This window comes from Podarcis erhardii (assembly GCF_964252035.2).
Source record: "Podarcis erhardii genome assembly, chromosome: 2".
NCBI classification, from domain to species: Eukaryota; Metazoa; Chordata; class Lepidosauria; order Squamata; family Lacertidae; genus Podarcis; species Podarcis erhardii.
This window is the reverse complement of record NC_138498.1, coordinates 117,765,238-117,906,757: the sequence shown is the minus strand read 5'-3', so window position 1 is coordinate 117,906,757 and position 141,520 is coordinate 117,765,238. Positions and strand designations below refer to the sequence as shown.

At 46.7% G+C, this 141,520-nt stretch overlaps 5 protein-coding genes and 1 long non-coding RNA gene across 16 annotated transcripts in view; 2 read left to right on the top strand and 4 right to left on the bottom strand.

The window, feature by feature from the left end:
• The window catches only part of BRS3 (bombesin receptor subtype 3), a 9,084-nt gene extending 7,495 nt beyond the window's left edge, over positions 1-1,589 (bottom strand). The window contains exons 1-2 of one of the 2 annotated variants that reach the window (XM_081853668.1): positions 1,529-1,589; positions 941-1,382 (exon numbers count right to left, since the gene is read on the bottom strand). In XM_081853668.1, coding sequence (XP_081709794.1) covers positions 941-1,374 — 434 coding nt within the window. In that variant the 5' untranslated portion in view covers positions 1,375-1,382; positions 1,529-1,589. Of the gene's footprint in view, positions 1-940; positions 1,429-1,528 lie in introns of those variants that run through there. The other variant, XM_081853667.1, reaches the window with a different exon arrangement.
• Positions 1,590-20,077: 18,488 nt separating this feature from the next.
• On the bottom strand, positions 20,078-72,629 carry LOC309336504 (adhesion G-protein coupled receptor G4-like). Of its 2 annotated transcripts, XM_081852337.1 has the most exons (24): positions 72,442-72,629; positions 68,748-69,371; positions 66,147-66,218; positions 63,649-64,104; positions 62,003-62,097; positions 60,921-60,985; positions 59,400-59,439; positions 57,226-57,251; positions 55,362-55,504; positions 52,833-52,965; positions 50,343-50,461; positions 45,743-45,953; positions 39,762-39,927; positions 39,353-39,502; positions 38,239-38,352; positions 33,937-33,982; positions 32,175-32,278; positions 30,969-31,081; positions 29,872-30,140; positions 26,632-26,728; positions 25,658-25,947; positions 23,945-24,043; positions 22,182-22,325; positions 20,078-21,147 (listed from the first exon to the last, which is right to left on the bottom strand). In XM_081852337.1, the coding sequence occupies exons 1-24, from the start codon at positions 72,536-72,538 to the stop codon at positions 21,020-21,022; spliced, it is 3,801 nt and encodes a 1,266-aa protein (XP_081708463.1). In that variant the 5' UTR covers positions 72,539-72,629; the 3' UTR covers positions 20,078-21,019. The 2 variants fall into 2 exon arrangements, with proteins under 2 accessions (XP_081708463.1, XP_081708464.1); XM_081852338.1 differs by lacking the exons at positions 68,748-69,371; positions 72,442-72,629 and adding an exon at positions 66,480-66,547.
• A 7,676-nt stretch (positions 72,630-80,305) lies between these two features.
• LOC309336804 (uncharacterized protein) lies at positions 80,306-93,440 on the top strand. 3 transcript variants are annotated; one of them, XM_081853156.1, is made up of 4 exons: positions 80,306-81,098; positions 84,143-85,138; positions 89,205-89,304; positions 91,600-93,440. In XM_081853156.1, the coding sequence occupies exons 2-4, from the start codon at positions 84,281-84,283 to the stop codon at positions 92,343-92,345; spliced, it is 1,704 nt and encodes a 567-aa protein (XP_081709282.1). In that variant the 5' UTR covers positions 80,306-81,098; positions 84,143-84,280; the 3' UTR covers positions 92,346-93,440. The 3 variants fall into 3 exon arrangements, with proteins under 3 accessions (XP_081709282.1, XP_081709281.1, XP_081709283.1); XM_081853155.1 differs by having other exon boundaries at positions 80,306-81,104; XM_081853157.1 differs by lacking the exon at positions 80,306-81,098 and adding an exon at positions 81,552-82,058.
• Positions 87,779-88,881, top strand: LOC309337517. Its single transcript, XR_014154382.1, has 2 exons — positions 87,779-87,860; positions 88,143-88,881. It is a non-coding gene; the product is annotated as an uncharacterized lncRNA (long non-coding RNA).
• Positions 93,441-102,241: 8,801 nt separating the features above from the next.
• On the bottom strand, positions 102,242-115,028 carry LOC309336576 (uncharacterized protein). Of its 7 annotated transcripts, none has more exons than XM_081852548.1 (4): positions 114,625-115,028; positions 110,480-110,860; positions 106,909-107,071; positions 102,242-103,993 (listed from the first exon to the last, which is right to left on the bottom strand). In XM_081852548.1, exons 1-4 carry the CDS (start codon positions 114,784-114,786, stop codon positions 102,270-102,272), a joined length of 2,430 nt encoding a protein of 809 aa, XP_081708674.1. In that variant the 5' UTR covers positions 114,787-115,028; the 3' UTR covers positions 102,242-102,269. The 7 variants fall into 7 exon arrangements, with proteins under 7 accessions (XP_081708674.1, XP_081708675.1, XP_081708676.1 ...); XM_081852549.1 differs by having other exon boundaries at positions 110,480-110,857; XM_081852550.1 differs by having other exon boundaries at positions 114,885-115,027.
• A 10,667-nt stretch (positions 115,029-125,695) lies between these two features.
• Positions 125,696-137,081, bottom strand: LOC309336650 (uncharacterized protein). Its single transcript, XM_081852752.1, has 4 exons — positions 136,905-137,081; positions 132,747-133,127; positions 129,001-129,187; positions 125,696-127,095 (listed from the first exon to the last, which is right to left on the bottom strand). The coding sequence occupies exons 1-4, from the start codon at positions 137,064-137,066 to the stop codon at positions 125,708-125,710; spliced, it is 2,118 nt and encodes a 705-aa protein (XP_081708878.1). The 5' UTR covers positions 137,067-137,081; the 3' UTR covers positions 125,696-125,707.
• Positions 137,082-141,520: the final 4,439 nt, after the last annotated feature.

Genomic DNA, 141,520 nt, shown 5'->3' with positions numbered 1-141,520 from the left:
CAGGGGTCCCTTTACCTTTACGAAGGTAATAATTAAAATAACAGTTTTGACCTCCTCCCAGCTTTACAATTCCCAACACCCTTAACAAACCACTGTTACCAGGATTATTTGGGGGGCAGGGGCTATGGGACAACACTCTGTAAATGCCTAGCATGCAAGTGAGTTATTGCTAGAAGGCAGTTTTTAAAATGAGAGGTGATAAATACAGGGTACCATGGCGCCTATAGATTATTTTACTGGTGTCCCTGTGCAGGTCACTCAGACCTTCCAAGTGCCCCTATTTTCCAGAAACAGTCCCGGATTTACAGAAGCCGTCCCAGTTTCTTGATCCCAGAATTTCCTGCTTTTCCTTAAGACGTCCCTATTTTCATCAGAGAAATGGTGGAGGGTATGGAGTTATGCGACCCCCCCCCAAGCCAAGTTGATTGGAAGACATCTGAAGGCAGCTCTGTATATGTTTTATTATTATATATGCTGGAAGCTGCTCAGAGTGGCTGGGGCAACCCAGTCAGAAGGATGGGGTAGAAACTAGAGAGGGGAAAGGCCTGGGAAAAAACCAGAAAAAAAGGGGGGGCACCAGGTTTTTTCCGCCCTTCCCCAATGCCGTCTTTTCCCAGAAAAACTGAAAAAAAAAAAGTTTGATATAGTTTTAATATTCCATACCCCCCCCCCCATTTTTCCTGGAAAAAAGGACCCCCCAGGGAAAAATGGGGAACCCCTGTTTTCCTCCTATTTTTCTAGTCCTCCCCCCCCCGGGCCCTCCCATCTCTAGTAGAAAGAGTAAAATTATCATTATGGAATGGGCATCCCTATTTTTTTACTGGAGAAATGTTGGAGGGTATGCAAGACTCAAAACTCCCGAGTGGGAACTCAGCCCTATCCAAGCCAAGGCGCGAGCAAACCCCTCCCCGCTGTCCAATTCTTGGTCCTTCCAACTTACCTGTCCGCACTGAGCACGGTTAAGGTGAACACGGAGACGCCGACAGAGGTCCTCTGGATGAAGGAGAGCAGCTTGCAGCCCATTCTTCCGAACAGCCAGGTGTCCACGATGTAGCAGGCAGCATCCACAGGGACGCAGGTGAGCAGGAGGAGCAGATCCCCGAAAGCCAGGCTGGTGATGAAGATGTTTGGGACGGTCTGCATCGACTTGATCTTGAAGAAGACTTGAACGAGGATCACATTCCCAAGCAGACCAACGGCAATGATCGCGGCGTAGGCCACGCAGATGGTGCAGAGCACTCCCAAGCCCAGCGAAGTCTCTTCGGACCACCTTTCCTCCGCAGTTTGATTCCCCGTGGCAGGTGCCGGGTGGCCGGTGGCGTTTGCAAAATCGGGAGGAGCCGCGTTCACCCCCAGCGGAGGTGCCCTGGACATTTTGCCAGCTGAGGGTGGAATTAAATTGGTCAGAAGCATTAATGCTGAAGAGAGAGAGAGAGAGAGAGAGAGAGAGAGAGAGAGAGAGAGAGAGAGAGAGAGAGAATGTAAGCAAACTGGCTGCAAATCCAATTCCACAAGATGTTTTACTCACATCTTCTCGCTCTGGAGTCTCAAAGCATGATAGGAATGGATGCTCGCAGATTCACTGCTGAACTGTGTGGGAGGTGGTGGAGCGTCTTTATCTTTAAAAAAAAATAATATATGCCTTTCAGCAGCTACTGTGGGGGAAAGAGAGAGGAGGAGGAAATTGGAGTGGGGGTGGGGATTGATGGCTTTTTCTCACTGGTTTCCCTGTCAACAGTACTCTGTTATTTCGATTAGGCTGGCTCTTTGCACAATTTGCACGCTGAATTGGCTTTCTCCATATAAAAAGTGTCTGTGGCACACCGGCTGAGTGCCTATGTACCCAATATAACACTGTAACAGGGGGAATTAGGGAACACCTTGTCTCAAAATAGAGGCAAACAAGACAAACCGTGTTTGGCTCTTGCTTTACTCAGTCCTTTTATCCAGTTCTAAAAGACTTCACAAATGCAATCTCAGGCATCCTTAAAAAGGTAAAGGACCCCTGACAGTTAAGTCCAGTCGCCAACGACTCTGGGGTTGTGGCACCCATTTCACTTTACTGGCTGAGGGAGCTGACGTTTGTCCGCAGGCAGTTTTTCCTGGTGATGTGGCCAGCATGACTAAGCCGCTTCTGGCGAAACCAGAGCAGCGCACGGAAATGCCATTTACCTTCCCGCCGGAGTGGTACCTATTTATCTACTTGCACTTTGACGCCCTTTCGAACTGCTAGGTTGGCAGGAGCTGGGACCGAGCAACGGGAGCTCACTCCATCGCAGGGTGCCATCACAGCTGCTCCCCTGCCCGCGCTGGCTGCCCCGCCCCCAGGACATGCACCAGCCTGGCCCCTGCCAGCTCTCCACCCCCACCCAGCTCTCCACCCCCACCCCACCCCGTGAAGCTCCACCACTGTCAGTAGGCAGTGCAAGAGTAACCTTTCCTTCTGTGGTTTCCAACAAGAGATATTTAGAATCACCATCTCCTCTGGCGCTGGAGGCAGAATATACTCATCAGGGTTTGTAGTCACTGATTGCCTTCTCCACCTTGAAAGTTAAGGGACACGGTCTAAACCATTGAGCCTCTTTGACTTGCCGCTCAGAAGGTTGGTGGTTCGAATCCCCACGACAGGGTGAGATCCTGTTCTGTCCCAGCTCCTGCCAGCCTAGCAGTTTGAAAGCACACCAGTGTGCTATAAGAAAAACTTTCCCTTATGGGGTATTCCAGAGCCCGAATAGAGTCCTTAAGTTCCCTGTCAGTTGTTGTTGTTTAGTCGTTTAGTCATGTCCGACTCTTCGTGACCCCATGGACCAGAGCATGCCAGGCGCTCCTGTCTTCCACTGCCTCCCGCAGTTTCCTTGTCAGTAGGAGAAAACAAAGGCCAACCAGAGTATTTTGAGAAGCAAATTGGCTAGTAAGCCGGATCTTTATTAAAGGAACTGTTGCAACAGGGTCCCCACTCCCCACATGCAGGAGGGAGGAGAGAACCCAGAGAAATGGTGTGCAAGCCCTTATATAGACTTTTTAAATTGCCCACCCATTAGCCCAAGACCACCCCCAAAACATCATATATACATCACAGAAGGACGCAGTCTACAGCAGAAATCCTTCCTGCCAGGATACCTGATAATGGTCATTGATTGTATTACCTGGGCAGCCTGGCCATTTTTTTGTGATGGTTAATACTTTAGTTTCTGAATCCAGGTCACAGGCTTACCCTTATTCATACACAAATGTGGCCTTAAGACAAGATTTGCAAGCAAAAAGACAATGGGAAGGCTTTCCCCATTTGCCTCCCTTATTGCGGAGGAATATTTGAGGTCATTGGGAGAGTCGAAATGGCTCCAGGATTGCTCTCCCATACTATTTCAGACTCATGGTTCATGTATATTTATGAATATTTATTCTGTCTTTGAGACCTTAAAGTTCTTATAACAATTGTCAGTAGATAAATAGGTACTGCTGTGGCAGGAAGGTAAACAGCGTTTCCATGCACTCTGGTTTCTGGCACAGTGTCCCATTGCGCCAGAAGTGGTTTAGTTATTTTGGCCTCATGACCCAGAAAGCTGTCTGTGGACCAACGCTGGTTCCCTCGGCCTGAAAGCTGGATGAGCACCACAACCCATTGTCGCCTTTGAACGGACTTAACTGTCCAGGGTCCTTTATCTTCAACTCCTTGAATATGCCTAATCTTTTAAAGCCACCAATTATTGTTGTTGTGTAGCAATGCTGGAAAGTACATGGGGAAGGAGATTTCTTCCATGGCCTCCAAAGCAAGACGTTGTCCAATACAGGCCTTTTAGTAGCCAGGGAGAAAGTATTGCACACTTGCCTGTCGTTCTTGGTTCCAAGTCATTCGCTTCTTCGTGCACTTATTAAAAACCGCCTTCTGCACCTTCCCCTATTACAATGCTTTCTTCCCACATGCTCCAGATTTTGCAAATGAACAAAGTTAAGATGAAGAAAATGTCTGCTTTGCAAGTTGCGCATTTCGTTCTTTCCTTCCAGAATGAATCCTTTCCCCCATTGAGACATCATTGCTCCCCCTCCCAGTTCTTGCATAATGACTTCTATTGTTCTTCCTGCTGCAGAGATACTGTTCCCTAGAGGGAAAAGGGTGGTGGCTTTTATCAGAGCGTTCCCCGAAGCCAGGAATGCTTCACCCCATCTCTTCAGAAGAGAAGCTCTTCCGCTTGGCTTGGAGGGTCAGCTTGCCGCCTTTGCTCTCCTCTGGAGAAAGATCCATCAATGAAAAAGACAACACCTTCCCACTTGCCCACCCTCATTTCAAGCTGACAGCAGGTCTTCTCTGACGGGCAGCCAGGCTTCAGGCTCAGTTATGCCCAGCTAAGCTGAGTGACACCCAGGGACAGTGCGCAGAGTTGTCTGAGGGAGGTGCAAATGGCACCATGTTTTGTGGGAGGTGGGGGCCTTGAACCTCTTTCCCTTTGGGGGATGAACCAAGCAATCCCATCGATGAGTTATGCCAGGTGGTCAGGGCAGGGTCACTGCAAAACCCACTTGGGGCCTCATTGCTCAGTCCAGCTAGCGCAGCACTGGAGGCGGTTGGAGGATGGATGGCGGCTAACGGATTGAGGCTGAATCCTGACAAGACAGAAGTACTGTTTTGGGGGGACAGGGGGTGGGCAGGTGTGGAGGATTCCCTGGTCCTGAATGAGGTAACTATGCCCCTGAAGGACCAGGTGCGCAGCCTGGGAGTCATTTTGGACTCATAGCTGTCCATGGAGGCGCAGGTCAATTCTGTGTCCAGGGCAGCTGTTTACCAGCTCCATCTGGTAAGCAGGCTGAGACCCTACCTGCCCACAAACTGTCTTGCCAGAGTGGTGCATGCTCTGTTATCTCCCGCTTGGACCACTGCAATGCGCTCTATGTGGGGCTACCTTTGAAGGTGACCTGGAAACTGCAACTAATCCAGAATGCGGCAGCTAGACTGGTGACTGGGAGTGGCCGCCGAGACTACATAACACTGGTCTGGAAAGACCTACATTGGCTCCCAGTGCATTTCCGAGCACAAGTCAAAGTGTTGGTGCTGACCTTTAAAGCCCTAAATGGCATCTGTCCAGTATACCTGAAGGAGCGTCTCCACCCCCATCATTCTGCCCGGACACTGAGGTTCAGCACTGAGGGCCTTCTGGCGGTTCCCTCAATGGGAGAAGCCAAGTTACAGGGAACCAGGCAGGGGGCCTTCTCAGTAGTGGCACCCGCCCTGTGGAACGCTCTCCCATCAGATGTCAAAGAGGACAACAACTACCAGACTTTTAGAAGACATCTGAAGGCACTCATGTTTAGGGAAGATTTTAATGACTGCTGTTTTAATGTATTTTTCACCTTTTGTTGGAAGCTGCCCAGAGTGGCTGGGGAAACCCAGCCAGATGGGCGGGGTAGAAATAATAAATTATTATTATTCAGAATAGTGTTTTGCAGGACCCCCTAAAGAACATAAGAACACAATAGAATTCAAAACTGTAACAGGCTAGCAAAGTGCAGCTCGTGCCTCAAAGCAGGATGTCTGTCCATCATTTTCCTCTCATGCCCCAAAGAACAGAGACAGGCAACTTCATTTCAGCATTGCTCTTTGAGACGAAGACACACTGCACACATCCAGTTTTATTAATTAAGAGCATTGCAACTTAGGACATATTTTATGAGGGATCATCCGGACATTCTTTTTTTGCCTTGTGCTTTAAAGCTTGTGTCTGAGCATTTTCCTTCCTTCCTTCCTTCCTTCCTTCCTTCCTTCCTTCCTTCCTTCTTTCCCAGCACAATTCCCACAAAAACCTGCTTCTTACCACTGAAAACAATTCTGCAGAAAACCTGAATTGCTGTTTGTTCCGATTCAGCACCGAAGAGCAGGTTTTCCTGGGGAAAGAAGGAAAGAAAGAAAGAAAGAAAGAAAGAAAGAAAGAAAGAAAGAAAGAAAGAAAGAAAGAAAGAAAGAAAAGTGAAAGTGTTTGGACACATTAGGTTGAAATGTGGACCCATGCCTAGAAATTGTAGGGCAAAAGGTAAGTTTGGATGAATCCTAAATTGCATGGGCTTTCCAGAGATGGGCATGTGTGGGCGTGTGGACATGCAAATAATATGTTTAGAGTCTGAAAGTTTTTAAAAGTTCCTTAATTGCACAACACAGGGCCTGTTAAAAGCCTATCAGTAATCTGAATTGGGCAATTCATCTCTGGTATATATTAATATTCTCAAGATTTGAGTCACTGGGATAATAGAAGATTGCGCTCACTCTTTCGAAAAGGCTAATCAAATTCATCGTTGCTTTGTTAGCCCACATTTTCTGGAGCTGGTGTGTGTAAAAGCTGAGAGCAAGAGTGTGGGAAAAGGGGTAGAGAGATATTTCTCATTTTAAAAAATTATTTTGGAGATTTGCTGGAGAGCTGGAGCACTCAGTTCAGGCCCTGATAAGGAGAATGTTATGTAGTGAAGTTTCACCCTGGGCCAGCAGGGGGATACTGTATATAGTTTTCACTCAGGTCTGTAAATAGTTTTCCCTCAGGTCCGCGTCAGTTATTTTAGGCGGGAACTCTGGGCTGTTGTTGTTACAATGTTGACAGCCGGCTGCCTATAAAAGCAGGCCGGCTGAGCTGTTTGCAGTCAGTTCTATTCCAGCTTACGAAATAAAGAGCTAGTTGGAGAAATTGCTGGTCGTCGGCTATGTCAACCCACAACTTAACACTGGCGACGAGGATGGGATGGATGGACATCAGAGCACAGCCAGATGCGGCCAGCCTCTGAACTGAGCTGAATCCCTGAGCTGAATCACAGAGCGAAATCACTGAGCGAAATCACTGGACAGAACCAATTCAGAGCTGACTGTTCTGGCTAGAGCACTGTGTTCCATCCATCGCCCTTCACGCCGGCATCGGAATCATGGCTTCACTTGTGCCTCTACCGCCGTTTGCGCCAGCCTCTGAATCATGGGATTCCTACCTCGCTCGGTTCGACTGCTACCTCCAAGCCAACGAGCTGACAGCAGTATCAAAGGATCGTAAGCGGGGCCTATTCCTCAGCCTCTGTGGGCCTGAGGTGTTTGAGACGGCCCGAGCATTGGTTGCGCCCGAAGCAGTCCAGGCAACACCATGGGACACGATCTAAGAGAAGCTCCGCAACCACTACGCACCAAAGCCGTCCAAGATTGCTGCCCGCCATGCGTTCTACCACCGGAACCAGGCAGAGGGGGAGTCAATCAACAACTACACCACCGCCCTGCGACAGGCTGCAATGCACTGTGAGTTCCGAGACTTAGACGATGCCCTGATGGATCGAATCGTCTGCGGGGTCCGGGACATCCATCTGCAACGGCGTCTCCTCGCCAAGCCAGACCTCACGCTGCAGAAAGCCATTGAGGAGGCTGTGGCCTCAGAAGCTGCTGAACGCTCCGCCCAGGAGATCCGCAAGTGCAGCAGCCCGCGTCTTGCTAGGGAGCCAGTTCCGGTGCATCATGAAGAGGCCAGCAGTGATGAGGCATCCTCCAGTGAAGGCGATGACGTGCACCAGACAAAGCGGGAGCACAGGAAGTTCCAACAGAAGTCCAAGGGCCAACCGGAATGTGCCGGCTGCGGAGGCAACCATTCCCGTGCCAAGTGTCGATTCAGAGACGCCATCTGTAGGAAGTGTTCCAGAAGGGGCCACATTGCTAAGGTCTGCCGATCGGCTCCGTCTGACACCCCCCCTTCATCGACTCGCAAGTCCAAGTCTTCACTCCAGTCTGCCAAGGAAAGTTGTTTCGCTCTCACCAACTGCCGCTGCCCGTCTGGAACCACGATTGGCCAAACCGACTTGCCTACGCGACGCAAGCTGAACGTTACGGTGCTCATTGAAGGAGCTCCATGTGACATGGAGATCGACACCGGGTCTGCCCTGTCCATCGTGTCGTGGAGCACCATCAAAAGACTGGTACCCAGAGTGTCCAAAAGGCAACTCGACTCTCACCGCGTACACCTGAGAGACTACCAGGGAAACGACATTCCCGTGGTAGGCGTTGGCCGGTTCCGGATTGCCTTCAAGGATTTTTCGGGCCTGCTCCGGTTGGTGGTGGTCGAAGGTCAGCGGCCAAGCCTCCTAGGGCTAGACTGGTTTGATGCCCTCGGCCTGGAAGTCACCGGCATCAACTGCATCTCTAACGCAGAGACTGAGGGTCTGGTCAAAGACTTTGCCGAGGTTTTTGACGGCACCTTGGGGCAATATACAGGTACGCCCATCTCCTTTAGCCTTGATCCACAAGTCGCCCCCATCAAGCTAAAGCCACGCCGGGTTCCCTTTGCTCTCAAGGCTAAGGTGGACGAACAACTGGACAAACTGATCGCCCAAGGAGTTTTGGAGCCAGTTGACCACGCCAAGTGGGAAACCCCCATCGTCACGCCTGTCAAGACAGATGGGTCGGTGAGAATCTGCGCTGACTACAAGTGCACGATCAACAAGGCACTTCAGCAGCACGCTTATCCGGTTCCTGTTGTCCAACACCTGCTGCATTCCCTGGGTGAGGGTAAGGTCTTCGCTAAGCTGGACCTTGCCCAAGCCTATCAACAACTGCCAGTCGATGATGCCACTGCTGAAGCCCAGACGATCGTCACCCACCGGGGGGCATTCCGTTGCCGCCGGTTGCAGTTCGGGGTGAGTGTGGCTCCTGGCATCTTCCAAAGCCTTATGGAGCGTCTCCTGCAAGGGCTTCCGGGCGTGGTACCATATTTTGATGACGTCTGGGTGTCTGCAGACTCACACCAGCAGCTGTTCGAGCGCCTCCGTGCCATGCTGACCAGGTTCCAAGAGGCCGGGCTCAAGGTAAAGAGGGAGAAGTGCCAGATCGCCGTTCCACAGGTAGAGTTCCTGGGCTATCTTATCGATGCCTCCGGCCTTCACCCGACCACATCCAAGATCCGCGCTATCCAGCAGGCCCCCACCCCGAAGAACAAGACGGAGTTGCAGGCGTTCCTGGGGCTGCTGAACTTTTATAACATGTTCCTGCCCCACAAAGCCACAGTGGCTGAGCCTCTTCACCGACTCCTTAGTACAAAGACGCCTTGGGCCTGGGGTCATCGGGAGGCGGCGGCCTTCAACGCGGTTAAGGCTCTCCTTTCATCAGACAGTGTGCTGGTACAGTACAGTGAATCCAGGCCGCTGGTCCTTGCCTGCGACGCCTCACCTTTTGGCATCGGTGCTGTCCTTAGTCACCGTTTTCCAGATGGAAGAGAAGCACCGCTCGCCTACTTTTCCAGGACACTATCTCTGACGGAACGGAATTACAGCCAGCTCGACAAGGAGGCATTGGCACTTGTGGCTGGAGTGAAGAGGTTCCATGAATACCTCTATGGCAGGACTTTTGACCTCATCACTGACCACAAGCCACTCCTGGGCCTCCTCGCCGGTGATCGTCCAACTCCACCGGTCCTCTCGCCACGCATGCTGCGATGGACTGTTTTCCTGGCTGCCTACCACTACCGGCTCATCCATCGCCCGGGGAAATCGATGGGCCATGCCGACGCCCTCAGCCGTTGCCCTCTTCCAGCATTTGTGGAAGACCCGGCTCCAGCTTCATCGCTCCTTCTGATTGAGGATCTTCCGGCAGCGCCTGTATCAGCTGCCACTGTGGCCTCCGCGTCTGCCCAGGATCGCACCATCAGCCGGGTGCTCAACTGGGTGTGGAGGGGGTGGCCACAAGGGCCTTTTGCATTGGAGTTCCAGCCCTTCGCAACCAGACAACATGAACTCTCAGCTCATCGCGGCTGTCTGCTGTGGGGAGACCGCGTCGTGATTCCCCAGGGACTCCGTCAGCGCGTCCTGGAGGCTCTGCACGTTGGCCACCCGGGAATTGTCAAAATGAAGGCGTTGGCTCGGTGTTACGTCTGGTGGCCTAATATGGACGATGCCATCACTGCCTGGGTGTCCGCCTGTCAAGCGTGCCAAGAGTCGAGGCCTGCACCACCGGCAGCTAAGGGACACACCTGGGAGACGCCAAAGACACCCTGGTCGAGGGTGCACATTGATCTGGCTGGCCCCTTTCACGGCCGGACCTTTATGGTAGTGGTGGACGCCTATTCCAAATGGCTGGAGGTCGCCCTGATGCCCTCCACCACTACCGAAGCTGTCATCCGGGTGCTGCGAGGCCTGTTTGCAACGCATGGGTGTCCTGATGTCCTTGTCTCTGACAACGGACCACAGTTCACGTCAGGCACGTTTGAGCGGTATCTTTTGGGACTGGGCATCCGCCATGCCCTAACGGCACCCTTTCATCCATCCAGCAACGGGCAAGCGGAAAGAATGGTGCGCTCGGCAAAAGAGGCACTGGCGCGCCTGGACCGGGGAGACTGGCATGAGCGGGTCGCCGAATACTTGTTCGTGCAACACATCACCCCTCATGCGGCCACAGGGAGGAGTCCTGCTGAACTGCTTATGGGCCGCCGCCTCAGGTCACCGCTCGACCGGCTACACCCGGACTTTGCCGTGGCTGAACCCCCAGGCTGTGCCAATGCGCCACGGTCATTTGTCCCAGGAAACCAGGTCTTTGCCCGGAACTATGTGGGGGACATTCCTTGGGTGCCAGCCACAGTAGTGGGAGTCACTGGACCTCGCTCGTACCAGGTGGCACTCGAAGACGGACGCTTGTGGCGACGGCACATAGACCAGCTTAGGCGCAGGGTTGGGGACTTGGACACTACCGAGGTGCCCCCAACTGCGCTTGCGGCTCCAGAAGAGACACATACAGATGGCGAGGCCCCACCTACACCTCCCTCGCAAACTGCCAGCGTGGAGCCGAACCGAGCCGCTTCAGAGGGTCTGCCAGACTTACCACAGACTCAGACCACTCCACTTGCGGAGGCTCCACCCACAGCAGCGGATCCAGGGGAGTTGGTTCCAACGCCACCTAGGGTCGCACCACAGCCTCAGCAAGAACTGTGTGGCCCTCCGGACTTGGCTACCAGTCCCCGGCGGTCTGGCAGAGTTTCCAAGCGCCCAACTTATTTAAAGGACTATGTTGTTGGACATGTATCACTGTTGGTCTAAGTATGGGAAATGTAACCAATATGCTTTTGTGCCTAATTGAACCATTACGCGTAGTGCTGTATATAAGGAAACCATTACGATTGTAACTAACGCCTTATCTCGGTGGGGAGGGGTGTTATGTAGTGAAGTTTCACCCTGGGCCAGCAGGGGGATACTGTATATAGTTTTCACTCAGGTCTGTAAATAGTTTTCCCTCAGGTCCGCGTCAGTTATTTTAGGCGGGAACTCTGGGCTGTTGTTGTTACAATGTTGACAGCCGGCTGCCTATAAAAGCAGGCCGGCTGAGCTGTTTGCAGTCAGTTCTATTCCAGCTTACGAAATAAAGAGCTAGTTGGAGAAATTGCTGGTCGTCGGCTATGTCAGCCCACAACTTAACAGAGAAAGCCAACTTCCAAACTAGAAACCAGGTGTTAACTGCAAATGCAATCAACCTGCATGCTTTCAAATATGCAAATAGGGATCCTGGATAAGCCTGAGCAGTCTCAGAAGCAGGGGGGTGGGAGGAGGTTGAGATGGACAGTTTAACTCTTTGTTGTGTGCCACCCCAATTTCCAAGCAGGGTTAGATCCCAGCATCACCTGAGCTCTGCGAGTGCGGCTTTCTCCCGATTGAAGTGCAGAGTGTTTGAGGACCAGAACATTCGCAGGGAAACCAAAATGCTTGTTTGCAAAGCTATTGTACTACCAACCTTGCTGTATGCGTGTGAAACATGGACCACTTATAAATGCCATCTCTAACTCCTCGAAAGAGTCCGTCAATGGTGTCTCTGAAAAATTGTACGCATCACTTGGGAAGTCAGGTGAACTAATGCCAGTGTACTGGAAGAAGCAAAGATCACCAGTGTTGAAGCAATGATTCTTCAACATCAACTTTGTTGGACTGGTCATGTTGTGCAGATGCCTGATGATCATCTTCCAAAGCAACTACTCTTATTCCGAACTTAAAAATGGAAAGTGTAATGCTGGTGGTCAACAAAAGAGGTTCAAAGACTCTCTCAAGGCAAATAAAAAAAAAAGTATAAACACTGACAACTGGGAAACACTGGCCTGCGAGTGCTCCAGTTGGAGAACAGCCTTTACCAAAAATGTCATGGGTTTTGAAGACACTTGAACTCAGGACGAAAGGGAGAAATGTGCTAAGAGGAAGGCACGCTTGGCAAACCCTCACCGTGATCAACTCCCACCCAGAAACCAATGTCCCCACTTTGGAAGGACGTGTGGTTCTAGAATTGGCCCCCACAGTCACTTAAGGACTCATTGTTAAAACCATGTTTATGGAAGACAATCTTACTCGGTTACGAGTGATCGCCAAAGAAAGAAGAAGCAAAGATCCCGATGTTTCCAGGCACCATTCACACGGACGTCATTGAACCCATCATGGTTAACCTGCAGCCTTGCTGGCTGGGGCTGGTGCGCACTGGAGGCCAAAGGCTCACCCTCCCTTTCCCACACACATGTACATCCCATAATAGGTAAGAGGTGTCATCATGACATCAGAGGTGTCTCTTATGTCTTTGGCATAAGAAGAGCCTTTTAGCTGCGCAGGTGCTGTTAGCAAGGCATTGAGGAGGAGATGTTTTCAACTCTCAGTGTACAGTAGAAAACGGTAAACATGCCATTTAAGAGTAATTTGGATCACTTCCAGCTCCATGCATCCACATCGTAAACACATTCCCACATATCACCAGCCCCTAGCCCCCCTGCAACTGGATCTCTGTTGCCACCTCTGCCTTTGGGTGTATCTTCATGTTCACATTTGAATATTCTTTGGGGTGATCAGGAAATGACTTGAGATGAATTCAGCAGGTGTTATTGTCTTTGCACCTCCATACCTGTCGCAATGCTCCCCCCCATCTTGCAAGGAGGCATCAGAGAGACAAATGAGAGGGTGCCAGGTGTAGAGAGAGGCTGATTCACGCCCCATCATAAAATTATATGCCTTCATTCCACCTGACAACTTAAACAATGCTGCATTTGAAGTTTAAATGAAACCCTCTTGAGTTATGGAATGAGGTGGGGGGGGGCTGGCTTAGATAGAAGATAGCAACAGGGACCAGCTAAAAGCTCCTTTCTGCTCTTATTTTTTTCCGCAGAAACCAAAAGGCCTGTGTTTTGCTTTGGCTTCTAATTGCTTTTAAAGACAGGGTTTAAAATAAATGAAAAATAAATGCGATCAAAAGTAATAATTGAAATACTTTTCTTTACCAAGACACACACCCTTTCCCCCAAGTGTGACGTTCTTTACGAAGGGACGCGGGTGGCGCTGTGCTCTAAACCACTGAGCCTCTTGGACCTGCTGATCCGAAGGTCGGCAGTTCAGATCTGCATGACGTGGTGAGCTCCCGTTGCTCTGTCCCAGCTCCTGCCAACCTAGCAATTCGAAAGCACGCCAGCACAAGTAGATAAATATGTACCACTGTGGCAGGACGGTAAATGGTGTTTCCGTGCGCTCTGGTTTCCGTCACTGTGACCCGTTGTGCCGGAAGCGGTTTAGTCTTTGCTGGCATGACCCAGAAAGCTGTCTGTGGACAAACACCGGCTCCCTCAGCCTGAAAGCGAGATGAACACCGCAACCCCATAGTCACCTTTGACAGAACTTAACCGTCCAGGGGTCCTTTACCTTTTTACCTGTTCTTAACACAAGAAGGGGATGCAGCTGGCGCTGTGGTCTAAACCACAGAGCCTAGGACTTGCCAATCAGAAGGTTGGCGGTTCGAATCGCAACAACAGAGTGAGCTCCCATTGCTTGGTCCCTGCTCCTGCCAACCTAGCAGTTCGAAAGCACGTCAAAGTGCAAGTAGATAAATAGGTACCGCTCCGGCGGGAAGGTAAACGGCGTTTCTGTGCACTGCTCTGGTTCTCCAGAAGCGGCTTAGTCATGCTGGCCACATGACCTGGAAGCTGTGTGCCGGCTCCCTTGGCCAATAAAGGGAGATGAGCACCGCAACCCCAGAGTCGGCCATGACTGGACCTAATGATCTGGGGTCCCTTTACCTTTACCTTTAACATAAGAAGAGCCTGCTAGATGAAGCCCATCAAGGCCCATCCTGTTCTTTCCGTAGCCAACTACTCAGGACTCAAGCACAAGAGCAACTCTCCCTTGCTGTGGGTCTCTGTAATGCTGCTCTCACCTTGTGCTCTCTTTTCCTCTAAACTAGAAAGTCCCAAGGGCAGTTGCTCCATCACCTTGACCATTTTGGTTGCTTTTTCTGAGTTAGGAAGTTTAGGAGGTTGAGCCCAATGTGCTAAAGAAGTAGTACATTGGTGTGCACCATTTCTTCACTCAATTCTACTCCACTGGTGATGTGAAAGTTAACTTTCTCTTCTGCCATTTAGAGACACATGTCCACCTTGGCAGCCCTGTTTAGGGAAGCTTTTAATGTTTAATAGGTTATTGTATTTTAGTGTTTTGTTGGAAGCCGCCCAGAGTGGCTGGGGAAACCCAGCCAGATGCGTGGGGTATAAATTATTATTATTATTATTATTATTATTATTATTATTATTAGGTCTGCTCCCTCCCCTTCATTTCAATACGGTCCTGATCCAAAGTTTTCCCTTGGGTCATAGATTTGATAACTCCTAAGGATATAGTTTTAAGGATCAATTCCTGTATCTTATTTTTTTTTTTTTTAATTTTTATTGGGTTTTCAAATTTTTTAACAACAAACAACACATATGACTTCCCCCCACCCCCCCACATACATCCCACTTCCCCCATTTAATTCAGCAAGTTCTTATTCCTCTCTCTAAACTTAATCTCATTATTCTCCAACTTAGTTCATCTTATTAAACCCCATATTATTACCCTATCTTCTTATATGCAATAAATCCTTTTTTCTAAGATCAATCAAAATTTATATACCAATCTCCCCTTTTTTATATTAAAGTATAAATCAAATTTACAATATCCAAAAATCATAAAGTTTTTCAAAAATCTGTTTTCCCCCCTCCCTCCCTGCCCGGGTATCTGTCCCTTCCCAGGTAGTTATCCTCCCATAAAATTCCTAGCCAGGATTCCTCACGTCTCCAGCCCTCAAGTCTATTTCAGTCTCTCTCCGGTTTTTCTGTTGATATTCCTTTTTGCTGGTTTCCAGGTCTCGAAGGGTGTCTGTTACAGTTACTTCCTCTTCTCCCAGTTCAAACCTAATTGAGAAAACTTGTTGCCAGGGTTCTACCAAAAGTCCTCCAGGTTGCAGATAATAAAGGCCAGAAAAGAGGAGGAAGTCCCAGTTATATTTCTTTACTCCTTTAATTTTCATAATTCCACAGTTTCCAAGGGCTTCCTCCTTCACTTTTCTCCTCAGTCTCATGTCTTCATGCTTTGTAATCCAAAAGGTTTCTTTGTTCTCTGGCAACATAGGTTTCCACACTTTCTCTTCTCCGACTTCCTCCTTCACCCCCTCCAAAGATGTCATATTTGGTTGAGCTACAGAGTCTCTCAAGAACAAGTCTCTAGTTCCATCAGCAAAGTTGTTTGTTTTAAAAATCAAGGTCATGTATTGTTCTTGTAAGATTCCCACGAGAAAGGAGGCTCTCTCAATTTGTGCTAGTAATTTTCCTTCTGCAGCCATTGTAGTGTCACTGGTTTCCCCTAGGGGGATTGCCATTGTTCAAAGTTCTACGCCAGCAATCCTTTACCCTATTGTTTATTACTTTGTTTCAAATCACGTCTGTTTATATGTAACACCTTTAAACCAAAGAGATATATAGTAATACAGTTTTGTCCTTTATTCAGCTGTTTGACAGCTCAGTTGACAGCTGTCAAACTCCGATTCCTTAAGGCTAGATTGATGCAGGACGCTCCCAGGTTCCAAGGGGGGGGGGGTCACAAAAGTTTCCAAAGTTCGTCTCTTCCCTCCAGCACAACTTGACAAAATAAAACTTGTTCTTAAAAATTATTAAAGTCTCTTACCAGTTTCCATAGACATAAAATCTTTTTTCCGATCTTAGATTTTCGCTCCTTGCTTCCAATTGTCTGTATGAAAGGGGGGTGCGGACTTCCCTTTAGCACATCCCCCCGTTTGCCCGATTTACAAATAACGATTTTTTTAAAGTCCAAGTTTTCTTCTACTCACGGGGTGTTTGTATCCAATCGAATTTTCAGGTAGAAAGTTGACGCTCTCCGGTGAATGGCTTGCGGCTTCACTCCACTGAGGTAGCGGTTTTACTCTCAGCACCACGCCACCCCCCGTACCTTCTCCGCAGCCTTTAAAAAGGCTCTTCGACTGTCAGGGGGGGCGCTTAAGGTGCCCACCGAGTCACCAGGTCCACAGGTATCCGCACCTGTGGTTTCTAAGGGTCCCCGCGTCGCCGGCGCGGCAAGACCCGTCCTCAGAGGAGCCGATTCCCTCCGGAGCTCGGAGGGAATCCGCCATTACACCGATCGCGTCAACCCGGAAGTCAATTCCTGTATCTTAACCCAGTGGTGTAGCGTGAGATGCCAGTGCCCAGGGCAAGTTTTGCGCCCCCTGTCAGGGCAGGGTGGCAGCAGCAATGGTAGTGGGGAAGGGTCTTCCCAGCAGAGGGGAGCTAGGGAGGGGGACAGCAGCAGTGGCCGTTTATTTTATTATTTGTTTCATGACACTTTTACCCCACTTGGTTGTTTAAAAAAGCCCCTCAATGTGGTTTATTTTCCTTTTGAAATTTTGGCCCTCCCCTCAATTTTTTTTTTTTGCTCCCAGAGCAACAGCCCCTCTAGCCCTCCTCACTCTATGCCACTGTCCTTCTGGCTGCTCTGGAAGATTTATTTCATTTTATTAGTTGCCGCATTCCCATTCTACCTTATTCTTCAAGGAACTGAACATGGTTCCCCCCTCTCCCCAGGCAGTGACAGGATTTGAACCCTGGTCTCCTAGGTCCTAGTCTGACACTTTCCCACACTGGATATCAAAGGGGCAGAATTCAGGGGTGCTGAATATCCTCATTGCAGATCTTCTCTGTACATCTTAAGACGTTTAAGTTGGTTTTGTTTGTTCGTTCACTGCCTGCATCCAACCTCTCTTGGTTGTTTTTCTTCCTAAAAGGACCCACAGAAACTTTTACATTGCCTTCCTTGACAGTTACAGCCCAATTCAAGGCATTACGGGATCGGCCTGGGAGCTCTCGCTGCTGCCTTCAGGGAAAGGTTCTTACTGAAATATTCCTCCTCTCCTTCTCCCCCAGTCATCGCTAACTGCTTCTGCGTGGGAATAAAAGAGCCTTTTGTATTTTGCTCCCCCATGTGGGGGAGACTCACTCAGCCGCCATCCCTGCTAAGGCAGCTCTGGGTACCAAAGATGAGCAACTATCGAAAGCCTTCATGGGCAGAAAGTGGGGCTGAATGGCAAAGCCAGCAATCATATTCACTCCCATAGGCCAGATTTATTAACCATCATACATATCCTCAGGGTGAAATAAACTGTCTCCAAGGGGAGGGATCTGCTCCCCCCATCAATAAAAAAATAGTTAGGTATTTTTAACTTAACTAAAGTAAAGTGGGACACGGGTGGCGCTGTGGTCTAAACCACAGAGCCTAGGGCTTGCCGATCAGAAGGTCGGCGGTTCGAATCCTCACGACAGGGTGAGCGCCTGTTGCTCGGTCCCTGCTCCTGCCAACCTAGAAGTTTGAAAGCACGTCAAAGTGCAAGTAGATAAATAGGTACCACTCCGGCGGGAAGGTAAATGGCGTTTCCGTTCGCTGCTCTGGTTTCACCAGAAGCGGCTTAGTCATGCTGGCCACATGACCTGGAAGCTGTCTGCGGACAAACGGCGGCTCCCTTGGCCTATAGAGCGAGATGAGCGCCGCGACCGCAGAGCCATCTGCGACTGGACCTAACAGTCAGGGGTACCTTTACTAAAGTAAAATGGATAGAGAGAAGTCTCTCTCTCTCTCTCTCTCTCTCTCTCTCTCTCTCTCTCTCTTGTGTGTGTGTGTCCATCTCCTGGTCTTCCCATGGAAGGGACTGGCAGGCAGAAAGGAGGAAGTTCTTTGCACAATTCAGAACTGACCTGCAGAATTTCCCCCCACGAACTGTGTCAACAGCTACTAGCAGGTAGCTTTGTAAGAGGCTCAGTTGAGTTCATAGAGAAAACAGGTTTTGCAGTGGCTACAAGTCATCATGGTACACCTCTGAAGACTACCGGGTGATGTATGTGTCAGGGGGAGGCAAATGACAAGAAAGAGCAGGTGCCCCCTAGCCCTGCTTGGGGGCTTCCTGGGGACACCTGGTTGGCCATTGTAGGAAGCCAGATATTGGGTGAGATGGGCCTTTGGTCCAATCCAAAAAGGCTCTTCCACGTTCTGAGCTCTCCCTTCCCTCTCCTGCCAATTTGGGAAACTGTGAGATCACTAGAATATGCAGAGAAGTCCAAGGGAAACGTATAAAATTCAGCTTGCGATGTTCTTTTAGACTGCTGCTTTAACAGGAGACACACACGCCGAAAGAGAGAGTCATAGAACTGTAGGGTTGGAAGGGACCCGAGGGTCATCTAGTCCAACCCCTTTGCAAGGCAGGAGTAATGCAGACAGACTCCACACACATGCACCCCTCAGCAGTGCTTGGGAGCGGCTGGATCAGGCCAGAGGCCCCTTTACCAAGCACCCTGCCTTCAGGGGCAGCAGCCAGTCAAACACAGGCGTGTGTCCACACACGAACCCCGGGGGCAGTCCATGAGCCAGCGACGTCTTGCAATGTCTTTAAATACAGTGGTGCCTCGCAAGACGAAAAGAATCCGTTCCGCGAGTCTCTTCGTCTTGCGGTTTTTTCGTCTTGCGAAGCAAGCCCATTAGCGGATTAGCGGATTAGCGCTATTAGCGGCTTAGCGGATCAGCTGATAAGCGGTTTAGCGGATCAGCTGTTAAGCGGCTTAGCGGCTTAGTGGATCAGCTGATAAGCGGCTTAGTGGCTTAGAAAAAGGGGGGGGGAGGAAAAAAACCCCGCAGGAACTCGCAAGACATTTTCGTCTTGCAAAGCAAGCCCATAGGAAATTCGTTTTGCGAAGCACCTCCAAAACGGAAAACCCTTTCGTCTAGCGGGTTTTCCGTCTTGCGAGGCATTCGTCTTGCGGGGCACCACTGTAAAATGCGAAGCTCAGTGGGTGACCTTGAGCCAGCCACCACCTTTCAGCCTAGTTCTTCTGAAGCATGAAGTCGAAGAAGAAGAAGAGTTTGGATTTGATATCCCGCCTTTCACTCCCTTTAAGGAGTCTCAAAGCAGCTAACATTCTCCTTTCCCTTCCTCCCCCACAACAAACACTCTGTGAGGTGAGTGGGGCTGAGAGACTTCAGAGAAGTGTGACTGGCCCAAGGTCACCCAGCAGCTGCAGGTGGAGGAGCGGGGAAGCGAACCCGGTTCCCCAGATTACGAGACTACTGCTCTTAACCACTACACCACACTGGCTCTACACCACTACACCATACTGGTAAGCGGCGAAGGCAGGTGGGAGGAAGAACCACGTTGCCCTGAGCTCTTGGGAAGAAAGGTGGGATTTAAAAAACACTAATGAATCAGTGGTGGACGAGGGTGCAATCGAAGGGAAGGCATGTTTATTGTTTTCGTGCAATGGGCCTTATAAGCAAGAACTGGAGGTTTTGGAGACAACTGACTTTGACACCGACCAATTAGCCAACCTGGTTCTTCACTTACAATTTTATATTGCACTGGTCTGTCTGTATTTTGCTCCTACTCTCTCACTGTTGAATCCAAGACCCAGGGCCCTGCAGAGCCAGGCAGAGGCCCAGGCCAGGTAGATAATGTGCTCCCCCCTTTTTTTACCCTGGGGATAACTGAAGTCTTATAAATAAGTACAGTGGTACCTCGGGTTACATACGCTTCAGGTTACATATGCTTCAGGTTACACACTCCGCTAACCCAGAAACAGTGCTTCAGGTTAAGAACTTTGCTTCAGGATGAGAACAGAAATCGTGCTCCGGCGGTGCGGCAGCAGCAGGAGGCCCCATTAGCTAAAGTGGTGCTTCAGGTTAAGAACAGTTTCAGGTTAAGAACGGACCTCTGGAACGAATTAAGTACTTAACCCGAGGTACCACTGTATATAAATAATTTTCACAAAAGTTACGCTGACAAATAATTTTATTTCAAGGCTTGAACCGTATCTGCATATAAAGACAAAATGGAAAATATAGATATACAATGGTCCCCTGCAATTGTGAATATGCTTTGGAATTGGAGGCCCGGGCCAAGTGGCCCATATGCCCCCCCCCCCCCCGGTCTGGGCCTGCCAAGACCTGTGTGGTTCCCTTTCTTTCTCTGAGCCCTGAGTTCCCGTTGTTCAGGTGAGCCCTGATCCATTCTGGCAAAGCACAGCAAGAGCCCAGGTGAGGCTTTAGGTTATCAGGACCCCAGGCAGCTGCTTACCAGACACAAGGTAAGCTCAAAAGCAGAGATATTTGAGTGTTGCTCCACCAACAGAGTCCAGCACTTGCCCTAAACTTAAATAGGTGGCTGCCTCAAGCTCTACCTCCTCAGAGGAGAACTTAGGGTTAGGGTCAGGATTAGAGGTCAGACTGCCTTCTTTACCTGCTTATATATTATAATTTATTGAGTTTTCCAACTTAATAATCCAATAAGAAACACATTATAACATTCCAAATTACAATACGATAAAAAAGCCGAATATATTGCCAAATTATATATCTTTGGGTGACTTCCCATGCTCTGAATTTCGCGGAGGGCTAATCATCTAATATCACATTGCACCTCTTAATTAGTCAATAAACCATTCCGATGTTAATCCTTCACTTAATTTTCATTTAGGTTTGCAACTACTGGTCTGTCCAAACTTTCATCTACATGGGGCATAGGTTGAGAGCTTGCCTGCTCAACTGGCAGGCTTTTCTAAACCCTTAACTGAAACTAACTTATTGAATTGGCTCAGAATACTCTGAGAAGGGTGGAAGGAGAGGCTGAAAAAAGATCTCCAGCCGACCGTTGATTTGTCACGACTGTAAAGAGCAGACTGGGCAGCCAGAGACCCAGGAAGAACCAGACAGGCCCTCAAGGCAAAAAACTCGTTTTCTGAGTGCAGTGAAGCTCTGTATCCATTGGTGACGTTCTTCTCACCCGAGGAAGCCTGACTTTCTGGTGAGTAAAGGATGTGTGGCGGGTGCTGTGCAAAACTTCATCTAGGAAATAAATACAGAGGGAGTCAACCACCACTCCAATGATTCACGCCTTTTGAAAATAATCCAGGAAAGCTTAAGCTGGAAATACAATTTTTCTTTCTGCCTTTTCAAGATGTTCTGTAAAACCTAGGAAACTATTAGGAACATTTTTTAAGAAAGGAAGATGCTTCACCCACAAACCCACCCACCTCGCAAGCCAGTGCCAGATTTGCTCAAGAGACAGGCTAAGGGGGGTCTGTTTCCGGCACCATACAAGCAAACGCATTAAAAAAAAAAAATAAGAGGGAGATAAATTTCTGAAAGAATTTGGTATTTCAGAAAAAGTATCAAAGCAGCCATCGTGGCAGGTGGGGGAATGAGAACTTTATTACCTTTTGTGCTAGCTTTCTACTTTGGGGGAGTCTTCTCAGAAAAAGCACTCAAAAACAGGGTGCACTAAACTCCTCACTTTGAAATGTCATCCTCCATAGTGCCAGTTCCAGACTCTACTGCCCACTTCCCGCCCACTTCCCATCTCGTCCTGCAGCACTGGTAGCCTGTGGCCTACGATCCTATCTATATCTATCATCTATCATCTATCATCTATCTATCTATCTATCTATCTATCTATCTATCTATCTATCTATCTATCTATCATCTATCTATCTATCTATCATCTATCTATCATCTATCTATCTATCATCTATCTATCTATCTATCTATCTATCTATCTATCTATCTATCTGTTAAGTTGTGGGTGAACATATCAGACGACACAGCGATTCTTCAAACAGCTCTTGTTTATTCACAGGCCAGAATAGAACTGAACTGAAGGGTTCAGCCAGCCTGCTTATATAGAGCTCCACTAGAACGCAACATTAACCATTTTCTGTAACTATCCAATCACTGAACGTCACTTTCAATCCCTTATTTGCGTATGTGGACCTGAGTGAAAACTATCTACAGTATCCCCCTGCTGGCCCAGGGTGAGAACTTCAGTACATAGCACTATCTATCTATCCAGCTATCTAGATATATATATAGTGCCTACTTACCAGTCTCAGGAGCAGCCCCTGGTAAGCTTCCTGAACCATTTGACGTGGAGCTGGTGGTGCAAGAGCTCTGCGACTTCAGAGAATGGGGTGACGTCCTCTGCGAGTGAATGTGATACCCCAGAGTTGGTGCAGAGCTGCTACAATCTGAAACAGCGGAGGAGGGCAGGCTTTGGAGGGTGTGAAAGCGTAAACGGTCTCCTTCCCCCATGAAATCCGTTTTTTATTTGCTGCCATTTATGCCTAGTACTGCATCCCAGAATGCCTCCACATGACCTCTTCTCTGGCCTAGATTACTTTAGGTCTTTCTTCAAAACTCGGCTTTTCCCAGAAGCCTTTGGGGTCATCCCACTAGCTCCCCAAGCCTCCTTGTAAACTAAGCCAAAGAACATGGAATTAAAGCCGTCAGATATTCTTTCCATAGCTTCCTTCACCTCCTTCTCATCTGCCGCTGCCTCCTCTGTTGTTTAGCTGTGTCTGTATGAGATTGGAATCCCCCTGGGACAAGGACTGGTCATACTTGGAATTTATAAAGCCCTAAAAAAACAGAACCATCACACAGAGACACAGACACAGAACCTGTGCCTCCGCTTAACTGAAATAGATTTTTTTAAAGGCTTGCTGTTGCTTTGTTTCCCCTTTAACTGCTGTTTCACTCTATTTAAAGCCCTGTATATGAGGATCTTGGGCTTTTTAAATAACTCATTTAAATTTTTGTTGCGTTGTTTTAAATCATTTGGTATTTTGAGCCTTTGTTGTTGGCCACACTTAAATCTATTTTTAAAAAAAGATAAAAAATGGGATGTTCATTTGAAAATATAATAAATAATAATCCTAACACATATAAGGGACGCGGGTGGCGCTGTGGTCTAAACCACAGAGTCTAGGGCTTGCCGATCAGAAGGTTGGTGGTTCGAATCCACGCGATGATGGGGCGAGCACCCGTTGCTTGGTCCCTGCTCCTGCCAACCTAGCAGTTCAAAAGCACGTCAAAGTGCAAGTAGATAAATAGGTACTGCTCCGGCGGGAAGGTAAACGGCGTTTCTCTGCGCTGCTCTGGTTCACCAGAAGCGGCTTAGTCATGCTGGTTACATGACCTGGAAGCTGTCTGTGGACAAACACCGGCTTCCTCGGCGTATAGAGCGAGGTGAGCACACAACCCCAGAGTTGACCACGACTGGACCTAACGGTTAGGGGTACCTTTACCTTTACCGTTAACACATATCATAGCATACGGGATTGGTGGATTGCATCTGAGGACTTTCGTAGGGGGTCCAGTTTCCTCACTCCCTGTGCTATACAGTGGTGCCTCGCAAGACGAAATTAACCCGTTCCGCGAGGCTCTTCGTATAGCGGTTTTTTCGTCTTGCGAAGCAGGCCCATTGACAGCGGATTAGCGGCTTTTAGCGGATCAGCTGATAAGCGGCTTAGCGGCTTAGGAAAAGGGGGGGAGGGGAAAAAACCCACAGGAACTCGCAAGACATTTCGTCTTGCGAAGCAAGCCCATAGGGAAATTCGTTTTGCGAAGTGCCTCCAAAACGGAAAACCCTTTCGTCTAGCGGGTTTTCCGTCTTGCGAGGCGTTCGTCTTGCGGGGCACCACTGTAATGGCCTCATACTGGGCAAGGCAATGGCTGGGCTGCTCCATCACAGTCCCTCCAGTACAGGCAGGGGGCAGCTCAGATGACAACAACTGCAAAAGGAGCCACAGAGAACAATGTCAGCCCATACCCAAGGGTTGGTTTTATATATATGAGAATGTCATACCAGAACAGCTGAGCCGAAGCTTTCCCAAGCAGAAATGCACTCGGCATTGTTTCCTCACGTTCTCCTTCATGAGACAGTGGAACACGAAAATGAAGAATCCTAGAGGAAGGAGTCAGGGGGCGGGGAGCAGGAAAATCATTCATTAGATTATACCCCCCCCTCCCCACTCCTCTGGCCACAATTTTGCCATCATCTCTTCAACTACAGAATGGGTCAGAGTCAGACGAAGAGATTTTGCTGCCAGCAGAGAGCAAGGTGGCCGTAATGCTTCTGAGTTTTAGTTGCTGAATTACTACTACTACTACTACTACTACTACTACTACTACTACTAATTTATTTATACTTCACCCATCTGGTTCGGTTTCCCCAGCCACTCTGGGAGGCTTCCAACCAAATATTAAAAACACAATACAGCATTAAACATTCAAAACTTCCCTTCAGCTGTCTTTTAAAAGTAAGATAGTTGTTTATTTCTTTGACATCTGATGGGAGGGTGTTCCACAGGGCGGGCGCCACTACCGAGAAGGCCCTCTGCCTGGTTCCCTGTAACTTCGCTTCTTGTAGGGAGGGAACTGCCAGAAGGCCTGAACAATGGGGGTGGAGATGCTCCTTCAGGTCTACTGGACAGAAGGCGCTTGGGGCTTTAAATGTCAGAACCAACATTTTGAATTGTGCTTGGAAACGTACTGGGAGCCAATGTAGGCCTTTTTCAGGACCAGTGTTATATGGTATCGGCGGCCGTTCCCAGTCACCAGTCTAGCTGCCGCATTCTGGATTAGTTGCACTTTCTGGGTCACCTTCAAAGGTAGCCCCACGTAGAGCGCATTGCAGTAGTCCAAGCGGGAGATAACCAGAGCATGCACCACTCTGGCGAGACAGTCCATGGGCAGGTAGGGTCTCAGCCTGCGTACCAGGTGGAGCTGGTAGACAGCTGCCCCGGACACAGAATTGACTTGCGCCTCCATGGACAGCTGTGAGTCCAAAATGACTCCCAGGCTGCGCACCTGGTCCTTCAGGGACACATTTACCCCATTTAGGACCAGGGATTCCTCCACACCTGCCCGCCTCCTGTCCCCCAAAACAGTACTTCTGTCTTGTCAGGATTCAACCTCAATCCATTAGCCACCATCCATCCTCCAACCGCCTCCAGACACTCACACAGGACCTTCACCGCCTTCACTGGTTCTGATTTAAAAGAGAGGTAGAGCTGGGTATCATCCGCATACTGATGAACACCCAGCCCAAACCCCCTGATGATCTCTCCCAGAGGCTGCATGTAGATGTTGAAAAGCAAGGGGGAGAGGATACTGCTTTTTATAGAGTTGCACAGGGGCCACTGGGATGAGTTTGTGGAACCAAGGGTCAGTGGCCCACAAAGGCTTGAGAACTGCTGGTGTGGACAGTGCTGCGCTAGCTGGACTGAGCAATGAGGTCCCAAGTGAGTTTTGCATCCTCCAGCTGCCTCCAGGCACTCATACAGGACCTTCACTGCCCTCACTGGTTCTGATTTAAAAGAGAGGTAGAGGTAGAACCGCAGGAGGGGAAATAGAGCTCCTTTTGGACTCATGTCTGGCTTGCAGGTTTCCCATAATGGACACCCCATAAACGGCCACTGTGAGAACAAGAGGATGGACTAGATGGGCCTCTGGCCTGACTCAGCAGGCTCCTCTGGTCCCTCTTCTGAAGCCCACCCACCTGTGTGCAAACGCTTACCTTGGAAGGTGTTGCAAATGGCAAAGAGGTAGGAGAACAATGTCTGCATGGACCCCAGCGAGAAAAAGGCAAAACCCCACGTTAAGCTGAGCAGGACCATTAAGCTGGCCACCCGCCTCAAGCTGTGGAGGAAGCTGTGGTTCCAGCTGCTGACTCGGCCAGGACTCTTCGTTTTCATGGTGTGAATCTGCAGAAGGACCGCGATGAACATGATGGTGTTCATTAGGAACACCAAGCAGAAATAGGCCAGCACAGAGATGTAAAACACAAGGTCATCACGGATCCAGCAACTGTAGCAGACAAGGTGAGGAGAGAGAGAGACGCTGTTAAGGCTGCTGGCAGGGCCATTTCTTTCAGATGGGCTCATGACAGCTGGAAGTCTCTCTTGAGGCTTTTCAATGAGACACCCGTCAGTGGTGGTTAGTTAAATTCATACCCTGTCCTTTCCCCCAAACAAATGATAAGACAATAAACACGTCTTAAAACCAATCCCAGCACAGAAGCAGACTCAACTTAAAAGGCTTGTTGAAGAGGAAGGCGCTGAAGACAACAAAAACTGACTAAGGCTGGATACAATCCTCAATAAACAAACCTGAATTTTATGTTGGAAATTGCAGAATAAGTTCTAGAGTGGGTTATGCAGGAGGTCAGGTTTTCTGGTTACAAATCCTGCATGATCTTAATATATATGATTTTGCAAAGCAGTAAAGGAATTGTAAGTTTCGGATGTTTGGGCATTTTATGCATGCAGCTAAACAGACAGAGGAATCTCCTTGAGAAAGGCCAGGACCATCAATTGACCCATCAGATGGAAGGGAGTGAACAGCTTGGTGTACTGAAAAGCAAGGAAGGTTGAATTCTCTCCCCCCCCCACATACACACTCCAAAAAGGGGGGGGGGAGGAAGGGGATATAGGTATGACCTCCTTCCTGCTGTCAGGCATATCTGAGGAGAATCAAAGCATAGAGACTTACAAAGGTGTGACTGGACTGCTGCTTAGGGGGTGGCTTAAAACCCCATAGAAGTCTCTGCTTATAATGAGAACCGTGCAAACGATGACCGCAGGAATTCCTAATGGCAAAGGGGGAGAAAGAAGAATGGGTTAGCCGGAAAGGGAAAAGACCAGCATGGATGCAATTGTGACCGACTGAGGAAGACGAGAGTCCTCAGGAAGACCTGTATCTCCAGGGGAGTGCGGGGATGGGTGACAGCAAAGGCACACAGCAAGAATTTAATTCGGCTTATGACATTTGACTTGGGAGAGTCCACTGAAATAAACACAATGCTGTTGGCTCTGAGAATACGTTTAATAATAATAATTTATTATTTATACCACACCCATCTGGCTGGGCTTCCCTAGCCACTCTGGGTGGCTTCCAACAAAATATTAAAATACAGTAATGCATCAAACATTAAAAGCTTCCCTGAACAAAAAATAAAAAAATAAAAAATGAGAGGCACAAATACAAGATGGGTGACACCTGGCTTGAGAGCAGTACATGTGAAAAAGGATCTAGGAGTCTTGGTTGACCACAAACTTGACATGAGCCAACAGTGTGACGCGTCAGCTAAAAAAGCCAATGCAATTCTGGGCTGCATCAATAGGAGTATAGCATCTAGATCAAGGGAAGTAATAGTGCCACTGTATTCTGCTCTGGTCAGACCTCACCTGGAGTACTGTGTCCAGTTCTGGGCACCACAGTTCAAGAAGGACACTGACAAACTGGAACGTGTCCAAAGGAGGGCAACCAAAATGGTCAAAGGCCTGGAAACGATGCCTTATGAGGAACGGCTAAGGGAGCTGGGCATGTTTAGCCTGGAGAAGAGGAGGTTAAGGGGTGATATGATAGCCATGTTCAAATATATAAAAGGATGTCACATAGAGGAGGGAGAAAGGTTGTTTTCTGCTGCTCCAGAGAGGCGGACACGGAACAATGGTTCCAAACTACAAGAAAGAAGATTCCGCCTAAACATTAGGAAGAACTTCCTGACAGTAAGAGCTGTTCGACAGTGGAATTTGCTGCCAAGGAGTGTGGTGGAGTCTCCTTCTTTGGAGGTCTTTAAGCAGAGGCTTGACAACCATATGTCAGGAGTGCTCTGATGGTGTTTCCTGCTTGGCAGGGGGTTGGACTCGATGGCCCTTGTGGTCTCTTCCAACTCTATGATTCTATGATTCTAAGGCTGCCTTCAGATGTCTTCTAAAAGTCTGTTGTTCTTTTTGACATCTGAAGGGAGGGTGTTCCACAAGGCGGGTGCTACTACCAAGAAGGCCTCTGCCTAGTTCCCTGTAACTTGGCTTCTCGCAGCGAGGGAACCGCCAGAAGGCCCTCGGCGCTGGACCTCAGTTTAGGCTGTGATTGCACATGCCTTGAAACAGAAGAGGCAATGAGGGATATTGCTAGGGAGTGAGCTCCCTTTTCTCGCCCTTGCCACGTACAGCCTCTGGATCAAGAGCTGTCTCCCCACCCCCAGGCTGGCTAAACGTCCCAATGGAAATCCCACCCCAAGCAGGACTTGCAGGAAGCAGCGGCCCCCGCCACAGCCGCTCCCCAGGAACTAGTGCGCCATCACGACCAAGAGACACGGGCAGACATTTCGTCCACAAATATGCCCAGTCCCTTTTGGGAAGATCAGGAGGCAAGTGATTCAGCCGCAATTGCTGCACTGCAAATCTATGATTCTGACTGGCCTTTCAGAGATATTTCTCTGCCGCTCCTGACCTTCAATCACACCTCTTCTGAGCCTCCAAAGAACACCAGTGCTCTGCTTGTGTGTTGTGAGAGCCAGTGTGGTGTAGTGGTGAAGAGCGGTAGACTCGTAATCTGGTGAACCGGGTTCGCTTCCCTGCTCCTCCACCTGCAGCTGCTGGGTGACCTTGGGCCAGTCACACTTCTCTGAAGTCTCTCAGCCCCACTCACCTCACAGAGTATTTGTTGTGGGGGAGGAAGGGAATGTTAGCCGCTTTGAGACTCCTTTGGGTAGTGATAAAGCAGGATATCAAATCCAAACTCTTCTTCTTCTGCTTCGGAGCTGCTACTTCAGGCTGTCCATAGGGATGCAATCTAAGCACCCAGCATTTTGGGGCTGCAGTGCCATTCTGAGCTGGCCGTTGTTCCTTCTTGAGTGCTAGATGCTAGCAAGCCAAAATGGCAGGCTCAGCCCTCCATCCCAATCTGTGGAGTTGCAGGACCAGGGCCAAATATGGCCCTCCTGACCTCCCTGCCTGGCCCTTGGGAGCCTCCCCAGGCCATACCCCCTCCCAGAGGCCATGTACGTGCGCGTACATGTATACACACACACACACACACACACACACACACACACACACACAGTGCTTTTATTGGCCTAGAGTGAGTTCTTGAACTGTGACAATGCCTCTTGGCTTCTTGGATGGAGAGCGTGTACATAGATTTTACAGTGGTACCTTGGTTCTCAAACGCCTTGGTACTCAAAACAACTAGGAACCCAAATACTGCAAACCCGGAAGTAAGCGTTGTGGTATGCGAACCTTTTTCGGAAGCCAAATGTGCTCCATTTTGAGCACTATGCTTCTGATCTGAGTGCCACACTTCCGTTTTGAGTGTTACACTGAGGTGTGTCTGTTTTTCTTATTTAATTTGCATTTTTGTGGCTCTTTTTTGTTTGGTTTCTGTGACTGTATTGAACTTGACTGATTGTGTGGCGGTAGTACATTGTTTATCGCTTTCATTTTACGGATCAGTGGTCTCGTTAGATAGTACAATTCATGTTCAATTGCTGTTTTAAAAACGGGTTGTTTTTAAAATGGATTAATCCGTTTTGCAACACTTTCTATGGGAAAGCATGCCTTGGTTTTGGAACGCTTTGGTTTTGGAACGGACTTCCGGAACGGAATAAGTTTGAGAACAAAGGTAACCACTGTATTGATGGAGACAAAGAGACAAAGAGAGACAAAGCAGACAGAAGGACAGACAGACACAAACAGAGAGACAGAGAGAGAAAACACACACACACACACACACACACACACACACACACAGAAATGGGCAGAGAGGCGGAGAGACAGATGGGACGCCCCTCTGTCTTCTGCAGGGTCTTAATGCCAACTCCTGAACCAAGGGGGAAATCACATATCCGCCCTCCGCCCACCGCTGGTATTTGGCCCCCAGAAGATTCCCCGTCAGGGGATGTGGCCCTCGGATGGGAAGTAACCCCCCACCCCGCCCTGCACTTACCCCAGCCAGCCAGGGAAACCTTGAGCATGTAATGCGGGACGTAAGTGCTGAAGACCCTGACCAGCGTATAGTACATGTGGACGGCTTCCAGGCCCATCCAGGTGAAGGCAACCAGCAGGAAATAGTGGAGAGCCACGGACACAGCGATGCAGAGGCCGCGCACCTGGAAAGAGGCCAGCCAGGAGTCCAGCAGGAAGGTGAGGTTGAGCATCAGCAGCGCAGAGCAGAGGTGGACGAGGATTCTGGACGGGTCGTCCCCGCGGAGCTTGCTGGAATGGAAGAGGTGAAAGGCTCGCTCACCCCCTGTGCCCAAGACGCAGCCCCTTTAAATCCCCAGTGGGGCTGCGGGGCGTGTGAAGGGTCTGGAGCGGGATGCAGCCCTGGAGTTAGGGCATTGCAGGCACCAGGGGGTGGGGGGTGGGGGTGGAGCCAAACAACAACAAGAACAACAGACCTATATTTATACCTGCTGAGAGAAGCTCCATAAAAAAGCAACGGTACCAAAATGTGAGTGGTGTTGTGGGTTAAACCACAGAGCCTAGGACTTGCCGATCAGAAGGTCGGCGGTTCGAATCCCCGCAACGGGGTGAGCTCCCATTGCTCAGTCCCTGCTCCTGCCAACCTAGCAGTTTGAAAGCACGTCAAAGTGCAAGTAGATAAATAGGTACCGCTCCGGTGGGAAGGTAAACGGCATTTCCGTGCACTGCTCTGGTTCGCCAGAAGCAGCTTAGTCATGCTGGCCACATGACCCGGAAACTGAACGCCTGCTCCCTCAGCCAGTAAAGCAAGATGAGCGCCACAACCCCAGAGTCGGCCACGACTGGACCTAATGGTCAGGGGTCCCTTTACCTTTACCAAAATGAATTATTGTGAAAATAAAGAAATTTGGGGAGGGAGGTGGCAAATTTTGTCCTTGCTGAGGGCACCGTATTGCCAAAGTCTGCCCCTTCTGCGTCGCAAGAACCCCACGCTGCTTGCTGCAATGATGGCGAACCACAAACCAGATTTGGCCCTGGAAACAGGCTTATGTAGCTGTATAAAATCTAAGTAAATAAACGTTGCTGTCGTATAGAAAATGGCAGGTGGGTCCTACTTACTCGATGGAAAGGTACACCACTAGAGCCAAGCCGAGGAAGATGGAAGAAAAGCCACATCCCACGTGGGAGACCAATGTTAAAATCTTATCCTCACATACCGTCCGGTATACGTCCTAGAAACCAGGGTGGAAGTCAATAGCCTGTCATGGGAAGAGTTGGTGAGGAAACAGACCCAAAATGATATCTGTTTGGGCATTGCTGACTGAGGTGTGGATTTTTTGGCTTCTTTGGTTCATGATTCCCCTGCCCCACTCCCTCCCGCCGCCACCCCCCCAAAGTATTCTGTGAAATTTGGAGTGAAAGGAAAGATTCACATGGGACCTAAGGCTCAGGGTGAACCAATTCTTTCTTCAGCTCATCCTCGTTCCTGCGTTCTGAAACCTCGCAACTCATGCTTCTTTACTGCAAATTTTGGAATGCTTGTAAGTGAGAGACTGTATGTGTGCAAAAACAGTTTGCAAAACCCTCAGGAGCACATTTTCCAAGCAATTTTGCAAATTCCAGAAATATAACCACCTCTAGAAGTAGTAGTATCACAAGTTCTGGCATTTCACCAGTGTGTGTGTGTGTGTGTGTGTGTGTATACACAAGTGAGTGATTTGGGTCAGGCCCAAGGCACTACGGGAGAAGGTTGAATCCTTTCTCCCTGTGCCATTTTCCTGGTTGAAATTGTTTCCCAAAATCTGCTGTTTGCACCAGCAGATATAAACATAAAGATACCAAACTATTACACTAATACCAGTTCGTTGCTTCAAAATGATCCAATGACATCATGGCTGTGGGATGGGATTTGACTTGTGGGGCGTGGACGGTGGGCACATTTTTCAGCCACTATACCAACTCTACCAGGCCAAAGGTACTGAATCCACAACTGAACCCCAGCCCTCTTGTCTGATGTTGAAGATAGGATTTTAAAAGAAATACAACCAGTGTTGTTTTTTTCTGGGGGGACGCAGCGGTACACATACCCCTAAACATTTTGTGAATCTTTGTACTTTTGTCTATTTGCTATATTTATTTTCCCCAATTGGAACTATAAAATGGTGATTTTCCTGAGTCAAAACGAGAGTACCCCTAAACATTTTCTTTAGGGGGGGAAAGCACTGGATACTGCTATAGAACTGAATGAAAAGAGACATTCCGCGCTGTCCTTTGCAGGAACCACACGGGGCAATTAGTTCTGACAAATCAGTGACAAAAGCTTACCAGCAAAACTCCAAAATGGGTCAGGTGGCTGCAGTTGCAGATTGTGTAATTTGCGTTTGTGTGCTGCACCTCACACCCTGATGTATCCCAGCCTCCTTGGTTATCTGCGCAGCAGGGAAGAGAAGAGATTTCATCTGCAGTTACTCCTCCCTCACCATTTATAGATCTTTACCCAACAGAACAGGGGGGATGTGTGACTCTCTGCAGAGACTCCTGCTGACTTGGGGCTTAGCTGCAACCATCACAGGGAGGGGCGGAGAGGCGCTAAGCTTCTCATGCTCCCACCATGCACTTCTCAGATCGCCCACTTAAGACTGCTGTTGGTGAATTTGTGGGAGAAAGAAACCTTGAAAGTTGTGCTTTACTTGGCTGCATCCCTTTTAAACAGAGGCATAATTCTCTGCTGCCTAGAGCTGTTGCACTGGAACTTTGAACTACAGACGCACATTTGAATGAATCAAAATATTATTTCAGATACAGCTCCCCTCAAGCTACTCCTTCAAATCATGCAATTCTCAGCTAACTTTGAATTTGCTGCATTTTTGCCTAGAAGTCTTGACCTAAATACTAAATTTGTTCTAGGTTTAATGAAAGAAGGTCATACTGAAGTGGCTAACTTTGGAGCAAACCTAACATTTCGCCCTCCATCCCGGTTTTAAATAAGTGATGATTTGTTGTCTGTGTCCAGCTGGTGAAGTGTTAAATGCTCTCATGGGCAACAGCTAAAACCATAAATCAGAACTTAACCGCTTATTATTACAGTGGTATCTTGGTTCTCAAACGCCTTGGTTCTCAAACAACTTGGAACCCAAACACTGCAAACCCAGAAGTAAGTGTTCTGGTTTGCGAACTTTTTTTGGAAGCTGAACATGCTCCATTTTGAGTGTTACGCTTCCGATTTGAGTGCCACGCTTCCATTTTGAGTGCCACACTTCTGTTTTGAGTATCACGCTGAGGTCTGTCTGTTTTCGCTATTTATTTTGTGTTTCTGTTTTGTGGCTTTTTTTTAATTTTGTTTTTGTGACTGTGTGTAACCCAGTCCAGCTACTGATTGATTGATTGATTGATTGATTGTGTTTGTGACTGTAGGACATTGTTTATTGCAGGTTTCCTCAACCTCAGCCCTCCAGATGTTTTGAGACTACAATTCCCATCATCCCTGACCGCTGGTCCTGCTACCTAGGGATCATGGGAGTTGTAAGCCAAAAACATCTGGAGGGCCGAGGTTGAGGAAGCCTGGTCTGTCGCTTTCATTTTATGGATCAATGGTCTCGTTAGATAGTAAAACTCGTTATATTGCTATTTTTAAAAGGGGTTGTTTTTAAAAGTCTGGAACTCTGGTTTCTCTTCAGATCATATAAATCTTTCGCCTTTTGCCAATGTAGGTCTTTCAAGACCGGTGTTATGTGGCCTCGGCAGCCGCCCCCAGTCACCAGTCTAGCTGCCGCATTCTGGATTAGTTGTAGTTTCCGGGTCACCTTCTAAGGTAGCCCCATGTAGAGCGCATTGCAGTAGTAGTTAAAGTTAAGGCAGCTGCATTTGACACAGCTGGCTTCTGCTCAAGAGGACTTCTGCTGGAGGAGAAGATATCAACGCAATGATGCCCTGTTTGCATAGCGCTGGGAAGCAACAGCAGGGAAGGCCTGTTTGCCTTCAAGCGCTCTCTGTGGGCTTCCCAGGGACGCCACGGAAATCAGCACACCAGACTAGATGGACCTTTGTTCTGGCCCAGAGCAGAGCTAGTTATATCCTTCATACTCACCGTTCTTCTTAAAGTTCCAAAATACACAGTGCACAGACTCATTGCCCTGAAAGGCAAAAGTAATGGCTTAGGACAGTGATGGCGAACAGTGATGGCGAACGTGTGGCACATGTGGCAGAGTGGGCACTCGGAGACCTCTCTGTGGGCACACACACCATCGCCCCAGCAGGGCCGTTGCTGGGGGTTGGCAAAGTGGGCAGCCGCTCCCCCTCCCCAATTGAAAACAGACAGGCCGATCAGTTAAGAAGCAGATAGCTATTTATGTTGTTAGCTTTTATGAAAATAATAAGCCGAAAGTGGATGCACACATGAAATAAAGCCAGCCAGGAACTACTAGTCCCCAAGCAAGTTCAGCCTCCAAAATCAGCATCGGTACCTCCAGCCAACCAGCTCCAAAAAATGTAGAATGATAGCATTCTCCTGCAGGACAAATTATTCAGATTTTATCTTGATTGTGGTCAGTGCTTCTCTGCATGAAGGACATTTCAAGAAATCTGTTCCGAGAGGGGCAGCAGTTACACCTTTACTGAAGAAGCCTCCTCTCAGCTTGGTGATTTTGGAAATTACAGACAGGCTTGAAATCCAACAGTTTTGACTAAAATGGTTGAGCGAGCAATGATTCCATCTCTTTATGACTTAGGGTTGACTTAGGGCTCATCCGCTTGACCCATCACTTTCCCCAGGGGGGAACCCGCTGTTTCCCTCTGGATCAGAGCAAAGTCAAGCGGGTTTTCTGTGGAATTATATTTATCCTGATTTAGAGCTGAATAACAGGTTGGAAAGGCAAAACCACCTGGACCTGTGCTGTTCCTTCTCTAGGTGACCTGTGTGGCCTGACATGTACCTTCTTTCAGCTGATATTATTCTTTCATAGAGGGGTAACCAACATGGTACTCTGCAGATGCTACTGAATTTTATATATATATATATATATATATATATATATATATATATATATATATATATATGCAGGTTTTGGTGTCCTCGGGTGTCTTCCCGTGTAAAAGTTGGGGTGTCTAGGCGACGTTTCGACGAGGTCTCACTCGTCATCTTCAGGCTGGTGCTTTCGGCTTCTTGTTACTGGAACAGAGCAGGATCTCAGTGTTTGAGTTCCTATAAATACTGTAGAGGGGGTGTGGTGTATAGCCTCCAATGTTCTGGGCAGAGAGGAAGTTCCCAGGTTAGTGTGCCTTTTCTTCTTTTGTTCCTTAATTACTTGAGAGATATCTTGAGTGATTTCTTGAGTGATATCCTGAGTACCACTTAGGTGGGTCATTAGGTGTGGATTAGTTGTTAAAGTCTTTGTGTCTTGACCTCTTGAACTTTGTGAAGAGTTTTCCTGAGAAGATGGCTGTACTGTACTTAGTTGTGCTCTGGCTTGGCTTCGTGTATAGGGGCGAGCTGTGGTTTTGTGGCTTGTGTCAGCCAGATCTGTGTAGGGATTGCAGGGGGGTGCAGCATCCGGAGGTGCCACCATGGATTGGCTACTGGATGGTGTCTGTAATTCATCTGTGGAGAGGGTCTGGGTTTGGGTCTGGTGTGGTTGATTGGTGTTGGCGTTCTGTGTGCCTCTGGATCTGGTGTCAGTTTTTGTGGGGAGGGCTAATTTCCAGATGTCTGGCAAGCGGGATGTGTCGTCACGCTTGTTCATGTTGTGAGGGTGTTTCTCTATCTCGATGGCTTCCATGATTATTCTCTTGTGGTGATGTTCCGTGTTAAAGAGATCCAAATTGCTCTTTAACACGGAACATCACCACAAGAGAATAATCATGGAAGCCATCGAGATAGAGAAACACCCTCACAACATGAACAAGCGTGACGACACATCCCGCTTGCCAGACATCTGGAAATTAGCCCTCCCCACAAAAACTGACACCAGATCCAGAGGCACACAGAACGCCAACACCAATCAACCACACCAGACCCAAACCCAGACCCTCTCCACAGATGAATTACAGACACCATCCAGTAGCCAATCCATGGTGGCACCTCCGGATGCTGCACCCCCCTGCAATCCCTACACAGATCTGGCTGACACAAGCCACAAAACCACAGCTCGCCCCTATACACGAAGCCAAGCCAGAGCACAACTAAGTACAGTACAGCCATCTTCTCATGAAAACTCTTCACAAAGTTCAAGAGGTCAAGACACAAAGACTTTAACAACTAATCCACACCTAATGACCCACCTAAGTGGTACTCAGGATATCACTCAAGAAATCACTCAAGATATCTCTCAAGTAATTAAGGAACAAAAGAAGAAAAGGCACACTAACCTGGGAACTTCCTCTCTGCCCAGAACATTGGAGGCTATACACCACACCCCCTCTACAGTATTTATAGGAACTCAAACACTGAGATCCTGCTCTGTTCCAGTAACAAGAAGCCGAAAGCACCAGCCTGAAGATGACGAGTGAGACCTCGTCGAAACGTCGCCTAGACACCCCAACTTTTACACGGGAAGACACCCGAGGACACCAAAACCTGCATATATATATATATATATATATATATTAAATAATAGTTATTAAGGGTTTAAGGATTACAAAAAGGAAAAGAAGAAAAAACAAAGTTTAACAAAACAAAACAATACAATACATTACAATAAAAAGCAAGCAAGAAAAAAAAAACACGAGTATTCCCATAACTTATCTTTCATTTACTTGTTTCATTGACCTCCTCACACCTCCCTTTTTTGTATTCTAGTTCGGTTAGCTATTTCCGATGCTACTGAATTATAACACTTCTGATCTCTGCCTACTGGCCATGCTGGTGGGGTTGGGATTCCTTCAACATCTGAAGGGCACCATAATGGCTGCCCCTATGTAATAATAATAATAATAATAATAATAATAATAATAATAATAATAATATTTTATACCCCGCCCTCCCCAGCCAAGACTGGGCTCAGGGTGGCTAACACCAGATATAAAACAATTGATCGAAATACAACTTAAAAACAAAATTAAAATATAACATTAAAATGCAGCCTCATTTCAGCAGAAACTCAAAAACTTTTTTGGGGATGAAAACGTCAAGTCTTCACCAAGGCTAACTATCCAGACTGGTCTTATGTACACCAATAGCCTGCCTTTCCTTCATCACAGAACTGGAGGTTAGCATTCATGGGGTTCTTAGGCAAACTCTCATCAAACGGCAAAACATAATAATAATAATAATAATAATAATAATAATAATAATAATAATAGATTTATCTGGCTGGGTTTATTTATTTATTTATTTATTTGTATGTGTACATGCAGACAATTGTTATTATCCCATATTAAATGGCCATGTTAATTGTTATTATCCTATATTAAACGTTTGCGATAAATACCGTATTTTTCGCTCCACAGGACGCACTTTTCCCCCTCCAAAAATTGAGGGGAAATGTGTGTGCATCCTATGGAGCGAATGCAGGCTCCTTGGCTTCAGTGATAGCAGTGCGAAGCCTCCGAAGTGCAGAGGGAGCGCTCCCTCCGCGCTCCGGAGGCTTCGTGTTGCTTTCGCTGAAGCCTGGAGAGCGAGAGGGGTCGGTGTGCACCGACCCCTCTCGCTCTCCACACTTCAGGGATAGCTGCCTGAAGCCCAGGGAGCACAGCGTGAGTTCCCGCTGCACTCCGCAGGCTTCGGGTTCCTTTTGCTGAAGCCGGGAGAGCAAGACTCTCCTGGCTTCAGCAGAGAGGGAGAGCTGCGCAGCGCCCCTTCAGCCAAGCGGGAAGAGAAATGGAAGGGGCTCTGTTTCTCCTGCCGCTTCGCTGAAGGGGCGCTGAGCAGAGAGGGGGAGATTTTTTTTTTCTTGTTCTCCCCCTCTAAAACAAGGCCCGTCCCATGGCCCAGTGCGTCCTATAGAGCGAAAAATACGGTTTGGGCACTCGGTCTCTAAAAGGTTCCCCACCCCTTGCTTAGGAGGTGTTTTGCTTCCAGAAGTTGGGAAGGGCCGCAGGTGAGCAGCAGCAGAGCACAGTGGCGAAGTTAACTGCTGGAGCAGCGGGAGCAGTGTACATCTGGGGGCGTGGCTGGTGCGTGTCCCAGGGGGTGTATCACGTGTCGGGGGGGGTGCACAGCAAGCAACGCACGCCCTGGAGAGCTGCTGCTGCCAGTCAGTGTAAACAATATGGAATTAGATACACCACTGGTCTGGCTCCGTGTTCAGGCAGCTCCCTGCATTCTTGAATTCCAACAGCTGGCCTTTAGCATCATCCCCAAATCAAAGCAAAGCATCTCTATCTGCCAGCAATCAATGTGCTCTAATGCTGCGGAATCAACACTTACGCAACTGGAGACAACAGGATACCATACCGTTGTTGAGTTTATATGTTGCAGAATTATATTCACTGGCTCCGAGAGGTTTTGAACAGCCACATTTTCAACACTGGCGCCCACAACATAGGTGATCAGTTTTTTATTCTTTTCCTGTAACAGACAGGTGCAAAGTTTCATAGCTTGGGAGCCAACCATTGGTAAACACAACACAACACAACACAACACAACACAACACAACACAACACAACACAACACAACACAACACAACACAACACAACACAACACAACACAACACAACACAACACAACCCTCCTCCTTTTCTCTTATACATTTTCGGTTCAATGAGCGATTTGCAAAATATCTGAATTAACTGTCAACCCTACCAGCTCTTCCTCTCCCACTCCACCTCCTCTTTTTCTTTTAAATTGTTTTTTATTAATTTTGGGAAAGAACAAGAAACAGTACCCACCAAATTTCTAATAAGTCCACATCCAAACATCGTCCAATATTTGCCTATAATTAAACAAGCACTGCCATCAAAAAGATGATCAATTCTTTGTTTCTTAAACTCTTATTATTTTTAAATATAGAAAGCAAATAAAGCATTATTTTTAAATATAGAAAGCAAAGTTTTTTGCTGTCCCCCCCCCCCAACTATCACTCTACATTCTGCAGTTACTGAGCATGCTTACTCCTTGCTGGACTGATTTGGAAGAATTTCTCACCCCCTTGTGAAGTGAAAGGATAAGAAAGAGGGATTTATATCTAGATGCTAGGATAGAGATGATAAGGAAAACAAGAAAACAGGAAGATACAATGAGAGGTAAAGGAGGTGCTGTGGGATTGGTGGAAGTCAATGTTTGTTTTTGTTTTTCGTGTTTATATTATTAACTTGTAAGATATGGATTTGGTTGGTTTTTTGTATGCTGGTTTTTGGGTTTTGTATATTGTTATTTTCTGATATTTTTCGTGTTGTTGTTGTGTGGAAAATACTAATAAAATTTACAAGAAAGAAAGAAAGAAAGAAAGAAAGAAAGAAAGAAAGAAAGAAAGAAAGAAAGAAAGAAAGGTGTGAGAAGGAGATTCTGGAGCTTCCTCTTGCCATTTGCTTCCTGATCTGCCTGTTCCATTCAGCGGTGGCCATGTTTACCTGAAATGGCGAAGTTGTTCCGAAGAAAGAAAACTGGATCTTTGTGTGATCTTCTGGCTCAAAGGACTGGGCCTCCAAGTAACCCTTCAGCAGTTCTGGCAAAAATATGGATGCCAGGGCCGTGTCAAAGGGAGCCTGGCGGATATCAATCTGCGTGGAAGAGAAAATGTTTGGGGGGCTAGAGTCACCTCCAGACAAAACTACAGATGGTCACATATCGTCGTCCTCCTCACACCTGTGTGCCTTTCCAAGTTCCCTATGTACATCTAAGACACAGTCCAGAGAGCAAAGCCCATTTTCAACCCCATTTTTCAGTGGAAGAGTGGGAGACTTTGACTTAGCAGCTCTCTGGACCTGGCAGGAACTGGTCGTGGGGCAGAAGGACAGAGTCAAAAGAAGGACCTCTTACCTGTGGATCCATTGCAGAGTCATAGGATGTGACCCCAAAAGCAACTCCCTTGAAATTCACGGGATCTGGGCGCATGAGAGCCAAAGCCAGCCTTGGGAGAACGATGGACTCACTTTTCCCACTGAAGTCCAGCTTGAAACCTATTTGTTCCAGTACCTTTAAAATGCTAAACAACAAAGGGAACAAAACAAGTGAGCTTTGTTTTATGGCTCTCACAACTAGACGGTGGATTCCCCTTCTCTCTCATTATCGACCCATGTATTCTTCTATTTGGTCCTTACTACACCAACAAACGTGGGACGCGGGTGGTGCTGTGGGTTAAACCAAAGAGCCTAGGACTTGCCGATCAGAAGGTCAGCAGTTTGAATCCCCGCAACAGGGTGAGCTCCCGTTGCTCGGTCCCTGCTCCTGCCAACCTAGAAGTTCGAAAGCACATCAAAGTACAAGTAGATAAATAGGTACCACTCTGGCGGGAAGGTAAACGGCATTTCCGTGCACTGCTCTGGTTCACCAGAAGTGGCTTAGTCATGCTGGCCACATGACCCAGAAGCTGTATGCCAGCTCCCTCGGCCAATAAAGCAAGATGAGCACTGCAACCCCAGAGTCATCCGTGACTGGACCTAATGGTCAGGGGTCCCTTTACCTTTACCTTACACCAACATACACAATGCAAGGGATATGTCAATGTGGGGTGGAGTGGGGAGCAATCTCTTCTGGCCCCTTTGTGTGGATAATGCGGAAGATTATTGTAATTTTGAGGAGATGGCATGGTCAAATCTTCCCGTCTGGTTATCTCTTCCTGTTTCTGGTTTCTATGTTTTATTACTTTCTATATCCCTTGTAAAAAGGTCTTTGATGTGTTGATGACACTGGTCAGTAAAGCCTTTAATGTATAGCCTGGCATTTTTGTCTTTTGATGTAAAGTAGCTCTAGTTGAGCCTGTATTAGCCCAACAGGACACAGGTCTATAAAAAATCTAGTTTTGGGGCATTGTCAAGCAGAAGCTCAGCACAGTCTATCGCAGTGGTAGGCAGCCTAAGGCCCGGGGGCCAGATGCGGCCCAATCGCCTTCTCAATCCAGCCTGTGGACTTTCCGGGAATCAGTCTGTTTTTACATGAGTAGAATGTGTCCTTTTATTTAAAATGCATCTCTGGGTTGTTTGTGGGGTATAGGAATTGGTTCATTTTATTCCCCCCCCCAATATAGTCAAGCCCCCCACAAGGTCTGAGGGACAGTGGACCGGCCCCCTGCTGAAAAAGGTTGCTGACCCCTGGTCTATCGGCTGTAGAGCTGTGCACCAAGACTATCTGGGGTATACACTTCGCAACTCCTTCAGGGCTTCTCAGTGGCAGATTGAAGTGTTGTTTGGTAATGTATATTTTGCTTACTATTTGGAATAAAATCTTTAATCTTCTCACCCACTTGAGTTTGCATTGCTTCTGAATCTAATTTTAAAAGAACCATCTTGCATTTGGTAAGGCAGGTCCAGGTTCCAGTCTCTTTCTCTCTCCGCAAGGAGCTGCAGGTAGAATTACTTTCATAGAATCATAGAATCATAGAGTTGGAAGAGACCACAAGGGCCATCGAGTCCAACCCCCTGCCAAGCAGGAAACACCATCAGAGTACTCCTGACATATGGTTGTCAAGCCTCTGCTTAAAGACCTCCAAAGAAGGAGACTCCACCACACTCCTTGGCAGCAAATTCCACTGTCGAACAGCTCTTACTGTCAGGAAGTTCTTCCTAATGTTTAGGTGGAATCTTCTTTCTTCTAGTTTGGATCCATTGCTCCGTGTCCGCTTCTCTGGAGCAGCAGAAAACAACCTTTCTCCCTCCTCTATGTGACATCCTTTTATATATTTGAACATGGCTATCATACCACCCCTTAACCTCCTCTTCTCCAGGCTAAACATGTCCAGCTCCCTTAGCCGTTCCTCATAAGGCATCGTTTCCAGGCCTTTGACCATTTTGGTTGCCCTCCTCTGGACACGTTCCAGTTTGTCCGTGTCCTTCTTGAACTGTGGTGCCCAGAACTGGACACAGTACTCCAGGTGAGGTCTGACCAGAGCAGAATACAGTGGCACTATTACTTCCCTTGATCTAGATGCTATACTCCTATTGATGCAGCCCAGAATTGCATTGGCTTTTTTAGCTGCCGTGTCACACTGTTGGCTCATGTCAAATTTGTGGTCAACCAAGGCTCCTAGATCCTTTTCACATGTACTGCTCTCAAGCCAGGTGTCACCCATCTTGTATTTGTGCCTCTCATTTTTTTTGCCCAAGTGCAATACTTTACATTTCTCCCTGTTAAAATTCATCTTGTTTGTTTTGGCCCAGTTCTCTAATCTGCACAGGTGAGCACTGGCTATTAACCATGGTGGCTCTGCTCTGCCTCCACAGCTGGAGGCAGCAACGATTCTGAGTCCCAGTTGCTGGAAACCAAAGGTGGGCAGACTTGGTTGCGGGCTTCCCATTGGGGCATCTGGGCAGCCATTTAATGTATTTTTTAATCTTTTGTTGGAATCCGCCCACAGTGTATGTATGTATGTATGTATGTGGGACGTGGGTGGCATTGTGGGTTAAACCACAGAGCCTAGGACTTTCCGATCAGAAGGTCAGCGGTTCGAATCCCTGCGACGGGATGAGCTCCCGTTGCTCGGTCCCTGCTCCTGCCAACCTAGCACTTCGAAAGCACCTCAAAGTGCAAGTAGATAAATAGAGGTACCGCTCCGGTGGGAAGGTAAATGGCATTTTTGTGCACTGCTCTGGTTCGCCAGAAGCGGCTTAGTCATATAAATTAAGTGAATACTCATCATTAAAAGATCGGTGTGTCGGAGCGAAACGGAAAGGGGGGGGGGAGGAAAAAAACTTTTTTTTTTGTCTTTCTTATGTGAGTACCCAATAACCCCCCCCCCGAGAGAAAGAATCGTTGCAAATTACTAATCACAAGCAGGAGATTAAGAACTGTGTGGAAATGAATTACTGATCAAAGAGAGGACTGGTGGGAACATCGGGAATGGAAAGCTTTGTGACGCAGTTACAAATGGAGATTTGTTAAGACAGGCCTGCCCACAGGAGGACAAGGGGAAGGAGGACCATGGTCATGGGAATGTGAATGTATGGTTATCGGAATGTGATTTTGACCTGGCAGGGCCCCCTGAGATACAGATTGGCAAGCCTGTGGAAATCAACGGACAGACTGTGGGAATGTTCTTTACGGAGGTGTGGAAATGCCGTCTGTCCTTTATGTGATATGGCTCTTGGAGAGTGTAAAATCCACACAGGATATGTTTGTTTTCAACCCGCTTGTGAAGATTATCAGAGATCACAAAGAAAGGAATATATGATAACAACAAGAAGATGAGGAAAATAACAAAGAGAGTATCTGGACAGAACTGTGTAATTAAAGCAGCAGCAAGAGTGATGTTTGGATCTCTTTTGGAGCTCGAAGTATGGGTACCCCCAACAAAAGTTTAAAAAATTTGGCTGTATAATTTGGAACTAATGTGATTTGGATTTAATGGGATTTGATTGGCCTGTTTATATATATATATATTTTTAAAGAAGCGGCTCAGTCATGCTGGCCACATGACCCGGAAACTGTACGCCGGCTCCCTTGGCCAATAAAGCGAGATGAGCGCCACAACCCCAGAGCCGGCCACGACTGGACCTAACGGTCAGGGGTCCCTTCACCCTTTACCTGTATGTATGTATGTATGTATGTATAAATAAATTTATCATTTATCATTATTACTACTACCCCTGTGAGAATAGGATGCTGGACTCGATGGGCCATTGCCGGTTCCAGCAGCCAGTCTCTTCTGACGCTCTCACTGAATTAAGTGGGCAAATGGAGGACAGGAGCAAATCATGCCTCCTCCTAGCATTAGGAAGCCTGCCTCCAGTTTCACAGTTTTTCACACCATCTGCTACCCAAAAAGGTGCTGAAGTGAGAAACAAAAACAAAAAAAGACACTTGTTTGGTCCTGGCTTGGAAGCAGCCTTCAGATTTTTCAGTTCGGCTTGTAGCAATTGCAAACTACGTTTCCTAGTAAGCGCTTGCATGGATCTTGAATCTGGTTGCCCTAAGGGTGAAGGGGAGGGGATAGAGCAGCCCACACGCCCCTTGCCTGGATCCCTGGGATTCTGCTGCCCTAGGAATCTGGCTGTCCTGCCTATGACCCTGATGTGAAAAAACAGCCTAATTTAACTAGAGAAAAGGTGTTGTGTGAAAGCTGCTACTCAGATCACTACAGCTTGGCAGGCTACAGTAGGAGGGGGAACGCAGTGGGGAGAATCACGACACGACCCAGCGCTTTTTATTCGGCAAGTCTATAGTTCTATTTTCAGCCCCCCAACATAATGTTTGATTCCCACGTGTTAAAAAATGAGAGGCTGAGGATCCCACATTGCATTTCAAAGACCCTGACAATTTTAGGCACCACCTCCGTATCCCAAACTCACCCCCCTACCATGAGATTGGTTTAGGCCCAGGGTTGAACCAGCAGCCCTTGGAGTGAATCTGGCTGCCAAAATTGATTTGGTCCACAGTCAGCAAGCTTTAAATGAGTTGCAGCATTTTGATTCAATTGCCTCCCCCATTCTGAGCATTTTCACCAGGGGGGATGATAGCGCTTCCACTGCTTTTGGGGCCTGGTCTCACCACCCGACATGATTCTGTGGAGGATTTCGCCCCGTTGGGGATTCCTAGCTTGCAGGATTCAATCTGTCTTTAACATACAGGGTGACACCACTTCCGGTACATCCTTCTCTGCTCTTCTTAAAAAGTTTGCATCCAGAGATAACTGGTTCTCTCCATTCCAACAGGTTTCTGTTGTGCCCACTATAGTGTTATAGATTTGGGGGGCGCGGAACCCCCTAACCCTAGAAATTAATAAATGGTAGGGATTTTGATTATTTTGCGTAGTGAAGGGAAGATTGGAGGCCAGTGGAAAAGTACAGGCTAAATTTCCTTTCAAAGCCAGGGCCTCACCTGGGGTTAGAGATATTAACGTGACAAAAAGTGCTGATGGTCCTTCTAAGAGGATCTTGGGCCTGGGAGAAAGAAGGTTGCCAGGGTAACTGGGTGTGAAGTGACAGGAAAAGAGAGTCTTTAGCTAGGTGTGCTGGGAAGAAGAAGGAGAGAACCAAGAGAGAGATCCATCTTGGGCAGGCTGGCTGAAGTCTGGCTGGGAAAGATGCTTTTGACTGCTGTGGGAAACAAGTTCCTCCTGAAAGGACCATGCTGTGAGATCCAGACTCCCTCCATGTAGACTGCATGCCATGAAGGAGGGCCCTCCTACACAAGCCCTTCCCTGATCAAGTTTCCTTTATGAATATTGGGGTTTGGGGGGAAGAGGTTAATACAAGGGAGTATTAAATCCCCTAGCCAGGCTTTGCAAAGCTTGTCCCCTCCAAATGTTTCTGAACTACAACTCCCATCAGCCAGCATGGCTGCATAATGTGGGGGCTGATAGGCGTCAGAGGCAAATGGGAACGGGAGCACAAAAAACCCTGGAGAATAAACAGCTGGGCAAAGGCTGTCCTAGTAAAGGTAAAGGGACCCCTGACCATTAGGTCCAGTCGTGACCGACTCTGGGTTGTGGTGCTCATCTCACTTGGCCAAGGAAGCTGGCGTACAGTTTCCGGGTCATGCGGCCAGCATGACTAAGCTGCTTCTGGCGAACCAGAGCAGCGCATGGAAACGCCATTTACCTTCCCACCGGAGCGGTACCTATTTATCGACTTGCACTTTGACGTGCTTTCGAACTGCTAGGTTGGCAGGAGCAGGGACCGAGCAACAGAGCTCACCCCGTCGTGGGGATTCAAACCACCGACCTTCTGATCAGCAAGTCCTAGGCTCTGTGGTTTAACCCACAGCGCCACCCGCACCCCAAGGCTGTCCTAGTTACACTTTAAAGTCACACAAGGATCCTTCTTTCCTGTGTGGGTAGCAACTGATTCTCTGGCAAGACCCCTTACCTGTTGATCTGTCCTTGCAAGCCCTGGGCGTTGGTAGCCTGTGTCAGAATGATATCTATTATTTGTAATGCTTTCCTCGCCAGCGCCTCGCTGATCTCCTCACAGTTGGCAATTTCAGTGAGCTTGCTCACAAGGACCTCGATTTTTTCCTTACTCAGCTTAGAAGAATTCAGCAGAATCAAAATGAGATCTGCCACTTCCTCAGCATTTTCTGCAACAGAAAAAAAAAATGCAAGTAGGTTTTTCTTCCTCACGAATGAAGGCATCATCAGGAGGCTACTTGGTATTGGTACAGTGGTACCTCGGGTTAAGTAATCCGTTCTGGAGGTTCGTTCTTAATCTGAAGCACCACTTTAGCTAATGGGGCCTCCTGCCGCCGCCACTGCACAATTTCTGTTCTCATCCTGAAGCAAAGTTCTTAACCTGAGGTACAGTGGTGCCTCGCAAGACGAAAAGAATCCGTTCCGTGAGTCTCTTCGTCTTGCAGTTTTTTTCGTCTTGCGAAGCAAGCCCATTAGCGGCTTAGCGGATCAGCTGATAAGCGGCTTAGCGGCTTAGAAAATGGGGGGGGGAGGGAAAAAAACCCGCAGGAACTCACAAGACATTTTCGTCTTGCGAAGCAAGCCCATAGGAAATTCGTTTTGCGAAGCACCTCCAAAACGGAAAACCCTTTCGTCTAGCGGGTTTTCAGTCTTGCGAAGCATTCATCTTGCGGGGCACCACTGTACTATTTCTGGGTTAGCGGAGTCTGTAACCTGAAGCGTATGTAACCTGACAAGAAGGACACAGAGAAACTGGAACGTGTCCAGAGGAGGGCAACCAAAATGGTCAAAGGCCTGGAAACAATGCCTTATGAGGAACGGCTAAGGGAGCTGGGCATGTTTAGCCTGGAGAAGAGGAGTTTAAGGGGTGATATGATAGCCATGTTCAAATATATAAAAGGATGTCACATAGAGGAGGGGAAAAGGTTGTTTTCTGCTGCTCCAGAGAAGCGGACACGGAGCAATGGATCCAAACTACAAGAAAGAAAATTCCCCCTAAACATTAGGAAGAACTTCCTGACAGTAAGAGCTGTTCGACAGTGGAATTTGCTGCCAAGGAGTGGCAAGGAGTATGATTCTATGATTCTATGATTCTATGAAGCATATGTAACCTGAGGTACTACTGTATTGGTATGGGGACGAACATGCCTCTCTTTCTCTCGAAGGAGGCAGACCTGGGAATGGTAGTCAAGGAAGGATATAGGCCTATAAGGATCTAGAAACCTGTCTGAAGAAGTTGCCTTGCCCAGGGACCTGAAAGACCTTCTTCTCTGGTCTGTGGCTCCTGGCCTTGTACAGGTGAGGCAACTCCTGGACAAATTTTATGGGTCTCACCATTATCCCAAGGCTCCTTGCTGGATTTCCATCCCCCAAACCTTGTGTGAGCTTGGCCACAGGCAGGGCACCCAAGAACGTGGACCCGTTGTTCACCCCACCCCCAGAGAGCCACGCTCATGAAGGAAGCACAAGTTCAGATTCCTAGCAAAGTTGAAAGCTCTAGTGTTCAGGTGGGATTGCTATGAGGAATTATAAAAATACGGAGCAAGCCATTTGCGTCAGAAATCAAAGCATTGCGTTGACTGGGCTTGAGCCATTTGATATGATCAATCCACGCCTCTGTCCTATTTCTCTTGCTTGACAAGTCACGTACACAGACCAGTTGCCGGTTGCTTCACCAGGCATAAAGATATTAGGTAGCTTTGATTTAGCTTCTCTTGGTTTTGTTAATCTTAGGGCCAGGAAGAGAGTTCACAAGGAGATGATAAAGATGCCTATCTTTCTATGCCACCCTCCCTCTCCTTTTTACTGCTGTTTATGACCTCCAGGGTTTGCTAAAAGCATTCCTCCTTGATTCCTATTTTATTTACTCCTATGTATGCGTGCTCAGGGACACGGGTGCCACTGTGGGTTAAACCACAGAGCCTAGGGCTTGCCGATCAGAAGGTCGGTGGTTTGAATCCCCGCGACGGGGTGAGCTCCCGTTGCTCGGTCCCTGCTCCTGCAACCTAGCAGTTCGAAAGCACGTCAAAGTACAAGTAGATAAATAGGTACCACTCCAGCGGGAAGGTAAACGGCGTTTCCGTGTGCTGCTCTGGTTCGCCAGAAGCGGCTTAGTCATGCTGGCCACATGACCGGGAAGCTGTACGCCGGCTCCCTGGGCCAATAAAGCGAGATGAGCGCCGCAACCCCAGAGTCGGCCACGACTGGACCTAATGGTCAGGGGTCCCTTTACCTTTACCTTTATGCATGCTCAAGTAGGAAATAGTTTCTTTGTCGTTACAAGGATTTCACTGATCTGACTTTGCCCCACGTGGAGATGTTTTTGAAATGCTCAGAGCACATCTGATTGGTTCTTACAAGGACTGTGTTAAAAGTTCTTTTGTTAATAAAGGGACCTGGGACAGGGTGTGACAGATTATTATGCGCACTTCCTCCCAGAGTCTTGCTGGCCAAGCCTCGTGTGTATTCTATTAATCAGAGTCCAATCCTTCCTTGCTTTTGGAACACAACTAAAGCCGCCTGGGAGAACCAGCATAAGAGGAGCCTGCTGACTCTGAGCACAAGATCCCTCTCCTCCCTTGAGTTTTCCAGAAAGTGAAATTCAGAAGCATTGCTGCCTCTGACTGTGAATGCAGGGCAGAGCTGTCATGGCTAGTGGCCATCGATAGCCCTCTCCTCCTCCATGAATTCCTTCAATCCTCTTTTTTTAGGTACCCCTGGCCATACGGGCCAGTCGTGTCCGACTCTAGGATTGTGCGCCCATCTCACTTAAGAGGCCGGGGGCCAGCGCTGTCCAGAGACACTTCCGGGTCACGTGGCTAGCGTGACAAAGCTGCAGGTGGCGAGCCAGCACCAGCACAGCACACGGAAACGCCGTTTACCTTCCCGCTAGAAAGCGGTACCTATTTATCAACTTGCACTCAGGGGTGCTTTCGAACTGCTAGGTGGGCAGGAGCTGGGACCGAAAGACGGGAGCTCACCCCGCCGCGGGGATGCGAACCGCCGACCATGCGATCGGCAAGCCCTAGGCGCTGAGGTTTTACCCACAGCACAGCGCCACCCGCGTCCCAATCCTCTTTTAAAGTCATCCAAATTGGTGGCTATCACTGCCTCTTGCGTCAACAAACTCCATATGCTGCATGAAAGAGGACTTTCTCTTATATGTCCTGGAAACCCCTGACCATTGGTTACGTGGGCTGCTAGAACTGCAGCCAAACAACACCGGGAGGTCTACAGGTCCCCTGTCCCTGGGGTTTGAAGGAACAGACAAACAATAACCTCATGGCATCATGGATAAGAGGATACAGAGAGAACATATGATAGCCAGTGCTTTTCTCCGTGGTACTCACCATGAAGCTGTTACAGTAAGTGCCACACATTTAACCAGTGCTTTTCTTCTAAAGACAAAAGGTGTCGGTACTGTGTACCTTTGAGCACCCCCAGAACCAAAGCTATTGGCAAAACCTATTGGTGTTTCGCAACTCTCTGACTAGTTGCAGGACCTTAGCGAGACCTAGCAGAGTAAACGCAGAATCCACGGAAGCAATTGGCGACTTGGCTGCAGACAGGATAGACGAAGCAGGAACCAGGAACTTGTAGTTAGGTGTTTATTATATACAGTGTGTTAAGTTGTGGGCGAACATAGCAGACGACACAGCGATTTCTCCAGAGCAGCTTTTTACTTGCAAGCTGGACAGAACTGAACAGCAAACAGCTCAGCCGGCCTGCTTTTATAGGCAGCCGGCTGTCAACATTGTAGCAACAACATCCCAGAGTTTCCCGCCTAAAATAACTGACGTGGACCTGAGTGAAAACTATCTACAGACCTGAGTGAAAACTATCTACAGTATCCCCCTGCTGACCCAGGGTGAAATTTCACTACATAACACCGTGGATTATTTACAGGAACAGAACACGGATCTTTTGCTAGCTCTCTCATACACAACTCACAACTCCTACACTGACACACAGAACTCTGAACACTGAACACTGAACTCTGAACTAACACATTCCAGTTAGTAGCCCATTAATTATCACTCCTCAGAGAGAGCTTGACCAATCAGGGAGCTGTCTCCATGCCTCTGTTATCACCAGGCAGACTTACTCCTTCAGATTGCCTTCTGGCTGTCTGCCAAACCTTAATTGACTCTGTGTGAGTAGCTGCACGTATTCAGATTTCCCAACAAAAGCCTGATGATAGCCATCTTCAAAGATCTAAAGGGCTGTCCAATGGAAGATGGAGCAAGCTTGTTTTATCCTGCTCCGCAGAGTAGGACCCGTATCCCAATTTTTCCAGTTACAAAAAAAGGAGGAAATTCCAACTAAACATCAGGAAGAACTTTCTGACAGTAAGAGGTGTTCAACAGCGGAATGGTCTCTCCCAGGTGGTGGTGGACATTCCTTCCTTGGAGGTTTTTAAGCAGTGGTTAGATGGTCATCTGCCATATTTAATCTAGTTGAGGTTCCTGCATTGCAGCAGCTAGGACTGGATTACTCTGGGGGTCCCTTCCAACTCTACAATTCTATGGTTGTATGTCAAGCAAAGAAAACCCACTTACCCACTGTGATGGTCATGTTTTTCAGTTCCATGATAGTATTAGGTAGCGTTTGCACCAGCTGGCACATAGTCAGGTTTTGTCTCCTCCAATAAGTATTTCCCGTGTTGATATTAATCACACTTCAAAATATAAAGGAGAGAAAGAGAAACCAAGAGATATTAAGAGCATGCATTACCAAGACCACATAACACCGGTCTTGCAAGACCTACATTGGCTCCCAGTACATTTCCAAGCACAATTCAAAGTGTTGGTGCTGACCTTTAAAGCCCTAAACAGCCTCAGTCCAGTACACAAGAAGGAGCGTCTCTACCCCCATCGTTCTGCCCAGACACTGAGGTCCAGCGCCGAGGGCCTTCTGGCGGTTTCCTCGCTGCGAGAAGCCAAGTTACAGGGAACCAGGCAGAGGGCCTTCTTGGTAGTGGCACCCCCCCTGTGGAACACCCTCCCACCAGATGTCAAAGAGAAGAACAACTATCAGACTTTTAGAAGACATCTGAAGGCAGCCCTGTTTAGGGAAGCTTTTGATGTTGAACAGACCACTGTATTTTATTACTTTGTTGGAAGCTGCCCAGGGTGGCTGGGGAGACCCAGCCAGATGGGCGGGGTATAAATAAATTATTATTATTATTATTATTATTATTATTATTATTATTATTATAGCAGGACTGTCAGGAATGTGCTGTATCATTCTGGGCCTGGGGAACAAGGACAGCAGTTGCAGGCTTCAGAGAGCACAGAGGTGCGTCACATAGAAGCATGATGAAAGCCATCTTAAAATATCTCAGGGACCTACCCATGGAAGAGGGAGCAAGCTTTTCTTCTGTTCTGGAGAGTAGGGCACAAACCAATGGCTTCAAGTTACAAGAAAGGAGATTCCAACTCGAAATTAGGAAGACCTTTCTGACAGTTAAGAGCCATTCAACAGTGGAAGGGAGAAGCTCAGAACATGGTAGACCATCCTTCATTGGAGGTTACTAAGCCGAGATGGGATGGCCACCTGTCAGGCATTGTTTAGCTGTGATTTCTGCACGGCAGAGGGTTGGACTGGATAACTCCAACTCCAATGAATCTATGCATTTAATCTTGTCTTCCTGTTTGGCGGCCATAGCGAATGGCTGCCCATTGCATCAGAGCTGTCTCGCACGGAATATTTTGAGGATGAGATGGGAGTAATCACCCTCCCAAACCCCCCAGGGTCGGGGGGGCAGCTCCACCCACAGATCACCCAACACTTGCTCCCAGTCTGGAAGGAATGAGGGGGCTGGGGGGGGTGTAAAGCACCATGCATTTCTTTGGCAACTCTCCAAAGCTGTCGCCATGAGCAACAAACACTTGCTTTTTAAGATGAAATTTGGACTTAATTAACGGGCATGCTCTGAGCGAGGGGAGATAAAAAATTCTGCAAACTGATTCAGCCATTGGGGTACCAAAGGATTCGAGTGGAAGAAGGATTATCATTATCATGGGACTGGTATGGCGGAACAGAAGTGGGGTGAGCCTCCATTATTTCCTTTTGTTATATTTTCCATTTGCTATCTTACTTGGCAAATCTCCCTGGAAGGACTGCCTGCCTGAAAGAAAGATTACTTCATTATTGTTATGATTAAGGTTTAACTACAGAATTAACTGTGTGGAATTGGTTTATGAATTTTGCAATTACTTTTAATGGATCAATAAAATAATAGACAATGGAAATTATGGTTTCTAGCTAAAGTACAGGCTTATTTGTCTTGGAAGGAGATAAAACAAAGAAGTTTGGATACCGTATTTTTCCATCTATAAGACGCCCCCAAGTATAAGACTATTTTGGGGGACTCAGATTTAAGAAAATGGGGGGAAGACATTATATTTTAGGGAAAAAGCCTAGTCTTATACGCGGAAAAATACGGTATATGCCTGGTACAAATAGTGGAAAGCCAGATTTCCTCCAGCTTGGGATGTGTTACAGTGGAATTTACAGGAGTGAGAAGTGAAAGTGAATTGCCACGGACAGATTGTTGGAGTAGACAGAGGTAAACAAAGAAAATAAATATGAAGGATTTTTTTCTACACAGAATCATACTATATTGGTCTAATCCGCCTGCTAGACGAACTCAGAGGCTGTTAAAAACAAATGAAGGATCAATATCGGAATGCCTTATTGGAACTACCTGGACTAATTAAGAGAAGCAGCAAAATTGTGAGTGAGATCATTGCTCCCCGAACCTCAGAGCATGGGAAGTCAACCAAAGACTTATAATTTGGTATAAAATTTGGATCGTTCAATTATTTTATAATTTGGAATTTTTAAATGTGGTTTTTATTGGATTGTTAAAATGGAAAACTTAATTAATTTTTTTTTTTAATCATGTCTTGTAAAAGGCCTTGAAAGCGCTGTTGCTTTCATGTAAACTGCCTTATGAACCTTCACAGAAAGGTAGGGTATAAATGCATTCATACAGGTGAAATGTGTTGAGGTTGAGGAAGAAGAGAGAAGGACCCACAACTCACCACGCTCTGGTAGCAGATTGGTCTCCGTTCATCTTGCAGCGCTGAGATGCCACAGTGGCAGGAGCTGTATCCTGCCACTCGTAGGTCCCCTTGTATGTGGATGGCGGTGTGTGCTGAGAGCACATCTTTGGGTCTTGGAGCAAGAGCAGACAATGAGACCCAATTCCACTGGACCCAGCCAATCCAGCATCCTTTCCCCCAACAACCTCCAGAGCATGAAGGCAAGAGCCCTTCCCCCTCTTTTGCTGCCCAGCGAACGAATAATCAGTGGCAGACGGCTTCTAAAAGTGGAGATTCTAGCTGTCATGGCTGATAGCAGTTAGCCCAGCCCTGCATGCATTTGTCTTAACTCCCTTCTAAAACTGCCATCACATCCACAGAATACTGCTATTGAATTGTATATATACAGCAGTGAATTTACCAGGCGATGGTAAAGAGATCTCTTCATATATAGTGGTACCTTGGTTCTCAAACTTAATCTGTTCCGGAAGTCCATTCCAAAACCACAGCATTCCAAAACCAAAGCACACTTTCCCATAGAAAGTAATGCAAAACGGAATAATCCATTCCAGACTTTTAAAAACAACCCCTAAAACAGCGATTTAACATGAAGCTTACTATCTAACAAGACCACCTATCCACAAAATGAAAGCAATCATCAATGTACTGTACTATAAAATAAATAAGACAGCATTGTAGATGATAAAAATTAAAATTAATTTTTTTTCTTAATTGCACTGACGATAGCCAGTCTTTGGATTGGGGGCTTTTATCCATTTCCACAGTCACACAATCAAGTAATCAGTAGCTGAACAGGGTGCCACACAGTCACAAAAACAAATTAACCAAAAAAGCCTCAAAAACAAAAACGCAAAATAAATAGCAAAAACAAAACCGCCAAACTTAAACCGTTCCGGAAGTCCGTTTGACTTCCGAAATGTTCGAAAACCTAGGTGTGCCCCAGAAACAATAGCTGATAGCTGCATTGGACATTCGGCTTCCCAAAAACCTTCGAGAAACGGAACACTTACTTCCAGGTTTTCAAAACAAAACAAATTCCTTCCAGTAGCACCTTAAAGACCAACTAAGTCAGTTCTTGGTATGAGCTTTCGTGTGCATGCACACTTCTTCAGATACACAGATGAAATTTGGACTTAATTGTATCTGAAGAAGTGTGCATGCACACGAAAGCTCATACCAAGAACTGACTTAGTTGGTCTTTAAGGTGCTACTGGAAGGAATTTGTTTTGTTTTGACTATGGCAGACCAACACGGCTACCTATCTGTTCCAGGTTTTCAGTGTTTGAGAACTGAGGCGTTTGAGTACCAAGGCATTTGAGAACCAAGGTACCACTGTATTATATACAACAGTTAATTTACCAGGAGATGGTAAAGTGATCTCTTCACACACAGAGATTTATATTGGCCGGGGCTCCGCTCACACCCACCACAATGAAAATTGCGTTTCCCTTTTCCTTTGAGGGCACAAAGTGCAAAATTGCAACCCAGCAATTCCTTTATTGGAGAGAGAGCCAGCGGGGTGCAGAAACTGGCATGCTCACAGCAACATATGTTGTGGCAGGGCTGCACCACTCACCTGACCTCTGTTCAACTGAGCCTTGGGGCCACAGACAGCCGGGTTCAAATGCCCTCCCAGCCACAAAACTCACTGCGTCATCTTGCGCTGTTCACCATCTTTCAGCCTAGCCTACCGCGCAGGGTCATTGTAAGAAGAGAAAACGGGAAACTGGGTGTGCTGTTTTGCGCTCCTTGGGGACATAGCTGTCAACTTTTCCCTTTTCTTGCGAGGAATCCTATTCGGAGTAAGGGAATTTCCCTTTAAAAAAGGGAAACGTTGACAGCTATGCTTGGGGGATGGTCAGGATTAAGAAACCACCATTTTCTGTTTTAGTAGTGTGCCACTTTCCCACAGAATTGTGCCCAAAATGGCTGACAACAACAAACCAAACAAGCCTTCATTCTAACAACTGTGTTCTCAGCAGGCATTTCAAAGAAGGTTTTTTGCCCCCTGGTTTTGTGCTTAACTTTTAACTGATTTCTGCAGTGAATTCCTGTATTATAACCTGCATTTCTGCTGTAAAGTGCTTGGAAGCTGAGGGGCTGAGCAGTAGATAAAATTGCTCAACTGAAAAATGTACTAGAAGTAACCACCACAACAGTAAGTAAATACAGTGGTCCCTTTGGTTACGAACTTAATTCGTTCCGGAGGACCATTCTTAACCTGAAACCTGAGGTACCACTTTAGCTAACGGGGCCTCCCGCTGCCACCACGCAATTTCTGTCCTCATCCTGAGGTAAAGTTCTTAACCCGAGGTACTACTTCCGAGTTAGCAGAGTCTGTAACCCAAAGTGTTTGTAACCCGACGTACCACTGTACACACACACACACACACACACACACACACACACACAATCAATCAATCAATCAATCAATCCATGCAACACTGTATGACACAGCACAAATAAGCCAACCTCGATTTAACAGCTTAAATTTGATGGATACATTACCTAAGTAAACAACGGCGACATCTTTAGGTTCCATTGAAAGAGGCTTTTCAGTATGACTGCCATTCAAAGCAGCCAGTAGCATTTCCCTGATGTTTTCTCTGGTTTGGTTAGATTTGGCCTTGATGACAGACTTTGAGGAAAAGCTGAAAGCACAACAGACAGACAGACAGACAGACAGACAGACAGACACTTGCACTTTGTATTGGGGCTCAACCTTGGCATCTCTTTCCAATACAGTGGTGCCTCGCAAGACGAAATTTATTCGTTCCGCAAGTTTTTTCTTCTTGCGAGTTTTTCGTCTTGCGAAGCACGGTTTCCCATAGGAATGCATTGAAAATCAATGAATGCGTTCCTATGGAGACCGCTTGCCAGGCTGGCGGTGCGGAGAAGGGCTTTTCTCCCCACCGCAAGCCTTCAGCACAGGTACGGGAACAGAGGGGAAGGCGTGCAGCACTTCTCCTCTGTTCCCGGGGCTTGCGGTGGGAGGAGGGTTTTTCCTCCCCACCGCCAACATTCAGAACAGCAACCCTCCTCCCACCGCAAGTCTTCAGGACAGCCATCCGAAGGCTGGCGCGGGGAGAAGGTCTCTCCGCCCCACCGGCAGCCTTTGGAGCAGCCATCCCAAGGCTGGGGGCCGGAGCAGGTCTCTCCGCCCCACCGCCAGCCTTCGGAGGAGGTCCGAGGACAGTGGGGAAGACGCGCTGCGGTGGGGCAGAGATCCCGGAGATTTCCCTATGGGCTTTCGTCTTGCGAAGCAAGCCCATAGGGAAATTCGTTTTGCGAAGCGCCTCCAAAACGGAAAACCCTTTCGTCTAGCGGGTTTTCCGTCTTGCGAGGCGTTCGTCTTGCGGGGCACCACTGTACAGACTTCTACCTTTGCCCCTAAGCCAGTGCAGAGAGCATTTCCCTCATTTCTGAAGACACAAAGGGAATCCTCACAGATCAGGGCTCAGGGGAGGTTCTTCTGGCTCAGAGGATGCCCAGTCGATCAATCATTTATTATACAGTCACAAGGGCATTAGGCTCAAGGGGTGTTGTTGCCAACGAACGTCCCGTCAACGTCTTTGTCTAGAAATGGTGAAACTGCAACCAAAGCTGGGGCAGCCTTCCACCAGCACTAACACACTAATGATGGAGCTGGTTTGGGAAAGGAGAAGGAACGTCTCTCATAACCTCCAAGGGGCTTTAACAGGGTTTTCACATTAAGTCCTTTCCGAAGGTTGGTTCCAGTATGTTTCCAAGCACAATTCAAGGTGTTGGTGCTGACTTTAAGCCCTAAACGGCTTTGGTCCAGTATACCTGAAGGAGCATCTCCACCCCCATCGTTCTGCCTGGACACTGAGGTCCAGAGCCAAGGGCCTTTTGGCGGTTCCCTCACTGCAAGAAGCCAAGTTACAGGGAACCAGGCAGAGGGCCTTTTCAGTAGTGGCACCTACCCTGTGGAACACCCTCCCATCAGAAGTCAAGGGAATAAACAACTACCAGACTTTTAGGAGACATCTGAATGCAGCCCTGTTTAGGGAAGTTTTAATATTTGATGGATTATTGTATTTTAATACTTTGTTGGAAGCTGCCCAGAGTGGCGGGGTATAAATAATAAATTATTATTATTATTATTATTATTATTATTATTATTATTATTAAACCACCCCCTCTTCATCAACATGCCACTTCCTGGAAGTATTTGTGGCACGTTCTAAGCGCTTGACATTACATGGGCTAATGGTGAGGCCTGTGGCAACATATCCCAGAATCCTCAGCAATGTGCATGTAGATTGTGCAGCATGAGTGCAGTGAATGTGCTAATCACTTTCCGGAGGCAGAAAGTATAGAAACAACTACTTGAGGGAAATGAACAGCCTACCTTTCAGGAGCCTGCTTCTCATCTCTCTTCAGTTCACAATATGCAAAGTACCGGTAAAAAAAAAAAAAATCAAAAAGAGGCGATTACTAAGGAATGATATCTTAAGTGCAAGAGCTCAATCAAGATGATTTGGCAGAAGAAAGGCAGCTGATTAGCTCATACTTGTTGCAATGAAATATTCTAACGTCAATTGCCCTCCGTGTGCCATGAATGCCTTTGGCACGACACCATGTTTCTCTGACATCACATGGCATTTTGAGTAGTCCCTTAGTTTGTCTATTAAATGCTCTGATAATTGCCTTCTGCAGTTTTTCACTCTGTGATGAGGAAAAACTGAAAGTCACTCAGCTCTCCTGGAACATTTGGAGCAATTTAAAGCAATTTCAGGTTCCTTGGATACAGGAAATCTCAAAAGGGTGACTTTGGGGGTTGGGGGGGAGGAACAGGCAGTTCTGAAAAATGGATGTACCTGAGGATGGGAAAGGAAGATTCTACAAAGCAAACAAAAAACAAAAACCATTTATATTGTTACTAGATTGGGGCCAGGGGTCAGTCTGGATTATATCTGTGGATTCCTTCAGGGCCTGCTACTCTAGTTTAGAATCTAGCAGAAAAGGCTACCGAACCAGTCAGACCAGTTTCTTTGTAAGATAATGGCTTTAGTTGTCTAGTTGAGTACCACCATTGACATGTCCAAAGAGGCTGCTCTGTTGCCATAGAGACAAATGGAGGCAGGCATAGAGACAACAGGCAGGATGCCACATCATCCTAGGATGGAGAATAGGTGTTTGTGAGTTTTGGCTGATGCTGGAAGCGGGATATACAGGGGCTTGTATTACTGTGTGCTGACCCAAAGCTGGACTAGTCTCTCACCACTGAAGAGCACAACAGTATTTCCAAGATTTGAGATGCATGCTTAAATTCCACTGGAAACCAAGAAGACAGTTTCCAGTAAGCTCCAAAGCAGACATTACAATGGATGCAAGAACGCTCTTAACCACTCAACTCATTCTCAGCGTATGGATTTCTGACGGAAAGGCATCACTCACACACTAAAGTTGAGCTATCAGCAGGCTTGGGAGAACTTCAAAGTCTGCAGAAGCACAAAAGGTATTTGTGGGGGGAACCCTAAAAGGGACTTGCAAAATCACCACATTTTTCACTCTATAAGACGCACCAGACCATAGGATGCACCTAGTTTTAGAGGAGGAGGACAAGAAAAAAAATATTCTCTCCCTCTCTGCGCAGCGCCTCTCCAGCAAAGTGGGAGGAGAAATGGAAGGGGCTCCGTTTCTCCTCCTGCTTTGCTGAAGGGGCGCTGTGCAGAGAGGGAAAGCTGCGCAGTGCCTCTCCAGCGAAGCGAAGCCAGGAAAGCAACAGGGATCGCTGTGCAGCAAAAGCAGCAAACCCTCTTGCTGTTCTGGCTTCTGGAATAGCCATGCCAAGCCTCTTCAGGGCAGGGGGAGCGTTCGTCCCATTGCCCTGAAGAGGCTTCGCGCGGCTATCCCTGAAGCCAGGACAGCAAGAGGGATCAGTGCGCACCGATCCCTCTCGCTCTCCTGGCTTCAGGAATAGCTGCACAGCCTGCATTCGCTCCATAAGACGCACACACACTTCCCCTTACTTTTTAGGAGGGGGAAAGTGCATCTTATAGAGCGAAAAATACGGTAGCTACAAGTCCAAGTAGGTTTAAGATGGCCTTTGCAACTCCTCCCATGATGCCTTGCCATTGTCCACTCTGGCTGGGGCTGATGGGAATTATAGTTCCAAACACCTGGAAATCAGCAATATGAGGAAGCATCATGTGTCCGTTCTGGCTACTGTTGGCCCATAGTTGATGGCAATGGAAGTGGCAGAGACAGCTTGAATTGGTCTGGACCAGTTGCGTAAAAGATTATATGCCACCGTTGTTTATCTTTGCATAATGTACAAAAGCAAGACATGTTTACCATTAAACCTCCTCAAACCAGTTGCCATGGCGCATCCTTTACTGCTGCCATGGCAATCCCCCCTTCAGGCGCCAGAACTCCGTGAGAACTAATTTCCTAAAAGCATGAGATGCAAAGAAGAGATTGAAGAAAAGAGGAAAACAACACCCAAGTGACTATTTTACGTAAGAAGGAGAAAGGGGAAAAGGCTTTGTGCAAACTATGGTGCATAAAATGCATACATACCCCAGTTCTCATGCGCTCCCTCCTTTGTGGAATAGGGACTCTGGATCAAAAAGCAGTGAGGGTGGGGGGAACAAAACAGACAAAAACAGGGGGGGGGGAGAAAGGCAAACATCAATATGGGAGGGGAGGACGCTCAGCAACCCTGCATGGTATTATGGGCTGGGTGTATGTGTCCAGTCTAGATGAAACTCTGGGTTCCTTCCAAAACCTGTGATTTTTATCTGTGAGGCTAGGGTGTATGAGGGAACCTGGTGGAGCAGCCAAACTAGTCCCTTTGTGAAGGCAATGACCATGGGCCGGCAGACTAAGGCCCACGGACTGGATCAGGCCCAATTGCCTTCTGGATCCGGCCTGCGGATGGTCCGGGAATCGCCACGTGGATCGGCAGCTCGCTCGTTCTTTCCCTATCCTTCCTTCAGCGGCGTTGGCAGCAGCTCCTCCCTCCCTCCTCCTGGCTTCTTCCTGCCCTGCCTAGAGGAGGAAGGGGGCTGGCCTCTGTTGGTGCCAGCAGCAGCAGCAGCCCTCCAGCGACCGCCATTTTAAGCAGCCCCTCTGCAGAGCCCTTTCGTGGACCACTCATTGTCCCTCCACTGCCAGCCCCTGCCACTTGCAAGACACAAGTAAGCAGCCACCGGGGCTCATGGTGTAATAATAATAATAATAATAATAATAATAATAATAATAATAATAATAATTTGTTATTTATACCCCGCCCATCTGGCTGAGTTTCCCCAGCCACTCTGGGCGGCTTCCAACAGAACACTAAAATACCATAACCTATTAAATTTTAAAAGTTTCCCTAAACAGGGCTGCCTTCAGATGTCTTCTAAAAGTTTGGTAGTTGTTGTTCTCTTGGACATCTGGTGGGAGTGCGTTCCATAGGGCGGGTACCACTACCGACACTCCTTCAGGTATACTGGACCGAGGTCCTCTAGGGCTTTAGGGCTTTGTTCTTGCATCATTCTCCTCCCCAAAAATATAGTCTGGCCCCCCACAAAGTCTGAGGGACAGTGAACCAGCCCCCTGCTGAAAAAGTTTGCTGACCCCTGGCAATGACCTTAGCTGCTCTGCTAAGCACCAGACACCTACATCTTAAAAGCGTCGGTTCCATCTTAAATGAGTGATTTCCATGGAAACACTGCCCTCCTCCCCATCCTGCTCACCTGGCTGATATATGTGGCATATTCTTACCCTCACAGCAACCCTGAGAGGTAGGTTAGACTGCTGAGAGACAGTGATGGGCCCCCAAGGTCACCAAGTGAGCTTCAGGGCTGAGTGGGGATTTGATCCCCCGTCTCCTGATCACTACACCACCCTGGATCAGAGACAGCAGATCCTAGAGGAGAACTCTCTCTCTCCCCCCCCCCCCCCGGAATATAGTACTGTATTGCCCATACTGCTGCTCCTTAGTAATGTGAGTTTTTAGTCTGGTTTTAAATGTATTCTTGCTAACCACCTATTCCTACATTTGATAAGAGTGGCAGAAAGCAAAACAACCAAACAGATAAATAAAATACTCACCGAGTGTTTGCCTTGATGTTATGGTTTGTAACAACAAATTCAGGCCCATGGAATAAACTCATCAACTGTAGGAGAGAGAAAAAGTTAACTACAGTTTGCTTCCCTGGGTAAAAATTGTTCAGCATTTTGTCTAACGATGGTGATCCTCTGTGAAAAGCCAACCATTAAACATTGCGGTAGTAGCTGCCTAAAAGAGCTGATTGCTGCTAAACCATTGAGCTTCCCCACAACTAGAAACGAATACACCCACCCCAGAACAGACCCCTAAGCATTCACACATAGTAGTGCACATACATGGTAAATGCAGTTCCGTAATTAAGTCTTCCACTTGCAGAATGTAGTTTTCCCTCACTCTCCTTCCCCTGTGTGTGTCCCCTGCCTGCCCCAAATCTGCTCCAGTGGGTTGAGGGAACCCCTAAACCAAATGGAGGGCAGGCCTGCAGGGACGCCAGGGGGAATAGGGGCAGAGGAAGTTCTGTTGGGCGAGTGGAAGCCATCCCACCAGGGCAATAGCTCAGTGCTAGATGAAAACCAGAGGCCTATAGTTTGGGTTATGGAAGTGAGAGCTGGACCATCAAGAAGGCTGATCGCCGAAGAATTGATGCTTTTGAATTATGGTGCTGGAGGAGACTCTTGAGCGTCCCATGGACTGCAAGAAGATCAAACCTATCCATTTTTAAGGAGATCAGCCCTGAGTGCTCACTGGAAGGACAGATTGTGAAGCTGAGGCTCCAATACTGTGGCCACCTCATGAGAAGAGAAGAAGACTCCCTGGAAAAGACCCTGATGTTGGGAAAGATGGACGGTCCAAGGAGAAGGGGATGACAGAGGATGAGATGGCTGGACAGTGTTCTCGAAGCTACCAGCATGAGTTTGACCAAACTGTGGGAGGCAGTGGAAGACAGGAGTGCCTGGCGTGCTCTGGACCAGGGGGTCACGAAGAGTTGGAGATGACTAAACGACTAAACAACAACGTATTTGGGTTGACTTTGTGCTCCACTTTCTGTACAGTGGACTTGATTATAATCTGCTAACATGTAAACCGGTGTTCAGGGATGGGCAAGAGAGGAATTAGTACTCACCCATTTTGTTGAGAGCTTCTTAACATCATAGTAATCAAATGTCTCTGGAGGATTGGAGAACACAGAGAAGTTCATCTGGATGTTATAGAACGTTACTGCAACAAGAGAGGAAGGAGAATTACATCCGCATTGAAATTCGCAAGTGACTTTTCCTAGACATCATCCTTTGTGGGGAACACAGCTATTTTTTGGGAAGTGGGCATTTAATCTGCTGAATGCAAAGCTGTGGCTGATGCCCTGAGATGGTGGCTTTGTGTATGCTTTTACCCCAGCGGTTCTTGTCACTTATCTCTCCTTATTGCTCTCAAACTTTTCTTGTTAAGTAAATGGATGAGAAAGATGAAGAAAGTGATATTTAGGATGGGCTCCTTTTCTGAAGTCTTGGGCAACGATGGGCTACAGAAAGCTCAAATATTTTTGCTCTCCAGAGTTTACTGGACTTGTATCTATGTTATCCAAGAACTGCAGCTACCAGTCAAGTCCTCTATTATTCAGCTGCCAGCTCCTGCCCACCTAGCAGTTTGAAAGCACATCCTGTTATGGGGTAGCTGTTAATAGTATTATTCTGCTTAAGGAATCTTTTCTCCTTTTGCCACTGAGAAGGTTGACAAATAAATTATCACTTCAGTGCAGATAAGGAGAAATTTTCTGTTGGACTGTGAGGGGGTTTTGGTCACATGAGCTGAATAAAACATTAAGTTTTATTTTATTTTTCCTTTTTTCTCTTTTATTTTGCAATATTACATTCAATTACATCCTTAATCATTCTTTGGAATACATACTATATCTATCTATCTATCTATCTATCTATCTATCTATCTATCTATCCATCTATCATCTATCTATCTATCTATCATCATCTATCTATCATCTATCATCTATCTATCATCTATCTAAACTATCTATCATCTATCTATCTATTTTCCATATTTGTACTGTTGTGACTTCCCTCCACCCATGCTCAGCTTCCATTGTTTTTCATTCCTTTAATATTGCGTTAAAGAAAGTTATTTACATATTGCCCATTAATCCCTTTTCTTCTTTTAACCTTAACTTTATGAACTTCAGTCAATGCATATCAATAAATTTGTTTTGGAACAATGTTTTGTCATGTATTCTTCCACACATTCCCCTTCTTTTCTTAATTTCTGATTTGATTGTAATCTAATAGCTGCTGTCATTTTGGCCAATTCAATGAATTCACAAAGCTTGTACTGCCACTCTGCTGCTGATGAAATCTTGTTCCCTTTCCAATTTTTAGCTATTAGAAATCTAGCAGTGGCCGCAGCATATAAAACCACTTTTTTTTTTGTCACTAGGGATGTCCTTTGAAACTAAGCCTAATAGAAAGGCTTCTGGTTTTTCCTCAAATGATGTTTTAGACATTTTTTTTTTAATTTTTCATGAATACTGCTCCAGAATTTTTTTAATTTTCCCACATCCCCACCACGCATGATACACCGTTCCCTCTACCTCATGACTTCTCCAACACTTACTTGATTTTAATTTGTATATTTTGGCTAGTCTGACAGGAGTCATATACCACCTGTACATCCTCTTCATCTGGTTTTCTCTAATTGTGCAACAGGCAGTAAACTTAATATCTTGCTTCTACATTACGTTTTAATGGAAATCCCATCTATTACCTGAATCTGGCATGGTTCCTGTGGGTGCTGGTGTAGACCAAAAAGTCTCCAGCATGGTCTTGGCATTTATATCGATGGTTGATGCTTTCGATTCAGTGATAAGTTTTGTACTGGTAAGATGAGGAACAGATACGGTTTCAGAAGCCTGATGTGTCGTCCCATTGTATCTAGAGGTTGAAGAAACCTGGGTAGGTTTGGAGGTGGGCACAGTCCAGGGGCTATTGGGAGCTGTCTCAGCATAATGAGAAGTTGGCATGTACCAGGTGGGTTGAGTTGCGACGCCCGGAGGGGTAGCTCCATCGGGTCGAGAGGTGGGTGCAGTCAACTCCTGTTGATGTGTTGTTCCATCTCTGTCAGAGGTTGGTATTTTCACATAAGAGTTAGAAGGAACCCCATCAGCTGTTGATGCTGTAGGTTCTGCTTTGGGTGTGGCTTCATCAGACCTGGAAGGAGACACTGTCCATTTGGTTTTATAAAATTATAATAATACAGTGGTACCTCAGGTTACAGACACTACAGGTTACAGACGCTTCAGGTTACAGACGCCGCTAACCCAGAAATAGTACCTCGGGTTAAGAACTTTGCTTCAGGATGAGAACAGAAATTGTGCAGTGGCGGCACGGCAGCAGCGGGAGGCCCCATTAGCTAAAGGGGTGCTTCAGGTTAAGAACAGTTTCAGGTTAAGAACAGACCTCTGGAATGAATTAAGTACTTAACCAGAAGTACCACTGTAATAAGAATTTATTATTTATACCCCACCCATCTGGCTGGGTTTTCCCAGCCACTGGGTGGCTCCCAATCGAATATTAAAAACACAATACAGCATTAAACATTAAAAGCTTCCCTAAACAGGGCTGCTTTCAGATGTCTTTTAAAAGTAGGATAGTTGCTTATTTCCTTGACATCTGATGGGAGGGCATTCCACAGGGCGGGCGCCACTACCGAGAAGGCCCTCTGCCTGGTTCACTGTAACCTCACTTCTCGCAGGGAGGGAACTGCCAGAAGGCCCTCAGAGCTGGACCTCAGTGTCTGGGTTGAATGGGGGTGGAAATGCTCCTTCAGGTATGCAGGACAGAGGCCATTTAGCGCTTTAAAGGTCAGCACCAACACTTTGAATTGTGCTCGGAAATGTACTGGGAGCCAATGTTGGTCTTTGAGGACCGGTGTTATGTGGTCTTGACGGCCACTCCCAGTCACCAGTCTAGCTGCTGCATTCTGGATTAGTTGTAGTTTCTGAGTCACCTTCAAAGGTAGCCCCACGTAGAGCATGTTGCAGTAGTCTAAGCAGGAGATAACCAGAGCATGCACCACTCTGGCGAGACAGTCCGCGGGGAGGTAGGGTCTCAGCCTGCGTACCAGATGGTGCTGGTAGACAGCTGCCCTGGGCACAGAATTGATCTGTGCCTCCATGGTCAGCTGTGAGTCCAAAATGACTCCCAGGCTGCGCACCTGGTCCTTCAGGGGCACAGTTACCCCATTCAGGACCAGGGAGTCCTCCACACCAGCCCATGAAGGAACAGTCCCAGAAGAGATTCATGGAAGACCATTGTCTGGAAGTGTGGCTGCAGACTTAGAGGTTGTTGCTAAAGAAGACAGAGGCACAGTTACAACCACATCAGAGTTGGCTCAGGATTTCACTGAGTCTCAGGAGGCTCAGTAGGAAATGTGGTAGAAGCTGTACTGGGGTCCTTGATAACTGTGGCTTCCAGGATAGCATTTCCAGTGGGAAAAACATCTTGAAATACATGTCATCTCTGTCACTCTACAAAACCCACTCAAATCTGATGGCTTCAGCTGTTTCGGAAGGAAGGTTCAGAAACACACCATATTCTGAATTGAATCTACCTGTCCTTGTGGTCTAAAACAGGGTGAAAATCTTGTACATATTATACTATATATATATATATACACACACACACACACACACACACACACACACACACACACACACACTGTATATATATATTTACATAATGCATTGAGAGAGCGATACTTGGGACAATTTTTTTATCTATGCCAGGCAAGAGAAATACACAACTTAGAAAACTGGGCATTTTTAAATTTGTGATAACTGATGAGAGGAGAATATTATCAAGAGAATTTTATTATTTATTATATACATTTTTGTTAGCTACCTTGGGTGATTCAACAGCTTTGAGACAGTGATGATGATGATGATGCTTTTACTACAATCAATTGGTATATAACGTATTTTGTGATATAAATAAAAAGTGGATATAAATTTAGCAAATAATCGTAAGAAGACCCAGCCAGGGTCCTGCTACCTCCCTGTAAAGCAGGACTTGGGACTGGGCCCACCGTCCTCCAGATACTGCCGGACTCCAACTCCCATTAGCCCTGACCATTGGCCGTGCTGGGTGCAGGGGCTGATGGGAGTTGGAGCCCAACACCTGCAGGGCCACAGGTTCCCTGTCCAGGGCCAGCTGCCCATGAGGCAAGGTTTTAACCCGGACCACCCCATTCTATTCGCTACGTACCTGTGACTGAGGGGTCAGGGGCTTTGCTTGTCAGTGGTGGAGCTAAAGATGTATAGTTAAAGTCACGTGACCCTGTTGAAAAGAGGGAGAAATGCACAGAGACGAATAAATACAAGATTGAGAAATGCATAAATCCAAATAAAGACAGGGTTCACCAATACACCATTCACATGGATGCCAACTCTTTGAAAATACCAAGATCTTGAAGTCTGAGTAATAGGTTAATGAAAGAATGCTTTTAGATATCTCTGGAGCCCAACTCTGGTGCAGGAGAGGAGGACAGTGTCATAAAAAATATGACATAAAAATATGGGAACTGCCTTAGGTCCTAACCTAGGAGGGCGGCCATTCACAACAGGTAGATGTTTCGCGGGTGGCCTAGGACTTGCCGATCAGAAGGTTGGCGGTTCAAATCCCCGCGACGGGGTGAGCTCCCGTTGCTTGGTCCCTGTTCCTGCCAACCTAGCAGTTCAAAAGCACGTCAAAGTGCAAGTAGATAAATAGGTGCCGCTTCGGCGGGAAGGTAAACAGCGTTTTTGTGCGCTGCTCTGGTTCGCCAGAAGCTGCTTTGTCATGCTGGCCACATGACCTGGAAGCTGTACGCCGGCTCCCTCAGCCAATAAGCGAGATGAGCGCCGCAACCCCAGAATCGGTCACCACTGGGCCTAATGGTCAGGGGTCCCTTTACCTTTACCTAGATGTTTCATGTCATTCGAAAATAGATTAATTTAGGTGTGGGGCAAGAATACAGCTTTCTATGGCAGGGAGTTGTTGAGATGGAATAAAATCCCACAGCTTGAACCCCCTACAAGTCCCCTGAGGGCTATTTCCTGTGATGCTCATGAAAGGGCAGAGCTGCCTTTCGGTGAACAGCAACAGGACCTCAGAGGGGCTCTTATCTGCTGGCCAGTCATGCACTCCAATAAACTCAACCACCTGCTTGTTGTTCTCCTGCTTTCTCCTCATTCCCCATTATCTGTTCCAGGTACTATCAGCTTTTCATAAATTTCAGGTTGTCAAAAACAGCCATAAAAGGCAAAGGAGGTAATTTATAGCTTGTGCAGAAGTTCCCACACGCCACAGCAGAGATTTCGCACGGCAGATTAATGAATAAAGCTTTACCGCTCTGTCTCCAACCCGGATATCAAAAGCTTGGTCAGAGAACTTGTCCACCCTGAAATTAGGTGGGTTTGCACTGGCCTGTCTCCCCATTGACCTAGTGACGTACACCCCACCCTAGTTTCGTCCCAAGGCTCATCCCCCCACCCTGCTTGAATTAGGGTTTTGAAAAAATCCTGGCCATTTTGGATTTCCCAAGGATTAACCCCCCCACAATAAAGTTGTGATTCCTGCATTGCAGAAAGTTGGACTAGAGGGTGTTTAGGATCCCATACAATTCTGTGATTCTGTGATATGATTCTAAAGGGTGGAAGATTTGGGATAGTGCTGGCATGGGAAGGGAAATTCCTCTGCACTGATGGGGAGGCAGGCTGGTGTGAATCTACTTTCAGCTCCAGTGCAGACAAACCCCTAGATAACAAAGCATTTGGTTGCATGCCACCAGCCATCCTAGGATGGGCAACAAGAGGCCAAAGCTGTTTGTGCTTGAACGTTTTGGCTGATGTTGGAAGCTGGAGAGACAAAGGCTTGTCTTGCTTTGTGTGCTGGACCCAAAGCTGTGGCTTGAGGATCTCCCTGGGAATCTAATGGGAAACAAGATCCACTGCAGGATTAATGCTGTGAGCCTTTCCACCCCATGTTCAGGTTGTAAAGGACCCTTGACCATTTAGTCCAGTTGCAGATGACTCTGGGGTTGCGGCACTCATCTCGCTTTACTGGCCGAGGCAGCTGGCATTTGTCTGCAGACAGCATGACTAAGCCGCTTCTGGTGAACCAGAGCAGCATATGGAAACGCCGTTCACCTTCCCGCTGGAGCGGTACCTATTTATCTACTTGCACTTTGACATGCTTTAGAACTGCTAGGTGGGCAGGAGCAGGGACCAAGCAACGGAAGCTCACCCCGTACTTATGGGCAAATAGCACCATATACTCTAAAGATGGACGCAGGTGGCGCTGTGGGCTAAACCACAGAGCCTAAGACTTGCTGATCAAATGGTCAGTGGTTCGAATCCCCGCGACGGGGTGAGCTCCCATTGCTCGGTTCCGCTCCTGCCAACCTAGCAGTTTGAAAGCACGTCAAAGTGCAAGTAGATAAATAGGTACCGCTCTGGAAGGAAGGTAAACGGCGTTTCCGTGTGTTGCTCTGGTTTGCCAGAAGCGGCTTAGTCATGCTGGCCACATGACCCGGAAGCTGTACGCCGGCTCCCTCGGCCAATAAAGCGAGATGAGCGCCGCAACCCCAGAGTCATCCGTGACTGGACCTAATGGTCAGGGGTCCCTTTACCTTTTTTACCCTAAAGACACCATAGTCTCCGCCAACCTTCATTCCGAGGAAACTGAAACCTGGGTAAGTGCAGGCAGCCCTGGGGTCTGCTGAGGCTCAGACATTGGGGTGTGCGCATGAAAACGTATTGTTCAAAATGATGGGCGCAAGCAAGATGGAGGAGGCTCCTGCGCAGGCTCTGCTGGCATGATACTCACCGCAATCTTGGCGATGGTCGGACTCAAGTGTTGCGCCGTTCAAGGACCAGTAATCGCCTTCCCAGCTAACGACATCTCCAGAGGAACACTTCTTCATCTGCTGCTGCTCCAGCACGGAATTCCACATTTGGAAATAATGCAGGGTGCCCACGAAGCGGAAGGGCGAAACCATGTCCTCAGCCTGCTTCTTGTGGAGGCAGCCAATCACAAAAGTCCCATGAGGCCTCAGTTCCTTGCGCCTGACGTGAGGGAGGTCTATGCTCATCATCCTGCCCCCATCATGGAAGACCTCGAGCAAGCTCTTCTTCCCGTCCCACACACAGCACATCTGGTGCATCTTGGGGACCATGATATCCTCCCCCAAATCAACCAGGGTGCCGAAAAGGGACATTTGCAGTGTATAGTTATTGGCAAACAAAGCCAGCTCCACATCTTTGGGGTCTCTGGAGGAACTGCTGATGTCATAAGAAAAGGCCGCCCAAGTGCCCACACTTTGATTAGTCTTGCTCAGATAGATGCACACGGTAAATATGCGCAAGGCTCGGGAAACGCGGCCGGCCAAGGAAGGGCATTTCTGTGTCTGTCCAGACAGGACCAGTTGCTTCCCTTTCAGAGAAGCAGCTTCTGTTCATGACATGGGTAGCAAGAGAAATAAGAGAAGAGAATGAGGACATTTTTTGATCAATCCATCAGCTGCATAGCCTAGCCTTCCCTAAGCCACTGCCCTGAATGTATCATAGAATCCTAGAGTTGGAAGAGACCACAAGGGCCATCGAGTCCAACCCCCTGCCAAGCAGGAAACACCATCAGAGCACTCCTGACATATGGTTGTCAAGCCTCTGCTTAAAGACCTCCAAAGAAGGAGACTCCACCACACTCCTTGGCAGCAAATTCCACTGTCGAACAGCTCTTACTGTCAGGAAGTTCTTCCTAATGTTTAGGTGGAATCTTCTTTCTTGTAGTTTGGATCCATTGCTCCGTGTCCGCTTCTCTGGAGCAGCAGAAAACAACCTTTCTCCCTCCTCTATGTGACATCCTTTTATATATTTGAACATGGCTATCATATCCCCCCTTAACCTCCTCTTCTCCAGGCTAAACATGCCCAGCTCCCTTAGCCGTTCCTCATAAGGCATCGTTTCCAGGCCTTTGACCATTTGGGTTGCCCTCCTCTGGACACGTTCCAGTTTGTCCGTGTCCTTCTTGAACTGTGGTGCCCAGAACTGGACACAGTACTCCAGGTGAGGTCTGACCAGAGCAGAATACAGTGGCACTATTACTTCCCTTGATCTAGATGCTATATTCCTATTGATGCAGCCCAGAATTGCATTGGCTTTTTTAGCTGCCGCGTCACACTGTTGGCTCATGTCAAGTTTGTGGTCAACCAAGACTCCTAGATCCTTTTCACATGTACTGCTCTCAAGCCAGGTGTCACCCATCTTGTATTTGTGCCTCTCATTCCCCCCCCCCAAGTGCAATACTTTACATTTCTCCCTGTTAAAATTCATCGACCAGCAACCTGCACCAGCCCCAGTCAGTACAGCCCCAATCCGTTCAGATGTTTTTAAGATTAAGCACTATATAAATCCTTTTAAATAAAATATGTAAACTATCTGGAGCACACCTGGCTGGTGTGTGTGTGTGTGTGTGTGTGTGTGTGTGTGTGTGTTCTGGGGCAGCCAGTGATTTTTTACAGAGATCCATGACAGTTGAAATATAAAGCATAACAAATGAAAAATAAAAAAAGTTGCACAATACAAACGTTGTGACTGAAGTGCAAAAAAAAAGTGCTTTCACATAAACTCTGAACTGGAGGTGATGGACCAGGAAAGAGACTCTGGGGTTATAGTGGGTGGCCCAATGAACAGGTTGACTGCCACTTTCATAATGCTATTCTACAAATCCATGATGTGACCCCTTTTGGAATATACTGTGTACAGTGGTACCTCGGGTTACAGACGCTTCAGGTTACAGACTTCGCTAACCCCGAAATAGTACCTCGGTTTAAGAACTTTGCTTCAGGATGAGAACAGAAATCGCATGGCGGCAGCAGGAGGCCCCATTAGCTAAAGTGGTACCCCAGGTTAAGAACAGTTTCAGGTTAAGAACGGACCTCCAGAATGAATTAAGTTCTTAACCCGAGGTACCACCGTACTGTGTTCTGTTTGCCTCGTCTCAAAAAGGGTCTTGTGGACTTGGAAAAGGTCCAGTAAAGGGCACCCCAAAAAATGATCAAGGGCATGCTGTGATCCTTTGTGGGAACCGCCCTGAGGGTATAGGACGGTATATAAATCCAATAAATAAATAATAAAAATAATCATTCCTCCATAAAGTCCTTCTTCATGCAGTACAGAGTTAAATTATGGAATTCCATCCCCCAGGAGGTAGTGATGGTCGACAACTTGGATGGCTTCAAAAGGGGGTTGGACAAATTCACGGAGGAGACTCAGCCCCTTCATGGTTTCTTCCCAGGATGGCTCTGCTCTGCCTCTGCACTCGGAGGCAGTGGAAGCCACCGGAGGGAGAAAGCTTGGAGTTGCTTAAGAAGAAGAGTTTGGATTTGATATCCCGCCTTTCACTCCCTTTAAGGAGTCTCAAAGCGGCTAACATTCTCCTTTCCCTTCCTCCCCCACAACAAACACTCTGTGAGGTGAGTGGGGCTGAGAGACTTCAGAGAAGTGTGACTGGCCCAAGGTCACCCAGCAGCTGCAAGTGGAGGAGCGGGGAAGCGAACCCGGTTCACCAGATTACAAGTCCACCGCTCTTAACCACTAGACCACACTGGCCCTGCGGCCCATCTGGTTCAAGATCCCTTCTTCATTATTATTAATCACTACTACTATTCATTTGTTCATTTCCCACCCGATCCCCTAAGGTCACAGGGCAGGTTACAACACTGCAAGGCAGGGCCAGATTTAGGTTTGATGCGGCCCTAAGCTGCTGAAGGTAATGGGGCCCTTTATATGTCCAGCTGTCCTTTGTCGACAACAAATTGTTGCTGTTTTTTGTGTTGAATAGAGTGGTACCTCTGGTTGCGAACAGAATCCGTTCCGGAGGCCCGTTCACAACCTGAAAAGAACGCAACCCGCATCTGCATGGGTTGCGATTCTCCGCTTCTGCGCATGCATGTGGTGTCATTTTGCTTGTCTGCACATGCGCGAGCGGAGAAACCCGGAAGTAACCCTTTCCGGTACTTCCGGGTCGCCGCGGGACACAACCTGAAAACGCGCAAACTGAAGCAAACGTAACATGAGGTGTGCCTGTACAGTGGTACCTCGGGTTAAGTACTTAATTCGTTCCGGAGGTCCGTTCTTAACCTGAAACTGTACTTAACCTGAAGCACCACTTTAGCTAATGGGGCCTCCCGCTGCTGCTGCTGTGCCGCCGGAGCATGATTTCTGTTCTCATCCTGAAGCAAAGTTCTTAACCTGAAGCACTGTTTCTGGGTTAGTGGAGTCTGTAACCTGAAGCGTAAGTAACCTGAAGCATATGTAACCCGAGGTACCACTGTATATGTTATATGGTAATTTATGGACCTAATAGGTATCTAAGGCCATTTGCATGTCACAAAAGATGTATTTTATCAAAGTAATTGTTGAACTGGAATACAATTAAGAAGAAGTATATTAATAGTGAACGGGCCCTCGTACTCCTGAATTTGTAGGCAAATGAACAGAAGCACTGGGAAAACCTTTACCTGACAGAAGGAACAAGCCCACAAGGATGACGACCAGGCTGCAGAGGATCTTGTCTGAAGAACTTCCATCTAAACTCCCCATTCGCCCTCTCATCATCTAGACACGCTTTGAAAGGCAGAAGGGAATTCCGCGAGAAACTTTCTGGAGTGGGGTGGGACACACGGAAGAAGAAGAGGTGAGGCTTGCTCAATTCTGGATCAAACCAAAGCTCCCTTGGCGAAACTGGATTACTTGTGCGTGTTAAAGGGGGATACACCCATTTCACACTTCTAGAACCAAAACACAGCTAACCTTCAAAACTCAGTTTTTGCAATGCACATCTTCAGCCAAACTGTATGTACAGAAATGCGTATATTTGGGGGAAACGTGGATTAGAAATGCGGACTAATTAAGGAATGCAGTACTACGTGAGGTCATCGCTCCTCGACCTCCAGAGCATGGGAGGTCACCCAAAGATTTATAATTTGGCATACAATTTGGACTGTTTGATTGTATTATAATTTGGAATGTTTTTAATGTGGTTTTTATTGGATTCTTAAAATGGCAAACTTAATAAATACTATAAGAAAGAAAGAAAGAAAGAAAGAAAGAAAGAAAGAAAGAAAGAAAGAAAGAAAGAAAGAAATGCATAGCCTGTGTAGACCACCTTGAGCTAAATCATGGGTAGGCAAACTAAGATCCGGGGGCCAAATCCGGCCCAATCGCCTTCTAAATCCAGCCCGTGGAGTAGAATGTGTCCTTTTATTTAAAATGCATCTCTGCGTTTTTTGTGGGGCCTGCCTGGTGTTTTTACATGAGTAGAATGTGCCCTTTTATTTAAAATGCATCTCTGGGTTATCTGTCGGGCATAGGAATTCATTCATTTCCCCCCTAAAATATAGTCCGTCTGCCCCCCCCCAAGGTCTGAGGGACAGTGGATCGGGCCCCTGCTGAAAAAGTTTGCTGACCCCTGAGCTAAAGGGTCTAAGGCTATTAGGGTAAGAACATAAGGTCAACAGCAGCCTTGCATTTTAATATCCTCCTTAACCAAGTTCTTGCAGATTTTTGACTCGCTTATTCATTCATTCATTCATTCGTGTCTAAATGAATTCATTACAAGACACTTTGCAAAGATTAAAAAATAAGACCACTTACCTAACAAGGAACCGCTAATAAGATCTGCTGTGTTATTTTGCCACCTCTAGTCCCTTCTGCAGGCCATACAAATGCCAATTTGTGTTTTCCCTTTTTTTGCAGAAAGACAATTTCAATGCCGCTCGAGTGTTGCAAATGGAACCCTCCCTGCCAATGTGAAGAAGGACCTTCCCCTTATAGGCTGGCAGGAGATCCACAAGCCAAGAGATCTGCCCTGCCCACTTTATATTTTACAACACTCGCTGCCATTCCCTGTCCTCCCTCTCACTCTGCTTTTTACCTATGGGCTCATTTCCTTCCCCCCCTTTTATGGGTAGCAGTTATCTGTTATCTCCCGAGATTTTAAAGATAAGAATTACCGTATTTTTCCATGTCTAAGACATAGGGGTTGTTGTTGTTTTTTACCAAAAAGTTAGGTTTAAAATTGGGGCTGGTCTTATACACGGGTAGTGCTGAGGGGTGTTTTCTTAATTTGGAGTTCCCAAAAATAGGGGTCGTCTTATACATGGGGGCGTCTTATACACGGAAACATGTGGTAATTTTGTGTGAAGCTGACCTGCAATCAACTCCATGGATCAGAGATACTGGGAAACTAAAGAGACCAATTACAGATAGGTAGCCGTGTTGGTCTGCCATAGTCAAAACAAAACAAATTCCTTCCAGTAGCACCTTAAAGACCAACTAAGTCAGTTCTTGGTATGAGCTTTCGTGTGCATGCACACTTCTTCAGATCAAAAAAAAGAGACCAAGTCAGAAATTCTCCAAGGGATGAGGGGAGGGGGGGAAATTCAGCTCATATTTGGAACCAAAGTTGCCACATTCACACTTACTGAAACAATGTGATAACCAAAACGCACCCACCCTTCCCATACAGTGGTACCTCGGGTTAAGAACTTAATTCGTTCCGGAGGTCTGTTCTTAACCTGAAACTGTTCTTAACCTGAAGCACCACTTTAGCTAATGGGGCCTCCTGCTGCCATCCTGTTCTCATCCTGAAGCAAAGTTCTTAACCCAAGGTACTATTTCTGGGTTAGGGGAGTCTGTAACCTGAAGTGTCTGTAACCCGAGGTACTACTGTATTTGCACTTCTCTGAATTTTGCAGTGCTGTTCACCAACAAGCCAAAGTTTACAAAAAGCATCTATTAGGCAAATGTATATGTAAATTGAATGTATTAGTGAAAATAGCATAAATAAATGTATTATATTGGGGAAAACTGCTTGAAATGATGTTCATGTTAGTCGAAACTGCATACAAAAAAATGTGTTGATTCAAAGAAATCCACACTAAAATGCTGGTATGTGAAGAAGTGTGCATGCACACAAAATCTTATACCAAGAACAAACTTAGTTGGTCTCTCAGGTGCTACTGGACAATTTTTTTATATTTTTATATATATATTACACTAAAATGCTGCAGAATTCCCATGAGGGTTTCTGAAAAGAACATTTGAAGCAGGGGTGGGTCTATGGGTCGGATCCAGCCCAATCGCCTTCTAAATCCGGCCCGCGGGCGGTCCGGGAATCAGCGTGTTTTGACATGAGTAGAATGTGTGCTTTTATTTAAAATGCATCTCTGGGTGATTTGTGGGGCCTGCCTGGTGTTTTTACACAAGTAGAATGTGTGCTTTTATTTAAAATGCATCTCTGGGTGATTTGTGGGGCCTGCCTGGTGTTTTTATACAAGTAGAATGTGTGCTTTTATTTAAAATGCATCTCTGGGTGATTTGTGGGGCCTGCCTGGTGTTTTGACATGAGTAGAATGTGTGCTTTTATTTAAAATGCATCTCTGGGTTATTTGTGGGGCATAGGAATTCGTTCATTATTATTCTTTTTTCCAAAATATAGTTTGGCCCCCCACAAGGTCTGAGGGACAGTGGATCAGCACCCTGCTGAAAAGGTTTGCTGACCCCTGGATTGCTGCAAAAATGTAGAGAACCAAATTTAAGAGTGGGAAAACCGAGAACCGAAGGGAACTGAAATTGGGAGACCCCCATCCCCACTCCTGCTGCAGGTGAGGCGCAGAAAGGACAGCTGAGAGTTAACAATGAGAAGAACCACCCCTTATACCTGACCAATGCCCGCCCTTTGTGCCTCACCCTTATCTACCCCATCACAGTCTGCCCAAACCTCTTGTTCCCCTCCCATCACACCTCCCCCTCAACCAGGGTGGATAAAAACAGTGACATAGCGTGGGGGGTGCAGGGGGGGCCAGCCGCACCGGGCGCAACATCTGGGGGTTAGGGGGCGCAAATCCACGGGTTAGGAGGCGCAAATAGCTTGCCTTGCCCCGGGTGCTGACAACCCACGCTACGCCACTGGATAAAAATCAATTATTTTAAAAAATAAAATCAGATTTTTAAATTTAAATCAGATTTATTTTAATTGGATTTTTAAAATAAAATGCATTTGGAGGAAAAATCTTTCTAAAGATAGTTTTCTATTTAAGTTACATTATAGTCCAAAGGCTATTCATCTGGAAATAAGGATTTGTCTTACGTTTTTCATGTGTGCTAAAATTCAGTCTAAGTTTTTGGTGTTTTTTTTAATTGTTTAACCACATCAGTTAAGAAACATGGATACGTATGCTATCATGTTGTTGTTGTAGTTAAATAAATGGTTTAAATTGTTATTAAGGAAATGATTGTTTTTCTCCTTCCAATAAAGTGCAACAGAAAAGTTGTCCAAATATAAACAGTTAATTTATTAAACCTCACAATAATTTCATAAATATGTCTATGTATTTCTAACAGTATAAACAAATCAGTAATTTTTGATATAACTGTAAAAAATACCCTGAAAATTTATTTTTCCAAAAATGAAACCTTCATCTGGTTGTAAATATTAAGATTATACCAGCAAGAATGAGTCTTTCTGTAAAATAATGATTTAAATCAAGCCTTACTGACTAGTGATTTAAATCGTGATTTAAATCAATTGGATTTAAATCAAATCCACCCTGCCTTCAACCCCTTTTAAAGCACCCCTCTCCTTTAAACATTGATCCAGTGGTGTTTTTAATGGAGAGAGGAAGGCACTTCAGTTTGCCATATACCACGCTCTGAAGCACCTCCCTTCCTCCTCTAAAAGGGTCACCTGGGCCACCTGCTCTTACTTGCCTAGCTGCTCTTTTTTCACCACACAGGAGTTATCGTGGCCACCTGTTGGGGGCATTGCAAATGACAGCATGATGACAGCATTACAACTTTATGATATAGTAAGATCATATTACGTTTTCAAGGTCTTTCTGCAATTATGAGGGCTAGAAGCTTGGGTTTCTTAGGCTGATTCTCAGAAAAGTTTCCAGGTCCCCATGTACTCACTGTACTCTAAATTAAGGCAGACAATTAAAGCTGTTAAACTGTTCTACTCTGCAAAGTTTAACAGATTGGGTAGTACTGACCTCTGACCGCCAAACTTTACAGTGTTTAACAACCATAGAAATACCAATGTTAAGTTACATATATGCTCATAAAATGTAATCTTGCCAGAAAGCTGTAACAAAGATTAGATTAGAGTAATAAAATAAAGGAGATTTGAATGGGCGAGATTAACAGCATCTCAGTGACACATTTGTGGTTGTGTTGTTGTTTTTTTAATAAACTCCTGTACTTTTCCCAGCTCCATGGGATAAATTATTGGCAAGGCCATAAAATGTTGAGGAAAGCTGTTCCAGTTGGATTCTTTCCAGCCACATCGCTTGCACATCTCCCTATGGGAAGAGGTGAGCCCTGTGAGCCTTGTCATCTGTTTCACACTGGATGGACCAGGAGAAGAAAAAACACAGAGAGGAAACACTGGAAACTGTAATGTCTACTCTGACTGGCGTTTCATGCAGGGAATCTCTCCCAACCCTACCTGGAGATTCCATAGGCATAACCCAATAACACCCCCCCCCCCGAAAACAGCCACATTTTATTTATTTTTTTAATAATATTTTTTTATTAACCGACCAATCACATCAAATCAAACCAAATTACATAAATTCCGAATTACACAGCCGAATTTTAAATTTTTGTTGGGGGTACCCATATTTCACGTTCCGAAGGGATCCAATCAACTTCTTGCTTCTTGCTGCTGTTTTAATGTCCACAAATCTAACCTTATGATGTTCACAGTACTATCCACTCCTTTCTTATTATTTTTCCACAGCTCTTGTTGTTATTTTAATATTTTTTTCCTTTCTCTTTGTGACCTCTGATAGTCTCCGCAAGCTGATTAGAACAGTTTGTAATCCTGCGTGGATTTTTTTTATTTTTATCCAGTAGCCATATCCAGACGTTTTCCATATAACATCACTTCCATACATCAAAACAGTCTTAGCGTCATTAATCTTCACCAATCTGCCTCCTTTCTTAAAACCTCTGAGGAGATTCACTAGGAATGCAGTCTGAAAACAAATCCGTTCTTCCTCCCGGCTATAAATCCTTTGGCAAGATGGCGACTCCGAATTAATTGCTGCGCCATTCCCAAAAGCTCTTATTGCTTCTTGGTCTCCATAAAGCATACTTTTGGTTAAAGTTTATCTCCACACAGACCTTAATCATCCTGCTTGGGTCAGTTCAACCGACAGTTCGAATGAGGAGGGGTTCTTGTAAATCACATAGAAGGAAAGTAAAAAAGGTCCCCCCCCCCCCATTCAGCCCCGTTGTCAACATATCCCGCCTTTGGTGTATCTTCATCGTAAAATATTCCTGTTTCTCCAGCCCGTCGTCTTCTTTCGCAGAGGTCACTTAAATTAGCAGATTTCACTCCCCTTCTTCACTTGAAATATGTGCGTTTGCTTCTTTTGTAATTAATTATTCCAAATTGCTGCAACTAGTGCGCGATCAGAGACAGCGTCCAGGAGAGCCGAGGTCCACACAGGGGCATTCTGCCTAGGGCCCTCACCCCCTTCTTTCGAATTAGGGGGTGATTTATGGGCACAGCAGGCAAGGGCAGTGTTCCCCATTTCCTTGGGGCAACAAGGGAGGCTGCCTACTCCCATAACAGCCTCTTAATTACCCTGTGTGGGTCGGAGAGATAGTATTGTCGGCCATCTTCCAATGCGCCCCCTAGTGGCCCCCCGAAACAGCCACAAAGGCCTGGTAAAATAGGAACGTTTTTGCCAGGCACCTAAAGGTGTTTAATGAAGGTGCCAGGCAAACTTCCCTGGGAGGAGAGAATTCCACAGACAGGGAGCCACTGCAGAGAAGGCCCTGTTCTCGTGTTGCCACCCTCGGGACCTCTCAAGGAGGCGGCAGACAAAGGAGGGCCTCGGAAGATGATTTCAGGGTCCGGGTAGGTTCATATGGAAAGAGGCGGTCCTTGAGGTACCGCGGTCCTGAGACATTTAAAGCTTTATATAGGTCAAAACCAGCACTTTGAATTGGGCTCGGAAACTAAACTCCAGTGCAGTCGGACCAGGATGGGTGTAATATGCTCAAACCATCTTGCTGCGATGAGCAACCTGGTTGCTGAATTTACTGTGTTTGATGTTTTGATTTGCTGGAAGCTGCCCAGAGTGGCCGGGGCAACCCAGTCAGTTGGGTGGCATGTAAAAAAATTATTATTATTATCAGTGGCGTAGCGTGGGGGGTGCAGGGGGGGCCGGCCGCACTGGGCGCAACATCTGGGGGTTAGGGTTAGGGGGCGCAAATCCACGGGTTAGGGGGTGCAAATTACTTGCCTTGCCCCGGGTGCTGACAACCCACGCTACGCCACTGATGATGATGATGATGATGATGATTAAGCAACTCAGTATTGTCCACACTGACTTGCAGCAGCTGAACAGGATTTCTGACAGGGAGTCTTTACCCAACCTTGAGTCCTACCTAGAGATGGGGCCTTCTGCAACCAACTCAGATGCTCTGTGACTCAGCTACAGCCCTTTCCCTTATCCTAAATCACAGCCTCGAACACATCCCTGATGCCGGGAGTCTTTGGGATTATTGAGTTATGCCTCTCTCCTCTTCTTGGGATTACTGATTTACATCTCTGTCTTGCCCTTCCAGTCTCTCGGGCCGCTTCTGCAAGAAATCCTCTGCCAGGGCCACTGCCGGGCACAGGTCTCTGGCCTCCCTTCCCTGACCCAGCTCCCCAGCTCCCCAGCTCCTGGGGAAGGACCATAAAGAACTGCTCCAAGATCAGAAGCTCCACAATTTGCTCCTTGGTCCGCCTCTCCGGCTTCAGCCATCAGCGGCAAAGCTCCCAGAGCCACCTGCAAACCACTTGGGGCCCTTCGGCCTCCTGGTAGCGGAGCTGCCAGAAGCATCACCGCCATATCTCCCTACTGGAAAGATCCTCTCCGGGGGTTTCTTCCTTGACCTTCTCATCATCACCTTGTGCCTGGTGGACGCCTTCCGGTGACTTCCTTTCCACCTCTCCTTGAAAGGACTGACCAGTGTCTGCCACATCTTCCCTCAGGGCCGGAAACAACTTTGTAGCTCGCAACAGCGCGGGATCTAAACGTGGCGAGGCGGCCAACTCAAAGCGAGGCCACTCCACTGCCTTTAGGAATTCCTGCCGCTGCGCTTCCCACCTCTGTGTCTTCAGCATTGTCTACAGGCACTGACTGGCAGCTCCTCTCCAGGGTGAGAGTTGGGGAGCATTCCCAGCCCCACTTGGCGATGTGCTAAGGACTGACCCATGGGTGCTTTAGTTGAGATCCCTGTGTTGCAGGGTTTGGACTAGATGACCGTCGGATCTCCTTCCAACCCTTCTCTTCAATAATTCTATGAACTCCTCGCTGACTCTGACACAGTGAATCTGCAGTTCTGCTGAGATGCCCCACAATGGAGGCTGGCCCATTACGGCAACCCAGCACCAACCTCAGCCTGCCCTCAGCCAGCCCCTGGCCAGCGATCTCCTTCCTTTAAAGCAGGGGTAGGCAACCTAAGGACCATGGGCTGGATGCGGCCCATTTGCCTTCTCAATCTGGCCCGTGGACGGACTGGGAATCAGTGTGCTTTTACATGAGTAGAATGTGTGCTTTTATTTAAAATGCATCTCTGGTTTATTTGTGGGGCATAGGAATTCGTTCTCCCCCCCCCAAAAAAAATATATAGTCCGGCCCCCTACATGGTCTGAGGGACGGTGGACCGGCCCACGGCTGAAAAAGGTTGCTGATCCCTGCTTTAAAGCCATTCCAGGGGATGGCTCTGCCAGTCAACCTCCTCCTCTTCCCCAGCGTTGCGTTTGCAAAACTGGGCAGGGAAGAAGATGGGTGGCTCAACTAGAATTGGTCGGCTCTGCTGATCATCGGCTCTCTGGCGCCACCTACTGTCGGGCTCCCTGCCCTCCGTCCTATCATTCCCGATGGACATTAGCCGCTGCTGCTCATCACCATTTCTCTCCTTTTTGCATCCAAGGGTGGCCCTTTAAAAGGGTTAAAACCACAGAGCACTGATTCCCAGAGAAGCCAAGAAATTTGAAAAGGAGGAGGGGGGGCGGACTGTAAATACTGCAAAGTCCCTTCCTCCTCCAGCTCCTAGCTAAGCTTGTGCTGTGGAGCTATTGTTGTGTTTTCCTTGCTGCAGACCTGAGGTGGGGGTGAGTTGGAAAGGCTGGAATAGGACCTTTCAGTTGCAACAAATAAATTCCAAGGGTAAAATTTGCACTGGCCCATTCGTAGGATTATGCCACCTTTTAAAATAATAATAATTGTAATAATTAAATTGATCTGCTCTTTGCAATCCAAGCGTTACAAAATGAATTAGGATCTCTCAAGGCTCTCACTGCAACCTCCTGGGAATTTACCTAGTTGCTTTAAAATGCGCAAATATTTTCCTGTGCTTTTAAGCCACACCATAACTGCTGCGGAGAAAGGTGGGATTAAAATCTCCTCCGTTTGATTGCTATTGTTTCCACACACCCCTTTTGTTTTATATATATATATATCGCCAGGATTTTCTGTTCTTTAGGACTCATTCCACAATATATATCATTTTATGCCGTTTCCATTGAGCTGGCTGTGTTTTCATGCTTTGTGGCCGGCCACCTGATATGTTGACTTAGAATTAATTTTATTAATAGCAGCAAATGACACATGCCCTTTGGGGATGAGAATCCTAGACTGCAAGAATCCTATACACACCTGGGAGCAAGCCCTGTTGGAAATGACGGGGTTTGCTCCTGAGAAAACCTGGATAGGATTGTGATGTTAGTGCTCTCTGTTGGGATTTAAGCTTTATGTTTCCGGACAGGTGTTCAATCTGTGCCAAAGGTGCGCAGGTGACGTGGGAGAGGGCTCCTGTGCCTTTAAAAGGGAAAAGAAGGCAAACATTTTTGGGGTGCTAAATTGGATCCGGAACACACATATGTTTCTTGATGCCTTTTGAAGAGAGCCTGTCACTGTAGACCACCCTGGTCTGACTCCCCACAAGGAGTCCTGTTTAAACAGCTGCCCATGAGGACTAGGATCTTGTTTTCTCTTGAAGGGGACCCTAGCTCAGTGGCAGAGTATTGGCTATGCATACAGAAGATGTCAGGTATAGCGCTTCTGAGGTACGGAAACATTGATAGTTTATTGATTCAAATAGAAGCCATTTATATAAAGTATAGAAACCATTTCTCGTCTATTGATTCAAGCAGAAGTTTCTGGTATGTTCTCTGCACGTGGCACAAGCTGGAAGTTTCTAGCTGGTTTGCAAATTTCCATTCTGCTAAGAAGCACGCAGGTGCTATTTTGGCTGTGAACCTTAACACGTTTCTCAAGGCCAAGATGTTTTCAACTGCCTATTATTAATTTACAGGCTGGGAATGACTGGTTTCTCGTTTCCGTTCGTTCCGTCTATCTCTTCTCTTCAGTTTGTTTCTCTCATTGAGTGCATTGTACATAAGTACGTTAAGTTTAAGGTTTCCATTTTTACTGTTAAACTGCAACTGGATTTTAAAGAGTTTTTCTGCTATCCAGGGATCTGGATCTTGTTATGTGAATTTGCCGTAGTAAATTTTGCTAATGAAGTTGGCTGCATTTGAGTCATTTTTTGAAACCACGTGTTGTTTTGGAATCTGTGCTGCTTTTTTTACTCTGCTACTGTACAATTCATGCCCTGGGACAGAAAATCCCTGGCTCAATCAATCCCTGGTGGCATTTCTAGGTTCCCATTTTGAAACCCTGGAGAGCAGCTGCTAGCTAGGTAGACCAGTAGTATTGACTCTGTTCATCCCTATTTTCTATCTCACTATGTGATATACCATCGTTCTTTTAGATCTTATTTTTTTGTTTGTGTCTCCCATATCCTTGTACTGTTTGATATACTCTAGTGCTTTGCATGTGACATTATTATTATTATTATTATTATTATTATTATTAATATTTCCAGGAGGGCCTAGATAGCTCAGTTGCTTAGAGTGTGATGCTGATAATGCCAAGGTTGCAGGTTCAATCCCTGTATGGGACAGCTGCATATTCCTGCCTTGCAGGGGGTTAGACTAGATGATCCAAGAGGTCCCTTCTGTCTCTCTGATTCTGTGGTGATTCTATGATTTACGGTAGTTGCTTCTTACCAAGCTCTCCAAGTGGCATGTTTAAAAACAGAAACACATACCATGATAAATTCATGAGGAATCATAGAAAATAATAATAATAATAATAATAATAATAATAATAATAATAATAATAATATAAATAAATAAATACCCTGCCCCTCCAGCTGGGTTTCCCCAGCCACTCTGGGTGGCTCCCAACACGACAAAACATGAACCATAAAAAACTTCTAAAAGTCAGGTAGTTGTTTATTTCCTTGACATCTGATCAGAGGGTGTTCCACAGGGTGGGCGCCACCACTGAGAAGGCCCTCTGCCTGGTTGTAGAGCTGGAGGGCAGATCATCTAAGCCCAACCCTCTTGCAATGCAGGAATATGCAGCTGCCCATATGGGGACCAAACCTGCAACTTTGGCTTTATCAGCACCAGGCTCTAACCAAACTGAGCTGTCCAGCCCTTAAAACAACATTAAAAGGCTAAATAATATAAACATTAACATAATATAAAGTATAAAATATAAAATAAAATAATTTATGCCCTAAAAGACAGTCTGATTTTTTTTGATATTATGATATTTAAAAAATGTATTTAAGTCATGCCCAGGGTACTAATGGTACAATTCAGAAACAGAGCATTTCTTGAAAAGTAATCAAACTCCTGATTTCTTGCTCATTCTGTGCCTGAAATATTAAGTATTTGGGAATTTAGCAAACATAAAAGAAATTCATTTTTTAAAAAAAGTAATGGGGGGGATGTAAATGTTTGCTGTATTGACTTTCCATATGGTATTCTGCATGAGCCCAGAACTTGCTGTCGGTGGCAGAACTTAGTATTTCAGCTTTCATTCCTTGGGGTGGGGTGGGGGACCAAATTTTGGTCCCTTATGACCCTGAAGAAATAGGCTTGAAAGTGAGGCATGGTCTGGAAGAATCAGGAACTGGGATGTCTAGAATCAAAATAAAATTACCCCCAAAGGTTCTGAGTTTTATGTGCTCTCTGTCATTCTTGTGTATGTTTTATTCCTTAAGAAGACACCTGTTGAACCAACCTCTATTGTTACCGGCTCAGAAATAAATGAACCCCTCAATTATATTTTTCAGAGACCCTTGTGGATTCTGCTGCTGGGGCTAGCCTGGGACAAGAAGCCAAGTAAACTCAGAAAGAAGAAACTCCCCCCAAAGCTTCTTGTTTGTGTGTGAGAGAGAGGCGAATTGGAGTAAAGCCTTGGCCCGAGAAAAATGGCTGCCGAGCAAGGGATTCTGGGAGATCTGGTTCCCCGGTTCCAAGCCGGGCTACAGCCAGGGGAGGAAATGTTGCAGTGTGGACTCCTGAGCCCCAAACCGGAGGAAGAATTGGAGGGAAAGAGTGAAATGTCTCCCAGCATCCCAACCGAACTTCCCCAGAGAATGACGTCCCCACACATCAAAGAGGAAGCCGACGAAGGTTTGGCACAGCAGTGGGAGCCTCGGTGGCAGCACTTCCCAAGGGAGCCACGGCCCTTTCACACAATCTGGGGGGGCGCGCCCTCCCCCTGGGGCCATGCCGAGGCTTCGCCCTCTCCTTTCCAGGGGTCAGGTCATGCTGGCGGCCTACCCAGAGGAGAGCGGGCAGCCCAGCCGTGGCCTGGCCCCAGCAGAGATGTTCAAGGGGCAGGTGGTGGGCAGCTAGCCGACGGTGAGGCAGCCTGCGGGAAAGTCAAGGAGAAGGCGTCCCCGGATGAAGAGGCCGCCGACACGGAGAAGTGCCGCCGGCGGTTCCGGCACTTTGGCTACCGGGAGGCTGAGGGCCCCCGCGAGGTCTGCAGCCGCCTCTGGTTCCTGTGCTACCAGTGGCTGAAGCCTGAGAGGCGCACCAAGGAGCAGATCCTGGAGCTGCTGATTCTGGAGCAGTTCCTGGCCATCCTGCCGCCGGAAGTGCAGAGCTGGGTGAAGGATCGCGACCCGGAGACCTGCGCCCAGGCGGTGGCCCTGGCAGAGGACTTCATGCTGAGGCAGGAAGAGGAGCCCCTGGGAGCAGGCGGCGAAGTCCCCCAGCCTCTTGGAACAGGAGAGAAGGGTTTTGGGGCGCTGTTGCCTTTGCAACATATGGAGAAAGTGGTATGGATCAGCCTTTCCCCTCTGCTCTGCCTCTCCACCCCCCCAACTTCCCCTCTTCTTCTCATTTTCCCTGCCCGGACTTCCCTTCTGCTCCAAACCGAAATTGTCTGTTACCTAGACTAGGATTTTTCAAATCTTCTACTCCCAGGCCTCAGTTGATGGGCCTGGAGATTTCTGGGATAGATCTTAGAAATAAATGGTGACGGATGGAGACAGACAGAGTTGGGTATAATCAGCGGGGAAGGAATCGGATCATTTTCTCCTGCTAACCCCTCTTTGCCAGTTGCTAAATGCCTTGCCAAAGGATCTTCCTTCGCCGTGTATGCACATTCACAGCACATCCACCTGCCCCCTCCACAAAGAATCATGGGAACTGCAGTTAGTGCTGGGAATTATTTGCCACTCACAGAGCTTCAAGCAACAGTTCCCAGGATCCTTGGAGGAGGAAGTGTGCTCTAAACCTACACAGCCCTTGCGGCAAGGAGTTCCGTAGCTCTGGGAAGTGTTGTGACTCCAGGTTGGTGGCTAGTACAGTGGTACCTCTAGACGCAAACGGGATCCATTCTGGAGCCCCGTTCGTATCCTGAAGCGAACGCAACCCGCATCTGTGCGTGCGTGGGTTGCGATTTGCCGCATCTGCGCATGTGCGTGATATCGTTTTGAGCGTCTGCGCATGCATGAGCGACGAAATCTTGAAGTAACGCGTTCCACTACTTCCGGGTCGCTGCGGACCACAACCCGAAAACGTTAAACCTGAAGCTACTTTAATCCGAGGTATTACCTCTTGTGGGCGCATGTGCCACAGTTTTAACCAATCCAGCCATGTGGATATTGAGAGAGTGCGGATTCCTGAGGTCAAGCTATCCTAGTCCACAAACAGCTGAAACTAGCAATAATAATAATTTATTATTTATACCCCGCCCATCTGGCTGAGTTTCCCCAGCCACTCTGGGCGGCTCCCAATCAGTATTAAGAACAATACAGCATTACATATTAAAAACATCCCTGAACAGGGCTGCCTTAAGATGTCTTCTGAACGTCAGGTAATTCTTTATCTCTTTGACATCTGATGGGAGGGCGTTCCACAGGGCGGGCGCCACTACCGAGAAGGCCCTCTGTCTGGTTCCCTGTAGCCTCACTTCTCGCAATGAGGGAACCGCCAGAAGGCCCTCGGCGCTGGATCTCAGTGTCCGGGCTGAACGATGGGGGTGGAGACGCTCCTTCAGGTATACAGGACCGAGGCCGTTTAGGGCTTTAAAGGTCAGCACCAACACTTTGAATCGTGCTCGGAAACGTACTGGGAGCCAATGCAGATCTCTCAGAACCGGTGTTATGTGGTCCCGGCGGCCACTCCCAGTCACCAGTCTAGCTGCCGCATTCTGGATTAATTGCAGTTTCCGGGTCACCTTCAAAGGTAGCCCCACGTAGAGCGCATTGCAGTAGTCCAAGCGTGAGATAACTAGAGCATGCACCACTCTGGCGAGACAGTCCGCGGGGAGGTAGGGTCTTAGCCTGCGTACCAGGTGGAGCTGGTAGACAGCTGCCCTGGACACAGAGTTAATCTGCGCCTCCATGGACAGCTGTGAGTCCAAAATGACTCCCAGGCTGCGCACCTGGTCCTTCAGGGGCACCGTTACCCCATTCAGGACCAGGGAATCCTCCACACCTGCCCGCCTCCTGTCCCCCAAAAACAGTACTTCTGTCTTGTCAGGATTCAACCTCAATCTGTTAGCCGCCATCCAACCTCCAACCGCCTCCAGGCACTCACACAGGACCTTCACCACCTTCACTGGTTCTGATTTAAAGGAGAGGTAGAGCTGGGTATCATCCGCATACTGATGAACACCCAGTCCAAACCCCCTGATGATCTCTCCCAGTGGCTTCATATAGATATTAAAAAGCATGGGGGAGAGGACAGAACCCTGAGGCACCCCACAAGTGAGAGCCCAGGGGTCTGAACACTCACCCCCCCCACCACCTTCTGGACACGGCCCAGGAGGAAGGAGCGGAACCACTGTATAACAGTGCCCCCAGCTCCCAGCCCCTCTAGACGGTCCAGAAGGATGTTATGGTCGATGGTGTCAAAGGCCGCTGAGAGATCCAGCAGAACTAGGAAACAGCTCTCACCTTTGTCCCTAGCCCGCCGGAGATCATCAACCAGCGCGACCAAGGCAGTTTCAGTCCCATGGTGAGGCCTGAATCCCGATTGGAAGGGATTAGCAAACTAAGGGGAGGAGTTGTATTTGCCAACTAAAGAGGAGTGGCAGGTTAAACTGTTTGAGTACATAGAATTAGTGATTATGACAAAAAAGGTCAGGGACCGATCAACCCAAAAGTTGAAAAAAGAATGGAACATCTACAGACTATATCTAAAAGAACATTGCCCCCACATCAAATCTTTAATATGCTTTGATTAACTCTTGTAATAACTCAAGTTAAAAGGAATATAAACAACATGTAATATTGTTTAAGTTTATTGGAAAAACAGATGCAGTTAACAAGGAGCTAAAAGAACCACGCAGAGGAGGGCGGAAGTCATCAGGCGGAGAAGAAATGTATTTTTATCGTTTTCTTTTCAAGATATTTTGTCTTGTTTGGTATTGGTGGTGGGCTGCTTGTTAATAGTTTGTGTTTTAGTGTTGCAAGTGTATTGGATGTACTGTGTATAAACCAATAAAGAATGAAGTCAGGGGGGTGGATTCCTGAGGCCAAGCTATACTGTGTCCAGTTCTGGGCACCACAGTTCAAGAAGGACACTGACAAACTGGAACGTGTCCAGAGGAGGGCAACCAAAATGGTCAAAGGCCTGGAAACGATGCCTTATGAGGAACGGCTAAGGGAGCTGGGCATGTTTAGCCTGGAGAAGAGGAGGTTAAGGGGTGATATGATAGCCATGTTCATGATGGTGTTTCCTGCTTGGCAGGGGGTTGGACTCGATGGCCCTTGTGGTCTCTTCCAACTCTATGATTCTATGATTCTATTCTATTCTATGATTCTATCCTAGTCCATGAACAGCTGAAACTAGCAAACCAAGAAGGGATTGTATTTGCCAACCCCAGTTACCTATCTCACTGCCTATTTCAGACCAGCTGAAGGTAGACCCCATGTTTAATGCATTGCTGTTATCCATTTGTGATTATGGCAATACCTTATCTTCCTCAGGCGTTCGGTTCCAAGAGCTATGTGTGTACATGAAAATACAGAAAATATTTCTATACAGAGCAGGTGTAATGAGGGAAACAGAGAGCACCCTCAATGCTCCCAAAGCCACTGCGCTCCTAACAGGACAGGTGTTGCCCAGAAAGCAAGACTGAGAGCTGAAAAGCTCTTTTTTGCACCAGGTCTACTTGGGGTTACTGGTGTGAAAAGAGCTTAAACAGCCTCGGTCCAATATACCTGAAGGGGGGTCTCCACCTCCTTCATTCTGCCCGGACACTGAGGTGCAGTGCCGAGGGCCTTCTGGCGGTTCCCTCGCTGCGAGAAGCCAAGTTACAAGGAACCAGGCAGAGGGCCTTCTCGGTAGCGGCACCCGCCCTGTGGAACGCCCTCCCACCAGATGTCAAAGAGAAAAATAACTACCAAACTTTTAGAAAACATCTAAAGGCAGCCCTGTTTAGGGAAGCTTTTAATGTTTAATAGGTTATTGTATTTTAGTGTTTTGTTGGAAGCCGCCCAGAGTGGCTGGGGAAACCCAGCCAGATGGGCGGGGTATAAATAATAAATTATTCTTATTCTTATTCTTATTCTTATTATTAAACTCTCAGCCTTGCTTGCCAGGCAATGCCCTCTCAGCATACCAGCTCTGGGAGTGCTGGAGATGCTCTTGCTAGATCTCGCAGGACAACTTGACTTCCCGCGAGATCTTGCGAGAGCATCCCCGGCAATCCCAGAGCCAATATGCTGAGCAGGCCTTACCTGAGAACCAAGCTTAAAATCTCTCTTCGCACCCAATCCCCTTGAGTTGCACAGTTTCAGCCGTATACTGTTTGGTTTCGCACAAGTCATTTGAGCGTAAAATGAGGCGCTGCCATATTCTGCCCTGGCTATGCCCTTTGTGTTGTTCCAGGTGTCTGGGCTTCTGGCGGAGGTCTGCCTGTATTCTTCCAAAGCGAGAGGCACCTTCAAAACGGACGAGCAGGAGAGCGGCAGAGATGCTTCTTTGCAGGGTAAGTGTTTGTGGCGCCTCAGTGGCTCTCGCTGCTGCCACCTTTCCCAGAATGCCTTACTCTGAAGGAAGACCCACACGCCTTGACCCTTTCTCAGAGCCAGGCCAGGAGGCAGGGGATGAGAAGCGCTGGCTGCTGCTGTTCCTGCGGCTGCTATGACGGCAAAAAGGAATAAAATGTAAACGATGTGAGGAAGAAGAGAGAGAGGGCAGCAGCTCCCACTGCCCACCTGAGCCTGCACAAACTCTTATTGCCACGACGGTGTTGGCCTGAAACAGGGTGTGTGGCCTGCCCCTGTTGCTCTATCTGGCTAACACACAACTTTTTCTTTTCTTCTATTTTTTTAAGACGTAATTTTTTATTGATTTCCAAATTTACCGTATTTTTCGCCCTATAGGATGCACTTTTTCCCCTCCCAAAATGAAGGGGAAATGTGTGTGCGTCCTATGGGGCGAATGCAGGATTTTGCTGAAGCCTGGAGAGCGAAGGGGGTCAGTGCACACCGACCCCTCTCGCTCTCCAGGCTTCAGGAAGCTATCCGCTAGCCTGGGAGAGCTTGCCTGGACCCAGAAGCTTGGGGTGCGCTGAGCTCCGCACGCCCCAAGCTTCGGAATTAGCGCAGCGCTCCGCTAGCCTTGGGAGAGCCGCGCGAAGTTGCATGGCTTTCCCAAGGCTAGCGGAGACCTTGCCGGCACCCAGAAACTTGGGGCGCTGAACTCCACACGCCCCAAGCTTCGGGATTAGTGCAGAGCACCTTGGGGGGGGGGGAAATATTTTTTCCCCTTTATTTCCCCCCAAAAAAACTAGGTGCGTCCTATGGGGCGAAAAATACGGTACTTCTATTTCAGTGTACAATTTTTCTAAAATTTTGACTTCCCACCTTTACGCTCATGATGGTTTTATTCCTGTCTTATACCTGCTGCTTTGTTTGACATACTTTAATCTAATACAATTATCATGTCTTCCACTTATCATTGTTTTCTTTTTAATTTTTCTTTCTTTCTTTCTTTTATTTATTTATACCCCGCCCTTCCCGGTTCAGAAAACCGGGCTCAGGGCGGCTAACAACAAATTTAAAACACTTGATTGTAATACAACATAGAAGCAGCATGCAATACAGTATAAAAGCATGAATAACAATAAAATTCAAAGTTCAAAAATCAATTTGGGGGAAATCCATCCAATAAACATTAGATAGTCACCAGGGCTAGCTGGCTGAATTAGTCCTACTTGGGGCAGCGAGGAGGCCAGGGGAGAATTAGCTGTGGGGTCTCAGAGCGGGTAATCTCCATAAAAGGGGGAGGGGGAGGGAAGAGAAGGGAAATAAAAGATCAGGATGAATTCAAATTAAAGGCCAGGCAGAATAACTCTGTCTTACAGGCCCGGCGGAAGGAGGCTAAATCCTGCAGGGCCCTGGTCTCGTGGGGCAGAGCATTCCACCAGGTCGGAGCCATCACTGAGAAGGCCCTGGCCCTGGTGGAGGATAGTCTGACTTCCTTAGGGCCCGGGACCTCTAAACTATGGTTATTCATGGACCTTAAGGTCCTCTGCGGGGCATACCAGGAGAGGCGGTCCCATAAATATATTTTTATTAAGTTTTACATAAGAAATTTAAATTCTAACAAATCATTCACCTCTTCATTAGGATTCCCTGAATCTTTTGACTTCCCTCTGGCCTTCCGTGGTTCCCCCCAACTGCTTATCTTATTTTCTCTAATTTGTTTTAAAAAAGCAGTAATAATTTTTTCCATGGTTTTTCGTACATTACAAGCATTGCTCAAACCCTGCCAAAGTTTTTAGTTGTTTACAGTGTTCTCTTAAGTACATTATCATTTTTTCCCATTCCTTCTTAAAATTCTTCTCTTCCTGGTTTCTGATTTTCCCAGTCAATTTTGCCATTTTGGCATAGTCCATCATCTTCATCAGCCATTCCTCATATTCCACTTATCACTGTTTTCAATCTGCTGCTCATAATTCGAACCCTGCCCATGTTTTCATTTGAAGAAGAAGAAGAAGAGTTTGGATTTGATATCCCGCCTTTCACTCCCTTTCAGGAGTCTCAAAGCGGCTAACATTCTCCTTTCCCTTCCTCCCCCACAACAAACACTCTGTGAGGTGAGTGGGGCTGAGAGACTTCAAAGAAGTGTGACTTGCCCAAGGTCACCCAGCAGCTGCAGGTGGAAGAGCGGAGATGCGAACCCGGTTCCCCAGATTACGATACTACCCCTCTTAACCACTACACCACACTGGCTCTCTCACATTTGACTCTGTTTTATTTTCTTTTTATTGATGCAGATCTTCCAGCAGATAATTTGCCAGAGAGGGAGGCCTCGGCCGTTTTGCCCCAGGAAATCCCGAGGCAAGAGGATCCGTTGCGAGACTGCGGGAGGGACTTTGGTGCTGGTTTGGACGTGGCTGAGCGCGAAGACTCGCCCCCTGGCCTGAAGGCTCACAAATGCTCCGAATGCGGGAAACGGTTCCATCAGATTTCCCACCTTAACAGGCACCTGAGAATCCACACCGGCGAGAAACCGTACAAGTGCCTGGACTGCGGGAAAAGTTTCACGCAGGGCTCCTGCCTGCTGGGTCACCAGAGGATCCACACGGGCGAGAAAGCCTACTCGTGCTCCTACTGCGACAAAAGCTTCATTTGGAGCTCAGGGCTCCACCAGCACGAGAAGATCCATCTGGGCGAGAAACCTTACAAGTGCTTGGAGTGCGGGAAGAGCTTCCACCGGAGCTCCGCTCTCACCGACCACGTGAGGTCCCACACCGGGGAGAAGCCGTACACCTGTTCCGACTGCGGGAAAGGCTTCAGCCAGCACTCCAACCTCATTGTGCACCGGCGGGTCCACACTGGGGAGAAGCCATACACCTGCTCTGTTTGCGGGAAAAGCTTCACCCGCACGGCGTTGCTCATGGCGCACCTCAGGATCCACACAGGAGAAAAACCCTACAAATGCTTGATCTGCGAGAGGAGCTTCAGGGAGAGGCCAGCTCTTACGAAACATAAGAAGGTCCACATGAGAGAGAATTTGTAGCGCGTCTGGACTTCTGGAGAAACCTCTGCGTTGGCTCTCCTTTCTGGGCATAAAGTAGCTTTTTGCATCCCTCAGCTGTTTCACACATGGCCACACCATCAAGTTAAAAGTGGTCTTACACCGCTTGAACAGCCACGGCTTCCCTCAAAGAATCCTGGGAACTGTAGTTTGTTAAGGGTGCTTGGAATTGAAGCTCGGTGCCGGGAGTTGTTAGCTGTGTCCTGACCACTCTCAGCACCCCATAACAAGCCGCAGTTCCCAGGATTCCTTGGAGGAAGCAGTGTAAGAGAGTTTTAAATGGGTGGTGTGGATGTGACCTTAGAAACGGCTGATAGGTCAGAGCTGCTGTGATGTCATGGAATGGTTTCTGATCAGTCGGGGAAACTGTCACTAATTGTACTTTAAGTGCAAAGGGAAGGGAAGAGTAAGGCCAACATAACTAGGTGGGGAAAACCAAGAAACCATTGGATGCTGGAAAATAAGTTTTTGAGAATTGTTTGTTGTTGTTTCAGGGGTGGGGGTGGGACTTGAGGGGCGAAGAGCCAAAATGTGAGTGAGGCCAAACATGTGATGTCTGAACACTGAATTTCACATAATAGCTTTCAGCTCGCCAGCTGCATCTGAAGCTGCAGGTGCCATGTACAAAATATTTGACAGAAAGTGGTACCCAGCAAACTCGCACGCTGAAGAGAACAACCTTCTGATGTTGGAAATCCCAGTGCAGAAGAGGCTGGCCTGCTCCTGAGTCCTTCTTGCCTGTTTTTCCATTTACAGGGTTTTTCTTCCCTACTGATTTTTTCCAGTGTTACAATTCTATCCAAACTCAGGGACTCTGAAGAGCTGCTCAGAAACACCTGTCACACAAAATAAAGTTGGGAGTGGTTGGTTGTTGTTGTTTTTGAGTGAGTAGAGGAAAGCAGTTCATTGTGGAAATGTTTGTAATGGGTTCAGGCATATTGCTGATCGCCGCCTTCTTTTAAGGATGCTGTGCTGAATATTGAACCATGAAGGTTTGGTGGGGTAGAGGAACATACCTCTAGGTCAGTGATGGCCAAACTTGGCCCTCCAGCTGTTTTGGGACTACAATTCCCATCATTCCTGACCACTGGTCCTGTCAGCGAGGGATGATGGAAGTTGTAGTCCCAAAACAGCTGGAGGGCCAAGTTTGGCCATCACTGCTCTAGGTGGATACAGTGGTGCCTCGCAAGACGGAAAACCCGCTAGTCGAAAGGGTTTTCCGTTTTGGAGGCACTTCGCAAAACGAATTTCCCTATGGGGTTGCTTCGCAAGACGAAAAAATCTTGTGTCCCCCCACGGTTTTTTTCCGCTTTTTCCGCCCTTTTCCTAAGCCGCTAAGCCGCTTAACAGCTGATCCGCTGATAAGCCGCTTAACAGCTGATCGCTAGAAGCCGCTAGACCGCTGTAGCGCTAATCCGCTAAGCTGTCAATGGGCTTGCTTTGCAAGACGAAAAAACCGCTAGATGAAGAGAATCGCGGAATGGATTCTTTTCGTCTAGCGAGGCACCACTGTAGCTTGCAGTCAAAGTTTTTTTAATCAATACATCTATCACATACACCTGATCCAGGATTGGTGTCCAGGATTGGCATTATTGGACACAAAGCCCACATCCTTGCAATAAGTCCCACTGCCAGCCCTCAGCTCCCTCCCTGCTGAGAACCTCCTGGTCATCTTCACGTCATCTTCAAACATGCCGTGCACATTCAAAATTTAGGAGATGGCTGCGGGTTTTAGGCTTTTAGTGTTTTAGAAATAAGGAGCGGAGGGCCGATAGAGAGAGGCATGATTATACATAAAATGTGTGCATGGTTTGGAGAGAATGTCAGGAAACAGTATACCAGGCCAGGAGATTCCCCCGGCTGTTGTTTGTTCAGTAAAGGAGCAGAGTAGCGGAACATGGGATTCAAAAAAAACACAGCAGGCAAGAAAAACCATTAGTACAAGTTTACTGGTTTTTTACCATTCAGTACCAGATCCCTGGCATGGCAATCTTGGCTTGTGTAGAACAAAATCCAGTTTCTGCATAAAAATACACCACACAAATGCAAAAATGTAAAATGAACAGAGGAGTAGAGTGAAAGAATGAGAGAGAGAAAATGCTCCCGGTGGTCAATTGATACAGCTTATCCCGGGAGTGAACGGCCTTGGACAGAAATAACACAAGTCAGTGCACACAACAACATCTGTGCTGTCTCCGCCTTCTAAAAGACCAGAGAACCTTTAAACATTAGAACGTACCAGAAGGCTTCTGTTAGTTTCTATACAGAGAGAACTTCTTTTTTCCCTTCTCGTAATACTAGAGCCCAGCGGGTTCATCCATTGAAGCCGAATGTCAGAAGAGTCCGAAGAGATTAATAATAATAATAATAATAATAATAATAATAGTTTATTACTTATACCCCACTTATTACTTATTATTAGAAGAGTCCGAAGAGATTAATAATAATAATAATAATAATAATAATAATAATAATAATAGTTTATTACTTATACCCCACTTATTACTTATTATTACTTATACCAGTTGGCCAGGCCTCCTCACCTACTCTGGGTGGCTTCTAACAGGATATTGTTGTTGTTTAGTCGTTGAGTCATGTCCGACTCTTCGTGACCCCATGGACCACAGCACACCAGGCACTCCTGTCTTCCACTGCCTCCCAGTTTGGTCAAACTCATGCTGGTAGCTTTAAGAACACTATCCAACCATCTCATCCTGTGTCGTCCCCTTCTCCTTGTGCCCTCCATCTTTCCCAACATCAGGGTCTTTTCCAGGGAGTCTTCTCTTCTCATGAGGTAGCCAAAGTATTGGAGCCTCAGCTTCACGATCTGTCCTTCCAGTGAGCACTCAGGGCTGATTTCCTTCAGAATGGAGAGGTTGGATCTTCTTGCAGTCCATGGGACTCTCAAGAGTCTCCTCCAGCACCAGAATTCAAAAGCATCAATTCTTTGGCAATCAGCCTTCTTTATGGTCCAGCTCTCATTTCCAACCATCACAACTGGGAAAACCATAGCTTTAACAATACGGATCTTTGTTGGCAAGGTGATGTCTCTGCTTTTTAAGATGCTGTCTAGGTTTGTCATTGCTTTTCTCCCAAGAAACAGGCGTCTTTTGATTTTGTGACTGCTGTCACCATCTGCAGTGATCATGGAGCCCAAGAAAGTAAAATCTCTCACTGCCTCCATTTCTTCCCCAGGATATTAAAAACATAAAAGATCAAACATTAAAAACGTCCCTAAACAGGGCTGCCTTCAGAGGAAGGAAATAGCTTATTCACACATTTGCTCCCACAATATTGCATTGCAGGGGGCGGGGCTGGATGACCCTCTGGGTCCCTTGGGACTGTACGATTCTGATTCTATGATTGTAAGATGGCCGACAAACATGGATGGCTTTAAAAGAAGATTCGACAAATTCATGGAGGAATGGAGTCTGTGCCTATCAATGCCTGTGTTCTCCCTCCACTGTCAGAGTCCATACAGTACAACAACAAAAACAACAAATGTTTATTCGACTTTACGCCCATCATGAAACACAACACAACAAAACAAATCAAATAAAACAGCGGAGTCGTACAAACCACAAGTAGTATAACACAGTTCACAACTCACAAGGACGGATATTAGCCCTTCATAAAAAGTTTAAGATTAAGATTAAAAAAATTTGGCACTACACTAAAACCAATATCTGATGTCATTATAGATAATTCTTATAACTATCAATAATCAGCTAACATTCCGTTCCGTCTCTTGTACGAGAGGACGGCTGTTAGGAATTTAGCAACCTGTGGGACGCAGGTGGCGCTGTGGGTTAAAGCCTCAGCACCTAGGACTTGCCGATCGAAAGGTCGGCGGTTCGAATCCCTGCGGCGGGGTGCGCTCCCGCTGCTCGGTCCCAGCGCCTGCCAACCTAGCAGTTCGAAAGCACCTCCGGGTGCAAGTAGATAAATAGGGACCGCTTACCAGCGGGAAGGTAAACGGCGTTTCCGTGTGCGGCTCTGGCTCGCCAGAGCAGCGATGTCACGCTGGCCACGTGACCCGGAAGTGTCTCCGGACAGCGCTGGCCCCTGGCCTCTTGAGTGAGATGGGCGCACAACCCCAGAGTCTGTCAAGACTGGCCCGTACGGGCAGGGGTACCTTTACCTTTACCTTTTAGGGTAATATAAGGATCCACATCTTGAAGAACCCAGGCAAGCTGTAAGTCTACTGGTTTGTCAGCCATAGGCTGGATTATGGAGTTTAGTATACTAGCACGGGCTGAACTGTACAAAGGGCAGATAAACATAACATGATGTAGAGATTAAGATGTTTTCATTTCACAAGCACACATTGAAGGGACTTGGCCCTTAGTGAATCTATGTCTCAGCACGTTCATTGGAAAGACATTGAACCTAGCTCTAATGAAGGCATATCGGTGAGACGCGGCCATAAGCGATGTTAAGTAGGACGGAGCGCGGTAGATAGGGGTTATGCCGAAAATTAACGGCAAGCAGGCTCCACCACCAGCTACAAAATTTTGGTATAGCTCCGCATCATCCAGCCTTTGATTTATACACCTTTTTGCCACATTTAGATCCATCCAGTATATACTCCCAAATTCCTGGGAATCGCATGTGGGGAGTCCTGCTGCGCTCACATCCTGCTTTCCAGTTGGCAACTGTGAAACAGGATGCTGGTCTCTCCAACCTTAAACTTAATCCAGCAGGGTTTATACTGACATGGAAGTAAACCTTGCAGAGCAGATTAAGGCTTTTGCCCTCTCTTGCCACCTTTCATCCTGTCCACGATGGGGGGGGGGGGAGGATCAGAATCCACCCCTCCCTAACCCATTCATCCTGTCTTCAGCCATAGCAGATGTGCATGGATGCCATGTTGGCACCTGTCTGTCTCAAGAGACAATGGAGTGTGCCTCTGGGGGTGAAGTTAAAACTGCTGTGATAGTGACCTCCATGGGGTAGTGTGTCTGGAGGTCCTGAGCTGCCCAGACAACAAGGTCTCCCATCTCAGCCTCACTCATTGGTCCAAAGGAAAGCAAGACGTTTGCCACCAGCTTGGCTGCAGGAGTTGCCAGAAAGACATGTTTCCGAGCACAATTCAAAGTGTTGGGGCTGACCTTTAAAGCCCTAAACGGCCTCGGTCCAGTATACCTGAAGGAGCGTCTCCACCTCCATTGTTCAGCCCGGACACTAAGGTCCAGCGCCGAGGGCCTTCTGGCAGTTCCCTCGCTGCAAGAAGTCAAGTTACAGGGAACCAGGCAGAGGGCCTTCTCAGTAGTGGCACCTGCCCTGTGGAACGCCCTCCCACCAGATGTCAAAGAGAAAAATAACTACAGTGGTGCCCCGCAAGACGAATTCCTCGCAAGACGAAAAACCCGCTAGACGAAAGGGTTTTCCGTTTTGGAGGTGCTTCGCAAAACAAATTTCCTATGGGCTTGCTTCGCAAGACGAAAATGTCTTGCGAGTTCCTGCGGGTTTTTTCCCCTTCCCCCCCCCCTTTTTCTAAGCCGCTAAGCCGCTTATCAGCTTATCCGCTAAGCTGATAAGCTGCTAAAAGCTGCTAAAAGCCGCTAATCCGCTAATAGCGCTAATCCGCTAATCCGTCAATGGGCTTGCTTCGCAAGACGAAAAAACCGCTAGACGAAGAGAATCGCGGAACGGATTCTTTTCGTCTTGCGAGGCACCACTGTACCAAACTTTTAGAAGACATCTGAAGGCAGCCCTGTTTAGGGAAGCTTTTAATGTTTAATAGGTTATTGTATTTTAGTGTTCTGTTGGAAGCTGCCCAGAGTGGCTGGGGAAACCCAGCCAGATGGGTGAGGTATAAATAATAAATTATTATTATTATTACAAGGTGCCATCTAACCGTCTTAGGGACGCTGCTCGGGATTTGTGTAGGGTTTACTCCTGAGCCCTTTCTTCTCCCCAAGATAACCTGCATGGCAGTAAAAGTTAACATTTCCAGGGGGTGAGAGATCTGAAGGATGTGTTTGGTGGAAGTGGAATGAGCATCATTTGAACCTTTCTGGAGAGATTTGAAGAGTTTTATTAGTTAATATATATAGTTTCCAGCAATGCTCCTCCCACCCCAGTAACACAGCTTCAGAAGGGGTAGATTCTGCTGCTGCTGTTGTGAACATCTGAATACGGTGGTACCTCGGGTTACATACGCTTCAGGTTACAGACTCCACTAACCCAGAAATAGTACCTCGGGTTGAGAACTTTGCTTCAGGATGAGAACAGAAATCATGCAGCGGCAGCAGGAGGCCCCATTAGCTAAAGTGGTGCTTCAGGTTAAGAACAGACCTCCAGAACGAATTAAGTACTTAACCCGAGGTACCACTGTAATAGGATTGTATCCCCATCTCTTTCTTTTTCCTCTGGGCTGCTACCTGTGTGCTGTTTCATGGCAGGGCTGCAATCACTACCAAATAGCCTTGGGCCTCTCCTTTCCTAAACGTTTCTCCTTTCCTAAACATTTCCTGAAAAGCCTTCAGCATTGACTGAATCTTCCAGCCTTGCTCTGCTACCAGAATGAAATCTGAAGGTTGCAGTCCCATACTCACTTGCCTTGGAGTAAAACTGCTGGACTGCTTTCTGAGTAAATAGGTATAGAAAGGGTAGAGGAGCCTTTTTTGTCGAGGAAAAGTAGCAATGACTACCATCGTAGATCTCCTGCTCTGCAGGGTAAGACCTGAACCAATGTATTCAAATTACAGGAAAGATACAGTGGTACCTCGCAAGACGAATGCCTCGTAAGACGAAAAACCCGCAAGACGAAAGAGTTTTTCGTTTTTTGAGGTGCTTTGCAAGACGAATTTCCCTATGGGCTTGCTTCGCAAGACGAAAACGTCTTGCAAGTTTGTTTCCTTTTTCTTAAAACCGTTAATACCCAGGGTGCATTGCTTGAAGAGGTGCAGTTGCGACTGGTGTGGTAGCCTTTTTTGAGGTTTTCCAAAACTTCTTTTGCAGCCATTTGGTAAGTTAAACTTTTAAAACTTTTGGGGGGGGGGTTGGATTGGGGTGTTTTCTAGGAGGTTTGGTGCTTTTGAATTTTTTGGATGTGAAGCACTGATTATTTTTGGGGGGGGGGGGTTGCGAAGGTAGGAGCTGGGCTGCCATGGGGCCCAAGAAGACTGCTGCTGCAGAGGCCGGCGAGAGGAAGAAGGAGAAGAACTAAGGGACATTTGCCAGAAGTGGAAAGATGTGCAGGCTTTTGCATAGCGGCACCACCCTGACAAGGACCTGACATGTGACCTTGTGAACACTTTTGATACGAGGGTCATGTCGCCGTTCAGGGAGGTGCTGAAAAGGCGGATGAAGCAGCAGACCATGGACAAGTTCTTCAGCAAGAAGCAAAGAGTGGAAGAGGAACCTTTTTCGAGTTGTCTCCCAGAGTCTTAGAAAATGTATAAAATTCCTTCCAGTAGCACCTTAAAGACCAACTAAGTTAGTTCTTGGTATGAGCTTTCGTGTGCATGCACACGAAAGCTCATACCAAGAACTAACTTAGTTGGACTTTAAGGTGCTACTGGAAGGAATTTTTTTTGTTTTGACTATGGCAGACCAACACGGCTACCTATCTGTAATTAGAAAATGTATGTACAGTTCTGTACACTTTGGTGATTTTTAAACTTTTTTTGACCATAAGAACGCATTGATTTTCAATGCATTCCTATGAGAATCTGTGCTTCGCAAGACGAAAAATTCGCAAGACGAAAAAACTCGCAGAACGAATTAATTTCGTCTTGCGAGGTACCACTGTATTCTGACAAAACACCAGGAAGAACTTTCTGACGGTTAGAGCTGTTTTGACAGTGCAACGGTGTCCTTCGGGAAGTGATGGACTTTCCTTCCTGGGAGGTTTATAAGCAGAGGCCATCTGTCATAATAATAAAGATTTTTTAAAGTGTTGATTGTCATCTGTCTTGGATGCTTTAGTTGAAATTCCTGCATTGCAGGGAGTTGGACTAGATGACCCTCGGGTTCCCGGCCAACTTACAATTAATTGATTCTAACTTTAGGTAAGGGACGCGGGTGGCGCTGTGGGTTAAACCACAGAGTATAGGACTTGCTGATCAGAAGGTCAGCGGTTTGAATCCCCGCGACGGGGTGAGCTCCCCTTGCTTGGTCCCTGCTCCTGCCAACCTAGCAGTTCGAAAGCACGTCAAAGTGCAAGTAGATAAATAGGTACCGCTCTGGCGGGAAGGTAAACGGCGTTTCTGTGCGCTGCTCTGGTTCGCAAGAAACAGCTTATTCATGCTGGCCACAGGTGCCGCTCGGGGCGCCTTGGAAGATGGCCGACAATACCATCTCTCCGGCTCACACAAGGTAATTTAGGGGCTGATTATGGGAGTATATCAGCCTCCCGTTTTCTTCCCAAGGGATGGGAAGATGCTGCCTCGCCCACGGTTGCCCATAAATCACCCCCAAGTTCAAAAGAAGTAGGGGGTGGGGGCACCGGACGGAAAGCCCTCAAGTGAGTTCTGGATCTCCCGGAAGCTTCTTCCAAGAGCGAAACTAGCTGCATTGCTTAAGATAAAATAATTGGAGGAAGTAAATGCACGTTTCGAGCGAAGTAAAGGGTGTATTATCTGCTAATTAAATCTACCACTGAGAAGACAAGAGTGATGGGATGGAATGAACAGAAGATTACATCAAAGAATTACAGCTATGTCGGTATGTTGAAATGGAACGGAAAGGGGGGGGGGCTTTCTTTTTCAATATGATTTACCTGACAACCCCTCCCCTAGAAGAACCGTCACATGATTGATAGCAAGTGAGATTGGAAATAAACTGTGTGGAAATAAAAATATTAACTAAAGGCTTTGTTTTGTGGAAGACTTGGAAAGAACGAAAGGCTTTCCGGTGGCGCAGTTATTATTGGGATCCACCATTATGAGACAGACTTTGTTGCGAGATTTACAGTCAAAGCGGGAGGCGAGCCACTGTTTTGCTATCATGTTTGGATTGTATATCTGAATGGACAAAAACTCCCCTGGAAAGACTGATTTATGGTGCAACTGGTCTGGGAAAATTAAGGAGCAGACGCTTATACTGTATTTCATTGGAACTGACGAAAATGGCACCAGCCGCTTGAACAGGACTTTTGGATCAGCGTGCGAAGAATTACGGGAGAGCATTACAAAAGTTCACACAGAAAAATAAATAATGCTTGCTTCAACTCGCCTGTGGAAACAACTTGGATGTTATTAAGAAGAAAAACGATAACAACAAGGAGATGGGAAGATGGGACTTGTGAATATCAAAGCAGCAGAAATATGAGATGATTAGACCCTTACTGAACTCGAAGCATGGGTACCCCCCAACAAAAATTTAAAATTCGGCTAAATATTTGGAGTTTAAATTCTATAGCTTAAATTCTCTTGATGCTTGTTTTTTTGAGAAGGGCCTCTTACGGTCACAAAGCAATGATTTTCAGGGCAGCTCCATAACACTGATTGTGCCCTCACACTGCCCCTTTTTGTGTGGGGATTTGGATCCAGAAAAGGAGCAGACAGGGTAAGGTTAAGCAGAATCCCACACCCCCCCCCCCCGGGGTCACCCTTAGGTGTGCTCAGCCTTCACCTGCTTCCTGACTTCACCTTGCATGAGAAAGAAGGATGGAGCTGCAGGAAACAGGAAGGGGTCCTTCAACCAGCCAGGACATCTCACCATCACAGACAGATCCAGTCTCCTGCTGTGGAGTCAAGAGTGGCCCAGGGATGGCAGAGAGGGGAGGGGAAGGGGCCAGGGACAGAAGGAATGGCAGGGCTCCAGATGCTCCCTTGGACCCCTCCCCTGACACCAAGGGGAGCTCCTCTTCTGGGGCTGAAAGCATTGGGGTGGTTTGATTTTATCAGTATTGCAAGGAAGCATAGAAGGAAAGGTAAAGAACACCTATATGGTTTATTAAAGTATCTGTGATTTTCCCCCTGTGTGAGTTCGTTGATGTCTTCTAAGTCTCCCATTTGCACTGAAGCTCTTTCCACATTCAATACATTGAAATGGTTTCTCCCCTGTGTGAGTTCGTTGGTGTCTTCTAAGTGATCCACTATCACTGAAGCTTTTTCCACATTCAATACATTTAAATGGTTTTTCCCCTGTGTGAGTTTGTTGGTGTATTCTAAGTGCTCCACTTTGACTGAAGCTCTTTCCACAATCCACACATTTTAATGGTTTCTCCCCTGTGTGAGTTCGTTGGTGTATTCTAAGTGATCCACTTGTATTGAAGCTCTTTCCACATTCAATACATTGAAATGGTTTCTCCCCTGTGTGAGTTCGTTGGTGTCTTCTAAGTGAACCACTATCACTGAAGCTCTTTCCACATTCAATACATTTAAATGGTTTTTCCCCTGTGTGAGTTCGTTGGTGTATTCTAAGTGCTCCACTTATGCTAAAACTCTTTCCACATTCAATACATCTAAATGGTTTTTCCCCTGTGTGAGTTCGTTGGTGTATTCTAAGTGATCCATTTTCACGGCAGCTCTTTCCACATTCAATACATTGAAACGGTTTCTCCCCTGTGTGAGTTTGTTGGTGTCTTCTAAGTGATCCACTATCACTGAAGCTCTTTCCACATTCAATACATTTAAATGGTTTTCCCCCTGTGTGAGTTTGTTGGTGTATTCTAAGTTTCCCACTTGTACTGAAGCTCTTTCCACATTCAATACATTTAAATGGTTTTTCCCCTGTGTGAGTTTGTTGGTGTATTCTAAGTTTCCCACTTGTACTGAAGCTCTTTCCACATTCAACACATATAAATGGTTTCTCCCCTGTATGAGTTTGTTGGTGTATTCTAAGTGTATCATTTCGAGTGAAGCTCTTTCCACATTCAATACATCTAAATGGTTTCTCCCCCGTGTGAGTTTGTTGGTGTATTCTAAGTGCTCTGCTTATGCTAAAACTCTTTCCACATTCAATGCATCTAAATGGTTTCTCCCCTGTATGAATTCGTTGGTGTACTCTAAGTGTTTGACTTTCATTGAAGCTCTTTTCACATTCAATGCATTTAAATGGTTTCTCCCCTGTGTGAGTTCGCTGGTGTATTCTAAGTTTCCCAGTTGTACTGAAGCTCTTTCCACATTCAATACATTCAAATGGTTTCTCCCCTGTGTGAGTTCGTTGGTGTATTCTAAGTTTCCCAGTTGTACTGAAGCTCTTTCCACATTCAACACATTTAAATGGTTTCTCCCCTGTGTGAGTTCGTTGGTGTCTTCTAAGTGTTTGACTTTCATTGAAGCTCTTTTCACATTCAATGCATTTAAATGGTTTCTCCCCTGTGTGAGTTCGTTGGTGTACTCTAAGTGATCCACTTGTACTGAAGCTCTTTCCACATTCAATACATTGAAATGGTTTCTCCCCTGTGTGAGTTCGTTGGTGTCTTCTAAGTGATCCACTTGTACTGAAGCTCTTTCCACATTCAACACATATAAATGGTTTCTCCCCTGTGTGAGTTCGTTGGTGTATTCTAAGTTTTCCACTTTCACTGAAGCTCTTTCCACATGCCGTACATTCAAATAGTTTCTCTCCTTTGTGACTTTTTTGTTGTATCCTCAATTTCTTTGTTTCCCCCCATAAATTCACATGTGGCTTCATAGAATTCTGACTTTCATCTTCCTCACCTGTTTGGGAGTCTGGGAGGAAAGAGAATCCTGTTAGACTTTCAAGAAAGACAAAAAGGGAACTGAACACATGTCAATCCCAATCTGTACCTTCTCTCATTGTAACACCTTCATTCTCCAATATCCTCTCGAGGTTCCAAATTTTACGAAAGCTGATGAGATAGTGGCAAGAGCAACACATGATCACTCCATTCACACTTAATAAACCACCATCGTTTTATAATACAGATCTATGGTGGAACTGGCTTATTAGACACATCTCTATTTCTCTTTCTGAAGTGAAGAAATGATCTCAGGCTCAAGTAACAGTATTTCCCTTGTGAAATAAATAAAACTTAAGTGCTACATGTAACTGTAAAAATATTGCAATATATTGGAAGCTAAGAAGAGCCTGCTGGATCAGGCAAAGGCCCACCTAGTCCAGCATCCTCTTCTCACAGAGGCCAACCAGATGCCTGTGGGAAACTGGCAAGCAGGATTGGAGCACAAGAGTCTTCTCTGCCTTCCTCTGCTTTCCAGAAACTAGTATTAAGAAGCGTTATTGCCTAGACCGCGAGGGCAGAGCAGAGACATCAGTCTTATCCTTTTCTTCAAGCTATCCATGTTGCTGTCCGTCACTCTCTCCTGTAGGATGGATTCCATAGATGAACTACGCTTCTGTTGATTCATCTTTTGCAGCCCTTAAAGGCAGATAAATATACAGCGGTGCCCCGCAAGACGAATGCCTCGCTAAACGAAAAACCCGCAAGACGAAAGGGTTTTCCGATTTTTTAGCGGCTTCGCAAGACGAATTTCCCTATGGGCTTGCTTTGCAAGATGAAAGCCCATAGGGAAATCTCCGGGGACAGCGGGGAAGTGCAGCGCGCCTTCTCCTCTGTTCCCGGACCTGTCCTAAGGCTTGCGGTGGGAGGTCCGGGAACAGAGGACAAGGCGCGAAGGGCTTCTCCTCTGTTCCCGGGGCTTGCGGTGGGAGGAGGGTTTTTCCTCCCCACCGCCAACATTCAGAACAGCATTCTGAATGTTGGCGGTGGGGAGGAAAGCCCTCCTCCCACCGCAAGCCTTCAGGCCAGGTCCGGGAACAGAGGGGAAGGTGCGCAACGCTTCTCCTCTGTTCCCGGGGCTTGCGGTGGGAGGAAGGTTTTCCTCCCCACCGCCAACATTCAGAAGGCTGTTCTGAAGGCTGGCGGTGGGAAGAAAGGCCCTTCTCCCCCGCCAGCCTTCAGAAGAGTTCCCCGAGGGCTTTCCAAGCTGCGAATGTCTGCCCCGTGCGAGGGGTGCTCTGCTTAAGAGCGCCCCTCGCGCGGGGCAGAAGGCTGCTATCCGCAGCTTGGAGAGCCCTCTGGACCTCTTCTGAAGGCTGGCGGGGGGGAAAGTCTTTGTCCCCCCTGCCTGCCTTCCCGGGGGCTTTTAAATCGCCCCGGGACAGCGGAGAATTCATCCGCTGTCCCAGGGCGATTTTAAAATGCTGGGGGACGCCAGCGAAGCCTTTGCTGCCGCCTGCCAGCATTTTAAGATCGCCCCGGGACTTTCGCCCCCCCGCCGGCCTTCAGAAGAGGTCGGGGGACAGACTGTCCCCGGACCTGGTTTGAAGGCGGTTTCCATAGGAACGCATTGATTGATTTTCAATGCATTCCTATGGGAAACCGTACTTCGCAAGACGAAAAACTCACAAGACGAAAAGACTTGCGGAACAAATTAATTTCGTCTTGCGAGGCACCACTGTATTATGGCCTAAGCTTTTGTGGGCTGCAGTCTGACAAAGTGGACTCTTGACCAGGAAAGCTGGTGCCACTATAAACTTCTGAGTCTCTTTGTTGGCTTTGTGTACTTATTTTGAAATTTGCACCAAGGTTGTACCACAGTATCTCCATGGAAGCTTAGGGACGGACAAAATGACAGGGTGTCAGCTCCGTGAATCTCAAGCCTCTCGTGGCTCCGCTGACAGAGCCTGAGAACGCAAGAGATGTGATTCAGTTGGGATGTGAAGCAGGGGAGGAGCAGCCAAGCTGCAGCAGGAGGAAAGAAGAAAGAGCAGGAAGAGGGGGTGCCGGCGGGGGGGGGGCACAGACTGTTATCTCCAGTTTGAGGTCTGACACAGAGACCCTGGAAATAGCCTGTCCAAAAAATCGTAGGCTCGTGAGAATGTGCGAGAAGAGGGGAAAAGAAAGCGAAAGTGGGGGCTTCTTTGCTGGAGGACTTGGCAACTGCAAGCTGGAATGAACAGGCCGAGGACTGAGCTCCACAGTGATTTGTGAGTTTGAGCAATAAACCTGAGATAATTACTACTGGAGTTGCCTCGCGTCTGTGCGGGAGAACCAAGGGGCGCTAAAATTATTATCCCACTCACTCACTCTCACAAACAACCCCAGTCTGTAAGATTGGCAAGTTTACACAATTTGCTTATAATACCAGACACTCTTGGACTTTATATGCCCAATCCTAAGTGTAGAGCCTCCAGCCACAGGAATTGTGTATCATGATAACGGGTCCTTTGTCCCTTAACCCCACCAAACTGGGGAGGTGCATGCATTTATTGTGTTTTGATGCTAGTGGAATGTATCATTCTGACCCTGTCTATAAAAAATAAGAGTAATAGAAACAATTTAAATATATTAATTATAAATAATTATGGGAAGCATTTCCATTCCCCTTCACCCATTTTTCAGGATTGGTGTGCAACATCATTATCATCAATTATTCCTGCCATGGAAATAACACCTAAGGTTTCAAAGCCTGGAGGAAGAAAATCTGCCCCCACTACTTTAGGAAAAGGATTCAAGAAACAAAAGAGCTGCTTCGGAGAAGGCCTCACCCCTTCCTTCTTCCTGTCAGGAACTTCCTTCCATTTGTCTCCTCTCCATCTTATCCTCTTTCTCCCTCTGCCATCCATCTATCCCTGTCCCCATCTCCTCTTCCCTGGAACTCACCAGATTTATCCAAGGGTCCTGGGAGGGAATGCTCAGAGGTTCTGTGGAGGGATGCGGGAGACAGCCTGACCAGGTCACCCATCCATCTTCCTCCTTCCATCCTGGCCAGGGTTGCAGGTTCAGCTTCCTGAGGAGCGCAGAATCCAGAGCAAGTTGCAGCTTCCTGGGAGGGGGGGAAGAAGAAGAAGCCAAGGGAGTCTGAGAGCCCCTGCAGGGATTCTCCTGCCCAAGACATTCTGCTGCCCTGGAGAAGCCCCAACTGGGCACCCCCTTCCCAAGAGCCTCCACCCATTTTCAAACACCTTTGGCAATTCTTTTCACCTGCCTGTCCCGCCTTCCTTCCTAAGGCTGGCATGGTGTGCACATTAGTGGCCTGAGAGTAGACCCCATAGAACTTAAGAGTTAATCTGCAAAGAACTGCTCTGAATACATGGGTGGCCCTTGCATGGAGAAGAAGGAAGCCCCTTGCTTGCATCTGGACCCCCTGGGAGAGGCGGTGGATCCGCCCACTGCTCCCTCTGCCCTCGCTGCCTCCTCCTCTGCCCTCCTGCCCTGCAAACACCCTTTGCTCTTGTTTCTCAGGGGAGAGAGACGGCTGGTGGAAAGAGCCTTCAAACCCATCCGTTTCCTCCTCTGCTCCCCCTCCTGTCCTTTTGGGAAACAGGAACTTCGTTCAGGAGTAAACAACTTAGATGGCAAGTTTGCAAGATAAGCACTTTAAAGCACTGCTTGTTCCTACTATGTGTGGGTCTGTGTGTGTTTGGACGTAGAGGACAACATACATGTTTACACCACATGATTCCGAAAAGAGGGCAATTCTTTAAAACCGAAGGCCATTTCTACAAAATGGAAGACTTCTGAAGGCCGCCTTTTACAGGGAAATTTTTGACAGTTTTTATTTTGTTGGAAGCTACCCAGATGGGCAGAGGCAACCCAGTCAGATAGGGAGGATGCAAATAATAATAATAATAATAATAATAATAATAATAATAATAATAGTTTCCTAAGCCTGTCCTGGGACGCGGGTGGTGCTGTGGGTTAAACCACACAGCCTAGGACTTGCCAGTAAGAAGGTTGGCGGTTCGAATCCCCGCGACCGGGTGAGGTGAGCTCCCGTTGCTCGGCCCCTGCTCCTGCCAACCTAACAGTTCAAAAGCACGTCAAAGTGCAAGTAGGTAAATAGGTACCGCTCCGGCGGGAAGGTAAACGGCGTTCCCGTGCGCTGCTATGGTTTGCCAGAAGTGGCTTAGTCATGCTGGCCACATGACCCGGAAGGTGTATGCCGGCTCCCTCGGCCAATAAAGCGAGATGAGTACCACAACCCCAGAGTTGGTGACGACTGGACCTAATGGTCAGGGGTCCTTTACCTTTTTAAGCCTGTCCTGCTAGGCATGCTGATCAGAGACTCTGTCCAAACAACCCCTTTGAACGCAACAGGGCTTCCTATTTTTACTGCTATCATTGGGATCAGTCAAACCACGAAGCCACTGATCAGCCAGAGTTTCCTGTTTTCACCAAGCACAGTTTGAAGTTAGCTTAATATCCCAGCTTGTTCCAAAGCTGGCAGCTGTAGTTTCCTGGTTTGGGCAAAATGGAAAGTTTGTTAGTTATGGCTCATAAGAGAGTGCCTGGTTTCATCACAGTTCACCCTCAGGGCCGGCCCAATCTTGAGGTAAGGTGGGACAATTAGGTCAGGAGGCAGATGCAGGGAGATATGGGACCAGCACGTTCCCAGCTCCCCTGTTTGTTTGCCTTGCTGCCAGTGCAGGAGCACAGCTGGTAAATTTGTGCAACTACCCATGCAGAGTCCTTCTCTTTTCCCCTCTCTCACTAAAGGTTGGGTGGGGGTCCTTCCTGGAGTGATGCATTCTGGTTGTGGGGGTCAGGAGACTGGGGTGGTGGCGGCTAGAGTTTTTGGTTTTAATCTTGAGTCAACTTAGGTTTTATCGTAACTTTGCTGCAGCAACGCATTAAAAACTGTTCCTATTTGTAACCCAGCTTTTCAGGCTGTGATTCAGTCATCTGAACATGGACATTATCTTAATAAATCTTGCAACAACCTTGCAAGGTAGGCCAGTGTTATTCTCTTTGCACTGCACATGGGATTGCTGAGGATGCAAGACGTGCAAAGATTTTTATCTCAGTGGGGAGAAAAGAGCATTTTGGAAATGGAGGCAATTTAGAGGAGGAAAACGGGGGTTGGTGGAAGATCACCTCTTCTGACACAGCTTCTGCTCTGATGAAACTCAGAGTCACCTGCAGCTGTTTAGGTAAAGTAAGACTAGCAGGAGATATGATCGCAAACCTGCCATGTAAGGTTTGGTCTAGCAAACCTTTTTAAAGTGGATTAGAGAGAAAGTGCAGGGAGGAGGAATATTCACCACCAAAGGTAAGCAGAACCTCCATGTCTAGAGGCACTGGACCTGTGACCTCCAGGTGCTGGAAACCCAGGTGAGAGGAATCATAGAATCATAGAATTGGAAGAGACCACAAGGGCCATCGAGTCCAACCCCTTGCCAAGCAGGAAACACCATCAGAGCACTTGTGACATATGGTTGTCAAGCCTCTGCTTAAAGACCTCCAAAGAAGGAGACTCCACCACACTCCTTGGCAGCAAATTCCACTGTCAAACAGCTCTTACTGTCAGGAAATTCTTCCTAATGTTTAGGTGGAATCTTCTTTCCTGCAGTTTGGATCCATTGCTCCGTGTCCGCTTCTCTGGAGCAGCAGAAAACAACCTTTCTCCCTCCTCTATGTGACACCCTTTTATATATTTGAACATGGCTATCATATCACCCCTTAAACTCCTCTTCTCCAGGCTAAACATGCCCAGCTCCCTTAGCCGTTCCTCATAAGGCATCGTTTCCAGGCCTTTGACCATTTTGGTTGCCCTCCTCTGGACACGTTCCAGTTTGTCAGTGTCCTTCTTGAACTGTGGCGCCCAGAACTGGACACAGTACTCCAGGTGAGGTCTGACCAGAGCAGAATACAGTGGCACTATTACTTCCCTTGATCTAGATGCTATACTCCTATTGATGCAGCCCAGAATTGCATTGGCTTTTTTAGCTGCCGCGTCACACTGTTGGCTCATGCCAAGTTTGTGGTCAACCAAGATTCCTAGATCCTTTTCACATGTACTGCTCTCAAGCCAGGTGTCACCCATCTTGTATTTGTGCCTCTCATTTTTTTTGCCCAAGTGCAATACTTTGCATTTCTCCCTGTTAAAATTCATCTTGTTTGTTTTGGCCCAGTTCTCCAATCTGTCAAGGTCGTTTTGAAGTGTGATCCTGTCCTCTGGGGTGTTAGCCACCCCTCCCAGTTTGGTGTCATCTGCAAATTTGATCAGGATGCCCTTGAGTCCATCATCCAAGTCATTGATAAAGATGTTGAATAAGACTGGGCCCAAGACAGAACCCTGTGGCACCCCACTAGTCACTCTTCTCCAGGATGAAGAGGAACCATTGATGAGCACCCTTTGGGTTCGGTCAGTCAGCCAGTTACAAATCCACTGAGTGGTAGCAAAGTCAAGACCACATTTTACCAGCTTCTTTACAAGAAGGAGGGCACTTACCTTTCCCAGAAGCCCCTCAGTGTCTGGGAGCAGGGTCTGGTCTGCTCCCCCTACTCTCCCACTGAGCCACCGACTGGCATCCGCAGCTCCCCTGAAAGGGAGGACACCATCCCCAGAGTGGGGAGAACTGGGAGCCTGTGGGGTTTCCCACCCTGAACGAGGGGGCTGCATCGTCTTCAGGAAATCCTGCTTCTCAGCATCCCAGTGCTGCTGCGGCTGCCCCTCCTCTGGCTCCTGCTTAATTTGAAATAAATCTGCCCGAGGCAGAAGATCCCTGATGGCCCCAACTTGGCCGGCAGGAGGTTTCTTTCCTTTGCACTCCAGTCTTTTCCTTTGAATGGATCTCCTGGGTCCCTGCTCTTCCATTTTTACACCACCCTGCTGGAAAAGAATTAGACACAAAGTAAAATAAAACCCAAGAATAAAAACAAAAGCACATTTTAACCATTAGCCAGTTTTTGAAATATATTATTACTCTTCCTATTTCTGATGTTCAGGCTGTGAATGACAATCATTATGTCACCCAAATGACTCCACCCAGGGACGAGGGGAAGTTATTCAAAGACTGGGGAAAACATCAAGGTTTATGGAAGTACAAATAATATTGGGGGGGGGGGACCAAGGCAGAGGGAGGGAAATCCAAAAACAACCCATTGAGAGGACTGAGCATGTTCAGTGGACAGGGAATGCTGATCCTGGCTGCAACTTCTAGCATGTTGGAAAGGCAGCAACAGATCTTCGTATATGATTAAGGCTGCGACAGACCCACCTAACACTTAAAGTACATGACTTCACCCAAGAAATCCTGCCAGCTGCAGTTTGTTAGGGGTGTTGAGAACTCTAGCAATAAACTACAGGTCCTGTGGTTCTCTGGGGGAAGCCACATGCTTTAAATGTATGGTATCTGCACAGTCTAAGAAACAAACAGACAAAAGGAATATTGAACAACAAAATCAAACAACCCACTCCAAAATATTTTATATTTGATGGTCACAAACTCTCTTTACTGAAGACATTCTAACTTGCAGTCCACTGGCTGCATATGGCTTGCCTAGCCTCAGGGTGTGTCCTGCTAGTCCCTGCCGTTTCCATCTCCTGATCTGATCATAGGATGAAGATCTCTGTCTGTTCTGGAGAGAAAGATGCCTAAGGGCCCTTAGAGAGATCTTTTCAACTCCAATTTCACCACAAAGCAGCACAGTGCTGAAATGGGGCAAAAGGAAAATAAATGATCCCTCTGGCTGCTCTTTAAAGAGGATTTCTAAAGAACAATCTGAAGGGTCTTTTTCCCACAGATCTCCTTGCTAATTCAGAAGGGTCTTCTTGTGCTCTTATTTCTCCTCCCCCCAGGACTGGGGTTGGAAGGTCTAAACATACTGATTGTGTTTGCAAGACTTGTATGTATGCTAGATGGCATGTCTGGTGAGTTTGTGCAGCACCTCTGGCGTGTGTGCATGTGACTTTATGGTCTGCATCTCTTTTCTGTGTGCGCATGCATGTGCATACATTGGCCTCAAAGCTCACTGGAATGTGGCCTCCAGAATTAATGCAGCTTTAAGCCCATAAATGTTTCGTTCCTCCTGTTCTATCGGAAAGAACAATCAAATCTAAGACTATCAGGAGGAGAGAACTCCTGGATCTACAGAGTTTATGTTCTCAACATCCTATGGACACAAACTGCAATGAGATTTCTCTCAATTAGATTTTTTTTCTTAAAAATATGAAGCAGATAACAGATTTGGGTGGCATGCGTATCTATGGCAAGAGAAGAAAAAAGGTTATAAATCGTTTGAAAACCATTTCTTCCGGAAATCGTTAATTGAAGTATGGGGCAGATATAAAAATCTATTAGAAATGGGGGTTCCACATTGGTTATCCCCATTAGAAGTTATGGGAGTCAAGAAAATTAATATGAGGAGTAATTGGATTACTTACGGAGATTTAGTGGTAAAAGAAGGAGAGAAATGGAGATTGAAGCCATACGAGCAAGTAAAAGAACATGTATTTGATTGGCTGCACTACTACCAGATAAATGATATGTTTAAAAAGGATGTGAAAGAAAAAGGGTATAAAGAAAATGATTCGAAATTTCAAACGGAAACTGTTAACAATGATTGTAAGATAATCTCAAAAATGTATAAAATATTATTGGAATGGCACACGATGGATGAGGAAGTTAAATCTGTAATGATTCACTGGGCCAGAGATTTAGGGTATAGTATTGATATGGAAGACTGGCAAAAAATATGGAATGAAAATCTGAAGTTTACAGCATGTACTATGTTAAAAGAAAATGTTATGAAAATGGTATACAGATGGTATATAACACCAGTTAAATTGGCAACAATGTATAAAACCTGTAACAAATGTTGGAAATGTAAAGAGAAAGAGGGTACTTTTATTCATATGTGGTGGGAGTGTAAGAAAGTGAAGGGGTTCTGGGAAATGATATATAATGAATTAAAGAAAATGCTGAAATATAGCTTTGTAAAGAAACCAGAAACCTTCCTACTGGGAATAACTAGAAATGAAATAAATAAGAGGGACTGTAAACTCTTTCAGTACGCAATAACAGCAGCGAGAACATTGATGGCCCAAAAATGGAAACAAGAAGAATTACCGACTTTGGAAGAATGGAGAAAAAAACTAACAGATTACGCAGAACTAGATAAATTAACTGGAAAAATCAGACTTCAAAGAGACCACAAGTTCCTAGAGGAACAAACAACGCTAGTGTGTTTTAAAGAAGCTTTGTGAAAAAAAATAAGGAATATTGCAAGAATGTAAACGAGGATAGAAAGATTTTACTTGAAGGCGATACTATAATTAAGGAATGTGAAGGTAGAAATTTAATTACGGATGATTGTCAGAGGAGCTGAGGGAGGTTCAAAAAGTCAAAATATGTGATTTTGAAAATGGTATGATTGGAGATATTGTGAAAATTTTAATAAAATTTATTATAAAAAAAATTAGAAATATGAAGCAGTATAGAAATGAAATGAGTAATAATCTGAAGAAGTATCTGAAGAAGTGTGCATGCACATGAAAGCTTATACCAAGAACTAACTTAGTTGGTCTTTAAGGTGCTACTGGAAGGATTTTTTTTTGTTTTGACTATGGCAGACCAACACGGCTACCTATCTGTAACTGGAAATCTGAACATGAATAGCTAATTTCAATTTCGCCTTCCTCAGTCTTTTACAATACTGTCTTCAGCGTTTTTATTATCATTAATTCATTTCCATATGCCACACATCTTAAGAATCCTCCTTCTGCATTCTCTAAACTGTCACCCACTTCAACCCTCAGCCTTCATCTGAAAACTCTGCAGCCTTACTGAGGAAGGTGGAAATAAAACAATTAATGAAACAGGCTTAAGCCTGTCTCACTGATTTACACGCAGACACAAGAGGTCACTAGCTTTGACAGCTTCGGAAAAGATCAGGTGCCTTCTCCGGGAAATAGATCTATTAGCTGTTTTATTAGCCGTGACAGATCAACAGAGCCTCCATGTGTAGGCACAGTGGACCTTGATTTGGGGAAGACAAAAGAAGCCATTTCCTTGCGAAATGAATCTGATGGACATCATTACTACAAGAGAAAAGAGAGCGTTCAAAGGCGATCTGACCAATTCACGAAGGAGGGCGATAGGTTCATCAATGGCACTGGCAGAGGAAGGGGGGCAGGAGTAGTGGCCTGCAAAGGGTGTCAGGGGGCTGCAGGGTGAGAGGGACACCTCCCTGTTGCACTTCCCCCCTGCCTCCCCTTCCCTCTCCGCCGTGGGGAGGACCGTGGAAGAGGACGGGGCTCCCTGCAGAGGGACAGGGAGAGGGGCGGCAAAAGCCCCAGCTACGCCGCTGATCCGTGAGCGACTCTATGCATCGTCCACCGGGAAGCAGCAGCTGCCTTGGAGCCCTCATTCTGCCCCTTGAGCTCAGGACTGAAGGGAGCAGCTCCCCAGGGGCTCCGGCAGGGTCCGGGCCAGCCTGAGCCAGAGATGTGGGCCCCTGTGCCCTCCTGCAGATGCCCTGCCCCTCCGCTGCGCCCCTTCCCCTTCCTGCCCCCTTGGGGGGGGGCGCCCTGCAGCCTCTGGCTCCACTCGGGGCCTGATCCTGCCAGGCCCACCTGCTCTCCCCCTCCTGCACCTCGGACTCCTCGCTCCGTCCCTGCAGCGGAATCCGGCTCCTCTCCGGGGAAACTCGCCAGGCCACGGGGCCGCTGCTCCTCCGCTCTCCTCGGCGGGGACAGGAAAGGGCAGCCGCTCTCGAGTCCCCCTGGCTGGCCCCGTTTCCTGCCTCTCTGGGCATCGGAGCTCGCTGGCTGTGGGGTGGGCCCTGGGGGGCTGCGAGGCTGGATGCGCCCCCTTGCGCTGTCCCTCAAAATTTATTGTATCATTGGAATCTACCTGGCATCTTATATGCTATCCAGAATGTTGCACAAATAAGTCTCCTTGTGATCCGATGTGCAGTCACTGGTTTCCTCATCAGTAAATATTTTCAGAACGCTGGGACGATGCCACCCTGCAGCCATAGCTGTCAACTTTCAGATTTGAAAATAAGGGATCAGCTGACTCGAAAATAAGGGATCAGCAGCCTCACCTGTCCGTGGGACAGTCTACAGGATATCTAACAGGATAGGAGCGGGAAATGGCGCTGGAATAAAGGAATTTCCCGCAAAAAAAGGGAAGGTTGACAGCTATGCCTGCAGCCCGAATGTGTAGCTGGAGGAGACAGTCCAGTTCCCAGCTCTGCTGGTTGGGATCATGCAATCACTTAGCTCCAGCAACCGACCTTTCCAAACCCTCCAACATTTCTCTCATGAAAATAGGAACATCCCTTTCCATAAATATAATTTTCCTATTTATACACCACACATCTTATTACGCTGCCCCAGCCACTCTGGGCAGTTTCCAACATATATAAAAAACATAATAAAACATTAAACATTAAACAACTTTCCTATAGAGGATTGCCTTCAGAGGGCTGGGGGTTGGATAACTCCATTCTCTAATTCTAAACAGTGGCACTTGGAGGGTTTCTCTTTCCCTGCTTTTTCATTCACTGCCTCTGGTCTCCTGCATCCATTTAGCAGAGGAGGAGAGTGGTTTTGGCCTTATACTTCTCCACCCCCCACCCCACCCCCAATATAACCAAAAACACCAGGAGACACACACTCACCATTTTGGAGTGAGGACCAAAAAAAAATAAAATCGTTTTATTATTTTATTACTTATTTTTGCAGTTCAATCTACCGTATCTTTAAATTTTATTGTTTATAGTCTGTGGCCACCACAATACGAGCACAAATCACACAGCTGCAAAACAAAAGACATTGCATGCACCAGACCAGGATAAATCTATAGCGTCCAAAATTTATTTTCACGGTTGTTTCAATGGGAAGGATATAGGGCAGCAGAGTCCAGGTGGTGAGGTCCAGATTAGTGTTTCTATCTTCCTTGACTGTCTGCCCTGCTGGCTGAAGCTGATGGGAACTGGACAACAACATCTGGGGACACCTCAGTGGTTATTCTGTGTTATACAGAATCTACAAAGGATTAAGGCACTGATCCAGAAGAGAATGAACTGAGAAGAGACCCCACTGAATTATCTTGGAGCAACTGTAACTGTAGTGTGTCAGTGTGATCTGTCTGAAGTGAAACAGAGGAAGACCACTATATAATAATAACAATTTATTATTTATATCCTGCCCATCTGGCTGAGTTTCCCCAGCCACTCTGGGCGGCTCCCAATCAAGTGTTAAAAACAGTACAGCATTAATATTAAAAACACTTTGAAGTGTGCTCGGAAACGTACTGGGAGCCAATGCAGATCTCTCAGGACCGGTGTTATGTGGTCCTGGCGGCCACTAAATGTTAATAAGCAGAAACCTGTGCAGAAACAGAGACAATACTGCTCATGTGAAAGAAAAATGTTTCGTAAGAAACTATAAGAGAATTCAAGTGAGAACGTGCCCGTGTTTGAATAAGCAGAAGATTGTACAGTGGTACCTCGGGTTACATACACTTCAGGTTACAGACGCCTCTTCTATTCTTCTCAGTTATATGATTATGAAAGTAAAGCTCTTTTGAATAGCAAGAGTCTGGCCACTGTATAGTCTGTAAAAAGGAGCTATCACCTAGAATAGCTATTTGGCTTCCTAGCTATAAGCTACTCTGTTACTTTGGATATCATAAAAATTCACAGACAGACAGACTTTAATGTTGTATACAGTGTAAGGCTGGGGAATTGAGAGGTGGGGAGAGCGAGCGGGGGGAGGGGTAGTACACTTTCATTATTTTACGAAGTTCATATGCAAGGTGTTTGTGTCAGTGTGACATGGGTAGCTTCTCTTCCTTTTCATTTATTAGTTTTCTTTGGCAGTGAGAAAGATTGGGGGCCCCACGGCACAGTTGGTCCTAAGCTTCTTCAAAATTGCATGACTTATTTGCAACTGCTGTTGCTGCTGCTTCTCCTAGCCATCTCCAGCAAGAACACACTGGCTTCTCAAGTTTAAGCTTCCTTCCGTGAGAGCTCTGCAGCTTATGCCTCCAGCGATGAGTTATGAGGAAAGATCCAGCCTCCTCTGAGGCTTCTGTCAGAGCAGAACCTCTTGCCTAAGTCTAAGAGAAACTTACCTTTATAGTATTTTTTTTACAATGCATTCAAGCACAGCATTATATGTACATTAAACTTATAGCACTTGTTCCCTTCCAAGTAACAATGACACTTACAAGCAGGTTGTCACTTTCTTTTTCAATGTCTGCTTCGTATGCCCCAATGTTCTCTCTCTTTCCCCTCAAATGCTCCAGGCGACCACAGATGAGTGTCTAAAGAGAAACCAAAAGCTCAGAGTTTGGGGGTGGGGTGAAGCCTTGAACATCAGGTTGCCTCCTAGTGCCTGGGGGGCAAGCTATTAGATTTCTATTTGGTAAGTGTTGTAGGAGTTTTAAGGTTTTTTAGCTGTATATTTAAAAAACAAGGCTCTTGTCAGTCTACATCCCAATCCCGAAGAAGGGCAGTGCCAAATAATGTTCCAACTTCCGCACAATTGCGCTCATTTCACACGCTAGGAAGGTTATGCTTAAAATTCTACAAGGCAGGCTTAAGCAGTATGTGGACTGAGAACTCCCAGAAGTGCAAGCTGGATTTCGAAGGGGCAGAGGAACCAGAAACCAAATTGCAAACATGCTGGATTATGGAGAAAGATAGAGAGTTGATGAAAAACATCTACTTCTGCTTCATTGACTACACAAAAGCATTTGACTGTGTCGACCTCAGCAAACTATGGCAAGTTCTTAAAGAAATGGGAGTGCCTGATCACCTCATCTGTCTCCTGTGTGTTACGGAAAAATCTAGGTGTGAGGCTGCTCAGTCACCCAGCTCGTCGGGCGGAGCCTGCGGGTCCCTTGAGGAATAAAGGAAGGAGTCCAGCCATCAACTGGAGCAAATAGCTGTAAACCAAAGTTTATTGCGCAACAGGTTGAAAGAGGAATTTTGAGCATGGGGTGACAAAGACTTTTAAAACTTCCCGACGATATCCCAGAATACCGTTTCTAGAGCATCATTGCTATATCATTGTTACAACACTGACATGTCACAAAAGGGGAGGGGTAGACAGGGGTTACACTAGTCTAACCTTGGCAAACATGACCAGACAAGTCCTTGGTACAAGATTAGCATAAGCATGCCCATGTCAGTGTTGGTTTCTGCTCTCTTCACTGTGCAGCGAAAGTGCTTGTCACGAGACAGGTGTTTACATTTCACAGTCTGTACTGTTGGGTTTTCCCACGGGAAAGGGAGACTGGATGTGACGTACACTGGTTTCCTGTTTTTTTCACTGTTCTTTGCAGTTCAGTGTGTGATTCTCTCCGTGCTTTAGAGGAGAGATGACGCTTTCTCTGCTCCGGCAGAGGGAAGATATTTTTCTGTAAATTACTAGCTTTGAAGAGTAAATAAAGTAATATATAGAGCATGTTGGCACGTACTTTTCATCATTCCGCTGTGCACTGGACACTGCTTATCTCCAACATTTGGTTCCGGGCCCAGAAAAACGCAGTGTTTTGAGAATGGACTCCAGAAGTCGGGCTCCTGGCAAAGGAACAAAGGAGCAAAGAGACGAAGTGCCGGCAAAGAGACGGAACAGCAGCAGAGGGACGGACCGCACGCTATCATCTCTGCGCGTCAAAATGATTGATGAAGGTATGTGCTACTGCTCCGGGAAGCCTGCCAGCTTCTAATTAATGGCTTTATGGCTGGACTTTGAACTTTTATAGCCGGTTTTGCCGTGGCACAGGCAGAAGGCTAAAAGGGACACTATGCTGGGGGAAATCGAAAGTAAAGTGCTGTTGAAGCTGCAGCATGACGCAGCATGAATTTAGGGCAGCATAGAGAAAGCACTTGGGGACTTTCGCTTTTGAACTTGCCTTTGGAATGCGGTTTGAAGCTGCTGCAGATAAGCAAAGCAGTTAAGCAGAAAGGCACAGGTTCTCAGGCAGAGGCTGTTTTGAATTTGCTTTTGGATTGAAACAGCTGTACAAAGACGCAGCATGTATAAAGCAGCCTGATTTAAAGCAGCAAAGATGACGCTAAAGGCTAATGCCAAAGTCATGATGGCCCTTCAGGATGCTTGTGGGATTCCTAAGCTCAATAGGAAGAACTATGCGGACTGGGTTCTCTATGCAGAGGCTATTCTGCGGAAAGAGGGTCTGTTTAAGGTTATTACAGAGACCCCCCCAGCTCCAGTTACAGATGAATGGAAAGCTATGGATTCCAAGGCAAGGGGAACTCTTACGTTGATAGTATCCCCAGAAGAGCTCTGTCTGTTGCGTGATAAGACCTCAGCCAGAGAAATTTGGGACGCTTTGAGAGAGGCTCACTTGAGGACAGAAGCTGGGTCCACAATGTTTTACTTTAACAAGCTGCATAATATGGCTCTTGCTGAAGGTGGAGATGTGCGTATACATCTGATGGAGATGCAGAATCTGAGACATGAGCTGCAACAGAGAGGACTCAACTTTCCAGAGGAAGTGTATTCCTTTATGATACTACAATCTTTGGGTTCAGGTTGGGAGTCTGTTGCGACTCAGACTGCTGTACAGCCAACTGCTCAGCTAACAGTGGACTATGTTACTGCCGTGATTCTGAATGAAGCGGATCGCCGTGGTGCTAGCTGCATCAACAAGGGGGAGACTTCACAGACGTCATCCCATAGTGCAGTGGAACCACCAGATGGCGCCAAAGCTTTGAAGGCAGTGAAATGCTACTCGTGTGGACGTCTAGGCCATATGAAGAGGGAATGCAGATATCCCAGGGCCAAGACAGAGCAGCGCAGCGGAAGCTCATCGCGTGGAAAAGGCCGAGGCAAAGGCAAAGGTCCGGTGTCCAGGACAACACAGCACAAGGCAATGGTCTCACGCTTCGCTCCAAAAGTTGCAGAGGTCCAGAAGACGTCTAGATCTTTCTTCGTGGTTGATTCAGCAGCGACCCACCACATGTGCAACGATAAGCGACTGTTCGTGTCTTTTACACCGCAGGAAGGTGCGATTCATCAGGCGGATGACCACACCATCCCCAGTAAAGGCTATGGAACTGTTGTTCTTCACAGTTTGGACTTATCGATACAGAATGTGCTTTATGTGCCGGATGCCAAACATAATCTGCTCAGCGTTGGACAGCTGAATGAGCGGAAAATTGACGTTTCCTTTAAGAACAAAAGGTGCATCATCACAAAGAAAAATGATTATGTATTGTATGCTGAATATGTTGATCGTTTATATGTTTTGTATTATGATGATGTTGTGCAGGATGACACTTGTTGCATTGCAGGTTCTAACAAAGGTTTGCATGCAGAATGTATTCATGCTTTTCATCGAAAATTTGGTCATTTGAATTTTGAGGCAGTATCTAAAATGCCTGCCTTGGTAGAAGGTATGACTATTAAACCCTGCAGGTACCACATGAAGTGCAAGGCATGCGCAGCAAACAAGGTGAAAATGGCTGCGAAAGGTAAGGTGTCTAGTAAGCAAGCTACAGAACCATACCAGGTTGTTCATGCTGATTTGGTTGGACCACTAGCGCCCTCTTTGGGTGGAAACAGGTACTTCATGGTTCTCATTGATGCATTTTCCAGGTATATTTATGTGTACAATCTCAAGCAGAAATCAGAGGCTTTTCCTAGGTTCAAGGAATTCTGTGCTTGGTTGGAAAATGTGCATGGTAATAAGGTAAAGACTCTTTTCAGTGATCGCGGGGGAGAATTCACTTCTCAGCAGTTTGAAGCTTTTCTGTCTGAGAAAGGAATTCAACATGATTTGTCTAGTCCTCGCTCGCCATGGCAGAATGGACTTGCGGAACGAGCAAATCAGACATTGCTTCAAGGGTTAAAAACCTTGCTGCATGATGCTAATCTTCCAGAGAGTTATTGGGCCGAAGCTCTCTCATGTTTCACTTACAGTTATAATCGCAGGTTATCTTCAGCGATTGGTTGTACCCCCTATGAGAAGATGTTTGGCAAGAAGCCATACATCAAACACATGAAAATTTTTGGTTCTGACATGTGGGTTCACTCACCACAAAACTCCAAGTTAGACAAGCGTGGATTGCATGGTATCTTTCTAGGTTATCAGAAAGGGTCTTACAGAGTCATGATGACTGACTCTAAGCAAATTAAGCTCACAAGAAGTGTTGAGTACAATGCCAAGTGGGGGGAGAATGTGGGAATTTTCCAATGTTATCCTGATGACAGTGATGAGACTGAGGATAGTCAAAAGCAACCACAACAACCCACACCCACTGATGAAGGTTCTGATTCTGAGTCTGAAACTGAATCAGGTGATTCAGAGGATTTCAAGAGTGCGAAAGCCTCTGTGCGACCCTCTGAAAGCTCTGATCGAGAATTGGAGGAACCATTGTTCACAATAGGTCACTTTTCTCCTAAGAAGGAAGAGGAGAGTGTTGAAGACTTAAGGCTAATTCGCAGGTCACAAAGAGCCACAAAAGGCAGACCTCCAAAGAGATTTGCTGATGAGTTTGCTAAGATAGCAGTAACAGCTGTTAAAAGCTCCAAGAAGGTTTTTGAACCTTCAAGTTTCCAAGAAATCCAGGATTTGGATTCAAAGGAAGCTGAGCCATGGTTAAATGCCATGAAGGCTGAGCTTGATTCCTTGGAAAGGAACAAAACATGGGAACTTGTTCCAGTAGTTCCAGGAATGAAATTGCTTGGAAGCAAATGGGTCTTCAAAGCGAAGACTGATCAAAATGGCAAGATAGTCAGACACAAAGCCAGACTGGTAGCCAGAGGTTTTGCACAGGTACCAGGTGAAGACTATCACGAGACCTACTCACCCACAGTGAGGTATGAGAGCATTAGGCTTATGCTCAAGCTAGCTGCAGAGGAAAATCTACACATTAGTCACCATGATGTGAATACAGCTTTTCTGTACGGATCTCTAGATGAATCACTTTATATGCTTCCACCTGATGGCGTACAGGTAAAACAGGGATTTGTTTGTGCTCTGAAAAAGTCCCTTTATGGTCTCAAACAAAGTGCACGGTGTTGGCACACAAAACTCACTGAAGTATTGTTTTCTCTAGGTTTTCAGCAAGGGAAATCTGATCCATGTGTATTTGTCAAAGAGGAGGGGCAAAAGAAACTGTATTGTTTGTTTTATGTTGATGATCTTTTATTCTTTTGGGAAGATGTCACAATGTACAATAACGCCCTAGCTCAACTGAAAGAACACTTTGACATGAAAGATCTTGGTGAGGTAAACAACTACCTATCTCTAGAAATAGAGAGAGATCAAGATGGTAACATTCTAGTACACCAGTCACGGAAAATTGCTGATGTGTTAAGCAAACTGAACCTGATGGATGCTAACCCTGTAGACACACCGATGATAACAGGTTATCAGGTAGATGACACTGAAGAAGCATTTTCTGACACTACACTGTACAGAAGTGTGCTAGGCAAGCTAAACTTCATTGCCAGATGTTCAAGACCAGACATTGCTGTTAGCTGTAATTTGCTAAGCAGACAAGTCAACAATCCTACTGTTAAGGATTGGAAAGCTCTGAAACGCATAGCGCGGTATTTAAAAGGCACTATGCATTACAGACAGATTTAACAATAAGAAGTCTGGTGGTCTTGAGATATTTGCAGATGCAAGTTTTGGAAGTGACACTACAGACAGGAAAAGCACGTCTGGAGTTTGCTATATGTACAATCAGGGTCTATTTGATTGGTCATGCAAGAAGCAAACAACAGTTAGCTTAAGTACTTGTGAAGCTGAACTGAATGCACTGTCTTATTCACTTAAGGATTGTGAATGGTTGTTACAATTGTGCAAAGACATGAAAATTCCTGTCAAATGTCCAATCCAGGTTTACCAGGACAACAAAGCATGTTTGGCTTTGCTGAATTCTGAAGGTTGTAAGCAAAGCACGAAGCACTTACAATTGAAGGTGCAACATGCTAGGGAACGTATTCAGAAGGGACTCGTAACGGTGTCCTATATGCCAGGTAATGAAATTCCTGCTGATGTATTGTCCAAGATTGTATCAAGGGATCAACACTGTACCTATGTACAGAAGTTGGGTTTGTACTGATATTGTACGAACACGCTGCCCAGTGGTGTTCACAGAAAGGGGGAGGATGTTGGTTTCTGCTCTCTTCACTGTGCAGCGAAAGTGCTTGTCACGAGACAGGTGTTTACATTTCACAGTCTGTACTGTTGGGTTTTCCCACGGGAAAGGGAGACTGGATGTGACGTACACTGGTTTCCTGTTTTTTTCACTGTTCTTTGCAGTTCAGTGTGTGATTCTCTCCGTGCTTTAGAGGAGAGATGACGCTTTCTCTGCTCCGGCAGAGGGAAGATGTTTTTCTGTAAATTACTAGCTTTGAAGAGTAAATAAAGTAATATATAGAGCATGTTGGCACGTACTTTTCATCATTCCGCTGTGCACTGGACACTGCTTATCTCCAACAGTCAGGGCAAGACTCAGGTATAAGATTAGCATAGGCAAACACCACTGAAGCCCCATCACCCAAAGTACAATAGAACTTCCTTTGCATGTCTGGCCCCTTGGCAAGTTTGGTGATGGGATTAGGCTTTCCTTGGCTCAGCTCAGCAATTGTCACCCCTGGACACTTCCTGGAGTCCTTTTTCAAGGGGAAAATAGCTTTGGAATGGAGGAAACTGGCAAAGGTGCCTGCTTCTTGGGAGAAAAGCAATGACAAACCTAGACAGCATCTTAAAAGGCAGAGACATCACCTTGCCAACAAAGGTCCATATAGTAAAAGCTATGTTTTTCCCAGTAGTGATGTATGGAAGTGAGAGCCGGACCATAAAGAAGGCTGATCACTGAAGAATTGATTCTTTTGAATTATGATGCTGGAGGAGACTCTTGAGAGTCCCATGGACTTCAAGAAGATCAAACCTCTCCATTCTGAAGGAAATCAGGCCTGAGTGCTCAGTGGAAGGACAGATCGTGAAGCTGAGGCTCCAATACTTTGGCCACCTCATGAGAAGAGAAGACTCCCTGGAAAAAACCCTGATGCTGGGAAAGATGGAGGGCACAAGGAGAAGGGGAACGCAGAGGACTAGATGGTTGGACAGTGTTCTCAAAGCTACCAGCATGAGTTTGACCAAGCTGCGGGAGGCAGTGGAAGATAGGAGTGCCTGGTGTGATCTGGTCCATGGGGTCACGAAGAGTCGTAAACGACTAAATAACTAAACAACAACAAACTTGCCAAATGAACCTTATATTGGCCCGTTTGACAAGACCAGCTGCCATGTTTGAGTTGTTATTTTTTGGGAGGGAGACTTAAGCATCATTTTGGGAGGCAGCAAACGGTGAGCTTTAAGAACTGTGGAGTCTGTTATCTGTCACATGAGAAACAAGGCCTGATTCCCGCCCCCACCCCTTAATCCTCTCTAGGTATTTGCTGATCCATCAACCCAGATGGAACTAAAAATATTCCTAGTTCCCCGAATTCCTGTCAAAACTGTCCCAAGGTGGTGTCAACCATAAATTTTCTCTACTATTTTGATCACATCTGACAAATTGATTCAAATAAATATTCATAAGCATGGAAATGAAAATGCTCCCCTAAGTTTCCTTGGTTGTCCACTTCCAATCTCAGCTCTTGGCAGACTGTTTCTGAACTGGGAGGCATTGGCTGGTTCCTGTCACCTGACAGCCGGAGGTTTCCAGAGAGAGAGTGCAGAGTGCTGAGGAACCAGATGCTGAAACTTCAGCTAGAGTTCAACAACACAGGTGCTTGCTATATGCAATTTGGAGACAAAGAATCCTTTATTTTCAGTCAGATTCAGAATTATTTCCTGTCTTCTTATCTATGAATTACATTTCTGTTCCACACTCCCCTCATCAAGCCCACCACAAGATATATTGCTTTCACGCACACAGCAACCCTGCGAGGGAGGTTTTGCATAAAGATGGTGACCAGCTTTAAGTCGCCCAATCGGCTTCACGACTGAGGAGAGATTTGAAATGTCCCCGGCATTTGTGGACCCAGATCCTTGGACTCCAGCTCCCATGAGCCCCAGCCAGCGTGGCCAACGGCTAAAGAAGACGTGAGTTGCAGTATCACATCATCTGGAGGGGCCACAGGTTACCCAACAGGTCTGTTTTCAGGGCCTTGACCTTCTCCAGGCACAGCTGCCCTTGGAACTCCCTTGTACTGGATGTGCTTTGTCCTGTGGTGCCTCTGCAGGTTAGCCTTCTTCAAGACGGAGAGGGCCTCACCACAAATGAGGCACACGGGCATGCCTTTCAGCTCCACAAAGAAATAGTCGTGTGTCCATCTTTTTTGAAAATGCGGCACTCCAAATCGATCTTCCTCTTCTTGTGGAATCATTGATTGTGTCCAGAAACAGATAATTAGGCAGACGGAGCTGTTCTCATATGGGAGTCCTATGCTGCCTATAGCCAGCCCTGGTCAGCAAAGTGTCTGCAGCTCTTTGAGCCATTGAAGTTTCTGAGCTCTTTTTAAAGGCAGCCCCATGCAGTGTGTGTTAAAGTAACTCCTACGCAATGTGGCACCAGACTGCTTTCTTTTTTTGTAATTATCTGTTTGTTTTAAATTCTATAGCTTAAATTCTATTGATGCTTGTTTTTTTGAGAAGGGCCTCTTACAGTCACAAAGCAATGATTTTCAGTGCAGCTCCATAACACTAATTGCGCCCTCACACTGCCCCTATACGGTTTATTAAAGTATCTGTGATTTTTCCCCTGTGTGAGTTTGTTGATGTCTTCTAAATGCTCCATAGTGACTGTAGCTCTTTCCACATTCAATACATTTTAATGGTTTCTCCCCTGTATGAGTTCGTTGGTGTATTCTAAGTGATCCACTTGTACTGAAGCTCTTTCCACATTCAATACATTTTAATGGTTTCTCCCCTGTGTGAGTTCGTTGGTGCCTTCTAAGTGTATCATTTCGATTGAAGCTCTTTCCACATTCAACACATTTAAATGGTTTCTCCCCTGTATGAGTTCGTTGGTGCATTCTAAGTGCTCCGCTTATGCTAAAACTCTTTCCACATTCAATACATCTAAATGGTTTCTCCCCTGTGTGAGTTCGTTGGTGTATTCCAAGGTCTCCACTATTACGGAAGCTCTTTCCACACTCAAAACATTCAAATGGTTTCTCCCCTGTGTGAGTTCGTTGGTGTCTTCTAAGTGTTTGACTTTCATTGAAGCTCTTTTCACATTGAATGCATTTAAATGGTTTCTCCCCTGTGTGAGTTCTTTGGTGTATTCTAAGTTTTCCACTTCGACTGAAGCTCTTTCCACATGCCGTACATTCAAATGGCTTCTCCCCTGTATGATTTTGTTTGTGTCTTCTAAGTGTATCATTTCGACTGAAGCTCTTTCCACATTCAACACATTTAAATGGTTTCTCCCCTGTATGAGTTCGTTGGTGCAATCTAAGTGTTCTGCTTATGCTAAAACTCTTTCCACATTCAATACATCTAAATGGTTTCTCCCCTGTGTGAGTTCGTTGGTGTATTCCAAGGTCTCCACTATTACGGAAGCTCTTTCCACACTCAAAACATTCAAATGGTTTCTCCCCTGTGTGAGTTTGTTGGTGTCTTCTAAGTGCTACACTTTCACTGAAGCTCTTTCCACACTCAAAACATTCAAATGGTTTCTCCCCTGTGTGAATTCTTTGGTGTATTCTAAGTTTTCCACTTTGACTGAAGCTCTTTCCACATGCCGTACATTCAAATAGTTTCTCCCCTGTATGAGTTTGTTGGTGTCTTCTAGGTGCTCCAGTTTCACTGAAGCCCTTTCCACATTCAATACATTTAAATGGTTTCTCCCCTATATGAGTTCGTTGGTGTCTTCTAAGTGCTCCACTTTGAGTGAAGCTTTTTCCACATTCAATACATTTAAATGGTTTCTCCCATGTATGAGTTCGTTGGTGTATTCTAAGTGTATCATTTCGACTGAAGCTTTTTCCACATTCCGTACATTCAAATAGTTTCTCTCCTTTGTGACTTTTTTGTTGTATCCTCAATTTCTTTGTTTTCCCCCATAAATTCACATGTGGCTCCATAGAATTCTGACTTTCATCTTCCTCACCTGTTTGGGAGTCTGGGAGGAAAGAGAATCCTGTTAGACTTTCATGAAAGACAAAAAGGGAACTGAACAGATGTCAATTCCAATCTGCACCTTCTCTCGTTTTAACACCTTCATTCTTCACTATCCTCTCTAGGTTCCAAATTTTACGAAAGCTGATGAGATAGTGGCAAGAGCAACACATGATCACTCCATTCAAACTTAATAAAGCACCATCGTTTTATAATACAGATCTATGGTGGAATTGGCTTATTAGACACATCTATTTTTTCTTTCTGAAGTGAAGAAATGATCTCAGGCTCGAGTAACAGTGTCTCCTTTGTGAAATAAATAAAACTTAAGTGCTACATGTAACTGTAAAAATATTGCAATATATTGGAACCTAAGAAGAGCCTGCTGGATCAGGCAAAGGCCCACCTAGTCCAGCATCCTCTTCTCACAGAGGCCAACAAGATGCCTGTGGGAAACCGGCAAGCAGGACTGGAGCACAAGAGTCTTCTCTGCCTTCCTGTGCTTTCCAGAAACTAGTATCAAGAAGCATTATTGCCTAGGACCGCGAGGGCAGAGCAGGGACGTCAGTCTTATCCTTTTTTTCAAGCTATCCAAGTTGCTGACCATCACTGTCTCCTGTAGGATAGATTCCATAGATGAACTACGCTTCTGTTTATTCATCTTTTGCAGCCCTTATAAGCAGATAAATGTATTATGGCCTAAGCTTTTGTGGGCTGCAGTCTGACAAAGTGGACTCTTGACCAGGAAAGCTGGTGCCACTATAAACCTCTGAGTCTCTTTGTTGGCTTTGTGTACTTATTTTGAAATTTGCACCAAGGTTGTACCACAGTATCTCCATGGAAGCTTAGGGACGGACAAAATTACAGGGTGTCAGCTCTGTGAATCTCAAGCCTCTCGTGCCTCCGCTGACAGAGCCTGAGAACGCAAGAGATGTGAATCGGTTGGAATGTGAAGCAGGAGAGGAGCAGCCAAGCTGCAGCAGGAGGAAAGAACAAAGAGCAGGAAGAGGGGGTGCCGACGGGGGGGGGGGACAGACTGTTATCTCCAGTTTGAGCTCTGACACAGAGACCCTGGAAACAGCCTGTCCAAAAAATCATAGGCTCGAGAGAATCTGCGAGAAGAGGGGAAAAGAAAGCGAAAGTGGGGGCTTCTTTGCTGGAGGACTCGGCAACTGCAAGCTGGGATGAACAGGCCGAAGACCGAGCTCCACAGTGATTTGTGAGTTTGAGCAATAAACCTGAGATAATTACTACTGGAGTTGTCTCGCGTCTGTGCGTGAGAAACAAGCCATTACACAGGGGCGCTATAAATTATAATCCCACTCCCTCCCTCCCTTCCTCCCTTTCACAAACAACCCCAGTCTGTAAGATTGGCAAGTTTACACAGTTTGTTTATCAAACCAGCCACTCTTGGACTTTATATGCCCAATCCTAAGTGCACAGCCTCCATCCACAGGAATTGTGTATCATGATAACTGGTCCTTTGTCCCTTAACCCCACCAAACTGGGAAGGTGCATGCATTTATTGTGTTTTGATGCTGGTGGAATGTATCATTCTGACCCTGTCTATAAAAAATAAGAGTAATAGAAACAATTTAAATACATTAATTATAAATAATTATGTGAAGCATTTCATTCCCCTTCACCGATTTTTCAGGATTGGTGTGCAACATCATTATCATCAATTATTCTTGCCATTGAAATAACACCTAAGATTTCAAAGCCTGGAGGAAGAAAATCTGCCCCCACTACTTTAGGAAAAGGATTCAAGTAACAAAGAGCTGCTTTGGAGAAGGCCTCACCCCTTCCTTCTTCCTGCCAGGAACTTCCATTTGTCTCCTTTCCATCTTTTCCTCTTTCTCCCTCCACCATCTATCCCTGTCCCCATCTCCTCTCCCCTGGAACTCACCAGATTTCTCCAAGGGTCCTGGGAGGGAATGCTCAGAGGTTGTGGGGAGGGATGCGGGAGACAGCCTGACCAGGTCAACCGTCCATCTTCCTCCTTCCATCCTGGCCAGGGTTGCAGGTTCAGTCTCAGCTAGGTTTGCAGGTTCAGCTTCCTGAGGAGCGCAGAATCCAGAGCAAGTTGCAGCTTCCTGGGAGGGAGGGAAGAAGAAGAAGCCAAGGGAGTCTGAGAGCCCCTGCAGGGATTCTCCTGCCCAAGACATTCTGCTGCCCCTGGAGAAGCCCCAATTGGGCACCCCCTAGCGGAAAAAACCGCTAATTGTATCCTTAAATTCTTCAGAGCACAAGGGGGTTTCTTCATTCCCGCAGCTCTAAAATTATACAAGGCCAAAACTTTGGCACAACTGCTCTATGGTTCCTTTTTGGCTCCACCTTCCTCTGCTTTCTCCCCCCTTGAGAGAGTTCAATCTAGACTTCTTAGAGCTCTCCTCCAAGTCCCCAGATGTGTCTCAAACGCATGGGTTAGATTGGAAACGGGGATGATGAGAGTGGAGGCTAGCATCTGCCTAACATCAATTTACAAATGGCTGGCATTGAACCTGCTCCCCCGAGGTATAGCCCCATTGATCCTCTGTGACCAATTCCAGTCGGGCTGGCAGACTGCAGTCCTGAACACCCTCCGGAAACTGGGTTTTGCCCTTCAAGCCCTTCTAAGTCTGGGCTTGGGCCAGGCAAAAGCTACGTTCAGGCAAAGAATATTAGACACCGAGAGACAGCAGGACTGTGCAAGGTGCCCCAACTATAGAATTGGAGAAATCGAGAGAGATATAGCCGCACTGGCAGCATATCTCTTCTTTCTCGTATCTAGGGATGCAAGAAGGGCCTTTACACTCGCCAGAGGCTCGGCTCTTCCCTCGCTGGTCCTGGATGAAGCCTTTAGAAGGGTCCCGTATGCTCAGAGACTTTGCACCTGTCCATTGGGAGAGATAGGAAGCCCAGAACACTTGTTCTTTAAATGTCCCTTTTATGAAGAGGCACGTAGTAAGATCATGGATCCCCTACTGGAGAGGATAGCCGACCTCCCGCAAAAGCAAAAATTTGACCTTTTGCTGTTAGGCAAAGATCAAAAGATGACCTGGATGGTCGCCAGATTTTGTGTACATTTCTGTAGGTGCAGACCATCGCCCAACTCAAAATAGTCTGACATGAAAAGCCCCAAACACGGTTCCATGGGTGACTCTGAGACAACTCCCTGGGACAGTTTATTGTTGTACATTGTTTCTAAATTTAGCGTTGAACATTGTTTTAATTGTCTGTTTTAACCATATTTGCACAGCAGTTTCTAATGTTGTGAGTGTCCTCTATTTAAGAGGCTTCTACTCTGCAGTCTCTTATAGTTGTTTTAACTGCGAGTCTTTTAGTTCTTATGCTCTTACAGTTGTTTTAACTGTGTGTCTTTGTTTTTAGTTCTTATCTGTTTTAATTATCAGGTTTTTTTAATCCATCCATTATCCGTGTTTAATGTTGTATTTTATTTAGATGTTTTATCCTATGCCTGTTTCCATGTCCTAATTTGTTCTAACAATTATTGGTTAAAAAAATCCTAACTGCTATTTTATCTATATGCTTTTTTAATCCTGGCCTGTGACCGTAATAAAGTTCATTCACAAGCGGGCACCCCCTTCCTAAGAGCCCCCACCCATTTTCAAACACCTTTGCCAATTCCTTTCACCTGCCTGTCCCACCTCCCTTCCTAAGGCTGGCACGGTATGCACATTAGTGGCCTGAGAGGAGATCAATTGGAACCTAAGAGTTAATCTGCCAAGGACTGCTCTGAATACATGGGTGGCCCTTGCATGGAGAAGAAGGAAGCCCCTTGCTTGCATCTGAACCCCCTGGGAGAGGCGGTGGATCCGCCCACTGCTCCCTCTGCCCTCGCTGCCTCCTCCTCTGTCCTCCTGCCCTGCAAACACCCTTTGCTCTTGTTCCTCAGGTTAGAGAGGCAGCTGATGGAAAGAGCCTTCAAACCCATCCATTTCCTCCTCTGCTCCCCCTCCTGTCCTTTTGGGAAACAGGAGTAAACAACTTAGATGGCAAGTTCTCAAGATAAGCACATTGGAGCACTGCTTGCTCCCACTATGTGTGTGTTTGGACCTAGAGGACAACTTGCATGTTTACACCACGTGATTCCTTAAAGAGGGCAATTCTTTAAAACTGAAGGCCATTTCTACAAAATGGAAGACTTCCGAAGGCAGCCTTTTACAAGGAAATTTTTGATGTTTTTTATTTTGTTGGAAGCTACCCAGATGGGCAGAGGCAACCCAGTCAGATAGGCAGGATGCAAGTAATAATAATCGGCGGTTTGCATCCCTGCGATGGGGTGAGCTCCCGTTCCTCGGTCCCTGCTCCTGCCAACCTAGCAGTACAATAGCACGTCAAAGTGCAAGTAGATAAATAGGTACCGCTTTGGCAGGAAGGTAAACGGCATTTCTGTGCGCTGCTCTGGTTCGCAAGAAGTGGTTTAGTCATGCTGGCCACATGTCCCGGAAGGTGTACGCCGGCTCCCTCGGCCAATAAAGCAAGATAAGCGCTGCAACCCCAGAGTTGGTGACGACTGGACCTAATGGTCAGGGGTCCCTTTACCTTTTTAAGCCTGTCCTGCTAGGCATGCTGATCAGAGACTCTATCCAAACAACCCCTTCGAACGCAACAGGGCTTCCTATTTTTACTGCTATCAGTGGGATCAGTCAAACCACGAAGCCACTGATCAACCAGAGTTTCCTGTTTTGACCAAGCACAGTTTGAAGTTAGCTTAATATCCCAGCTTATTCCAAAGCAGACAGCTGTAGTTTCCTGGTTTGGGCAAAATGGAAAGTTTGTTAGTTATGGCTCATAAGAGACTGCCTGGTTTCATCACAGTTCACCCTCAGGGCTGGCCAAATCATGAAGTAAGCTGGGACAATTAGGTCAGGAGGCAGATGCAGGGAGAGATGGGAAGAGCACGTTCCCAGCTCCCCTGTTTGTTAGCCTTGCTGCCAGTGCAAGACCACAGCTGGTAAATTTGTGCAACTACCCATGCGGAGTCCTTCTCTTTTCCCCTCTCTCACTAAAGGTTGGGTGGGGGTCCTTCCTGGAGTGATGCATTCTGGCTGTGGGGGCCAGGAGACTGTGGTGGCGGCTAGAATTTTTAGTTTTAAACTTGGGTCAACTTAGGCTTTAGCATAACTTTGCTGCAGCAATGCATTAAAAACTGTTCCTATTTTTAACCCAGCTTTTCAGGCTGTGATTTAGTCATCTGAACCTGGCCATTATCTTAATAAATCTTGCAGCAACCTTGCAAGGTAGGCCAGTGTTACTCTATTTGAACTGCACATGGCAGTGCTGAGGCTGCAAGACGTGCCAAGATTTCTACCCCAGTGGGGAGCAAAAAGAGCATTTTGGAAATGGAGGAAATTTAGAGGAGGAAAATGGAGGTTGGTGGAAGGACCCCTCTTCTGACGTAGCTTCTGCTCTGATGAAATTCCGAGTCCCCTGTGGTTGCTTTATTAAAGTAACAACATCAGGAGATATGATCGCAAACCTCCCATGTGTAAGAAAGTTTGGTCTAGCAAGCCTTTTTAAAATGGATTAGAGAGAAAGAGCAGGGAGGAGGAATATTCACCACCAAAGGTAAACAGAACCTCCATGTCGAGAGGCAGTGGACCTGTGACCTCCAGGTGCTGGAAACCCAGGTGAGAGGAGGGCACTTACCTTTCTCAGAAGCCCCTCAGTGTCTGGGAGCAGGGTCTGGTCTGTCCCCCCTGCTCTCCCACTGGGCCACCGACTGGCATCCGCAGCTCCCCTGAAGGAGAGGACACCATCCCCGGAGTGGGGAGAACTGGGAGCCTGTGGGATTTCCCACTTTGAACGAGGGGGCTGCATCGTCTTCAGGAAATCCTGCTTCTGGGCCTCCCAGTGCTGCTGCGGCTGCCCCTCCTCTGGCTCCTGCTTAATCTGACATAAATCTGCCCGAGGCAGAAGATCCCTGATGGTCCCAACTTGGCCGGTAGGAGGTTTCTTTCCTTTGCACTCCAGTCTCTCCCTTTGAATGGGTCTCCTGGGTCCCTGCTCTTCCATTTTTATGCCACCCTGCTAGAAAAGAAATAAACACAAAGTAAAATAAAACCCAAGAATAAAAACAAAAGCACATTTTTTAACCATTTGCCAGTTTTTGAAATATATTATTACTCTTTCTATTTCTAATGTTCAGGATGTGAATGACAATCTTTATGTCACCCAAACAACTCCACCCAAGGACGAGGGGAAGTTATCCAAAGACTGGGGGAAACGGTTTATGGAAGTACAAATAATATTTTTTTGGGGGGGGGGGGACCAAGGCAGAGGGAGGGAAATCCAAAAACAACCCATTGAGAGGACTGAGCATGTTCAGTGGACAGGGAATGCTGATCCTGGCTGCAACTTCTAGCATGTTGGAAAGGCAGCAACAGATCTTCGTATATGATTAAGGCTGTGACAGACCCACCTAACACTTAAAGTACATGGCTTCACCCAAGAAATCCTGCCAGCTGCAGTTTGTTAGGGGTGTTGAGAACTCTAGCAATAAACTACAGGTCCTGTGGTTCTCTGGGGGAAGCCACATGCTTTAAATGTATGGTATCTGCACAGTCTAAGAAACAAACAGACAAAAGGAATATTGAACAACAAAATCAAACAACCCACTCCAAAATATTTTATATTTGATGGTCACAAACTCTCTTTACTGAAGACATTCTAACTTGCAGTCCACTGGCTGCATATGGCTTGCCTAGCCTCAGGGTGTGTCCTGCTAGTCCCTGCCGTTTCCATCTCCTGATCTGATCATAGGATGAAGATCTCTGTCTGTCCTGGAGAGAAAGATGCCTAAGGGGCCCTTAGAGAGATCTTTTCAACTCCAATTTCAGCACAAACCAGCACAGTGCTGAAATGGGGCAAAAGGAAAATAAATGATCCCTCTGGCTGCTCTTTAAAGAGGATTTCTAAAGAACAATCAGAAGGGTCTTTTTCCCACAGATCTCATTGCTAATTCAGCAGGGCCTTCTTGTGCTCTTATTTCTCCTCCCCCCAAGACTGGGGTTGGAAGGTCTAAACATACTGATTGTGTTTGCAAGACTTGTATGTATGCTAGATGGCGTGTCTGTGAGTGTGTGCAGCACCTCTGGCGTGTGTGCATGTGACTTTATGGTCTGCATCTCTTTTCTGTGTGCGCATGCATGTGCATACATTGGCCTCAAAGCTCACTGGAATGTGGCCTCCAGAATTAATGCAGCTTTAAGCCCATAAATGTTTCGTTCCTCCTGTTCTATCGGAAAGAACAATCAAATCTAAGTCTATCAGGAGGAGAGAACTCCTGGATCTACAGAGTTAATGTTCTCAACATCCTATGGACACAAACTGCAATGAGATTTCTCTCAATTAGATTTTTTTTCTTAAAAATATGAAGCAGATAACAGATTTGGGTGGCATGCGTATCTATGGCAAGAGAAGAAAAAAGGTTATAAATCGTTTGAAAACCATTTCTTCCGGAAATCGTTAATTGAAGTATGGGGCAGATATAAAAATCTATTAGAAATGGGGGTTCCACATTGGTTATCCCCATTAGAGGTTATGGGAGTCAAGAAAATTAATATGAGGAGTAATTGGATTACTTACGGAGATTTAGTGGTAAAAGAAGGAGAGAAATGGAGATTGAAGCCATACGAGCAAGTAAAAGAACATGTATTTGATTGGCTGCACTACTACCAGATAAATGATATGTTTAAAAAGGATGTGAAAGAAAAAGGGTATAAAGAAAAAGATTCGAAATTTCAAACGGAAACTGTTAACAATGATTGTAAAATAATCTCAAAAATGTATAAAATATTATTGGAATGGCACACGATGGATGAGGAAGTTAAATCTGTAATGATTCACTGGGCCAGAGATTTAGGGTATAGTATTGATATGGAAGACTGGCAAAAAATATGGAATGAAAATCTGAAGTTTACAGCATGTACTATGTTAAAAGAAAATGTTATGAAAATGGTATACAGATGGTATATAACACCAGTTAAATTGGCAAAAATGTATAAAACCTGTAACAAATGTTGGAAATGTAAAGAGAAAGAGGGTACTTTTATTCATATGTGGTGGGAGTGTAAGAAAGTGAAGGGGTTCAGGGAAATGATATATAATGAATTAAAGAAAATGCTGAAATATAGCTTTGTAAAGAAACCAGAAACCTTCCTACTGGGAATAACTAGAAATGAAATAAATAAGAGGGACTGTAAACTCTTTCAGTACGCAATAACAGCAGCGAGAACATTGATGGCCCAAAAATGGAAACAAGAAGAATTACCGACTTTGGAAGAATGGAGAAAAAAACTAACAGATTACGCAGAACTAGATAAATTAACTGGAAAAATCAGACTTCAAAGAGACCACAAGTTCCTAGAGGAACAAACAACGCTAGTGTGTTTTAAAGAAGCTTTGTGAAAAAAAATAAGGAATATTGCAAGAATGTAAACGAGGATAGAAAGATTTTACTTGAAGGCGATACTATAATTAAGGAATGTGAAGGTAGAAATTTAATTACGGATGATTGTCAGAGGAGCTGAGGGAGGTTCAAAAAGTCAAAATATGTGATTTTGAAAATGGTATGATTGGAGATATTGTGAAAATTTTAATAAAATTTATTATAAAAAAAATTAGAAATATGAAGCAGTATAGAAATGAAATGAGTAATAATCTGAAGAAGTATCTGAAGAAGTGTGCATGCACATGAAAGCTTATACCAAGAACTAACTTAGTTGGTCTTTAAGGTGCTACTGGAAGGATTTTGTTTTGTTTTGACTATGGCAGACCAACACGGCTACCTATCTGTAACTGGAAATCTGAACATGAATAGCTAATTTCAATTTCGCCTTCCTCAGTCTTTTACAATACTGTCTTCAGCGTTTTTATTATCATTAATTCATTTCCATATGCCACACATCTTAAGAATCCTCCTTCTGCATTCTCTAAACTGTCACCCACTTCAACCCTCAGCCTTCATCTGAAAACTCTGCAGCCTTACTGAGGAAGGTGGAAATAAAACAATTAATGAAACAGGCTTAAGCCTGTCTCACTGATTTACACGCAGACACAAGAGGTCACTAGCTTTGACAGCTTCGGAAAAGATCAGGTGCCTTCTCCGGGAAATAGATCTATTAGCTGTTTTATTAGCCGTGACAGATCAACAGAGCCTCCATGTGTAGGCACAGTGGACCTTGATTTGGGGAAGACAAAAGAAGCCATTTCCTTGCGAAATGAATCTGATGGACATCATTACTACAAGAGAAAAGAGAGCGTTCAAAGGCGATCTGACCAATTCACGAAGGAGGGCGATAGGTTCATCAATGGCACTGGCAGAGGAAGGGGGGCAGGAGTAGTGGCCTGCAAAGGGTGTCAGGGGGCTGCAGGGTGAGAGGGACACCTCCCTGTTGCACTTCCCCCCTGCCTCCCCTTCCCTCTCCGCCGTGGGGAGGACCGTGGAAGAGGACAGGGCTCCCTGCTGAGGGACAGGGAGAGGGGCGGCAAAAGCCCCAGCTACGCCGCTGATCCGTGAGCGACTCTATGCATCGTCCACCGGGAAGCAGCAGCTGCCTTGGAGCCCTCATTCTGCCCCTTGAGCTCAGGACTGAAGGGAGCAGCTCCCCAGGGGCTCCGGCAGGGTCCGGGCCAGCCTGAGCCAGAGATGTGGGCCCCTGTGCCCTCCTGCAGATGCCCTGCCCCTCCGCTGCGCCCCTTCCCCTTCCTGCCCCCTTGGGGGGGGGGGGCGCCCTGCAGCCCCTGACTCCACTCGGGGCCTGATCCTGCCAGGCCCACCTGCTCTCCCCCTCCTGCCTCCTGCACCTCGGACTCCTCGCTCCGTCCCTGCAGCGGAATCCGGCTCCTCTCCGGGGAAACTCGCCAGGCCACGGGGCCGCTGCTCCTCCGCTCTCCTCGGCGGGGACAGGAAAGGGCAGCCGCTCTCGAGTCCCCCTGGCTGGCCCCCTTTCCTGCCTCTCTGGGCATCGGAGCTCGCTGGCTGTGGGTTGGGCCCGGGGGGGCTGCGAGGCTGGATGCGCCCCCTTGCGCTGTCCCTCAACATTTATTGTATCATTGGAATCTACCTGGCATCTTCTCGGATATCCAGAATGTTGCACAAATAAGTCTCCTTGTGATCTGATGTGCAGTCAATGGTCTCCTTATCAGCAAATATTTTCAGAAAGCTGGGACGATGCCACCCTGCAGCCATAGCTGTCAATTTTCAGATTTGAAAATAAGGGATCGGCAGCCTCACCTGTCCCGGGGACAGTCTACGGGATATCTAACAATCCGGGACAGCATTGGGAAATGGCACTGGAATAAGGGAATTTTCGGCAAAAGAAGGGAAGGTTGACAGCTATGCCTGCAGCCCGAATGTGTAGCTGGAGGAGGCAGTCCAGTTCCCAGCTCTGCTGGTTGGGATCATGCAATCACTTAGCTCCAGCAACCGACCCAATCTGATGAAAATAGGGACCTCCCATTCCATAACTATAATTTTACTATTTATACACCACACATCTTATTACGTTGCCCTAGCCACTCTGGGAAGTTTCCAACATGTATAAAAACATAATAAAACATTAAACATTTAAAAACTTTCCTTTTTTAAAAAAACAATTTTTATTAATTTTTCAACACGAATATACAATCTTATCCTAATTTTCTCAAATTTAACTCTGTTTAGACTTCCTTCCTAAAAAACCTTCCTATACAGGATTGCCTTCAGAGGGCCCGTGGGTTGGATAACTCCATTCCCTCCAGCATTTCTTCAATGAAAATAGGGAGACCCTAAGGAAAAGCGGGACATTCTGGGATCAAATCAGAAACCAGGACAGCTTCTCTAAATCAGGGACATCCCTGGAAAATAGTGGCACTTGGAGGGTTTCTCTTTCCCTGCTTTTTCATTCGCTGCCTCTGGTCTCCTGCATCCATTTAGCAGAGGAGGGGAGCAGTTTTCGCCTTCATACTTCTCCACCCCCACCCCCAATATAACCAAAAGCACAATATAACCAAAAACACACACACCATTTGGGAGTGAGGACCAAAAAAATAATAATCATTTTATTATTTTATTACTTATTTTTTGCAGTTCAATCTACTGTATCTATAAATTTTATTGTTTATAGCCAATGGCCACCACTATACAAGCACAAATCATGCAGCTGCAAAACAAAAGACACTGCATGCACCAGACCAGGCTAAATCTATAGCGTCCAAAATTTATTTTCACATTTGTTTCAATGGGAAGGATATAGGGCAGCAGAGTCCAGGTGGTGAGGTCCAGATTACAGCTTCCATCATCCTTGACTGTCATCCCAGCTGGCTGAAGCTGATGGGAACTGGACACCAACATCTGGGGACACCTCAATGGCTATGCTCTGATATACAGAATCTACAAAAGATTAAGGCACTGATCCAGAAGACAATGAACTGTGAATAGCAAGTGTAGCTAGGAGGAGAATGCATTGGCAGCAGGGTTTGGAAGCTGTTCCCTGACACAAATCCCCTTATTTCCTCCTCTGGAGATCTGAGGTCTACAAAGCAATAGGTTGTTTTATTCAGAATAAGCTCACTGACATCAATGGAGCTATCATCATAATCATCTCCTCTATGGGTGCCGCTAAGTGCCCTCTGTCTTTGAGCTTTTTGCTCTCCTAGTTTTAAGGCTCGCTGGTTTCTCTAAGTCTGGGGAAAGTGCTAAGGATGATGGTTTAATTTCCATAAATGAGAATGTTTTAAGATGGAGTTTCCTTTGACAGTAGCCCTCATGTGTGTTAGTCACATGAGGGAGACATTCCATTCTGTTGAGACTGTTATTCCAGTAACTGTTGTTTTTAACTGCTTTTCTGTTCTTTTCTCTCTCTGTGCATGAGGGAGAAGTGCTGCTGAGAGAGATGTCTCAGGATACTATTGTGTGTCAGTGTGATCTGTCTGAAGTGAAACAGTGGAAGATCACTAAATGCTGATCAAAATTACTGCTCAAAAGTTCAAAAACAGAATTACTGCTGAGGTGAAAGTAAAAACCTTTTGTAAGAAACTGTAAGACAATTCAAGTGAGAACATGCCCGTGTTTGAATAAGCATGAGATTGTAAATATATTTTTCTCAGTTATATGTTTATGAAAGTAAGGTTCTTTTGAATACCAAGAGTCTGGACATTGTAGTCTGTAAAAAGGAACTATCACCTAGAACAGCTATTTTGCTTCTTAGCTATAAGCTACTCTGTTACTTTGGATATCATCAAAATTCACACACAGACAGACTATAATGTTGCATACAGTATAAGGTTGGGGAGTTGAGAAGTGGGGATGGGGGGGGGGAGTAAACTTTCATTATTTTACAGAGTGCATATCCAAAGTTTTTGTGTCGGTGACACATGCATAGGTTCTCCTTCTATTCATTCATTTTCATTGGCAGTGAGAAAGATCGGGCCCCCAGGGCATAGTTGGTTGCCTTCACTTGACTGCAGTGAAGGGAGAACCAATTGGAGGAACAGATTGTTGCAATTCTTGGAAAGGGATGGAAAAGAGCACGGCTACATCACGGTTTGGTCTTTCAAGTACTTGTTGTTAAATACAGTGGTACCTCTGTATTTACGTACTTAATTTGTTCCAGAGGTCCGTTCTTAACCTGAAACTGTTCTTAACCTGAAGCACCACTTTGGCTAATGGGGCCTCCCGCTGCTACTGTGCCGCCGCCACACGATTTCTGTTCTCATCCTGAAGCAAAGTTCTTAACCCGAGGTACTATTTCTGGGTTAGCGGAGTCTGTAACCTGAAGCGTATGTAACCTGAAGCGTATGTACCACTGTACTCTGTGAGTTGAGTGAGGCTGAGAGACTCCAGAGAAGTGTGACTAGCCCAAGGTCACCCAGCAGCTGCATGTGGAGGAGCGGGGACACAAACCTGGTTCACCACATTACAAGACTACCACTCTGTTACGGAAGGGGGGGGGGGCATGTCTTCTTCACCTTCTTCTTCGCTACAATATATCAATTTATTTCCAATTGTCAAAAGGGACTAAAATCTATAAAATTCATAGAAAATCAGCGTGCCAGTTTGCTCAATTACTCTAGGACTCCATCACATCTCCCCTGTCCAGCATAATCCCTCAAGCAAAGTGTCAAGACCTTAATCCTTTCAAATTGTTCTGATCAGCCTTTCCTCCAGACAATGTCAGGTGGCAGACTATGCATATTTGAGACCATTGTCTTTTCATCCCCAGGAAGTGTTTATCTGTGCATATCTCCAGCTCTGCATATTCCCCCCTCCCTCCTCCATATGTTAATCTGTGCAACCCCTACCTTACTGAACTGCTGATCTGTGTAACCCCACCTTTCTGTGATGTATTCATGACGTGTTTTGCACTGTATTCTGGGACATGGAGGGAGTTTCAAAAACTCATGTCACCCCTTTCTCACTGTTCAATCTCGCCTTGAACCTGTTGCGCAATAAACTTGGATCTTCTGCAGTTTGCTCCTGTCTCCGGCTGAGCTCATTTTCCTCCGCAGGGACCCACGGACTTGGTCCGATGAGCTGGGTGGCAGAGTAGCCTCGCACCCAGATTTTTGCCGTAACAGTTGGCGCCCACAACGTGGGGCATGCGGTTCTCCCGCGTTGCTGACCGGGGGCCCCGAAATCTTCAGCCGGCACCAGGCCATTTTGCCTGGGAAGATCCTTTGGACCCCCGGCCATCTTCCGGGCGGTAATCGAAAGCCCCAGGAGTTCAGCCGGGGAGCAAAGAGGGATCCAGCCGGCTTATCATCATAGAAGGCACGTGAGTATAAGGAAAAGGAAAAATCCAGTGCACTGGTGGGAAAGGGGTGGAAATCTCCTGGCAACTGAATTCTCTGCCCTCCTCTCTATCGCTCCTTCTCGCCTGTCTCTTGGTCCAATTGGTGAGAGAGACCGTGGACTGCTGCTCGACCCGAAAGGGGGGTTCTGAGCTCTATCTCTTTCTCTAAAAACCCTCCAGCCAGCCGCACCAATTGGGAGTCCGAAAGTAAGACGGAGAGACCCGACTTGAAAGATAGCCGACTCTCCGCAATGGGTATCCCAGTTGAAAGCAAGGGGCTGGAGTTCTTCTTCCGAACTTCCCGAGCGCCCTTACGGAGGGGGCAGGAAGGGGTCTTGCTTTCTGTATCAATCCCAGCCGCACTGGTCGGTGCCACGTAACACGTGTATCGTGCGTGAGCCCGCTTCCAAAAGCAAGGGGGATTTTCGGTTCAAAACTCTATCCAGGGATCACCCGATCTGGCACCGCATGGCGCGGGCGTTCAGTAGGGCCCCTTTTCCTGAGATTGACGATAGGTAGGAGGTTGCCAGGAGGGATAGCCCATGAGGAATTGGGCGGGATCGGCAGAGTGGAAAAGGACCCCAGGTTATTGACTAAGGAAATAGGAAGGAATACCGGATAGCTAGAGCTCTTTAAAAACCCTCTAAG

What these genes read in the sequence shown, in the direction of transcription:
- LOC309336504 (XM_081852337.1), bottom strand. Translation starts at nt 72,538, where the DNA reads ATGATGAGAGGGCGAATGGGGAGTTTAGATGGAAGTTCTTCAGACAAG. An exon ending in AACATCAAGGCAAACACTCG is followed by an intron (nt 59,440 to 60,920) that starts GTGAGTATTTTA and finishes TTTTTGATCCAG; the next exon opens with AGTCCCTATTCCACAAAGGA. An exon ending in GTGGTGTACCTTTCCATCGA is followed by an intron (nt 30,141 to 30,968) that starts GTAAGTAGGACC and finishes CTTCCATTCCAG; the next exon opens with CAAGCTCCGCGGGGACGACC.
- LOC309336576 (XM_081852548.1), bottom strand. Translation starts at nt 114,786, where the DNA reads ATGCCCAGAGAGGCAGGAAACGGGGCCAGCCAGGGGGACTCGAGAGCG. An exon ending in CTGAGGGGCTTCTGGGAAAG is followed by an intron (nt 107,072 to 110,479) that starts GTAAGTGCCCTC and finishes CCCCCCTCCCAG; the next exon opens with GAAGCTGCAACTTGCTCTGG. An exon ending in AGGACCCTTGGATAAATCTG is followed by an intron (nt 103,994 to 106,908) that starts GTGAGTTCCAGG and finishes CTTTCCTCCCAG; the next exon opens with ACTCCCAAACAGGTGAGGAA.
- LOC309336650 (XM_081852752.1), bottom strand. Translation starts at nt 137,066, where the DNA reads ATGCCCAGAGAGGCAGGAAAGGGGGCCAGCCAGGGGGACTCGAGAGCG. An exon ending in GACGGAGCGAGGAGTCCGAG is followed by an intron (nt 133,128 to 136,904) that starts GTGCAGGAGGCA and finishes TTTCTTTTCTAG; the next exon opens with CAGGGTGGCATAAAAATGGA. An exon ending in CTGAGGGGCTTCTGAGAAAG is followed by an intron (nt 129,188 to 132,746) that starts GTAAGTGCCCTC and finishes CCTCCCTCCCAG; the next exon opens with GAAGCTGCAACTTGCTCTGG.
- LOC309336804 (XM_081853156.1), top strand. Translation starts at nt 84,281, where the DNA reads ATGGCTGCCGAGCAAGGGATTCTGGGAGATCTGGTTCCCCGGTTCCAA. An exon ending in TGCAACATATGGAGAAAGTG is followed by an intron (nt 85,139 to 89,204) that starts GTATGGATCAGC and finishes GTGTTGTTCCAG; the next exon opens with GTGTCTGGGCTTCTGGCGGA. An exon ending in CAGAGATGCTTCTTTGCAGG is followed by an intron (nt 89,305 to 91,599) that starts GTAAGTGTTTGT and finishes TTATTGATGCAG; the next exon opens with ATCTTCCAGCAGATAATTTG.